This window comes from Myotis myotis, unplaced genomic scaffold (genome assembly GCF_014108235.1).
Source record: "Myotis myotis isolate mMyoMyo1 unplaced genomic scaffold, mMyoMyo1.p scaffold_m19_p_6, whole genome shotgun sequence".
Taxonomy (NCBI): Eukaryota; Metazoa; Chordata; class Mammalia; order Chiroptera; family Vespertilionidae; genus Myotis; species Myotis myotis.
Window position 1 is genome coordinate 93,734,787 of NW_023416368.1, and position 143,425 is coordinate 93,878,211.

General features: G+C 47.6%; 2 protein-coding genes across 7 annotated transcripts; one reads left to right on the plus strand and one right to left on the minus strand.

The window, feature by feature from the left end:
* Positions 1-4,542: 4,542 nt before the first annotated feature.
* On the minus strand, positions 4,543-10,491 carry PNMA2 (PNMA family member 2). Of its 4 annotated transcripts, none has more exons than XM_036315045.1 (4): positions 10,382-10,479; positions 8,492-8,719; positions 7,393-7,527; positions 4,543-7,101 (listed from the first exon to the last, which is right to left on the minus strand). In XM_036315045.1, exon 4 carries the CDS (start codon positions 6,604-6,606, stop codon positions 5,512-5,514), a length of 1,095 nt encoding a protein of 364 aa, XP_036170938.1. In that variant the 5' UTR covers positions 6,607-7,101; positions 7,393-7,527; positions 8,492-8,719; positions 10,382-10,479; the 3' UTR covers positions 4,543-5,511. The 4 variants fall into 4 exon arrangements, with proteins under 4 accessions (XP_036170938.1, XP_036170939.1, XP_036170937.1 ...); XM_036315046.1 differs by lacking the exon at positions 10,382-10,479 and adding an exon at positions 10,271-10,353; XM_036315044.1 differs by lacking the exon at positions 8,492-8,719 and having other exon boundaries at positions 10,382-10,491.
* Positions 10,492-10,671: 180 nt separating this feature from the next.
* On the plus strand, positions 10,672-114,584 carry DPYSL2 (dihydropyrimidinase like 2). 3 transcript variants are annotated; one of them, XM_036313825.1, is made up of 15 exons: positions 10,675-11,018; positions 11,106-11,204; positions 49,631-49,719; positions 51,377-51,561; positions 81,634-81,798; positions 84,912-84,973; positions 85,463-85,543; positions 86,106-86,174; positions 94,935-95,055; positions 103,113-103,269; positions 103,567-103,708; positions 106,416-106,586; positions 111,365-111,544; positions 112,365-112,530; positions 114,059-114,584. In XM_036313825.1, the coding sequence occupies exons 1-15, from the start codon at positions 10,851-10,853 to the stop codon at positions 114,148-114,150; spliced, it is 1,947 nt and encodes a 648-aa protein (XP_036169718.1). In that variant the 5' UTR covers positions 10,675-10,850; the 3' UTR covers positions 114,151-114,584. The 3 variants fall into 3 exon arrangements, with proteins under 3 accessions (XP_036169717.1, XP_036169718.1, XP_036169719.1); XM_036313824.1 differs by having other exon boundaries at positions 10,672-11,204; XM_036313826.1 differs by lacking the exons at positions 10,675-11,018; positions 11,106-11,204 and adding an exon at positions 45,475-46,214.
* The last annotated feature ends 28,841 nt before the right edge of the window (positions 114,585-143,425 follow it).

Here is a 143,425-nt window from a genome sequence, read left to right on the forward strand (position 1 = left end):
AAAAAACAAAAAGCCACTATTATATACAAGAAAACAAAAGTGAAATTTACTACAGAATTTTTTTCAGAAATAGTACAAGCCAGAAAATAAAAAATGACATGTAATATGCTGAAATAAAAAATTGCCAACCTAGAATTATAGAATGTAGTGAAACTATTCTTAAAAAGTGGCGAGAGCCCTAGCTTATCTGGCTCAGTGGATAGAACGTCAGCCTGCAGAATGAACGGTCCCAGGTTTGATTCCAGTCAAGGGCACATACCTTGGTTGGAGGCGTGGTCCCTGGCCTAGGTCAGGAATGGACATGTCTCTCTCACATCACTGTTTCTCTCTCCGTGTGTGTCCCTCCTTCCCTTACACTCTCTCTAAAAACTTATGGAAAAATATCCTCAGGTGAGGATTAACAAACAAACAAAAAAGAAGTGGAGCTAAAATAAAGACATTGTCCATACAAACAAGTTGAGGTAATTCATTGTCAATAAACTAGCACCACAAGAAATAGTTAAGGAAGATTCCTTAGGCTGAAGGAAAATAATATTAGATACAAACTCAAATGTACACAAAAAATGAAGAGTACTAGAAACATTAAATGGATGAGTAAATACAAAAGATATTTCTCCTAATTTTAAGTATCTTTATAAGAAAATTAAACACAAAAACACTTTCATTTTCAGCCAAGATGAAATAATAGGGATTAGATTTACACTTTTTTTTTTTTGGTCTGAAAGAACAAAAAAAATACATGAAATAAGAGCTCATAGGTATTGATGATCAGGAATCAAGGCCAGTGATCTCTGAGAATCAGGAAAAAATGAACTGACCCCCTATAATTGCTCCAGCTTACTGCCTGAAGAAAAACTTGACTGCACTGCAGGGAGAGAACCCAAGTAGAACATGGTGGTTTTCCAGAGTTACAGAGAAGGAGCTAGGTCCTAGCTGCTAGGAGCATAAGGAAGCCAAGGCAGCTAGAGTTCATAGGACAGAGTGCTAGAGATGAGAGAGAATTCTGGAGATCTGGCGAAGGTCCCCATTAAGTAATCACTTAAGTACTGATTAGCTCATGTGTGTAAAGAAACAAGCCAATGCTGGGAAAAGAATCACTTAAAATAATTGGAGGAAATAGTCATTGGTTCTCACACCAGGTTTAGGAATAGTGCCTCTTCCCACCAACTAAAGGAAAGCCTCATAACTTATGGAAAGCCATGGGTAGAGTACTCATAAAGATTTTGTCACAGTATTGGGGCAAAGTAAACCTAGATTAAATTATATGCTGGTGCTGCCTAACAATGCTTAACAGTAAGAATCAAAATGATAAAGTTGTTAGCAAGTAACTTATCCACATCCCAGAACAAATAAGCCTTATTTTAGTAATTGAGTTTGTTGGCCTAGCTGTTGTGCCAAGAAGCCAGGAAAGGCCTTTAGTGGGTCTGCCTTTACATGGTGCAGAGCAGGGCAGATCTGGGATAGGACTGGAAGGGAGTGGGCTTCCCCTGCCTTCCCTGGGGACTTCCTGCAGTGGCTCTCAGCCTCAGCACCACCACCCAGTGTAGGTAACTCCTCCCTTTCGTGACTTTTCCCTTCAAAGGTGGGAGGTGGGGCAGATTGGGAAAGTCTCAGCTGCTGCTTCAAACAGCCCAGAGGATGAGATGGGCAGCTCCAGCTGGTGTCCTGACAGACTGAAATGCGACACCTTTTTTCTTCTGATGAATTGATTTTTGACATACACTTCTGGAGTTACTCTAGTTTTTAAGAAAGTGTCCATTTGGGATGCCAAGAACCATTTGGGTACATCTGGGAGTTGTGTAATGCAGCTCCGGGCCAGGGACCACTCCAGGGCCCACTACAGTGGAAGGCTAGCTTCTGAGAAGCCCATCTACAGGCACTATCTTCTGCTTCTCAACCAGCTTCTCCCTGGGCAAACTCAAGGAGTTCCTGGCCCACCCAGACAAGAAGGGGAGGGAGACTACCCAAAGATTATGCTGGTGGTCAACAAAAACAAACCTTCAGTGCATCTGACAATTGTATCAGATCCTCTTACTTCACTTCTGTGCTTCATTTCAGGTTCCACCCCTTCAAAACTATGCTTTCCGAGTCTTGACTTGCAGAACTCTCTTGAACATGGTTTACCCTCATTATCTTTTTCTTCCTACTTTTTGTTGCTTTAGATGACCCCAGCCAGATTCAGTCCTAAGTGGGCCCCTCTTTGGCTTCTTTGGCCCCTCTTTACGGCTTGTCAGGACTGGTCTACAGTGGGTGGTGGGGCAGAGTTGGTGAGCATATGCCAGGAGGGAGCAAATGTGTTGCAAATGGGCAGGTGATGATGATGAGCTAAAAGAAATGCTACCATCACTCCCCATCTCTCCTGAGGTGGCGAGACTGGGCAGCTTCCATTCAAGGGACTTGAGGGCAACAGACTGCCACAAGGACCAGTGGTCAATTAAGGAATATGAGGACAGGGTATTCTGCAAGGACGCTGATAATATAGGCAAATTTGTTTAGGACTGAATATCTGGTAGGCGTGTTAGAGGATCTTAAAGGCCAGCACTGGGAAGCACAGGGTAGCACGGACATGACAGTAAAGACGAGAACTGATGATCAGAGAGTCTTGCCTTGAAGATGGACAGCAAAAGAAAACAGGATGAGAGGCTTGGCAGGACTGGCTGATACAGGCAGAGATGTCAGGTGACACCTGAGGCCTGAAGAGGCTGATGGCCCTGGTGAAAAGCTATCTCAGCAGTGGGCTATGTAATCTTGGAGGCCTCAGTCTCTGAGGGTCAGCACTGGAGATATTTAGTACAAGGTAAGACCAGTCTCCTAGGAGGTTTTTGCTGAAATCTTTGGGAGAGGGTGTTGGGTAAGCCTCAGGACACTCGCCTTGTAATGGGTCCATCTTTACCGTGTACAATCCAATGAGGAACGCTCCCCCATTGCACTGTAGAAAAAAAGGAAGAGAAACAATTCAAGAGGACCAAACCGAGAGAAAATTTTCACCCTGCACATACTAGTATATATAGTAGAAAATGACTTCATCCAAGAAATGCAATATTTCAGCGTTCGGTCATTTTACTGTTGGCAGAACAGAGGCTGGTGAATTGTCTGCAGTTACTTGTCTGAGCAAATGAGTCGAAGGTCTCTGAGGGACCTGGCCTCCATCTGTCACTTTTTGTATTTTAAAGAGAAATCAGTGATGGGTGGACTGAGCCCTCTCATCCCTGGAGACAAAGCCCAAGTATTCATGTTCCAGTGTTTTGTTCTCAGGATTGTATGTCTAGAAGAGTTCAAGACTATTTGGCTTTGGAGTGATTTTCTAATCTTACTTACCAAAATTTTTCTTTTACCAATACTAGTAAAACTCCTTCAAGTAATAGTTTATACAAAACCACGCTGCATGAAACAGAAAAAAACTTAGAGTTTTATTAGTATGTATTTATTTTATAACTTCACATTTATAATAGTTTACTTCACATATTGTCAATAAATAAAAACAGTGAGGGCATTTTCATGAGTACAAAACATGAAATCAGGATGCACTGGGTGATATCGTGCCACTGTGGTTGAACAGTATTGAAAAATGTAACTTAGGCAAATGATCACACATGATCCCCTTTTTAAAAAAAATTCTTTTCTTACAATCGCAAGATATTCTTCAGTTAAAATGATCCACAATCAGAAATTATAATGTTGTTTCAAAGTCAAATCACTAGGAATAGTCTAATTGGCTAGAATACTTTCCACAGAGTAACAGACACGAAACACTCACACTTACCATAAGAGCTAAAAGGGCTTCTAATGCAATGTCATCACAACTTGACTCACAGGTTACATATTTACTTGTTGTGGCACAACTGTTAGAACAATAAAGAGAGCATGCATTGAGCAGAAAAGCATCATGAAGATAATAATGTCTCCATATATTGAGGGCTTTCTATCCTCCAGACATCATGCTAAGTGCTTAAAAGGCATTATGTCATTTGATCTTAACATAACAGCCCTATTCCATTACCTTCTCATTTTTCTGATGAGGAAACTGATGTTCAGAGGATTTAAGCAAGTTTGTTGTACCCAGAGCTACCATGCTGTGCCACATCAACTAGCATTTCACGGAATGGTGGTCATCGCTCTACTAGCATACTCGACATCAAGGGCATGCATGGGCTTGATTTAAATACCCATGAGAAGCTACAGGTCCCTTAATCTATGAACATTAAGAAGAGTTGGGTGGTAGGGAGAGCTGTAGGAGGGTATAGGGAAGACAACTGTTGATGGGTGAAGACTTGGGGTGGTAAACACAATACAGTGCGCAGATGATGTGTTGTGGAATTGTGCGCCTGAAACCTGTATACTTTTGTTAAACAGTGTTACCCCAATAAATTCAATAAAAAGGAAAAAAAGAGAGCGAAGTTCAGCTACATGCTCAGATAGTGCAAGGGAACCTTTTTTCCAACGCCTGAAAACAAAAGTGAGCCTGTTGCTGAATGCCTAGGTGCTAAAATGTGGATATCAACACACTTGCATCTGCCCACTATTTATTAGAGATTTAAAGGGTTTGAAATCCATTGTAAATATGGAGCTTCAGAGAGTTCTCAATTCCTGCCTCGGCTCCACCACTTGTTAGCAATTTGATATGGAGGAGACGGCTTACCATCTCGGAGCACTGGGTTGCTGCACACATTAACTGCGACATGCACACAACACCTGGCACGCCCTCCTTTCCCCTCTTTGCCTTCTGTCGGCACTAAAAATCTTCTCTAGCCAGAGAGGCCTGCTCGCTACCCCAGCATGCTCTCCTGCAACATCGCCCTTTCCTGAGGGCGCTCTCACGCTGCGAACCTCTTGAAAGCAGGGATCAGGCAGAGTGTTGTGTCTTCGGGGCCCAACACAGTGTCTGGACACCTGGCAGAGAGGTAGGAGGAGTGCTTCCCAAGAAAGGAGAGAATCCTGAGGGTGGAGATGGTCGTGTTCATTTGGCAACTGCACTGCTACTGGCGTCATGAACTTATTTACACATGAGGTTGTTCAGCTTCCACATGGGAGGCCTGTCCTGATGAGCCTGTCGCTCTCTGAGAGCACGGCTGTGCCCTTAGGACTGTTACCTCCTTGAACAGAGCCTCTCACTGCTTCAGGGACACGGAATTTGCTGATTCGATAAAGAAAATCACCCGACAGGTAAAAAAAGCCTAGGTTTTCAGGTAGGTTACAAAGGATACTTTTTTCTCATGTCAATTCTGCTTTCTATGGTATGGGCAAACTTTGTCTCTTGGGGATATTTACAGGAAACGTGACATTTCCTTTAGGTTACTATATCACATTTGGAATTTAATATTTTGTTTATTGGTAATCTATGCTAAGGTCCAAGAAACTCTCAGATAATTTTTTTCTCAGAAAGAATCAAGACTTGGCTTGAATGCCTTGGTTTTAATCGCAGTCACTAAAGAAAAGACCATGGAAAAGGTCTTAGCCTGGTAAAGCGAAGTCCCCCGGCCCACGGGCTGCAGGCTCACTCTGACTTAGCTTTTAGTTATCAATCTCCTTATGCCAGTGGCCATAGCCATCACCTTCATCTGACTCGTCAGTATTCTCATTTTCAAAAGCGGCCTCTTCCTCCTCCTCTTCCCGGATCACCTTCATTAACTCAAGGAAGCCGGGGGCCGGCCCCTGGTCTTTCAGCTCCCTAAGCCTGCACCACAGGGTCTCACTGAGGCTCGCCCCGGCCAGCACCTGCTCCAGGCGGACCTGGTCTGCGATATTCCTGGGGATGGCGCGTTTCTCCACAGCCTTGCGGAGCAGCGTCTCCAGCCGCAGCACATAGGCGGAGATCTTCTCGCCTTCCTCCTGATAGGTCTTCAGGTATCTCACCTGGGAGGTCCGGCGGCTCTCCAGGCTCCCAAACACTTGCTTGAATGCCTCCAGACACTCGTCCACACTCACAGAAGGATTGTCTGCCTGCACTATGCGCAGGAGGTCCAGGGCGGGGCCGCGCAGGCTTTCCATCAGCCACCTTTTCTTTTCTGCCTCTGCTACCGGCCACTCTTTGACGATCTCAGTGGCCTGTTCTAACCAGATTTCAAAGGGCTCCTCCTCTGGGGCGGGCACAGTACTGCCCGAGAACACCCGCAGCTTCCGGTATCGCATGGGCAGCAGGGGCTGCGGGGCATGTGCTACTGCCTGCCCCACCACCTGGGCCAACAACTCTGGCGACACGCAGGGCACTGCGGCTGGAGACATGCCCTCATGCCCAAGGGCTCGGAACATACCCGAGACTGTCTGCCCCTCTTTTTCTAGAAAGAGGTGCAGCCTTTCAAGAAATTCAGAGTCCTGGTTAGGGGTCTTAAAGACCACTTTCCAGACGCCCCCCCTCCCCTGAACCTCACTGGGGATCTCCGAGACATCAGTGTCCCCCAGGAGCTCCAATAAGACGGCGCTGGCATTCTCTTGCTTCCTGAATATCTTGCCGAGCAGCCGGTACCTGCCCAGAGACTTTAACGTCTCCTGGAGAACCTCCTGGATCTCAGCCTCCTCACACTCCACTGGGATCCCCATCACCATCAGGGATTTCTGATCATCCACACTCATCAGCCGGCACCAGTCCTCCAACAGCGCCAGCGCCATCCTCACGAGTATCTATTGGCTCTAACTCTAGGGCACAATGAATTTGCAGTGCAGGTAGGCACTCCCTTAGGATTTCAAGTATCCTGGATCAAGTCCCGAACCCACAACCCACCAGGGAAGGGGTTTCCGGTCAGGTCCCTCCAACAGCAGCCCGAAGTCTTCTGGACCAGTAACCCTTCCTTGCCCAGTTCCTGCTGAGGTGGCAGGAACTCAGCACTTCCCCTTATAGCTCTAGACTTGACCCAAGATGGGTGGTTAGTGTCTCAGGACAGCGCCACTGTCAGTGGCTCTGTAGTTCCCCGGCTGCGGTGTCTCTCCAGATGCTAGCAGACTGTGGTGGTGTTGACCCTTCTCTGACCAACGGAGGCACGTGCAAGAGCTGCTTCACACTCTCCGGGTCTCTGAGGCCTCACCTCTCTCTAGTCAGTGTGGAAACGCCTCCACACGGCACCCAGGACTCCTGGAGGGACGTCGCACAGCAGAGGGCCTGGACTCCTGGTAAAACAATGGTCAGTTACCACACAGCCCTCTCCTTCCCAGGAAGCACCCACACTCATTAGGGACCGAAGTGAGGGCAGACGGGGCTCTACCCCACATTGCATTTGTGTCTACCCCACGGTCAGATCTCTGCTGATAGTGACTTTTTCTCCCTCTTGGGGACCCTTCTGCAATCTGGCTTCTCCGCCATTCACTCATCAGACATGTCAATTAATGTCTGAGCCCAGTTGTGGCCAGGACTCAAGATCCTTCCCCCGTGAAGAATGAAGTCAGGAGATGGCCAGATACCTGTTTTTACATTCCAGAATGTTCTGTGAGAGTCACGAAGCTTGTTTATTCAGCTTCTAGCACAGGTAGATGTCACCCAACTCTACACAATGTTCATGTCTGGGTCCTTCTTAGCTCCAGCCAAGCCAAGCGGTCCTGTTACACATAAATAGTAATGCTGTGTTTTCATTGCTCAATAATATCCAATAATCAAGACTTTTAATGCACTTACTGAAAATATAACAATCCTTCACAATGTAATTAAATCTACTAAACAATATAATTACTTCACTTCTTTGATTAAAAAATACAATTAGAAATCACTCTAACATTTAAAACCAATATCAGTATAACAATATAGCATATAATACACTTTAATATGATAATATAGACATAACAATTTAATATAGGCCTAATAATTTTTTAAAATCTCAGGGCCGAGCTTGGCCAGTGTGGCTCTGTGATTGAGTGTCGACCTATGAACCAGGAGGTCATGGTTCGATTCCCGGTCAGGACACATGCCTGGGCTGCAAGTTCGATCCCCAGCGGGGGCTGTGCAGGAGGCAGCCTATCAATGATTCTCACTCATCATTGATGCTTCTATCTCTCTCTCCCTCTCCCTTCCTTTCTCTGAAATCAATAAAAATATATTTCAAAAAAATCTCAGGGCTGAATAAGTTAAACCTGGAATTATGAATTCATTCTCTTTTGTTATGTCTGGGCAGGCTTTGCAAATGCAAAAGGAGGTGTTACTTTGCTGTGGATGTTAGGTTACTAACATGACACTTTCTTCATAGCATTTGAACTTGAATGGGAGTCATTTGAAGAAAAAGGGAAAGAGGAAGGATATGGAGAACCAGTGGAGAATGGGTAATGTGAAAGGGGAAGAGTGCCTACCACCTCCACTTACTGCTGTGGGGTGGGTGTTGGGGCCCTGGCCACGCCTCCCCAGGCCTGAAAACCTCCATCACGCCCCGTGGGCTTTATATGCCACAGATGCCAACTTGTCACCATCGAGGCAGCTGCTCCTGCTGCGGGCACCTTTCCCCAGTCCCGTCTGGGTGGCTCGGAAGGCATGGTGCGTGCCCCAGGGCAAGGAGGACAAAGAGAAGGATCACACCTGGCCCAGCAACCCCAGGGATCTGAGTCCAGTGACTTCTCGAGGCCCTGCTAATGTATGAGGGTGACTTCCTCTTCACTGTGGTACTTCAAGGACACATGAGATATAAAAAGGCATCCAGTGCCCAGGAAGAAATATCTTCACGGTGTACGTAGTAACTGCTTTCCTGAGGTTAGGATACTCTGGGTGGCTTCTTCCTCCAAAGGCAATCTCTCCCTGCAAGGCGACCTTCAAATACAAAGATGGCAACTGAACCATGGTCCTCGCTACACGGATTGAAATATTTGGTTATGAAGAAAAGGGGAAATCTTGTACATTCTAAAGTAAAGATAGAATTAGTTGGAAAAGGAACCAGACTTTCAGGTGGAAGATCCCCACTGGGCTTGTTGGATCATTGAATTAGATAGTGACCCTGGGCAAAGCGCCTCAATCTCTCTAAATCTCGGTCTCCTACCCTGGAAAACAGCAATGGTAACGCACTCAGCGCATTCATCACACTCATCTTCCGGGGCTGCGGTGAGTAGGAAATGATGCCATTCGTGTGGAAGCACTTTATTCAAATGGAAAGCACATCCGGCTTGAAGTCCGAATGCCGGCTTCTGCGTCTCTCGGCCCTCACAGTATTCCTCTTTCCTCTTCCTCCCCTTCTCAGCAGAAGACTCCTCTCCCTACCCCCATCATGATGGGCTCACCCTAAAACTGTAACTGGCAGTCCTCCAAATTTAACTCCTTTCCCAACGGGGGGGGTGGGGTGGGAGTATCCCCATTTAATCCTTCCAGGGGCAAGGGCTGAGATGGGACAGAATCCCTGGTCCCTCTGTCCAGCGTGATGACCCTGCAGCAAAGGGCCCCTTTTAGCCCAAACCCATCCTAATTACTGAGCATGCCCAGACCTCCCTCTTGAGGCGCCAAAGGATGGGCAACATCTCTGCACAATTTTGACAGCGGAGGGGGGGGGCGGGGCCGCAATCTACTAGATGGAGGAACTGGTACTGATGCAGGGAAAGGCATGGGGATGCCAGTGAGAATCCACCCGGGACGCGTTAGTGGCACAAATCCCCACACAGCGTTAGCCTGCTTCGCCACACACAATGCACTCATCACAGCCCCCATCTTCTACCCCACTCTGGGCACGCGCCCCGCACTTAGGTCTCCAGCACGCAGCTCTGGCGCAGTGCGCAACAGGGGTGGGTGGGGGTACCGGACCGGGAAGGCCTGGTGATTTAGGGACTGGGCTACAATTTGCGCCTTTTCATACCCTTTCAAAACACTCCTCTGCGCCCTTTTTTGTGGCGCAGTTAGCGGTACGTGGCCCCCCGCACTGCCTGCACCCTCGCTCACTATATATCAGTTGTTGTGCTGGGCTGGAATTTGCAGACTGCATTCTTGGTTACACTCCCAGGGGCCCGCAGATCTATGTCTCTTTGTACCACCCTCCCCTCCCCCCATCATTTGCTACGTCCCTCGGCATTTCTCTCGGCCACGCTGTGCGCCCCCCCGACCCCCCTCCCACACCTCAGTGGATGAACTAAGTGGGAACCCTCTCGTTTCCATCTCTGCTCCCAAAGCCTGTGGGTGGACTGAAGCTCTGGGGGCCCAGGCGTCGCACAGCCCCAACCTCTGCGGGGCCTGCGTCATCCCTTCTCCATCCTCAATGAGGCCCCTTCCTCTCTCCCCGGGCGTCCTGGCGCCAGCCAGTTCGCCACCCCTTTCGCACCATCCGCTCACCCCCGGGTAAGGGGGCAGGGGCCCTCCCCGCCGCCCTCGCCCCTGGCCCACCTCCGAAATGCGGTCGCGGGAGGCGCGGGGCCGGGCAGGTGGAGGCGGAGGGCGCGTTGGCCAGGGCCTGCGCCCTCTCATCTTCGTCCCCGCGCGCCTGCCCCTACTCACCCGGGAGCCGAGAGCGGTCAGCGGGCCCTCCGCTCCGCTTCCATTAGCCGGTGATCTGGCTGCTTCACTTCCGGAGCGCGGGGCTCCGGGCAGCGCGGCCCTCCCTCTCCCCCTCCCTCTGCAGCTCCCACCCCGGCGCCCCGCCCCGCCCCGCCCCGCCCCGCCTCCCTCCGTCCGCCGCTGCCGGGAACTGGCAGCCTCTCCTTCGCGCTGCCGCAGCGGCCGCCCAGCCAAACCCAACTTTGCAGCTCGCGGGCGGCGGCGGGGGCGTGGGCAGGGGGAGCTAGCGGGTCAGGAGGAGGGGCCGGAGGGAGGGTCGCCCGCTCGCCAGCCCTCCTTCCTTTCTGTGCACCTTGCGGTAGGCAGAGCGCGGCGGTGGCGGCGGCAGCCGGGGGCTGTGCTCAGGCAGGCGGACCTAGGGACCGCAGACGGGCGGACAGACGGAGGGACCCTCCCCGAGCCCCGCACCATGGCCGAGAGGAAGCAGTCCGGGAAGGCGGCAGAGGACGAAGAGGTCCCTGCCTTTTTTAAGAACCTGGGTTCAGGAAGCCCCAAGCCCCGGCAGAAATTCTGTGGCATGTTCTGCCCGGTGGAAGGGTCCTCGGAGAACAAGACCATCGACTTCGACTCGCTGTCGGTGGGCAGGGGCTCGGGGCAGGTGGTGGCTCAGCAGCGGGACGTCGCCCACTTGGGCCCGGACCCGCAGCCGCCGTACTCCCGGCAGGGCCGGCGTGCCGGCGGGGAGCCATCTGTTGAATCGGGCCGGAAGGTGGCGATCCGGCGGGCCTCGGGCAAGGAAGCCCTGCAGAACGTCTACGACCAGGTGGGTATGGGGGAGGGGAGGCCGGAGAAGGAGGACGGGGCTCGGGGATCGCCCCTCCCTCGCCTCCCAGAGTGCCCACCGTCCTGCCCCTCCCCAGATCTGTGCCAGCACCCCACCCTACTCTACCCTTCTCGAAGGGTGCGGAGAGGCTCCGGCTGGGCGGTGGGCGGTGGGCGATGCGCCCACAAAGGCTGCCGGTGCTTATCTGGGTCTGGGAGGTGGAGGGGGGAAGGATGGGCCGATCTCCGGCTGGGGGATCGCAGGGTGGGGTGCGGGGATGGGCGGCGGTTCCATTCTTCTTACACCCTCCCGGGCGGCTCCCTGCTGCAGCTGTGGCCTGGTGTCCCACCCTTTTCCGATGCAGCTCGGAGCGTGCGGTGGAGGCTTCGGGTAAAGGCCCGCGGGCTCCCCGGGGGTCGGGAGGGGCGGGCGGGGGCTCAGACCGCTGCTCCCGCCCGCGCCCAGCGCGCTCTCCACCGCACCTTCTCGCGCTCGCGTCCGGAGCTGGAGGCCAGGACCATGGTCAGCGGCTCCCGCACCGCCTCGGAGAATCTCGTCACCCTGATTCCTGTTCGCAAAGTGAGAAGAACCAGGGAGGCGATGGAGTCACCCGAGGAAACCCTGACGCTCCTAAATAGCCCATATGCAGAGCAAAGTTCCGCTAAGTCTCTCAGCAAGGGCGTCCCAGAGCCCCCCCTCCACCCCCCGCCCTATTTGGGAGGCGCTTTGGAGATGGGGACTAAGTGAATTATGTTCAAAGGGTGAAAAGAAAAGGGAAAAACACCTTCACAGTTTGAATAGGTTGTCAAAGATGGATTGGACCCCCTATACTGTGTTAATGGGGAAACAAAGAGAACCAATATAGTAAACCTTGATTTAGAAAATGTTTGTCACCTCTGGCAAAAATGAACAGTTTGTATTTTAAGTGAAGTCATCTTCTCACACCAGTTTTTTTTTATTATCAGTGTGACCCTCATACTTGTGCAGCCGCCCCCCCCCCCCCCCCAACACACATACACACAAACCGTAATTTCTCAACTGATGAATTACAGTGTGAAATGTTTTAACACTTGTTTGCTGTTTCTCTCCCAGGCCCATTGGTGAAGACGAGAAATGAGTCAATGATTGATTATTGAATATCTATTATGTACCTTGCCTTGTGGGGCTGGGGGAAGGTTAGCTATATAAAAAGTTCAAGGCAATTTTTTCCTAAGGGCTTCTAAGTAGTTGGGGGTGGTCTCTACATATTCACTGAATGATTCCACAGTCATTTCTTTGGCTCAACATTCAGGGTGTGTGCTGACAATGAACACATCAGAAAACAATTAACAGTTGGTGATAATGGCCCAAATATGTTACTGTTTCCTGATGTAGCATGGAGTGTGGCAGCCCTTCACTTTTATTATAGTCTGAGTGCATAATGTTGCATTTGAAATTCTACAACTATATTGAATTTTTTACAATTTAGTAAAACAACATGTACCCAACTTTAATGAGTACTTTCACATTTAAATACTGTCAAAGTTAGAGAATGTTATTTAAATTATTATCTGCTCCTTTAAGTTTTTTTTTTAGCTCTTCACTTTTATAGGGCCAATTCTAGAAAAGAGAAACCATTTGCTGTCATTTTAAAAAGATAGGGCAACTAATTACTTAATTGATTCCTCTTTCCACAGCCCTGTCCTCTGATCTATTCCTATAGGGGAGTGCTTGATATCCTTATTTCACTGTGAGTCAACCAGAAGAACTTAATCCAAAAAAACTCACTTTTTACCAAGTCATTACACAAACTTTGACAATTGAAGTAAAGTTTTTCTTTAAAAAAAGATATTGATTGATTGTGTGTGTGTGTGTGTGTGTGTGTGTGTGTGAGAGAGAGAGAGAGAGAGAGAGAGAGAGAGAGAGAGAAACATCAATAGGAGCAAAACATTGATTGCCTCCTGCACGCCCCCTACTGGAGATCAGCCCACAATCTGGGCATGTGCTCTGACTGGGAATCAACCTGAAACCTTTTGGTGAATGAGACACCACCCAACCAACTGACCACACCAGCCAGGGCTGAAGTAAAGTTTCTAATAGTGAAAGCTGAGTGAGTGTGAAATACTTCCCTATGTGAATACAATGGGTGGGGGCAAACCATGATCATATAGCATCATGGCTCTGTGAGTATTTTTGCCTTCAACACATTGTGCTTGCTGGTGATCCTAATGACCTAAAGAGAGGAGAAAAATGCCTTGAGATAAGGAAGAGATCTTTTTTTTAAAAAAAAAAATAGCAGTTCAGGGGATGGAGATTAAAAGTGGCCATCTTGATAATGATGTCAGTGAATTAAAATTAAATTTTGAAAGGCAAAGTTTCACTGAGTTGAATAACATCTCTTGTTCTGTTCATTTAGAATCTTAGATATTTGATCATCAGAGCTATGAGTCTGAACACGCTCCAAATTTAACTGAAGTTCTAAATTGTAAGCCTAGGTTATATGAAAGAGAGAGATTTGAAGAGGAAATACCCAGCCAAACTCCAGGCAGTTTTAGCCTCTGCAAACCCACTTTTGTACCAGAGGGTGATTCTGGCTTGGTCTTCTGCAGCCTTTTCTGAATTTTATTTTATTTTTTTAATTTTCATTTTCAATCTTGCCTTATCACATAAGGGTTGTTCCTATGGGATTTGTTTCATTCATGACTGGGAGTATTTACCAGGATCAGTACTTACAGTGTTTGAATATATATTTCACGTTTATACAAGAGAACAAAGGTGTGTGTGTGTGTGTGTGTGTGTGTGTGTGTGTGGTGATTTCCAAAAGCGTAGTTGGACCCGCCATTTTGACTGAACAAGTGGCCATTACTTAGTTTTCAGCTAATGAGCAGGGTGATGACCAGCACCTCAGTGCATGCCTATCTGGAGCCCTAGCACAGAGAGGTGGGGAACTGAGCAAGCGGATTGAGGCCCCGATTCACCCCCCTCCTCCTCCCTGAATCTTTGTTTGTGGGTGTTCTTAATGCCTGGTCACAGAAATGGCTTTGTTCACCTTTGCACTAGGGGTTCTCCTATTCCTTTAGCAAGGCTTCGGGAAGGGAGGGAACAGGCTTCCTTAGCCCAGATGCAGCATGGCTTGTGGGAGACCAGGAAAAGCGTCTGAGCAGGTCAGCACTAGGAAGCACTGGGCGTGGCTAGGGCTGGGCTGCTAGGTTTTGGTGAAGGGCAAGAGCCAGTGTTGTGAATGCAAATAAGAAAAGCTTCTATCTCATTACTGTCTTTTTTCTTTTTGTCCTTGGGGAAGTCCACCTTGGGCTACAGTGAGGTTAGGTTGATGACCACCTGTGAAGGACTCGAGCCCCTTGGGACAGAGAGCAGAAGGTCAGCACTGCTGGCCAAATCTCCCTTGCCAGTGCCCTGGGGTTCCTCAGCCTCCTCCTTCCTCTTAGGAATTCCTCCATTGCATCATTCAGCTTAGCCAGGACCAGCTATTCCACCAAGGAAATTAGATTATGAGCATCCCGTCCAAAGGAGCTCCCAGGCCCTTCTCCCAGCAGCAAACAACCTGCGTAGGCTAGAGTAGCAGGGGAGTGATTCTCCACTTTCCAGGGCAGGTGCCAGTCTGTGAACTACCCAAGAGTACTGCTGAACTTGACAAAATCACCAGCTCTGTAAAATGCTTTCTTATATTCCTTTCCATTCTGTGTCCCCATCCCCTCTCCCCATATTATCTCCCAACACTGGCTGCCCCGTGACTCTGCTGCCCTCGTACTGTTCAATGCTACCCCTACCCCACCCTGATCATGATGCTTTTTCTAGATCTTTCTTCCTCCCAAAGGAACAAATTCTGAAATCACTCCCTTCCCCTTTGCCTTCCTCTGTCTCATTCAAAATTCCTGCCTTGTGTTAATCTTAGCTAGGGAGAAATCCCAGTGATTGAAGGCATCCATACCTTCTGTGAATGACTGCTTCACAAGCTGTCCCTAGAGATGCTTGTTTGATAGTAGGCTAGCACTAGCCTGTCCAACAAAAAGAACGTCTAGTTAGCACAATGTGTGGTAGAGACTTGGCTGGGAGCCTAGAACAAGAGTATTGATTTGATACTTTAGAGGGCACATTGTTTCAAAAGAGGAGGTGCAAATGTGAACAAATGTGCTCAGGATCCCCCCCAAAACTATGACCCATCTGGGTTCAAAGGGAGAGGGATGCTTGGGAGGAGAAGGAAATGGTGATAATCGATAATTATTGGTTGCTCTTGATTTCCCAAATGACTATTGAAGTAATCAGATAATTAGTTAAAAAACTCTATATGTGGTGACATACACATAACATGAAATTTAGCATCTTAATCATTTTTAAGTGTACAGTTGAGTGGTGAGAAATATATTCATATTGACGTGCAACTCATCTCCAGAGCTTTTTCATCCTGCAAAAACGGAAACTCTTTGCCCATTAAACAACATGTTAGTATACGCCTCTCCCAGCCATCATTCTACTTTCTGTCTCTGTGAATTTGACTAAGTACTGCATATAATTGCAATCACAGTGTTTATCTTTTTGTGACTCGCTTAGTTCACTAGCATAATGTCCTCAATGTTCATCCGTGTAGCATGTGACAGGATTTCATTTTTAAGGCTGAATAATATTCCTATAATTAGTTAAATTTTAATGAGTCATTGATATTGGAAAGTTGTCGCTCAATTAATAGGCCCTCGATGAATTATGGGAGGAAGAAAGAAGGGTTACGTTTGGGATGCAATAGACCCCACCACCTCCACCTGGGGACTAAGGCTTGAGTAGAAGAAAATCCCACCAGCTGATCATCATTTCCCTTGTAGCTCAGAGGTGGAGAGGATAATTGCTGTCAATGAATTTTGAGTGACAACATCTGGCCATGACCTCTTGAATGTTGCATAGTTCATGAGCTCCTGGCCCATGGAAATCTGGACAGGGCTAGGCGTTTTTCTACTTTGGAAAAGACAGCCGGTATTCCTGTGGACCCTTTGGTGTCAGTGGCACTTTTTACTTCCTTGAGAGTGAAGGGAGAGTCAGAACTGGCCATGGAGTCCAATGTATACTGCCACCAAATGTGAGAGCTTGAAGGAGGCCTTCTGGTTAATCACCCCATTTCTAGAGGTGGAGAAAGTGTCCCGAAAGATAGCACTTCATCCCATGGAACTCAGGTGACAGTCCCAGGACTGGAATGGAGGCCCCTCACTGCCTAGTCCCACTGCAGTCCTATACCAGTAAAACCTTGTTATTTATGTAGCATTACATCTCATCTAGATCCTGTATTTTAGAATGTATGGAACATATCACTTTAAAACTGGCCCCAGCACCATCTGATATAGGCATTATTCCCTTTGTAGATAAGGACACAGAGTCTTAGTGATATTTACTGAGGATCCCGAGGCCTTGCTATTTAGTAAGTACATAAACTAGGATTTGAACCAAGGTTTCCTGACTCAGTCTCATATTTCTTGCAACACATCATTCTTTAGTTCAGTTCCAAGGTCACATATAGTGAATTTAAAGATACAGTTTAGTTTTGTGGGCAAAATATTTCATATTCTATTAAACTTCATATGTTCTAAGGGGTAGCCCTGTGATAAATACTTTATATGTGCTATGTTGCTAATGCTAAGACAACTATACTGAGTAGGTACTATTGCTATTCTTATTTTGCAAAAATATCTGAAGGTAAAAGACAAACAAACTCATAAAGCAACTTGCTAGTTAAAAGCCAGAGGCAGGATTTGAACCCAGGTCTATGTGACTAAGGAGCCTCTTAATCACTGTGAGGTACTGAATTGCTCTCTATATCAACTATTCTTTTCTCATTTTATCTCCAAAAATTCACTGTTGCAAAAAAAAAAAAAAATTCTGTGCCTACCTTTTTTGTTTTCTTTTTTGCAATGTACTTTTATATATATATTTTATTGATTTTTTACAGAGAGGAAGGGAGAGAGATAGAGAGTTAGAAACATCGATGAGAGAGAAACATCGATCAGCTGCCTCCTGCACATCTCCTACTGGGGATGTGCCCGCAACCCAGGTACATGCCCTTGACCGGAATCAAACCCGGGACCTTTCAGTCCGCAGGCCGACGCTCTATCCACTGAGCCAAACCGGTTCCGGCTGCAATGTACTTTTTGAAGCCATTTATAAAAGGGACTGTTGATCTGTCTTTATGAATGTGCCCTAAACTTCGATATTCTGTCCATCATTTTTTTTTTTTAAATTCAAGAGATGTCTTCAGATGTCACTGGACAGAGGCCAACTCTGAGAGTATGAATGACATGCTTTTCTAAGATTAGAGCAATGTGATGACAGTGTGATTTTTCTACTTGATGTAAACCAAGAACAACAAGCAAATAATTAAGAGGCCATCAATAACAGCATTGATTGGCAGGTGGGCTGATGGACACTTGGATTTGGTTGGTTGGTGGGGTAGGCTGAGAGCTGCACACCAAGAATGCCTTGAAGGGGAAACACCTGGTCGTAAGGTGGCTTGGTTTGCTTTCAGGACCTTACAGACAGTTTGCCTGGAGTCTGATTCCAAGGCCGCTCTCTGGCAAAAAACACTCTGGGCAAGGAGTCAGGAAGCCCAGCTTGTCTTCCTGGCTCTACAATCACTCGCTATGCTAACTGCTCAGTCACCTAATCTAGGCTGGGCCTTAATGTTTAAGATTCCTTCCCCCATTTCCTCTAAAGTCCCTGAAAGAAAGCTATGCTGTCCCTGGCTTTTCTTTCTTTCTTTCTCTCTCTCTTTCTTTCTTTCTTTCTTTCTTTCTTTCTTTCTTTCTTTCTTTCTTTCTCTTTCTTTCTTCTTTCTTCTCTCTCTCTCTCTCTCTCTCTCTCTCTCTCTCTCCTCTCTCTCTCTCTCTCCTCTCTCTCTCTCTCTCTCTCTCTCTCTCTCCCCCCTTCCTTCCTTCCTTCCTTCCTTCCTTCCTTCCTTCCTTCCTTCCTTCCTTCCTTCCTTCCTTCCTCTCTCTCTTTCTCTCTTTCTTTCTCTCTCTCTCTCTCTCTCTCTCTCTCTCTCTCTCTCGTTCTTTCTTTTAATTGAGGTAAAATTTACATAACATAAAATTCTTATTTTAACCATTTTAGTCTACAATTCAGTGACTAGTATATTCACAATGTTGTGCAACCATCACTACTGACTAATTCCAGAATATTTTTATTACTCCAAAGCGAAACTCCATATCCAGTAAGCAATCATTTCCCATTATCCTCTCACCCCCTACCCCCTACCCCATCCTCCTTTGGCAACCACCAATCTCCTTTCTGTCTCCATGGACTTGCCTGTTCTGGACATTTTGCATAAATGGAATCATACAATGCATGGCCTTTATGTCTGGCTTCTTTCATTTAGGGTAATGTTTTCAGGCTCATTCACATTGTAGCGATCAGTCCTTCTTTATTTTTTAATCACTGAACAATGTGCCATTGTTTGTATGTAGCCGTTTCTTTACCATTCACTAGTTTGTTTCACTCTTTAGCTAATATGAATAATATTTAGCTATTAACATTCTTTTTAAAGTTTTGTTTAAACATATGTTTTCAGTTCACTTAGCTATATAGGAAGGGAATTGCTAGATCATATGGCAATTCTAAATTTAGCTTTTTGAGGACCTGCCAAACTGTTTTCCACAATTTTACATATACCCCCAACATTGTAAGGGTTCCAGTTTCTGCACATCCTCCACAACACTGGCTACTCTCCCTTTTTAAAAATTATAACCATCCTAGTGAGTGTGAAGTGGAATCTCATTGTGGTGATGTTGAGCATCTTTTTATGTGCTTGTTGGCAATTGTATGTCTTATTTGGAAAAAAAAATCTATTCAAGTCCCTTGTGAATTTTGAAAATTCAGTTGTTTGTTTCTTGTTGAGTTGTAGGAGTTCTTGATGTGCTGTGGATACTAGCCCCTTCTCAGATACACGATCTGCAAATGCCTTCTCCTATTCTGTGGGTTCTCTTTTCACTTTCCTGAGAGTGTCCTTTGATACACGAAAGTTTTTAATGTCGACGAAGGCTGATTTATCTGTATTTCCTTTTGTTACTTATGCTTTTTTTTTTTTTTTTTTAATATATTTTATTGATCCTTTACAGAGAGGAAGGGAGAGAGATAGAGAGTTAGAAACATCGATGAGAGAGAAACATCGATCAGCTGCCTCCTGCACATCTCCTACTGGGGATGTGCCGGCAACCCAGGTACATGCCCTTGACCGGAATCGAACCTGGGACCTCTCAGTCCGCAGGCCGACGCTCTATCCACTGAGCCAAACCGGTTCCGGCGTGTTACTTATGCTTTTGATGTTATATTATCCCCGGCTGTTCCAGGGCTATTCGACCAAAAGAAATCTAGCGAAGAGGTCCCAGGGCTTCATCTTCCAGCGTGATATTCATGTAACTAAATCTACTGTTTTATGGGAGCTTTGAAATTCATTAAGAATAGCATTTGCAAAGAACTGCATAGAAGATGGTGGCATAGGTAAATGCAGTACTCACCTCCTCCCACAACCACATCACAATTACAACTAAATAACCATCATTCAGAACTGCCTGAAATCTGGCTGGACGGAAGTTCTATAACTAGAGAATTAAAGAAGAAGCCACATTAAGACTGGCAGGAACCGGTAGGAGGGGTGGAGGTGGGGAACGAGCTGGTCCGACCACAACATGTGGCTTCTGTTTTAATTGGAAGGGATATCTTGGCTGTGGGGGTTCCCCATAAGAATAAAGGGATCCCAGCCTCACACCAGACCCCTCAGCTCAGGGTTCCAGTGCCGGGGAAAAGGAGTCTTAGTAACTTAGGGCTGTAAAAACCAGCAGGGATTGTGGCTGAGTGACAAGAGAGTTGCTGGAGTCCCAAGCATTTCCTCTTAAAGGGCTGGCACACGGATTTACGCAGACTCACTCCCTCAGAACTCCAGCTCTGGGGCAGCAGCTTGAAAGGATCCAGGGACATATGGGGAGGAACTAAATTGTCTGGCATCATGGCAAGAACTTGTGTGTGTGTGTGTGTGTGTAGGGGGGGAGGGCAGCTTTCTCCCAGACAAAAATGCTGGCAGAGGTCATTGTTCCTTTGCTGAGACCTCTCCGTCACAGTGCCAACAGGCAGTGGCCATATCTGAGTCTCCATCAGCCTGGCACACACTGTTCGCCCCACCCTGGAGATTCCCTGCCCCATCCAATTTGCAGCCTCACCCAGCAGTGGCTGTTCCATATGAATGGCCTGTTGGGGCTCAGACTTCAGACTTTCCTAAAATCTCTCAAAACAAGCACCAGCTGGCCTCAGCATGCCCATCCTCTTGATATGTGGCCCCAGGCCTGGGACTAGCAGCAGCCTGCCTTTGTTCACAACTTGGCTTCACCTGGTCACCTCCAAGCCCAACACAAGTAGCAGCCATCGGCAGATCACTCTGCAGTTCCTGTCGGGTGGTCCCAGGCAGGGCACAGGCAGTAGCTGACTTTGCACCTCTCAGGATGCCCCAGAGCCAGTGCACCGGTGATCAGCTTCAGACCACACCAGATTACAACCCTACCACATCCACAAGTGACACAGTCAAGGGGCAGACTCAGTGAGCACCAAAGTCCCACTGAAGCAAGTCCTGCACCATAGGGGACTCTCCTGTAGTCACAGCTGGTCTGCATAGCCAGTTGGCCTGGTAATTAATCCCTCTCAGTGACACCAACAACACTCAAGGCTCAACTACAACAGGACAGTGCACACAGGATTCATCTAGAGTGCCCAGCTCAGGTGACTAGGGAGGCTGAGCCACTGGGCCCTACAGGACACCTATTACACAAGCCCATGCTACCAATTCCAGGAGACATAGCAGCCCTGCCTAATACATAGAAACAAACACAAGGAAGCAGCCAAATTGTGGAGACAAAGAAATGTCACAAATGAAAGAATAGAAGAAATATCCAGAAAAATAAACTTAAATGAAATGGAAGCAAGCAAACTACCATATGCAGAGTTCAAAACATTGGTTGTAAGGATGCTCAAGGCACTTAATGAGAACTTCAGGGAACTTAGTGAGAACTTCAACTACTCTACCCAGCAAAGCTCTCATTTAGAACTGAAGGACAGATAAAGAGCTTCTCAGACAAGAAAAAGCTAAAGAAGTCTATCACCACCAAACCAGTATTACATGAACATTAAAGGTCTTCTTTGAGAAGAAGAAGAAGAAAAGACTAAAAAAAAAGTGGACAATAAAATGGCAATAAATACATATCTATAAATAATTAAATCTAAAAATCAAAATAAAAATAAGGAATCTAATGAACAAAATAAACTGATTAATAAAATAAAACCAGAGGCATGGACATATGGAACAGATTAACAAATCTCAGAGGCAAGGGGGGCAGGGGGATTGGAAGTGACTACCCGAAGAACTTGTATGCATACATGCATTACCCATAGGCACAGACAACAGGGTGGTAAAGACCTGGGGTAGAGTGGGATTTGGGTGGAGAAGGGAAGTGGGGGGAAAAAACGGGGGAGCAACTGTAATACTTTCAATAATAAAGATTTTTTTTTAAAAAAAATAGCATTTGCAATAACTTAGTATTCTTGAGTATTTTGTATACTGTGTAGGTCTGATCTTTTTATCTCAGGATCCTATTCATACAAAGAAAATTCCTGTGTGTGTGTGTGTGTGTGTGTGTGTGTGTGTATTCACACATATATGTGGTATTATATATATAATATTTATAAGGCAGTGATTAAGCTGAATTTAGGGAAAATAAATATAAGAAACTAATTTAATCCAATTAGTTTAGTTTTACTTTTTTAGAGGTAACACAACAAAGTATCATGTTGACTATAGATTACACTAATAAGCAATTTAAAAAAAAATCCTTATTGTCAAGAGTATTACAGATGTCCCCCTCCCCCCCACTGTCCCCCTCAACCTGGTTCCTGCCCCACCCCAAACCTTACCACCCTATTGTCTGTGTCCATAGGTAATGCATATATGCACGTAAGTTCTTTGGGTAATCACTTCCAATCCCCCTGACCCCCTCCCCTCTGAGATTTGTTAGTCTGCTCCATGTTTCCATGCCTCTGGTTCTATTTTATTCATCAGTTTATTTTGTTTATTAGCATCCTTGTTAGTTTATTTTGATTTTTAGATTCAATTGTTGATAGATGTATTTATTGCCATATTATTGTTCATGTTTCTTCTCTTCCTTCTTCTTCTTCTTCTTCTCTTCCTCCTCCTCCTCCTCCTCCTCCTCCTCCTCCTCCTCCTCCTCCTCCTCCTCCTCCTCCTCCTCCTCCTCTACTTTTCCCTTGCTGCATTTAAGATTCTCTCTTTGTCTTTAACCTTTGGCATTTTAATTATGGTGTGTCTTGGTATGGGCCTCTTTAGGTTCCTCTTGTTTGGGACTTTCTGTGCTTCCTGGACTTGTAAGTCTTTTATTTTTTTCCCACCAGGTAGGGTGCCGGGAGCCGGTCCATGCTTGCTGTTTCAAGGGACCTGGCATATATGGCATACTGTTCTTAATATGTTTGCTCACCTTCTTGGCACTATGTGTTTTAACCAAGGTCTCCTCTCTGAGAAAGGTTGTTTCCCCAGGTAGGGATTTTCCCCTGAAGTTAGGGAGGGAATAAAACCTCTTAACTAAGTGTCAGGCGGGGTAATTAATAACATGGCAAAAGATCCTGGACTGAACCTGACTACAGAAATGGGCAAGAGAACCTGACTAGAACCTGGTGACTGAACCTGGCTGGAGAACCTGGACAGAACCTGGCTGGAGAACCTAGCGAGGGAACATGGCTACTGAACCTGCCTGGAGAACATAGCAAGAGAACATGGACACAGAACTTGGCTGGAGCTCCTAACCAGAACTTCACTGGAGAACCTGGAGAACCTTGCAAGAGAACATGGACTCAGAACCTGGCTGGAGATCCTAAGCAGAACTTCCGCTGGAGATCCAGACCAGAACTTGGCTGGAGATCCTGGCTGGAGATCCTGGCTAGGCTGCTGATCAACTGAACTCCGTCTCCGTGTCATTCCTTCTTCGCCGACTCCATCCACACCTTTGGAGACCCCTGGACCTGCTGGGGTTGGACCCCGGCAGTAGGGGACGTTTTCTGTCATTTCTTCAAATTGGTTTTAAATATCTTGCTCTTTCTCTTCTCCTTCTGCCACCCCATAATGCAAGTGTTGGTATGCTTGAAGTTGTCCCAGAGATACCTTACACTCTCTTCATATTTTTGGATTATTTTTTCTTTTTGCTCTTCTGATTGGGTGTGTTTTGCTTCCTCATATTCCAAATCATTTATTTGATTCTCAGAATCCTCTACTCTACTGTTGAACCCCTATAAATTATTCTTTATTTCAGGTAGTGTATGCTTAATTTCTGACCGGTCCTTTTTCATGTCTTTGACATTCTCACTAAGATCCTTGGAAGTTTCACTAAGTCCTTTGAAGTTCTCATTAAGATCCTTGAGCAACATTATAACCATTTTTTTGAAGTCTGTCTCAGTAATTTGCTTGCTTCCATTTCATGTAATTCCCCCCCGCTCCGGATATTTCTTCTGTTCTTTCATTTACGACATGTTTCTTTGTCTCCACATTTTGACTGCTTACCTGTATTTGTTTTATGTATTAGGCTGAGCTGCTATGTCTCCCAGAATTGGTAGAGTGGCCTTGTGTAGTAGGTGTGCTGTAGGGCCCAGTGGCTCAGCCTCCCCAGTCACCTGAGCTGGGCACTCTAGGTGTATCCCTCTGTGCACTGTCCTGTTGTAGTTGAGCCTTGAGTGTTGTTGGTGTCACTGGGAGGGATTTACCTTCAGGCCAATTGGATGTGAAGCCCGACTGCAACTACAGGGGGAGAGCTAAGATGCCTCTATGGAGTAGGACTTGCTTCAGTGGGGCTTTGGTGCTCACTGAGTCTGCCCCTCGAGTGTGTCACTTATGGATGTGTAGAGTTGTAATCTGGTATGGTCTGAAGCTGTTCACCAGGTGCCCTAGCTCTGGGGCCTCTGGGAGGTGCAAAGTCAGTCACTGCCTGGGACCACCTGGCAGTAACTACAGAGCGATCTGCAGATGGTTCCTACTTGTATTGGGCTTGGAGGTGACCAGATGAGGCCAAGCTGTCTTGGGCCTCTTATTGATAGGCATGGGGCATGCTGAGAACAGCTGCTGCTTGTTTGAGAGATTTTAGAAAAGTCTGAAGCCTGAGCTCGGATAGGCCATTCATATGGAAAAGCAGCTACAAACAGCTTGGGAGAAGTCACAAATTGGATGGGGTGAAGTCTCAGGGAATCACCGGGGTGGAATGAACAGTGTGAATCAGGCTGATGGACTCAGGTATGGCTTTCAGTCAGCTCTGCGACAGAGATCTCAACAGAGGAACAGTGACCCCTGTGAGCACCCCTATCTGGTAGAAAACCACCCCCAAGTTCTTGCTCTGATGCCAGACAATCCAGTTCCTCCCTGTATGTCCCTAGATCTGCCCAAGCCATTTCCCCAGTTCTGGAGCTTAGAGGGAGTGAGTCTGTGTAAATTTGTGTACCTACCCTTTAAGAGGAACTGCCTGGGTCTCCAGCAGCCTCCGTGTCACTCAGCCACAATCCTTGCTGGTTTTTACCACCTGAAGTTATGGGAACTTCTCTTTCCAGTTCTGGAACCCTGGGCTGGAGATCTAGTGTGGGGTTGGGGCCCCTTACTCCTCATGGGAGGCCTCTGCAGCAAAGATATCCCTCCCAATTGAAGAAAATACCACACATGGGTGTTGGAACAGCCTATCATGCCCCACCCCCCACCCCCACCCCCGGCCCTTTACTAGTCATCATGTGCTTTCTTCTTTACTTCTCTAGTTGTAGGACGTCATTCAGCCAGCTTTCAGGTGGTACTGAATGATTGTTGTTCTGTATTTTAGTTATAATTTTGTTGTGATTGTGGGAGGTGGTGAGTACCAGCATTTACCTATGCTGCCATATTGGTTCCTCCATTCCTGATATATGATCAAACATTTTTTTTAAGAAAGAAAGAATGTATAATTTTAATATCTAGAAATAACCACTGATAGCATTTGGTCATGTTGTTTCTTTCATTCTTTATACTTCCACCAAAAATGAATGAGAAATACTGCTTTTTAACATCCCTGACTTCACTGGGTATTATAGTTCTTATAGATATTTCCCAAATTTATAGGTGACAAGTGGCATCCTCCTTTTTTGCCCACTTCCTATTAATGTATTCATATTTTAAACATTGATTCATAAAAATTATGTATCAAAATGTATCCACTTTAAAGACACTTGTTACACATTTTTTTCCTAGTTTGTCTCTAATTTTTGTATGGCTTTTATTTTTTGACATCCAAATTTAAATTTCACACAAATCAATTCATGTTTTCTGACTTGTTTTTTGCCTTTCAAGTTATCATTTACTTACATTTTCTTCTACACTTTTTTGGGTTTATATTTAAATCTGGCAATTAATTTTTATTTATAACTTGAAGTAAGGTATAACAATTTTTCAGATAGTTAGCTAGTTGTCCTAATGGCAATTACTAAATAATTGATGTTTCTTCACTTACCAGTAGTTCTTATATACTCAGCTTTGTATATATGTCTGGATGTGTTTGGGCTTCCTGCTTTGTTCTATTGATCTGCCTTACTAATGTCACAATATTTCAATGCCACTTTAGTTACTGTAAGTTTTTTAAATATACATATACTTGTATTGATTTCAGAGAGGGGGAGAGAGATAGAAACATCAATGATGAGAGAGAATCATTGATTGGCTGCCTCTTGCACACCCACACTGGGGATTGAGCTTGCAACCCAGGCATGTACCCTGACCAGGAGTTGAACCCTGACCTCCTAGTTCATAGGTCAATGCTCAACCAGTGAGCTGTAATTTTTTAATATCTTCACTTTTCTTCATTTTGCCATTACTCACTTGCAATTTCCATGAAAGTTATTTTCAACTACAGAAACCTGTGATTTTTACCACATTATATTAAATTTATATACTGAATTAAAAAACATATTTTTAAAGATAATCAGGCTTTCTTCCTAACTTTATATTATATCCCCTCTTTTCAGGCCCTTTGTTCTATTTTTCTGAATTTTTTTTGTTACATTTATTCCCAGATGTTTTGTTGCTATTTTGAATGGGAAATTTCCCCATTATATTTTGAAGTTTACATTCTGTCTGACTCTTGAGTTTTATATTAATTAACTAGTGGCCCGGTGCACAAAATTCATGCACAGGGGTGAGTGTCCCTCAGCCTGGCCTGCACCCTCTCCAAACTGTGACCCCTCGGGGGAACCGCTTACCTGCCTGCCTGCCTGATCGCCCCTAACCACTCTGTCTGCCAGCCTTCTCAGCCCCAACTGCCCCCTCTGCCAGCCAGCTTGCCCCCTAACTGCCCCCCCCCCCGCCCCGCTGGCCTGCTCGCCCCCAACTGCCCTCCCCTCCTGGCCTTATCATCCCTAACCACCTCTGCCTTGACCCTGCCACCATGGCTTTGTCCAGAAGGTCTCCTGGTCTAATTAGCATATTACCCTTTTATTAGTATAGATAATAGATTGCCTACTGAACTCACTCTTGGTTCTCACAGTTTTCAATTTATTACCTAATGTTACTTTAAAAAAATATATATATATGTATTTTTAGAGAGAGGATGGGAGAGGGAGAAAGAGAAACAAGGATCAGCTGCCTTTTGCAATCCCCACCCCCCCTTTACTGGGGATTGAGCTTGCAACTTGAGCATGTGCCCTCACCTGGAATCCAAACTGTGACCTTTGGATGCATGGGACAAAGCTCAGCCAACTGAGGCACACCGGCCAGGGCCCTAATGTTACTTTTATGTCTTTTCTCCAATGCCTTTATTTATTATTTCTCTTCTTTGTCTGATTACATTGGCTAGACCTTCTAGAAACATGTTAGAAGATGGTGGTAGTATGAGGGTTCCCTGTTTGATTTCTGACTTTAATGAGGTCTCTACGTTTTCATTATTGTTTGAGAAAGATACTCTTGATCCTGTCAAATAATCATTCAATTCTTACTTGTGCAGACTGTCAATGCCTTTCATCTAGTCCCCACTAGGACCACACCTGTAGTTTAGTGAGTTGGGTTTATAACTTGTTGCATTGAGAGAGAACACATACTTGTGGAACCGTGGCCATTGCTGAAGGAGAGTATGACACAGGGATCTGAGCTTTGGTGTGGTGATTTGGGGCAGGGTCCAAGGAAGTAAGGATTCCCTCTGGACTGGTGCTGCCATAGAGTGGGGAAAATTCTATGACCGAGTATCTCAAGAAACCTTATCTATGGAAGGGCAGATTAGACTGAGGGGCCGAAGCTGTGACTGGTAAAGAAGTAGAGGCACTCACACTATTTGGGAGAGGGAGACGTTTGGTATTTTGTGACTTGGACAGTGTTTATATTTTATTAGATGTGATTATGAAGGGGTCTCATTTATCTTCTCACCACCAAATTTGTCATCTTCCCTCACTGGTATTGTCTTCCCCTCCCTACCCCTCACAGCAGAAGGAAGGTCCCTACTCTGCCTATGGCCATCTACTAACTATACCTTGAATACCATCACTTTTTGCATCCTACAAGTTCCGCACCCACTCCTGCCACTACTAGACCATTTCTATCAACATACGAAGGTCCTTTAGCATCTCCATAATAAAACATTATAAAATAACAGCAACTATAAAACTCACAAAATCCTCTTTTGACCCCACAATCCTCTCCAGATTGTAATATTTTCTACTCCTTTTCTTAGCAAACTTTTCTAAAGACTTATCCACATATCTATGTTTCTTCATCTGCCACTCACTGTTTTAAAAAATGAACTTTAGGAGAAACCAAGATGGTGGCATAGGTAAACACCTGAAATTGCTGCCTCGAACAACCACTTCAAAACTACAACTAAAAGACAAAACGGACATCACCCAGTACCACAGGAAGGCTGGCTGAGTGGAAATTCTACAACTAGAAGGAAAGAGAAAAGCACACTGAGACTCAGAGGAGGTGCAGAAGTAAAGTGCAGAGGTACGGAGGGCTGCGCGGAAAGGGCTGGCATCTGAGGATGTGGTTGTCTTTTTCAATTGTGAGGGAGACACAAGCTCCTGACTGCTTTGAACTCCAGTTCAGGGCGAGTCTCTGGGGACCCAGACTCATATGGAGAGAAACTGGACTGTCTGGCATCGGACGGAACTCAAGGGTGGTTTTCTCTCAGAGGTGCTTGCAGCAATTACCACGGGACACTGAGACCTTTAGGACAGGGCTGAGGATGAGCCATAGCTGTTTGCTTCTCCCTGTTGATTCCCTGAGACCCCACCTCACCCCACCTAAGCTGTGCGCAGGGGCTTTTGCATATGAATGGCCTGGCCCTTGGCAATCTGAAATTACCTAACAAACTGCAGCTGGGTCAGAGAGACCCCCAACATCCAAAAGAAGGCCCAAGGCCCCACAGCACCTTGCACTGCTTCACAGCTGGGCCTCATCTCGACACCTCCAAACCCCAAACAAAGAAGAGGAATCTGCAGATCTCTCCATAGCTCCTGCTGGGTAGCCTCAGGCAGAGGCTCAATTAGCACCTCCTTAGAGATCCAAGAGCCAGAGTACCCAGTGGGACCATCCAGATTACAACTCCTCAGATCCATAAGGGACACACTCAGGGGGCAGACTCAGTGAGCACTAAAGCCCCACTGAAGCAAGTCTTGCCCCAGAAGGGTGTCTTCAGCATAGAAGTTCTCCCACTGTAGACACAGCTGATTCTCACAGCCAATTGGCCTGGAGGTCAATTCCTCCCAGTGACACCACAGTAATCAAGGCTTAACTACAAGACTGTGCACACAGCCTATAAAGGGGTGCACCAAGAGTGTCCACCTCAGGTAATTGGGGAGGCTGAGCTACTGGGCCCTATAGGACTCCTAGCACAAAAAGTCACTCTATCAACACAGGGAAGCAGCCAAAATATGGAGACAAAGCAACAGGTCACAAATGACAGAAATGGAGGAAAGCAAACTCCTGGATATAGAGTTCAAAACCACGGTTATAAGGTTTTTCAAGAATTTTCTAGAAACCGCCAATAAATGTAGTGAGACCCTCAATAAATCTAGTGAGACCCTCGAGGATATGAAAAAGGACCAACTAGAAATTAAGTATACACTGACTGAAATAAAGAATAATATACAGAGATCTAACAGCAGACTAGAGGATCACAAGAATCAAGTCAAAGATTTGAAGTATGAAGAAGCAAAAAACACCTAATCGGAAAAACAAAAAGAAAAAAAGATCCAAAAATATGAAGATAGTGTAAGGAGCCTCTGGGACAACTTCAAGCGTACCAACATCCGAATTATGGGGGTGCCAGAAGAAGAGAAAGAGCAAGATATTGAAACCTATTTGAAGAAATAATGACAGAAAACTTCCCCCACCTGGTGAAAGAAATAGACTTACAAGTCCAGGAAGTGCAGAGAACCCCAAACAAAAGGAATCCAAAGAGGACCACACCAAGACACATCATAATTAAAATGCCAAGAGCAAAAGACAAGGCGAGAATCTTAAAAGCAGCAAGAGAAAGAAAGTCAGTTACCTATAAGGGAATACCCATACGACTGTCAGCTGATTTCTGAACAGAAACTTTGCAGGCCAGAAGGGAGTGGCAAGAAATATTCAAAGTGATGAATGCCAAGAACCTACAACCAAGATTATTTTATCCAGCAAAGCTATCATTCAGAACTGAAGGTCAGATAAAGAGCTTCACAGATAAGAAAAAGCTAAAGGAGTTCATCACCACCAAACCAGTATAATATGAAATGCTGAAAAGTATCCTTTAAGAAGAGGAGGAAGAAGAAAAAGGTAAAGATAAAAATTATGAACAACAAATACATAACAAGTGAATCTAAAAATCAAGTGAATAAATAATCTGATGAACAGAATAAACTGGTGGTTATAATAGAATCAGGGGCATAGAAAGGGAGTGGACTGACAATTCTCGGTGGGGGAAGGGCTGTGGGGGGTGCGGGAAGAGACTGGACAAAAATCGTACACCTATCGACAAGGACAGTGGGGGGTGGGGGGCGGTAAGGGCAGATGGTGGGTTGGGAACCAGGTGGAGGGAAGCTATGGGGGAAAAAGAGGAACAACTGTAATAATCTGAACAATAAAGATTTAATAAAAAATGAACTTTATATACATCACAGAGGAATATATTATTAAATAGAGATATGGCTAAAGCCCATTTGACAATTCTCCCCATCTTTGTCCTCTCCCTTGACCAGAGGGAACCAAGGTTTATCTGTTCTTTGGTTTCCGTCCAGCCCCTTTTCCACATATTTACACATGTGCACGTCCTGGAGAGAATGTCTGTTATTTGTGTGCAGGCATGTGTGCCTTGTGTGCTTTAACTATATGAAATCTCTATCAGCAACTCTTCCTTTTTCCCCTGTGTTCCAAAGGTCTATGTTAGTATATATAAATTATACTAGTTCCTATAAACTTACATTATTTAACTGCTGATACAAATAATAATTGCTAATATTTATTGTGTGCTAAATATTTCTCAAGCACGATTCTAATTGTTTTACATGTAGTTACTTGTTTAGGCCTTTCAATGACCCTGGGAATTAGGTATTATCTCCATTTTAATGAGGAAACTGAGGCAGAAAGAGAATAAGTGACTTGCCTAAGGTTATGTGCTCAGTAAGTGATGAAGTCAGGATATAAAATCAGGCATTTGGCTCCCCAGTATGGCTTTCTAATTACTACACTGTTCTATATTTCATGGCATATTTACCCATTTGTCTGTTATTTCCAATTTTTATGGACAATAAACAAAGCTTCAGGGAGCATCTTGTACGTGTCTGCTTGCAGGAGTGTTAATGTTTTTCTGTGGTAGACGCTGGATGGTGAAACATTTAACATATTTAATATTATTATAGGCCGAAACCGGTTTGGCTCAGTGGATAGAGCGTCGGCCTGTGGACTGAAAGGTCCCAGGTTTGATTCTGGTCAAGGGCATGTACCTGGGTTTCGGGCATATCCCCAGTGGGAGATGTGCAGGAGGCAGCTGATCGATGTTTCTCTCTCATCGATGTTTCTAACTCTCTATCTCTCTCCCTTCCTCTCTGTAAAAAATCAATAAAATATATTTTAAAAAAATATTATTATAGATATTGTCAAATCATCCTCAAAAAAGACTGTCCATTTTACACTCCCATTAGCCAAATAGATGCATACTGGTTTCCCCATGACTTCACCAACATTGATATCAAATATTAGAAGTTTGCCAATCACAGAGGTTAAAATGGGATCTCATAATTTTCACTTGCCTTTGTCTGAGTGTTAGTGGGTAGAGCTTCATTTCAGATGGCGACTGGTCTTTTATAGTGTTTCTTTTGTGAACTTTTTATCAATAATCTTTACCCATTTTTCTGTGAGAATATTTGTCTTTTCTTTGATTTGGAAGAGTTGTTTATACATTTTGAATACTGCAACTTACACTTCAATCCACTCCAATATGGTTTCTATCCCTACTAAAATTTTTCTATGTCATGTAGTGGATTCAATAGATCCTTCCCTCTTATAACCCATATGACCATGTCCATAAAGATATCAAGGCTCATAAAGGAAAATGGCCACTAGATGGCAGTAGCACACAATCAACTTTATTTGGGTAGCATTTTGACAGTTGCTGGAGGAGAAAGTCCCTCACAGCAGGAGATTTTCCAGGGGACTGAGGTGTGGATCACCACCCAGAGGGGAAAGTGGGCAAGGGAACTCTGGGAGAGGGGGACATAATACAGGGTGGGTTTCGGGTCAGGTTGCTCAGCAGCACAGTGGGTGGTCAAAGGCAGGCACGGGGGAGGCCCTTGTGAGTTTGTAAGTCCATTTGCTTTTGACAAGATCATGTGTGTAGTGAGAGGAAGGCCTGTGGGAGGGCAGGACCAGGAGGGAGTGGGGCTGTGGTTCCCTGACCAGGAAGGGGTGACTGGCTTCAAGTGCAGAGGTGCACGTGGCTGCGTGGGGATGGCCTGGACGTTCTTTTGCAGCCAGGAAGAGACTGAGCGACCCCGGGGATGGGTTGGAGGTGAAGGGAGGACATTTGAGGGAGTTGATGCGAGATAAGCTTTATTTTTAGGTAAAAGAGAAGGGGAGGGTATCTGGGCCCAGGATAGGCCTCAGAAGATTGAGTTTCGGTAAATCATTTTTTATGGAGGTGTAATTCACATACCATAAATTTTATCCTTTAAAGTGTGCAGTTCAGTGGCTTTAGTTGCACAATTCACCAGTTGTGCAAAGATCACATATCTACTTTCAAAATATTTTCATCAAACAAACTCATTAGGCGGTAATTCTCTATTCCCTCTACTTTCAGTCCATGGAAACTACTAATTTGTTTTCTTTCTCTATGGATTTGCCTATTCAGGACATTTCATATAAATAGAATTACACAATATGAAGCCTTTTGTGACTGGCTTCTTTCCATTAATTTTATGGACTGCATGTTTGTGTCCCCCCCAGATTCATACGTTGAAACCCTAACCCCCAAGAAGATAGTAGTAGGAGGTGGTGTCTTTGGGAGGTGATTAAGTCAAGAGGGTGGAGCCCCCATGATGCTCTTAGTGTCCTTAGAAAGAGGAAGAGAGGAAGAGAGCGAGTCCTCTCTGTCTCTCCACCATGTGAGGAGACCTGAGTAAATGGCCACCTGCGAGCCAGGAAGAGGACTCTTGCCAGAGCCCGGCATGCTCTGTTTACCCATTTGAATTCTTATTAGGTGGTAGGCCCCAGCTGTGCCATTTATTGGACTATCTCAGTAGCCCTTACAGAGACCCATGAGGTGCAAGTGTGAGCGCGAGTCAGCTGCCTGGCTTTATATCAGCAGCTGCTACTACTTACCAGCTGTTTGACTTTGGCCAACGTACCCACCCTTTCTGTGTACAGTTTCCAAGTTTAGCAAATAAAAATATAGGACACCCAGTTAACTTTAAATTTGAGATAAACATCTAATAATTTTTTTTACTTTGTTTAGAAAAGTATGTCCTATGCAATATTTGGGACATTTTATATTAAAATAATTATTTAATTGCTTGTCTCAAATCAAAATTTAACTGGGCATTCACTATTTTATCTGGTAATAATGTTTCTGTGACTTTTCCTTTATTGATTAGATTAGAATAAGAATGGTGCCTAAATTGTTAGGGATCTTAGTGCAGGTTGCTATAACACAGCGGTTCTCAACCTGTGGGTTGCGACCCCTTTGGGGGTTGAATGACCCTTTCACAGGGGTTGCCTAAGACCATCGGAAAACACATATATAATTACATATTGTTTTTGTGATTAATCACTATGCTTTAATTATGTTCAATTTGTAACAATGAAATTGGGGGTCACACAACATGAGGAACTGTATTAAAGGGTTGCGGCATTAGGAAGGTTGAGAACCACTGCTATGACACATTTCCATAGACTGGGTATCTTAAACAACAAATACTAATTTCTCACAGTTCTGGAGGCTGGAAGTCTGAGATCGGGGTGTCAGCTGGGTCAGGTTTTGGCGAGAGCTCTCCTCCCAGGTGCAGCCAGCCGACTCCTCTGTGTATGCTCACATGGCAGCTGGGACAAGAGAGCTCTCTGGCCTCTTCTCCTAAGGACATTGGTCGCATTTATGAGAGCTCCACCCTCGTGACTTAATCGCCTCCCAGAGGCTCACCGCATCATGCCATTGTGCCAATGGAAGAAACTCCAGGCACAGCTTGGCTGAGTTTCTACTTCAGGTTCTCTCCCAAGCTCTGCGGTCAAGGTGCCAGCTAGGGCTGTGGTCACCTCTCAGTTTTGACTGGGGAAGGATGTGCTCCCAAGCTCCCCCTCATGGTTGTCAGAGGATTCATTGCCTCCTGGGTCATTGGACGGATGGTCTCACTTCTGCACCGGCTGTTGGAAGCCCTCAGTTACAGGCCGACAGGTCTTCCCAGCTTGGCAGCTCTCTTTGCCAAAGCATGCAAGCAGAGAAGGCAGCTGCAAGAGGAAGCTAGTAAGACAGAAGTCATCATCTTTTGTAACTTAATCACTTTATTAGTCAGGTTCTCCAGCGAAACACAACCAATGTGATGTGCATATGTAGAGAGAAAGATTTATTTTACGGAATTAGCTCACATTATTATGGAGGCCGGCAAGTCCAGCCACTGTCTGCAGGGGGGCTGGGCCACTAGAGACCTAGGGAAGAGCTGATGTGCAGTCCAAGTCTGAAGGTGGTCTGCCGGCAGGATTTCCTCCTCTTCCTCAGTGGGGACGTCAGCTCTTTACTGTTTTTTTAAAAAATTTTCATCCAAGGAGATGCTCATTGATTTTAGAGAGAAGGGAAGGGAGATGGAGGGAGGGAGAGGAGAGAACAGGAGAGGAGAGGAGAGGAGAGGAGAGGAGAGGAGAGGAGAGGAGAGACATAAATGTAAGAGAGAACATTGATTGGTTGCCTTCTGCATGCACCCAAACTGGGGATCAAACCTGCAACCTAGGTATGTGCTCTGACCAAGAATTGAACCTGAAACCTTTCAGTATATGGGATGATGCTCCAACCAACTGAACCACACCAGCCAGGCCAGTTCTTTACTCTTAAAGTCTTCAACTGATTGGATGAGGCCCACTTTAATTATGGAGGTTAATTGCTTTAGTCAAAATGTACTGACTTGCCTTAACTGGTTTGGCTCAGTGGATAGAGCGTTGGCCTCTTGACGGAAGGGTCCCAGGTTCGATTCCGGTCAAGTGCATGTATCTTGGTTGTGGGCACATCCCCAGTAGGAGGTGTGCAGGAGGCAGCTGATCGATGTTTCTCTCTCATTGATGTTTCTAACTCTCCATCCCTCTCCCGTCCTAATAAAAATATTATATTTTTATAATAAAAAATCAATAAAAATATTTTTTAAAAAAATGTGCTGAATTACCTGTTACTCTCATCTAAAAAAGACCTTCACAGAAACATCTAGAATAATCTTTGATTAAATATCTGGGTGCTGGGACCCAGCCACGTTGACACATAAAACTGACCAGTTCCAGGAGCTGGTGGGCTTCGCTCCCAGCAGTTGCCTGATGCCTGGTAGACCAGGACCTTCAAAGGCCATGAGCTTTCTCCAGTTTTGAACATTGGCCCCCTGAGAATTGGGTGGAAAGGTCTATGGCAGATATGTGGTGGAGGCAGGGAGAGGGACCTGCAGTCATACTGTCAATCAGTCACACCAGCTATTGCTCTGTTATAGCTGTCTAAGAGCCTTTCAGCTGGGGCTAGTGGGTGGTGAGCATGCTGTAGCAGGTTGTCACCACTTCTTTAAAAAGTTTTATTCCGGTTGCATGGACACATATGTATGCTAGGTCCTGATGTATAACATATATTTTTTTACTAAGGACTTTAGTCAAAATGTTTGCAAAACACTGGTCTGAAGTCTTTGCTAGATATAGTATATGAACCACAGCCCTTTATGGAGGCAAGCAGAGATGTGACAACGTAAGAGCAGTTTCAATTTGACTTTGAAATGTTTTCTGTGATTTCCTCCCCTGGCCGCTTTACCTACTGGTTTTTCTTAAAGGCAATATCTTTATCTATTTATTTTATTTCAGAAGTAATATATGCTGATTGTCTCTTCTAATCCCACCCCTAAAATAACACTGTTATTATTCTTCAGTTAAGTGTGCTGATAGATACTGCAAACACATTGCCTAAGTTCAAACACTCACTGAGGTGAGTGACTTGACTCTCTGCCTCAGTTTCTTTATCTATAAAATTTAAAAGATGATAAAAACAAATTATCTCTAGGATTGTTGTGAGGAATAAATGAACTGTTATTTAAATAATTATTTACTTAAACAGTTACTTAAATTATTTAAGCAAATTACATAAAACAGTTATCAGTAGTAATTATGTAATACTATATTATAACAATTATGCAATAATAATAATGAATTACTATAAAAATCTTGAAACAGTATCTGACACACAGTAACTGCTCATAAATATTAATACTGTTACTATTTTAGTGTATATATCCTTCTAGAGTCTTTTAGAAAATTATACAGATGCATTTATTTACATTTATTGTGTACAAGCCCTGTGTGTGTTACATTTTAATAAATGGGGTAAGATGAGAGGACTTCCTGCTTCTGATCTGACATGCCAGGAGCTTGGAGAAAAACAACAACTCTCCTTAGATCCATTAGATAAGTGAGGTCTCAGGGCAACTGCCGCACCTACATCGGAGAGACCGACCGATAGAGAATCGGAGCTTATTGCAGCAGAAGCCTCCCACAGAAGCGACCACTTTACACCCAGTCACTCACGGCCAGCTTTCAGCAGCCCTGCAAAGCACACTAACAGACAAAGCACAGCTCAGAGACGCAGAGCAGAACCAGGGCCACTGCCAGGCTCAGATATGACAGTGATTCTGAAATTATCAAAGGAGAAATTTAAAATACCTATGATTAATATGCTAATGGCTGTAATGGAAAAACTGGAAAACATGCAAGAACAGATGGATAATGTTACCAGAGAGATGGAAATTGTAAGAAAAAAACAAAAGGAAATTAAAACAAAAACACAGTAACAGAAATAAGGAATGTCTTTGATGGACTTACAAATAGACTAGATACAGCCAAAGAAAGAATGAGTGAGCTTGAAGAAATGTCAACAGACACTTTCAGTGCTGAAATGCAGAGATAAAAACCAAATGAAAACGCAAAGAGAATGAAATGTAGTTCCTTACTGCTCTTCATTCTGATTGGGAAGTGGTCACAGGAATGCGCAGACAGGCCTGGCTTCCCCAGCAAATGGGGACTCGGGAAAGCGTCTGAGGGAGACTCCCACTGCGCCTCTCAGCTTTGGCCTGGAGCCCACGGGGACAGAGAGGAAAGGGCTCACACTGCTGGCTCCCCAGGGATCCCCTGCAATTCTGGTGACAACCCTGGTCACCCACTGCACCATGACTACTTCAGGCACTCTGCATGCTAAATGGCCAAATGACTTGAAATGGCCAAAGAAAGGAAAAATAGTGGGATGGGTGTCAGCGGGAGCATTTGTCTCAGTACTGGATTGAAAGAACGTTGCACGAGGTGAACTTGATCGTCCTGCTTCTGCCTGTCCGAACTTCCCCCTTAGCAACCAAGAGGGATACTCATCACACAGGGAATGCTATGCTGTAAAGATGTCCTTTGTTCCAGCTCTCCTATCCCATTAAGGAGAACTGACTGGAGACATGTCTGCAGATTTTAACCGTTTCTGCAGCCCTGGCTGGTGTGGCTCAGTTGGTTGGGGCATCAGCCTGTACACCAGAAAGTGGCAGGTTCGATTTCCGGTCAGGGCACATGCCCAGGATGCAGGTTCGAGCCCCGGTTGGGGCACATGAGGGAGGCTACAAATAGATGTTTCTCACATTGATGTTTCCCCCTCTCTCTCCCTTTCCTCTAAAAAAAAAAAAAATAAGTTTCTGCAACACTTTTGCAACATGGAAAGTGGGGGCCTAATCCATCTATGACTATAAGGTGGAAGTGGTAGCAAGTTAGAGGTGCCCAGACCTTAGTGACATTTCCACATCCTCCTCTGGTAGGAGAGGACGAATGGTTGTCATGATTGCCACTGATCCTCCTGGGAACTTTAACTAAGAGGGTGGATCCTAAGACAGCCTGGTTGTGAATTTTATGCCCTGAAAGATCATTTCAGACTCAAGCCTTAGAGTAAATGTATTTTATAACTAAAGCTTTTGCTCAAGGATCTTATTTATTCACCTACCTATCCACCCACCCACCCACTCACTCATCCACTCATCCATCCATCCATTCATCCATCATCCATCCAGCCAGCCTTTTAGAATTTGTCCTATGTCTATTGTATGTAAGGCCCTATGAAGGGTGCTGAAACAAGTGAAGCCTCTGACCTCAGGAAGCTTGTTGTCTAGGAGAAGGAGACAATATATAAAGAAAGTGCAGGAAATTGTTTTAGGTACTTTACTAGGTGTCTGTGCAGGGCCCCATGGTACATAGCAGGAGGGGTGGTCACCTCTGCCTGCAGGCTTGGGAATGGCTGCACAGAGGAGGTGACCTGTGAGGGCTCAGTGAGGGGAGGGTGTGCTGGGGAAGGTGGAGATGTGATTATAGACACAGTTTACAAACAACTCGACACATTCAGGGAATGCAGAGAGCTTGATATGGCTGGAGCACAGGGTGTGAAACAGGGATGCAGAGAGCACTAAAGAAGGCAAGAGAGAGAGGCAGAGGCGGGCTGTTCAAAAAGCCTTGACACCATGCTGAGGGCTTGGGACTTTAGGACGCAGGGATTGAGTGAAATGGTCAGATTTGCACTCTTTCAAAAGTGCCCTGACTTCAGGACAGAACTGGTCCCAGAAGCAGGGTCCCCGTAATTAACTGGGAAAGATGGTGACACCTCAGATGAAGGCAGTGGCCTTGCAGGGAGAGGAAGAGGAGGGAGGGAGGGAGGACACTACCTCCCCCTTAGTGTCTCAGGCCCCTGGGATTGCTTTCTTCCTCTCTCAGCCCAATCACCTTAAAGTGGCCTTTTCACTCATTTAACTTTACTCCTTAATCCCTGAGAGGCAGAGGGAACTCCTGAGCCGTGTGGACAAGTGCAGGCTCTGGACCCTGCCTGCCCTGGCCTCACTGCACGCGCAGGAAGTCAGTGCTGCCCATGGAGCTGGAATCCAGGAAAAGGCCCACGGGTGCGTGGCCAGGCTGCCCCAGCACAGCTCCAGTGGCTGCTCTCCTGCCAGTGACTTCCTCCTCCGGGGTCCTCCTGAGGGCCCACTTTCTTTGGATGGTGACGGTCTGGGCACAGAGCCGCCAGCGCGGGCCCAGGGCGGAGGAGCACAGCTTTGTGGATCCGGTGAAGCACCTGGCGTACACCTGTCACAGCATGGAGGGCTGGTGAGCAGCTTGCAGGCTCACCTACAGGTTGCCCTTCGGTCTCTGCCCTTGCGTGCTGTGCGGGCCTTGCCAGCTGGGGTGGAGAACAGGGTCAATTAGGGAGTTTGCAGTTGAGAGGCAGAGACAAAAATAACCAAGTAAACAAATACACAAGAATACTTCCAGCTGGTGACAGTGCTGAGCTAGGGAAGACTGGCGAGTCCGTGGGCGGCCTTCTGACAGGGGGTCAGGGAGGCTCTCCCTGAAGAGGGCCTTGAAGGGTGAGAAGGAGCCGGCCCTGCAGTGAATGGGAGGAGAGGGGCCAGCAGCAGGGGCTGCTGCGAGAAAACGGAAGGAAGCCAGGGTGCCGTGAGTGGAGGAAAGCCCAGGGCGAGGCTGGGAAAGGAGCCATTGTGATAAACAGTTTGCATTTGGTTTCTGCAAGCAGCCTGCTTTGTAGTCTGAAATTCTGCGAATCAAGGTCTTCCCCTTTTGCACATTCATTGCTTATTTAAACTTTGGTGTTAATCTATCATGTTTCCAATGAGAAGAGCACTGGGCCACTGAGAGAAACTGAGTCATGTTGGGTGATAAGAAAAGACAGACATGGAGATTAACTTGGGGACAGGGGAAGTGTTTAAGGAACTCGTGCAGGCCCCGGGGGACTGATGGAAGCTCAGGCCGGGATTGTGAGAGGGGGAAGAAAGAGACAGCAGCCCACCTAGTTTACAAGGTAGGTCCTGGTTTTGGCTAAGCAAGTACTTTATTCTTTAAAGAGCTAGCTCCTTGGGCTTGAGGCCATCACTCAGGCCTGAATTAGAACCCAGCTCTTGCTCTTGCATGAACTTGAGCCTGGAACAAGAGCTTGCTTTGAGTTCGACTCTCCTGTCTATAAAATGAAGATTTACCTAGTAAGATTCTTGGGAGGATTAAATAATATGTATTTAAAGTACCCAGTGCTATACCTAGACTATGGTAGATGCCCAGTAAATGTTAATTCCCTCCTTACTGACTATATAACAGTGTTCCACTAAAAGGCAGACAAGTAGAGGGTCATGATGATAATATTTGCCACTCTTTCATAAGTCCGTCCCACTGGGTAAAGAGCAGAGCACCGATGTATTCTGGGGAGTTGGAAAAATCCTAGGTAGGGAGTGAGAGTGTTCTCGCTTCTTCTATAAAAGGAGGCTGGGGTGGTTTAGTGGCCAGAGGTAGACTAGATAACATTCCGGGGCTTTATCTCTGGAGATGCTAATCAGGATGTCTGAGCAGGGCCCCAAAGGATCCCAGCGCAGAGGCAAAGTCACTCCAGGAGACTCAGGAACACTGGAACACGGCCCTTCCCTAGTTCTGAGTCACCAACCAGCCAGACCAAGACAGAGGGGATCTCAGTGCACTTTCCTCATTCACCGCCAGAGGGCAGGCCTGAGGCATGTGCAAGGTAGGGAATGCAAGCATCACCTGGGAGGATGTCTGCTGGCTGGAGGTAAGAGGAGAATGCCAAGCTTACTAGATGCTGTGAAGTGCACACTTTCCTCTGGGGCCCATGGGCTTGGACAGCTGAGCCTCCTCCCACATGCGTTCACAGCTTCCACTAGGTTGACCGCTAGTCGTACAATTCTAGCAAAACCTGCATCTAGCTCAGAGGGCCAGTCACCCCTGACCATTATGGGTCACCACTCTGTCCCTGCCCCCCTCTCCCCCCCAGTAAAGAATGCACCACGGGGGGAATGTCTTGGGCAGGCTTGCTCCGGCAGGCTTGGACCCGTCAGCCCGCCCCTGCCTGCCCCTCTGCAGACTCTGCCCCTTCAGGGTTACATGCACAAAGAAAGCACCAGATGGCCGGTTCCATCAGCAGAGAAGAAGGCGTCTCTTCCAGCGTAAGGGTCCTACTCGATGCCTTCAGTTTCTGGCAAAGCATTCCAGTACCTTCTCTTTGCCACCGCGTGAATGTTAACTTCTCTGCAGGCTGCATGTGAGGCCACAGCCCTTGGCGTCAGTGCTGAGCAATGCGGGGGCTCAGGGCTTCTCTTGGCCACTCTAGGCTCCATTCTTTGTCAGCAATGTCTGTTTTGGAGTTTCTCTGCTCTATGACATCCTGAACGTTACACTTCTGCAGAGGCCCAGGTGGGGCCACAGAAGCAGAAATGGTTACTCCTGCTTCCCAAAGGGGGAAGATGAAACCAAGGACAGTGGGGGCCTGGTCCCAGACGGACACGTACTGCGCAGGGTGCTGAGGAACTGAAAGCAGCCAGTCACCCAGTGGCGCCTGAGTGACAGCACTCCATCTCCCACCCCAGCTCCCCCAGGATGGATGACGCGAACATCTTAATACCTTCTGGAGGTCACCCCTTGGACACCCATCCATGCATCCCATCCTTCCTGAACGCTCACCCCCTTTGGCCCTACATGAGGGTAAGACACGAGTAAGGCTTTTCAAAGAGTGCCCAGTCTCTGTGAGCTCCAACTTTAAATGGAAGGCAAGTTATGCTCACTTAGTGATGATATAGGACTGGGATTTTTTTTTTTAGGCTAAATATCTTTTTATTTTTTAAGTTACTTCACATTTATTATTTTAGAAATACAACACATTGAGCTTCATCGAAAATACCACATCAATAGCAGGGCACACAGTTCCATGCCCTGCACAAAGCAACCACTTGGCAATTTCTGCTAACTTACAAGCCAGTGGTCGGCAAACTCATTAGTCAACAGAGCCAAATATCAACAGTACTTCTTCAAAATAGACTCGTCCAGGCCAAAAACCGACTTCTGTGCATGGGCCACGAAGTTTCAATCGCACTGTATGAGCGCCCGCACGTGGTATTTTGTGGAAGAGCCACACTCAAGGGGCCAAAGAGCTGCATGTGGCTCGCGAGCTGCAGTTTGCCAACCACCTATACCAGTGATGGCGAATCTATGACACGCATGTCAAAGGTGACACGTGAACTCATTTTTTTGGTTGATTTTTCTTTGTTAAATGGCATTTAAATATATAAAATAAATATCAAAAATATAAGTCTTTTTTTTTTACTATGGTTGCAAATATCAAAAAATTTCTATATGTGACATGGCACCAGAGTTAAGTTAGGGTTTTTCAAAATGCTGACACGCCGAGCTCAAAAGGTTCGCCATCACTGACCTATACTATAGGTGAAGAATACCATCATATTATAGGGTAGGTGGTATAATACGATAAATGGCATAATATAGGTATGCACAAAGAATATTGGGAGGGTGGAGAGGGAAGGCTTTAAGAAGTTGGTGCTGAGAAGAAGTGACTGGAGATGCCTTGTACGGTTCTGGAGTTCATTTTAGGACTGGATGCTCTCTCCCTAGGTTTGATGGTGCGTGGCAGTTTGTTTAGGGAAGGTGTAGTTTAAAATCCAGGCAGCTACACCCATGAAAAGAATAATAAGCTGCATGATAACAAGGTTCTCTTGCACTTTTAGGGACTTGCAGGAGAGGAGCTGGGCTGCCAAGAAGGAAGACCCAGCAAGGCCACAGTGCTCAGAGCAATGCCTGAGTTGGAGATATTGTTGATGTCACAGCTCCCTGTGATGGTGACATGGAAGAATCTTCTTTTCTTGTCATAGCAATGGCAGCATTTATTTATGTACCCAATGTTGAGGGCCCCACCATGGACCAGGTTCCTGGGAAAAGAGGAATGCAAAGCTTTTAGCTCCTAGGAGTCATGCTCTAATAGAAGAAATGGACAGATAATTACAATATAGCAGGATGTATGTTACAGTTGAGGTGAATATAAGAGGTTGTACTTAAGACTTTAGGAGACAGGATGAGGGCAGACTTTATTGAGGAGATGATATTTAAGCTCATTTTTAGCGGAAGTGTTGAGGGCAAGGGAGGGAGGTGAAGGGAACAGTACAGAACATGGCACAGATTTGGGAAAGGGCAGTGTGTGTGTGTTGGTGCACCTCTGCATGCACCCTGAGCATAGGATGAGGGCATGGGTGTCAGGGATGGGAGATGCAGCTGCAGAGGTCAGAGTCTGATACAGCACCTGGGTAGACCTCACTCCTGCTCATCGATCTGTTTAGGCAGGTTCTCCTTCCCCCAGAGTCTGGGGCCCAGACCACCAAAATGCCAGGAGAAGAACCATTCCATTAAATGGCTCTGTCATTTCGTCATCACATCTTGCTCGTTGTAGGTGCTGGGGGAGGAGTATGGGAAGGCAGGGGCTTTGGGAAGGGGTCATAATGTGGAATAGGCCATCTTACAACGCCTTTTCAGGTTTGACATGCATTTAATTTTTTAAAAATGTGGAAAAATCATACCCAAGAACAGGCTCAAATATTTGGTAGAGGGACAATGATCTGAAACTTTACAGAAACTTTTCATGGAATGCTTGTTTAAAGACAGTATAAAAAGTGTATAGGAACAAGTTTTCAGTGTAGAGTAGGTGGAAAATTCTTCCCCCGCCTCTACTTTTCTGCGTTGCATGGAGCGGTAAGTATGGTAAGAAATGCAGGTTGCTGGCAGTTCTTTTCCTTGGTCAATTAAAATTATTTGCTGTCTCCTATGTGCCAAATACTCTTAGGCTCTATCTTAGAACAGACCAATCAGTTTAAACCTTACATCTTTGGATATTTATGAGTGGAAATGTCAATTATGGACTAAGAACTTCATGCCAATGGCTATAAAAATAAGTGACACAAAAGCTCTTAGGAGCTTTTATTGCAAAGCAAAATATTCAATGGAAAATTGGCAATCAACTAGATATAGTTAAATCTGTTAAGATCAAACAATTCAGGAGCAGGAAAACATAAAAGAATATAAACAAACAATATAATTAGAGATTATTTGGTTTTAAATTAATTTGAATCTCATTATTTACTTGCTTGCCAAGTGGCATTTTCTTGTGATTTAATGACACCTGGCGCCCTGCCACTCTACACCCCCAGCTGAACCCGCTTCATGCATTCTCAGACTGTGGTTTGAACCCCTGCAGGCTGACATCCATACTTGCTGATATCAGCTCACTTTTCTCTTAGCACAGCGCATGGTTGGAGAAGGAAGTGCTTCTATTTTATTTTCAAGATGCACAGCTAATTGGAACCTGAATGAATTAACCAGTTGGGGAGCTTCCTGCATGCCTCACCCCCCTTTTCTGGGACTTTAGAATTTACAGGAATGAGTGAGTGGGTGCCTTTCACACTTTGTGAACAGATAACAATCCAAAGTGGCCAGATGCAGAAAGACATCAGAACAGGGGCCCACAGTAGCCCCAGGATTATTCTGTATTTATCTGGCTAATCTTTGCTGAGCAGGTGTGAGCCAGTTAAATAGATGCCTTTTTCTAATGGCTGCTGGACGGCCTAGAAATTGCAGGCCCAGCTATTGTTTGATCTCAAGCAGAGAAATCCAAAGCCATGGCCGCCTCTGGTATGAGCCCTTGCACCTGCCCGGGCAACCTTCCAAAGAGGCGCCCAGGTATGTTGCCCGGGATCCACGGGACCAGCGTTTTCTTCCGCAGCGACTCAGGCCGCACCTGTCCAGGTGCCTCCGGCGCCTTGTGAGTGGCTAGCATCTCTGGCTGGGGAGTGTTTTTAACTCGGATTTCTGGAGGCTTTCTCCATGACTCAGTTTCCCCTTCTTTTGGGACATAAGCTTTCATTTCTCTCATTCCTTCTGCTGCTTCTCCCTCCACCTCGCTTTCTGCCTCATTAGGTCGTGTGGAGGCCTGTCTATAGCACTGAAAATTCTGGGGGCTCCTTGGGCGCTGTAATTCCGATAGCTTTTTCTCAACAGATTTGCAGGCACCAGAGAAATGAGACCAACAGATGGGCCTCGGTGGGCGTGGCTGTTAGAGAACAGGGCCCCGGACTGAGCCAATTTTGCCTAAACAGGCAGCTGCTGAGCCTCCTGCCCCCAAGTTCCTCGCGGGCCGAAGGCACAAGGGCCATCAGGGCGGGGTTTGCATCCCCGGCGGCGGACTGCGGCCTCTCCAGCCGCCCCTTCCCTACTCCGACTTCCCAGCTGCCAGGCCACGGGGGCCGCAGCCCGGCGCTCGCCCTCGGCTAGGTTTCCAGCCTCGCCTCCGGCCCGCACCCCTCCTCGCCCCGGGGAGCCCTGCGGACGCCGCGCCGCCCCGCCCCGCCCGCAGGCCCCGGTCCAGCCGCCCCTCTGCGGGGCCGGGCGGCGCCGCGGCGAGCCCTCTCCCTTCCCTCCGCTCGCTGCCATGTCAATTCCCCCGTCGACTCCTGGGCGGAGGCAGGACGAGCCTTCGCGAAAGGCAAGGGCGGCGGGAGGAGAGCTCGGGCGCCCCTCCCGGGCGGCGCGGCGCCGGCCGGTGGTGCAGTCGCGCGCTCGCCGCCAGCGAAGCCATTGGCTCGGCGCAGTCACCCCACGCGGGGCCGCAGCGGCGGCCTCCGCGGATTGGCGCGCGGGCGGGCATCCACCGGGGCGCGCGCGGACGGGTGCGTGCCGCTCGGGCTCCAAGGCAGCCCACCGACTCCGGGCTGGGCTCCCCCTGTTCCTAAGGAGCACCCGCCATTTCCCCTGCGTTGCTGCTGCTGCTGCTGCATTTGGGGCTCCCGCAGCCACTATCCCCGAGGCGCTGGCCCGAAGAAAGGGCGCGAAAGGCGCGCCCCCCGGCCGGCCGCCCGCCCCGGCCGCCGCCCTCCGCCGCTCTCCGCAGCATTTCGCGCTCTCGCGCCGCTCCCCTCCCGCCCGGGCATTTGCATGTCCCACGATTGTGGCCAATCAGGGCTCGTCTCTCCCGAAGCGGATGGCTTTTGCCTGAGAGGAAAGGGAGTGGCTGGCGGCGCATGCGCCGGGTGGCCGACTCGAACCGAGGCTTTTATTGCCATAGTTTATTTCCACCCCCTTCCCTCCTGTTCTCTCCCTCTCTTTCTTTTTTTTTTCCGCCCTGGCTGGGCTGTGTTGGAGGAGAGGAAGAAAGAGAGACAGAGGATTGCGTTGATCTCTTACGTTCCTGGAATTTGTTATCAGCAAGACCAACTAAGCTGTTGCACCTTTTTCAATTCTGAAACAAAATAAAATACCAACTCTCTTTTTTGGCATTTTTTTTTTTTTGCTTTAAAGCTGCCCTCTTGAAATTATTTTTTTTTCCCGGGAGAGAGATGTCTTATCAGGGGAAGAAAAATATTCCACGCATCACGGTGAGTTTGGCACTTGGGAAATTGTGGTCGGCCAGTAACCTTTGTGGCACAGAACATCTAAGGAATTTTTTTTAAGGAGGGGGAGGAAGAGGGACCTAACTGCCCCCCCCCCCCCCCGTCCCCGTTACTAAAGAAGGCGATCGTGGTGGCAGGAGACGCAATCATAGAATTATGAGCCACATGATTTGTAAGACATTAAAATAGCGTGAGTGCATTGAGGTCGTCCTGGGTAGCGCGCCAGAGCCGCTGTATCCTTTTATTGTCAGAGCGAGATGCTGCAGTGCCGGCCCGGGGTGTAAGCAAATGGATGCCAGATTGAATATGCGTGGTTGGAGCGCGGATATTGTTCTCCGGCTGCGTGCTGCGAGCTGGGCTCCAGGAGCTGGACAGGGGAATGGGAAGTGGATGGAGCTCCCTGTGCCTCCCGCCCCCGCCATAAAGGGCTTTCTGGAGCCTTCCTCCGGCTCCCGAGAAAAAGGGGCAGGTTTCAGCCCGGCGGCGGACTGACAGCAGAGGGATGCTGCAAGGGCAGGGTGCACCAGGCTGATGTGGAAACGGGAAGGAAAAAAGGGACGCGGTGATGAGCAGAGAAGGGTGGGGGCCAGGCGTGGGCTTTTTGTTGACCAGGGGCCGGTGCTGGTGGCCCTCTTGGCTTTCTCGCCCTCTGGTTCGGGGCTGGCTTTCTTCTGCCTCTGTCCCTTCTGCGGCCAGGAGGCGTCCGTGCTGGCGCATACAAAGCGGGCTGGGAGGGTGGGCGCCGGGGACAGCGCCGAGCCCGGCTCGCGAGGTAATGGCGCTGCGCGACGCGCGGAGCAGATGGCCCGGCCGGGCCTCGGCAGACAATGGTCCCGTTGGCCGGAGGTGTTGGCGCACTTGTGGGGCTTGGGATGCTTAGTTCGTAAATCACGAGAAAAACATCTACGCGATGAACTGGCGACGCTTCAGCGATGAACACAGGTTCTTACCCCCACCGCGCCCATCCTCTCCCCAGCTTTTCCTGGAAAAAATTTCGCTAGTCTTAGTTCTCTATCTACCTCCCCAATGAAACGCTGGGGAGGGCGGGCGGAACGCGAGGGGTATTCATTGTTATATAATGATGTGCAATTGCAATTGGCCAACCGATTGCTGGGTAGAACCCAGGGCCGAGGCCGAGACCGAGAGAATCCTTGAAAAGTGTAGATGTGTTCAGGGCCGGATCGGAGGGCGCGCTTGCCTCTGGCCTCCTCCTTAGCCGCGGGCACCCCGGCCTCCGTGGATGCACAAGGACACACCCATCCGCAGGAGAGAGATGTGGAGACCGAAGCCCGGGGGCGGGGTGTGTGCTGGAGAGGGTTTTATGGGCTGAGCAAGGCTGCTCAAGGGCGAGGGTGGGTAGTAGCTTGTTCTAAAAGGCCAGAGACCCAGGATCCCAAAGGGCCGGGCGAGGGGGACCCGATGTTCGATATTCTCCGTTAGGAGGAAGAAGTCTGGAGAGTGGGGGTGCAGAGCACATTGGCTGCAAGTCTCAAATAAATCGCTGTCTTCCTGAATGAAAAAGGCAGTTTCGTTTTGACAGTGTGGGGAGGAAAAAAATTAAAAAGCAAACAAGACTGACTTTTCAAAGAGCGCCCCCTCTACCCTTAAAATCTGGGTGCACTATGGAGGACCTACATAGCATGGTCTCCCTCCCTCCATCATCACAGCCGCCTCTTATGTAAGAAGCCTTCTGGAAGGCACAGAGTGAACAGGGCTGCTCTCTCTCTCTCTCTCTCTCTCTCTCTCTCTCTCTCTCTCTCTCTCTCTCTCCCTTCCCTCTGTTGGCTCCGGGATTCACAGTGATGGCTGGGACAGGTACCACAGCGAATGAGGGAGCAGGTGGTAAAGGGCAGGGCTTCTCTTTGCTCCCAGGCAATATTTATCCTGTCAAAGTCGGATCCTGCCGGGGAGTTCTGTGTAGCCAGAGGGAAGTGTACTGGATCAGGTGACCTTGGGCAAGTGACTTAACCTCCCCGTGCCTCAGTTTCTCTATGTGTCATGGGTTAAGAATCTCACTCCATCCACCTCACTGGATTTTGTGAAGGTTCTTACATTTAACTTATACCAGTGTAGGAATTGTTGTTGATTATTTAGTCCCATATGACTTTCCAAAGTCTACAGCAGACTGAAGTGTACAGAATTTAATGGTCTGTTTTTCAGTATGTTAGAGAAACAATAAATACTTTGTAAACCCATGTGTACATTTTTGTGTAAAAGGATCTTTCTGGGTCTCATAGTTTATGTGTTCTTCACTACACATTTGCTGTAATATTTTCTTTGGCAGGTGCTAAACATAAATAGCACTTGCCGAGAATGTTGTTTTGTAACAACTTAGAGTTAACGATTGTCAAGATGAGTGCCATTCCTTTGAAATATTTTGCATGTTAAGAGGGCAATCGGTGGTTTAGCTTGTAACATTTCAACCCAGTGTGGAATAGCACAGGTGTATACCCACTGATTTTAACGTTCCATTCCATCAAAGCCTTTGGAATAGAGATGAGTCATAATGTAACATTTTCATTATATTCTTGGCCCTCATGTGCTGCTTGTCATATGTATTTTTCACACTAATTATATTATAAGTGAATTGACAGTTTATAGTGGTGTTAGATTTAGAACTTGCCCTCTTATCTACTTTATCATAAAACTTTACCTTTTCCTTAGCAGTTTAATAGTTAAAATAGTGTGTAAGTGAAGAGGTGTTTTTCTCTCTTTGCTACAGTTGCCGTGATTTACCTCAAAATGAAATACAAATATAATGAGCAGGCTGAATTGAAACCTTGTTATGGTGGAACCTAGTGTGTTTGTGTCGAGTTCGCCATGACAACAGACTTTTGGTTAATTTTTCCACACACAAAGCTTGCCAAGAATTACTTCCCTACATGTGGGTGTTTTTTTTTTTTTTTTTTTAATGAAGTTTAGCTTAAAGCCATTAAAAAGTATTGTCTTCTGGAAAGAAGGTTTTTTGTTTGTTTTTAAATCTATGATAAGCTTTGAGCTTTACTAGCATATTTCTACTTATCATGTGTCAAATAGGTTCCTACATACAGGTTCACCATTGTCACTGAACCTTTCCAAAACTGGCTCATTTTGAGCATTAAATATACTTTGATTGATTTCAGAGCGGGAGAGAGATATTGAAACATCAATGATGAGAAAATCATTTGATCGGTTGCCTCCTGCATGCCCCCACTGGAAACCCAGCCCATAACCCGGGCATGTGCCCTGACTGGGAATCACACTGTGACCTCCTAATTCACAGGCTGATGCTCCACATGAGCCGTGCCGGCTGGTCTGAGCATCACTTTGAACAATGAAATGTGTCCTTAGCTCACTTATTTCAGAACCAACGTTCCTCCTGGTCAGGTACACATGGTGACCTTAATATGTCTTTGTTTCAGAGTGATCGTCTTCTGATCAAAGGAGGTAAAATCGTTAATGATGACCAGTCATTCTATGCAGACATATACATGGAAGATGGGTTGATCAAGTAAGTGTAACTCATATAGAAGAATCGTGTACCTTCCAGTATTCCCAAGCGTTACCTACAATTCACACACATAATATCAAGCTTTAGTGACTTCAAAGAGTGACTTAGTATCCATTTAAGCCCATTTTGATTGGTAGTAATTAGTGAATTTGAAAACTCAGATTTAGGGAATTCAAAGCCACAATTAAATGCATACCCATTTCCTAACGCATTATGTAACTTGCTATTTTTAACCCAGGTGACACAATTTCTTCTTGTTGCCAGCTCAAATACTTGGTTTAGGATCTATTGCATATATTAAAGTTTTTCCTAGAATGTAGTTGTGTGCATGTCTTGCCCAATGGAAGGACACAAATGTGAGTATACCCTTTTCTATCAAGATAGCACATCTGCTTTCTGAATCAAGAATCCAGTGGTTGGGCCAAAGGAAAACAAATTAAGTAACATAGACAAATTACTGCCTCATCCCAAGGGAATTTTAGGTTTCATTCTTTAAGTGCCAACAAACACCAGTAAGACTGCCCTTGTGTTGCTTGTGTATTGTGTTTCTAACAACAGAGCAGTTATTGCATTAGGGTATTTTTGGATTCTAGAGGGTTAAGTGAGCTGAGTACATACCAGTATCCTTGTGCCCTTCCGACTGGGACAGCTCATAAGGCTCCAGAGAAATAGCACATCTGTTTAAAGACAAACATTGCTGCAAATGACATCTTTTGAATAAGCAGCATTCATCAAGTGCTACGGCAAACCATTCCTGAGGAGTGGAAAACTGGAGTGGATGTATCTGTTGCCTAGAAACTCAAACCCTGATTTATGACCTAAAATAGGTCCTACCATTTCCACATGTAATGTTTTCTCCATGTGTGTTTGCTTATGACAGTCTCTGCTCCAGGCTCTCACATACCATGACTTGCCTGTCCCATTCCCCCAGTTAGAATCTAGCAGAAAGACACTGGCCCAGAAGTGAGCAAGCCTGGGGGCTATTTTTAGTCATCACTAATTTGATTTTGAACTTTATCAACTTCTCCTTGATTACTTTTTTCCTTAAAAAAAAAAAAAACTGTTAGAAAGATGAAGCAGAGATATTTTTTTAAACATTGGAAATGAATTCATATCCTTCAACATAATGAATATTAATTTTTCTGCCTTATCTGAGTTGCTAATGAATGCTTCCACATTTTCAAATTGTTTTAATCATAGTGTTCACTTATTTATTTATTTTTTGCTTCTCCCCTATTTTCTCTATATTGCAAAGGATTTGGCGAAAATACATGTTTGTAAAGTGCCAACAGATCTGGAGGAAATTGCTATAAGATAATTAGCTCAACTGTGTGTTCATTGAGAAAGTGCAGTGTCATTTTATGTAAATTCCTTGGGGACTTGTTATCATTTGATTTTAGGGGTTTTCTGGTAACTAAGACTCTTTGATTAGGCCTCTGGTGCCTTATTTAACTTTTGTTTTCTAGTAAGCGCTGCATTGCTTCTTAGTTGGTGGTAGGGAGTGGGGAGTGCACATATATTATGAATAATTACAGTAACTGGAAAAGTCTAGTGAACACGGGAAGGATAGGGTAGGGCTTGGTGAAAATATCTGTCAGATTTCATTTGATTCAAGGACATTTCATTTACCACCATTATCACCACCCTATTAATGTAGGCAAATAGGAGAAAACCTGATTGTGCCAGGAGGGGTCAAGACCATCGAGGCCCATTCCAGGATGGTGATTCCCGGAGGGATCGACGTCCATACCCGCTTCCAGATGCCTGACCAGGGAATGACTTCTGCTGATGACTTCTTTCAAGGCACCAAGGCAGCTCTGGCTGGTGGGACCACCATGATCAGTAAGACAGCTTACAATAATAATCTTCGCACCCGGGAACCTTTACCATGGGAAAATGAGTCTGTGTTGTTTGCCTTTTTTCTTTTAGAAGTTGCTGAACTGAGCAGTGGCTTGATCTGCCACAGAAGGGAGTGGGGGTGCGGGTGGCCAGGCAGTTGTTTTCTTACTCGCGTTTTCTCTCTAACGCTAACTTCTCCAATGGAACTTGAGAATGCGGATCTAGAGAATTGTGGTAGGATAAAGGAGTGGCTTCTTGCTTTCTCTGCCTGAGAACTTTCAGACAAAAGTTAAATTGCAAATGTGATTTGATTGTGGTTACTGTGAAAACACAGCATTCAGAGTAATCCTCAAAGCTACCAATTTTGAGCTTTTGCTCATAAGTATTTGATTCTGATTTTTAAAGAATTCTTGAGGGTGCATCTTCTCGAAATGCGGAGGGGTGCAGCACATGTTGAACCAGGAATCTCTTGTCCACTGATGAGAAAATCAGACGGGGGCAGTTCTTCCGGCCCGGATTTGACATGAATGGAATTGAGCAGTCCTTCTTGGAGAAGGACCCACAGATAATATATTTTAAAAAATTCTTTATTGTTGAGACCCACACATAATATTACTTGTCATTTAGATAAGAAAGTTGTAGTCTACAGCCATACCACCCTGAACACACCCAATCTCGTCTGATCTGGGAAGAAAACTGTGCCCATCAGTAGCCGGGTACCCTTCATGTTTTGCTCTGAAGGTTTTATGCTTTTCATTCGCCAAATCTAAAGTCTGTTTCTGGGGTCACAGCACACACGTGATGAGTTTACTTACGAATGGTCAGTTTTCAGCATGCCTACCGACTGCCCCTTTGACAGATATTTTGTTTTTGAGGAGAGAGGCAAACTGCACAGTGGCCAGCAGACACATATGAAAAAGAAAAGAAAAGATTTTATCCAAGAGTGAAAGTCAACATACAATCTGTCCGAAAAGCTAACAGAAGACTTAGCTATGTATACTTTAGGAAAACCTGTCTTAACTGGTTATTTTTCAGAATGATAGTCTCTTTACCTGTGGCTTCAGGGTCTGTCTTGAAGCTTCCTCTTTTCTATCCTACCACCTAGAAGAACCTTGCCCTCCTAGTCTGAGCTCCCCTACATTTTAAATCACATACTCACCTTCTCGCTCGCATTCTCTCTGTCCTCGTCTTCCGTGTGTCTGAAGGGTCAGAGACCACTCTCCTGTTTCAGGTTTCTCATCAGTGCCCAGAAAGAGCCTCCAAGCTTAGGCCTTCGTCTTTCTTTCTTTTAAAATATTTTTTATTTCAGAGAGGAAGGGAGAGGGAGAGAGAGATAGAAACATCAGTGATGAGAGAGAATCACTGATGGGCTGCCTCCTGCACGCCCCCTAATGGGGATCGAGCCCACAACCCGGGCATATGCCCTTGACCGGAATCGAACCCAGGCCCTTCAATCCACAGGCTGACGCTCTATCCACTGAGCCAAACCAGCTGGGGCTCATATTTCTTTCTTGCTGCACACATCACCTAACCTAGCGGGTGCATTCGCAAGGGGGCCCTCCCCCCACGCCTTGGGACTCTGGCCTCATGGGAAAGCCTGCTGTTTTGTCAGCCGTGTCTGTCAGGATGCACTTGGCCCTACTGGGCATTTCTGTCCCTCCTCCAAGGCCTGCTGGGGAGCCACACTTGGAGCTTGGAAAAGCTTGCTGTCAGCCTGCAAGGTCAGGTCAAGGTTATAGTCTGCCTCTGGTGTGGATTCATATGGGGTCCCTGTAGGTCCCAGCATTGGTCACCAATTGTTAATAAGCCACAACTAGTCCTTCCTGAGGGAGTGGCCAGTGGCGCCGGCCCCTGGAGGAATTGCTGGGCCGGAACCCTCTGTGGTGGAAGTGTCCCCAGTTCTGGTCTCTCTAACACTAACTTGCTGTGTGACCTTGGCATGTCTTCTCAGTTCTCTGGGCTTTAGCTGCTCATCGGCACAGTGAAGGGTGTGCACTAGATGGCCCTGGGGTTCTTTCTGGCTCCTGCCTTGGAGCTCAGAGACAGTTTTCCTCTAATAACATGCCTTTTGTTCAATAGATACAGAAAATTCTGTTTTTTTTCTCAGACATCCTTGAAAGACCCCATCAGTCATTCCTGAATGTGCTTCTGCACTCCTCACTCTGGGCCCATTCTTGGCCCCTCTCCTGCTTCTTGTCCCTTTTGTGCCTTCCCTTTCCCGCCACCTTCACCAGGTAGGCATATCCCTTCTTGCCAACGCCCTGCCTTCTCTCTTGGGCCTTCCTTCTCAGTGGCTGTGAGCTTCTCTTCCTTCACTTCAGGTGGTTGCTTCTGTGCAGGGACAAGGGACATCCTCATGAGCCTAGCACCTGGCCCAGGGGCCCGGAATAGTCAGTAGATGGTCTAATGGCAGATTGGAATGAAGGAGCAATGAGCAGTCAGACTGCCTGCCCTGCTCAGCTGGGCAGAATGTGATCAGATTTTAATGCAGGTGTGGGAGGCATTAAAGAGCAGGGGGATTTAGTGAGCAAACGCCAAAGAATAAAAGTTATCAGAAGTGGCAAGGATGTGGTCAGTTGTCCCACCCCAAACTCCACTGCTTTTACATCCAGAGAAAAATGTTAGCTACACTTACAGGTAACCACCGTGGTTACTGACCTCCATAGAATTTCCACTGGCCTGCCCGTCCTCCCCTCAGGAGATAAGCGGTAATCATGCCGATGAGGAAACCGGGATTTTTTCCTGCTGGCTGGTCATACTTTCTGCATTGCTTCAAGTGACTGGGTGGCCTGGGCATGCTTTTCAGAGAAGGAGCCTTGCACAGAACCAGCTTAAGGAGGTAACTTCATCGGTATCCACGATCTGCTCCTTTGGTGAGCTCGGAGCTTCTTTAATCACTACCGAGGCCAGAAAGAAATGCTTAGAGATTCAAGTGCAAACTTGCAGAAACAAGCCGTTGAAGTAAGCAGTTTGGCACAACGAAGCCTGCACCTCTTCCTCCCATCTTTCTGGCTTTCTCCAAGCCATGTCACCTGCCCCTTTCCATGTGTTTCCCAGGTCAAGGGTCTGGGGGTGTCATTTCTCTCTGACATGGCACGGCCCGCAGAGGAGAAGGCAGCCGAATAGTCCCAGTTTAAAAATGGAGGTGACGCGTCAGCAGCAGAAAATAATATTATTGCCGCCAAACAGAGCCGTCTATTGAGACTTGCATAGTGAGACCTTTGTCTGTGGCACTCAGCACAGGGCAGAAGGAATGCCCTTTGCCCTTTCCATCCAGTGATGGCAGAGGTCCAGACATGCCCTGCAGGCAGCAACCAGACTGGCTGAAGGGTCCCGGAGGTGGCACGGGTGCTGCTTTCCAGCGGTGTTACGATCATCATCATTAAGACCCCAGAGTCTCCTGGAAAGCAGGTGGGGAAAGTTCTCTGCATTTTAAAGAGGGGGAGACTGAGGCCAGAGGGAAGGGCGTAGCTTGCCAACACACCCTGTGCTTTAGGTGACAGGTATGGAGTACACACCACCACCTGCTGGATGACTTGACTTTAAGCTTCAATCGCCTCAACTGCAAAACGGGGAAAGTTGTTTCAAATACTGACTTGGAGGCCTCACAGCAGCACCCGGCCGTAGTAGTGAGCACTCGGAAGTGATGTTGGTATTACCCACCTCACTTAAGGTGCCAGCAACCTCCCCTCCCTGTCGACACCCCCACTCGCCCTCTACTTTCTCAGCAGAGCCAGGGGCTGCAGCTGCAGAGGGTCTGACCGAGCATCTGCTGGGAGCAGGGCTTCTCCGAGCAGGTCAGCAGACTGTTCCCGGTGTCACAGTCTGGGTTGCATCTTAAAACATTCATTTCCTGAGCCCCACCCGACCTATTGAAGCAGAGAGAGCCTGCGGGTGGAACCTGTGAACCTGCATTGGGGTCGGTGATTGCTGTTTGAAAGTGTGGATCTCGGGAGGTGGGGGTCCATGCCGACTCTGTGGATTCTAGATCTCCAAGGAGCGGGAGCCACAGCCCAGAGGAGAGCCTGGCTATCATTTCTGCTAACCTGGGCACAGCATGCCCAAGGGACTTCCTCCCCTCCGCCCGGGTGCCACCCAGCAGAGATGAGGACGGGACTGGAGCACAGAGAAGGCGAGGACAGAGAAGGCTGCCAGCTGGGAAGCCCTCTTCCTGAACTCCGGACTGTCATTTACCTACGGGGTGTGGCTCCTGGGTGTGCCTCAGGCACCTCCATGCAGCCATCCCCAAGCAGACGCACCATTTCTCCCATACTCCTGCCGCCCAGCCTCAGAGAGGGCTGTCCCCGCTGTCATGCTGGTTTAGGCCCACAGTCACCCTGTGCTGAATCGAGTCAGTTTTTTCCGTTCTCTCTGGCACCCATTGCTTCACTGCCCCTGACTCAGACCTCTGTCACCTCCTCACCTTCTGAGGCGTCTCCCTGCCCGCCCCGGCTCTGCAGCTTGGGCTCGTCCGGCACATGCTGAACCTGACTCCCTCCTCCGGGACCCTCCGTGGCTCCTGCACCCAGAACGCAGCCCAAGCGCAGGGCCCTCCGTGACGTGGCCCCGTCCTGCTGCTCAGCCTGGCTCACTTTGCCACCTCAGTCAGAATGCCCTTCCCCCTTCCCTCTGCCCGCGGGAATCTTTGTTACCCTTCTAGGCCCAGCCCAGGTGCCACTCCATCCCAAAGCCTCTGCTCAGCCCCCTTCCTGGAAATCTGCTGCTGCTTCTTGGCAGCTAGGCAATCATTGGGTTTTTATCCACGGCCCCTAAGTCATCATCCTGTGTTACAGTTTGATCAAGGCTCTTCTGTCTCTTTCATTTGAATATTCCCCACCCACCCAGCCCTGCTACTCCTGAGGCACTCTGTTACTGCCTGCTGCTGGATGGATGGGTGGATGGACACACTAACAGGACTTGGTTTTCTGCTTCATCTGAATGATGCCAGAAGCCTGCGAATCCTGGGATGGGAGGAGGGTTTATAGTCTGATGTTTGCAGCCTCTTCACCAGTATCCTAGTTTCTGGACCTTCTGTGAAGGCAGTGGGATAGCAGCTCTCATGCTGGTTGTTTGTGGGCGAGCTTGCATCTGAGGGCACAGGGTCCCATCTATTTGAGGAGTGGCCCTGAGCATCATGGCAGACTCCATGGTCATTCCCCAAACCCCTTGGGCTTGCCCCAGCTCCTGGAGAGCCTTGCCCAGAGGCAGGCAGCCAGAGCGGGCGAGGTGGCTTCCCAGGCCCCGCTGGCTGGCTCTCCTGGGGAGACGTGGCTCAGTGTCACTGTGGCACATCCACTGCTTGTCATTTTTGCATCCATGTGGCATTTGGGTTTGCTCCCTACTTCTGACTAGTACACGTGTGTGAACACACACACACACACACACACACACACTATAATATGAATGTATCTGTAATTGATACTTTGATTATTCCCTTTGCATCATTCATTTGACTTGGGTTAGAAAATGTTTACAAAATAGCCCGACCACATCAGACTAAAGTTTCCAAGTCTAGGACCAGAGTTGTCACCACAAAATGTGCCCGTGGCCTGGCGATTAGAAGGCCACGTTATCCGGTGGCTGTTGGAGCAGGCTGTCTGCCTGCCCCTCCCGAGTCCTCCCCAGGCCCCACGTGGGCGAGGTCACACATTTCGCCCGAGGACACCAGTGCCTTCTGCAAGCAGACGCCATGGGGCGGCCTCGCAGGTGTTTCGGTGCGAATCTCACCCACCAGTGGCTGGACTGGAAGAGGCCGTCCACTCCTGGGATATGGGCTGACCACCTAGCGCCGGTGGAGGAGCGTGGAACAGACGTGCGTCCTGGGAGGCAGCACGGCGTTCCTGGAGGCCCAGCGCACACACTTTCCCAAACGCTTTCCTCATGATGGAGGCCGCTGGGGCTCCACCGCCAGCCTCCAAGCTGGTCCTCCCAGGGCAGGGACATTCCTGCTTGCGTCCCTGGGCCCTATGTCCTGGACATCGTGGCAGTTATCCTGGTGTCCCCTGGATTCCTTGCCTGGCTCCAGGCCTGAGAGCTGGGAGCTTTGGAAATCATCCCACTCCATGAGGGAGCGGGTCTTCCCCTCTCAGGACGGCGTCTGCATCCTCCCCTCCAGTCTGAGTGCTGCACCCAGGGCTCGGGAAGTCTCAGTACTTGGACGCTCCCAGAGACTCTGCCCCGACTCCATCTGCGGCATGTGCAGACGGCAGGGGCTTCCTCTCAGCCCTGGTGCCCGGAATGACAGCGAGAGCCAGGAGAGGTTGTGGGGAAGTGGAACGGTAGGGCTCCACGAAGCCTTTGGGTGTGAGGGACAGGCTTTCTGTGGTCAGCACCCCATGGGCTCAGGGTGCTGTGTGCTAGATAAGAACCTGCCTGGCACACACATGTCCGAGGATGCCCTGGATCTGTGCCCGGCTGAATGACCTGGGCAGAGACTTCTGGACTACCATTGTTAGAGGCCCCCGGCATATGTGGAAACTATCCCTGCTGGCAGCTGAATGAGTGCTCGTTGCTCCTTCTGTTCTTGATAGCTTTTACACTGCTTTCTGGGGCACCTTTTTTTTTTCATATGAAAACTTGCACTGGACCCCTCTAGAGGCAGATAAGACTGAGTAAAGCAGAGCTGCTCTGGCTGACATGTTGGGCTGTGGGGGAGTCCTGATCCTTGCTCCCTTTCTCCCTGTCCTCCCCCTTGACAGCCCCTCTGGGGAATCCTAGGGCTGGGGAAGGATTCTCTCACTGCCTGCCCCGCTGCCTACCTCCCCCAGAGCCGGGGCCCTGCACAACTCCCACGCAACGTGGTGGGGAAAAGGGGTTTAGTAAGAAGGAACATGGCCACAGTCACTTAAGAGAGCTCCTAGCAGCCACACTAACTTTTCCATGGTTTTATTTAATGAACTTCCTTCCATTCAAGATAGGAACCAGGACAGAGCACTCATTGCAGTTCCCCTGCCTAGGTTTGCATTGGTTTGCTTTGCTTTTCACGAGAGCCCATAATAGGTGAATACTCTTCCTTTAAAAAAGTTAATGGTGCACAGTGTTTTAAAGGAAAAATGACTGTCTGGGGAGGGGTGGCCAAGTCACTGGAGTTTTCCTACCTACTGTGTGTAGCTCCGGCCCCAAGTCACCCCACTCCATTGGAGGCCCTCTCCCCTTCGTTCCCGTTTCCCTCCCTATTTCTTCTCTGGAAAATGATCATTTATTTCTTTGGGTTTTGAGGGCTCTGCTTCTGACTTGCTGCTGTTGTTGGGTGAAGCCATTTACCCAAATTCCTTGCTTTTAGTCCGTCTTAACTGCCATGGTAATGACATAGGGGCATCACAGTGAGTAGAAATTAGAGTTCTTTCTGGTTAACCCATTTGGGAGGCAGCTTTCTTTGAATGTGACTAAATGTTCCCCTAATGATAGAGAGGGTGCGGCGGGGGTGGGTCTCTGTGGCCGCGGCTGACTATCTGGTAGAAGGGATTTTGCAATGAGCCAGGGCAGTAGTTACCAATGTCGAGTGCACACTGGAACCCCCTGGGGAATTTTCATAAAATAACAGAGACCAGAATTTGTGACTTCATTGTTCTGGGGGTGGGCCTGGGCGTCAGAGATTCAAGCTTCTAGGGGACAGCCAGGATTTAGGGCCAGGGGTCTAGGTGCTTCTAGCAGTGGAATTTCTGCTGAAATTGAGTGGACGTCTGCCAAGCTTTTCTATAAGCTAGCGGTGGCACACCTCTGCCCTCGGTCCCTTGCCGTGTCCTGTCCTCTTTGAAGGGTAGGGGATTACACTGTCTTCATGTGGGGGGTGGTCTCTGTAGCCAGGTGCCCCCCCAGAAGCTTATGAAGCAGGGTGGGTAGAGCTAATGTCACTGAAAGGGCCTCCTCCCTCAGCTGCTGTTTTTGGTGTCCTGAGGTTTTCCTTGGCTAATTAGGACACTGGTTAGACTTGGCGTTAGTGGGCTGAGAGGTGGTGAGCAGGAACAGGGCAGGTGGTGGGATGAGAGAGAGGGGAGGCGAAGGCAGAGTGCAGCTGGAGTGGGACTGCTGTCCCCAGCCCCGAGGGCCACCTGCTGAGCGGGTTTCCCTGAGAACACCCTGCTCCCTTTAGGTTGCATCAATAGTGTTTATGACCTAATCTCCCTCTAATGATGGGTCAGAGCTGGAATCCTTCCTTGTGGGGAGCCTGTGAGGGAAAAATCAAAAGAGCTGGTAATAACATAGAATCCTGGGCTCTGAAGGCAGCCACAGAGACCTCCTGTCCCAGCGTCTCTCCCAGCTGGTGAAAGCGGCTGGACATGCTTCAGAGGTGCCATGGCAAGGAACACCACCCGCCCGGGTGGGAGCACGCCAAGAATCAGGTCTACGTTTAATTTCTCTTTCTAGTACTTTTTGTTTGAGTGTGACCATCTGATATGTTTCTAGATGGCTAGTTCCACGTTATAAAATGGAGACAATGAATTACAATTTCTTAGGATTTTGTTGAGTGAGGTTGTTTGTACCAAACTATTTATTTTGTTAATCCTCACCCTTTTCCATTGATTTTTAGAGAGAGTGGAAGGAAAGGGGGAAGAGAGAGAGAGAAATATCGATGTGAGAGAGATATATTGATTAGTTGCCTCCCGCATGTTCCCTCACCGGGGCTGGGGATGGAACCTGCAACCCAGGTACGTGCCCTTGACTGGGAATTGAACCCTCAACCCTTTTGTCCGAGGGCTGATGCTCTAACCACTGAGCAAACAGGCCAGGGCTATACCAAACTATTTAAAAATGATTATTGTGATACTTTTGGTACTTGTGTGAATCTATCTGTCTGTCTGTCTGTCTATCTATCTACCTATCTATCTAAATATCTATTAACATCTATCTCTCAATTATCATCTAATCTATCATGTTACTAATTTATCATGTACCTTATTTATCTAACTATCTAATCTACTGCTATATGTCCAAACTTGTATCATCTATCTAATATCTATCACCTAATCTGTCTACCTAATATCTATCTGTCTATCTATCACCCATTCATTTGTTTCTCCTGATCCAAGGATACAGTCACATGCCAGATTCCAGATAGCTTTTTCCCTTTACTGTGAGATTAGGAAGGGAGGTCAAGGCTTGCTTCATCTCCAGCCCATGCCATGGAGTCTGTGTTTTGAACACAGCGGGAAAAGCAGCTCCGAATAAGAAGCTTCATGTATATGAATTACCTTTAACTTATTTTCCCCTCCAAATAATTGCTGGAGAATTTGGGGCCTACATTTCTTGACAACACACCCGGTCCCACAGATGCAAAGAAGTGTCACCAGGAAACAGCTCATCAAGTTAATAACTCGTTCTAGCTTTGAATTTTCAGCCAAAAAAAGGAATTCAAATGAGACCAACGTTATAGTTGGTTGTTACTGTGCTGTTGAAGGCCTGGTCCCCTCTGTTACTCCTAGTGGATTCATTGTGGTCTCATCAAAGAGGCCTGCATTCCTGGCTGAGCCTGCACTGACATTTCCCTGTGCACAGCCTGGAGCTCGCGAGCTTCCTGTGCGCGGCTGGGGGTCGGTCCTCTGGCAGCACTGGTGACAGATTCTTCCCCAGAGGCTATTTCAGCGAAGGAAGCATTTAGTCGTGCAGGGCCCAACGCTCAGGAGCACGGCGGCAGCCCTGGCAGGATGCAGGCTGTCTCTGCTCAGGCGTGGGGTGACTCACTCCTCTTGCGTGGCATGGCATCCGATGGCGCGGCTGTGTGGGGCCCTCGGAGATGAAAGTCCTGGTCCTGGCCCGCACTGCCCATCTGGCAGAGACAGACAGCTGCCTTTTCTTTGCCGTTCACATCTCCTGCTTCTTTCCTTCAGCGAGCAGGCCTTATTATTGTTATTTATCTAGTCCAGGGGTGGGCAAACTTTTTGACTCAAGGGCCACAATGGGTTCTTAAACTGGACCGGTGGGCCGGAACAAAAGCATGGATGGAGTGTTTGTGTGAACTAATATAAATTCAAAGTAAACATCATTACATAAAAGGGTACGGTCTTTTTTTTAAATTTTTCAAATGGGCCGGATCCGGCCCGCGGGCTATAGTTTGCCCACGGCTGATCTAGTCTGTGCCTTGATTCATTAGCTACACAAATCATGGGGGATAAAAGGCAGGCAGAGCGCATCCATAGGTAAGATAAGAAGGTAGTTGAGTAGAAAACTATGCCCTATGGGTTGATTCGGGGCCACTCTGAGCCTGGGGGAGGGGCTGGACTTGGTCGTTTGGAGGAAATGCAATTTTTGTTTCAGAGCTGTAAATGAAACCTGAGTGCCAGTATTGGTGGTATGTTTTCAAAGTGTCATTTTACACCACTGTAAGCAGGGCGGGCATTTAAGGGACTGTCCAAATGGATGCGCGTTTGAGAGTGAAAATGGGTACTACTAATTTTTACCTCAGGACAATGACGCAAGCCAGCACAGTCCCAGGTAAACCCAGTTATACATCATTCTTCGTCTCAAGGGCTTGTGTTGAATTCTCTGGTCCTCTGATGAGCTCAGAAAGGGACCGACCAGTGGCTGCTCTTTCCCTCCACTGACCTGCAAGGAATCATAGCCAGGAGCTGCCTGGCTCCATCCTCTGCACAGGAGATTGTTAGAAGAAGGGTCATTTGGAGGGAGCAGGTGGTTGATACCGTTTACTGGGGATTTGGGAGTCACACAAGCCCCCTCTTCACACTGTGTCTAATTCTCATGCCAACCCTGAAGATAGATGGGCTTCTCCTCATGCCATATACACGAGGAAATGGGAAGCCCAGAGGAGCCAGGTGACTTGTCTAAAGCCACGAAGCTTGCAAGAGGTAGGCCTGAAATTCTGACCCAACCTCTGGGCCAGTGGCACCCACAGAACAGGATAAAGGAGCCCCCCCCCCCTTTTAAATTGATTTTAAAGAGAAGAAGGGAGAGGGAGAGATAGAAACATCAGTGATGGTAGAGAATCATCGATCAGCTGCCTCCTGCACACCAGAAGATTGAGTCCACAACTTGGGCACGTGCCCTGACCGGGAATCAAACTGTGACCTCCAGGTTCATGGATCGACGCTCAACCACTGAGCCACCCCAGCCAGGCCCTGTTTGCTTTCTAACAATTAAGAAGTGTGCTCCTGAGTACTGCTGTGGGCCCTGCATCCTGCCAGGTGCTTCACAGACATCCCGATGCAGCCGTACCTGGAGTTGGCCAGCAGGTGGTGGGCTTGGATCCACCCCTCAGAAACGGAAAGCTTTGGTGTTCAAGCTTTATCCTGCCCTTAGGTTCAACTTTTATTTAAAAGTATTTTTTTCTGGAATATCGAGTGAGAAAGTGATCAGAGAGTGACCCTCTTCCCGAATCGGGGGGCTGTGCCTCGGGGGGAAGATGCTCACCAAGATGGTGCTGTGTTGGGTCTCTCTGTTCTCCCAGGGAAGCACTGCATTACTGACCTAATTTCCCCTGCCCCCGGGGCATTTGGAGGGCAATCAAGGGGAGTAACTGATGTCCGGCATTCATCAGCCGGACTTAATCTCTCTTCCGGGAGCCGGCCCTTCCACGCAGGGCCAGACCGTGCCGCGCGCCGTCACGCAGGCAGCCTCGGAGGCCCTGCCTGGGCCTCGTCCTTCATCGAGCCCCCCCCCGGCTCTGCTCCCCATAGGAAACACCTCAGGCAGATGGCATTTTTTTGAGGAGGCACAGGGACAGGGAGCAACATCAAACGGTTTCTCAAAGTTGGGTTTGCTATTCTGTACATTGTTTTTTCCTTTATGGAGATAATCCAAGGGGAAGTATGAGGTATAACGGAAAGAATTTGAGGCCTGAACTTCTTGACGACACATCTTCTTCATGGAGCTGGGAGTCGGGACCTTAATTCTGGTCTGGATTCTGCTGCTCATTCCCTCGGGCACGTTGCCCCAGTCTCTGTCTTGCTTTTGTCAATTGTCGAAAGGGTTTGGATCAGCCTTTCTTGCCCAAAAAGGTTGCTGTAAGGAACCAGGGAGATGGTGGGTAGGACAGGCTACCTACATGGTGGTGAGGGGTTGGGCCCTTCAGCCCAGTTTTGCTCCTGACCATCAAAACTTAAAAAAAAATTTAAGAGAGGAAGGGAGAGGAGGAGAGAGATAGAAACATCAATGATGAGAGAGAATCACCAACCGGCCACCTCCTCACCTCCTGCAAGCCCCCTCTGGGGATCAAGCCCCATGTGTCCCAGCCAGGATCAAACCGAGACCTCCTGGTTCATAGGTCTACACTCAACCACTGAGCCACACTGGCTGGCCTGTCAAAACCTTTTATCATGATACCCGGATACTGGAAATTTGAAGGGCTAAATGTGTTTTGTGTTATTGAGCTCACCAATCCTCTCATTTCGTCACACACCCACTTTTTTTTTTTTAACCCTTCTTTCATCAGGAAACAATTAAAATGGTCAACGTAGCTCTGAAATGGTAATGTTTTTGACTTTATGGTTAGAGGTGGCCTCATAGTGATCGATAGGTCTTCCATCCAGGATTATACCAGAAAATGTGTTTCCCTCTTCATGTATGGGCTTGGCCCTTTCTTGTCCTCCTTCTCTTTGTTCTTACAGCCCATTCTTGTGGCTTGTTTAAGGGATTTCATCAAACAAAGATGCTGAGTAACAGAGCCTTATTATTTTAGGCTTGCTTCATTCATTCATTTGTTTTGTGTTAGCTTACACAAACTAGATTAACTAAAATTTATTTTAAAATTTATATATAATTTATATAGCATAACATTCACCCTTTTAAATTCAGTGGTTTTTAGTATTGTCATAGAATTGTGCAACCAACCATTACTTTTATTTAATTTCAGAACATTTTTACTGCCCCCAAAAGAAACTCCATACCAATTCACAACTTCCCATTCCCAGTCACTGCCAAACACCAGTCTACTCTCAGCCTCCATGGATTTGCCTGTTCTGGACATTTCATATAAATGGAATCATATGGCATGTGCCTTTCGTGTCTGCTTTCTTTTGTCCACCATGTTTTCAAGGCTCATGCCCATTGTAGCCTGTATCAGCTCTTCATTTTTGTTTTTTTTTGCTATATTTTTTATTGATTTCAGAGAGAAAGGGAGAGGGAAAGAGAGATAGAAACATCAGTGATGAGAGAGAATCATTGATTGGTTGCCTCCTGCACGTCCCACTTTGGGGATTGAGCCCACAACCCAGACATGTGCCCTGACTGGGAATCAAACCATAACCTCCTGGTTCATAGGTCAGTGCTCAACTGCTGAGCCATGCCGGCTGGGCAGCACTTCGTTATTATGGCTGAATAATGTACTAATGTTCATTTGGCCCTGGCTGGTGTGGCTCAGTTAGATGGAGCATCATCCCATACACCAAAAGGTTGCGGGTTCGATTCCCAGTCAGGGCACATAGCGGGTTGTTGGTTCAATCCCCAATTGGGGTGTACAGGAGGCAACTGATCGATGTTTCTCTCTCCCTCTTCCTCTCTCTAAAATAAATAAAAACATGTCCTTGGGTGAAGATTAAAAAAAGAATTAAATTACTAAAAAAATAACAATAATGTTTATTTATGGACAAATGTTTACATGCGCCTATGCTTCATTTCTCTTGGAGTGAATTTCTGGGTTACAGGGTAATACTTCTTTACTTCTTGAGGAACTGCCAGGCTGTTTCCACAGTGGCTGCACCGTTTTACGTTCCCACAAGCAGAGTTTGAAGGCTCCGATCTCTCCACGTCCTCGCCAGCACTTGTTATCATCTGTCGTTTGATCACAGCCATCCTGGGGGAGTCAGGATATCATTATGGTTTTGGTTTTAGGCTCTACTTTAAGGCCATTTCAGCTTTACACTCACTCTTAGCCACACTTATCTTGATCTATGATGTGAGAGTTTGGTGTTGAGTATGTTTTCCTAATTCTGCATGGAGACATCTGATGTGAAAAGTAGAAGGACGTTCCTGGTGGAGAGAGAAGAATTGAAATCAGGGACATCCCAGAGGAGGGGACTCAGCCCTCCCTCACTGCCACCCCCTGGAGCCCTCTCCCTGGCTAGCTGGCACGCTGACTCCGTCCTCCCAGACTGGCTGCTCCCTCTCACCATGTAGCCCTGTTTTGCCATCTTTTATGACCACCCTTTGCTCTGCTTTCTCGCAGGGAGCACAGGTAGATGGCCTGGGTCAGGGAGGGAAGTTGGCAGAGGCCTGCAGCCTCTTTGCTCCGTGCCCCTCTTCTGCCCCAGCCCACTGCCTGCAGCCTGCCAGGCGCGGCGCAGCTCGGCCAGTGCGGGGATCTCCCAGGCCAGTCTTCCTGCTTCCGGTGGCCTTGCCCCACTTCATGGCCCAGAGTAAGAAGACTGCATTTATAGCTCTCTCCTGGGGCCTCCCTATAAAATAGATAGGGCCGGAAACATCCCCCACTTCCCATGAGGAAACTGCAGGATGGAAAGGCTAAGTGACTTGCCCAAGGCCACCCAACTAATAATGAGGCCAAATGAGGCAGGAAACCCTGGTCATCTGGCCCCCTGGCTGGTGCTTGTCCTGCTGGGCACGTTGCTGGGCCTCTGTCACCGGGGCACCAGGTGGGAGCGTGGTTTCGGTCCATGCGCTTGGAGGTGACTCCATCCTGCTTTCTGGATGTTCCTGATGTAACAAATTCAGTGGTGGCACCTGCTAGGCCTGAGAGCTGAGGGCGCTGACGGCTGAGCGCGTTGCTGCGGCTGATGGAGGTGACGGCGAGGAGAAAGGATGTGGGCACTCCTGCGGCCATCACACCTATTGCTGTTTAAACCCAGCTCGTCAGCACTGTGGTTTCCCCTGCTAAGAAAAGCCTGTTCATTCATCCCTTCATTTGTCCACTCAGCTGACGTTTGCTAGGCCACGTGTGAGGTACTGGTCTAGCGTTAGAACTGCCGACATGGCCCCAGTCCTCAGGGGACTTACAGGCTACTGGAAGTAGAACTGATGCACGGAAAATATGAAATCAGCCCAGCTGGTGTGGCTCAGTGGTTGAGTATCAGCCTATGAACCAGGAGGTCAGGGTTTAATTCCCAATCAGGGCACATGCCCTGGTTGCTGGCTTGATCCACAGTGTGGGACGTGCAGGAGGCAGCTGATCAACGATTTTCTCATCATTCATGTTTCTCTCTCCCTCTTTCTTCCTCTCTGAAATAAAAATATATTAAAAAAAATAAAATATGAAATCATAACATTTTGATAAAAGTATGAACGCTTAATCAAAAGTAAAGGGTATGAAGAAATAATTCTATTAAACTTATGAAAAAAATATTTAATGTGTAGTAAAAGAAATACAAATTAAAATAACAGTGATCTAAGTTTTTGTCTACTAAATTTTTAAATATTAAAAGGAATGATACTACAGGTGTTGGCTAGGTTGTAGTGAAATGGACGTGCATAAACTGCTGGTAGCTATTTACACTGGTGTGGCCTTTCAGGAGGGTAGTAAAATAATGTCTAAAAGAGCTTTAAAAGTTTCTAAGCAAAAAATTTTCATACCCCTTGATGCAGAATAATCAATGTGCAAACATTTAGTTCTAAGGATGTTCATCATGGTATTATTTATGATGAGAAAAAAATTAGGAACAACTTAGATGACCAAAATAGGTGATTGGTTAAGTAAATTTTGGCCATCTCTAGGACAAATTAGTGTATAGTCATTTAAAACCACAGTGGAAAATATTAATATGAACATATTTCCAATATATGATGGAAGAAAGCAGGCCAGGATCACTATGTCCAGTTTGATAATATACTTTTTAAAAGCGTTAGTGATGTATAATTTACACACTATAAAATTATGTTACTACTTTTGTAAAGAATATATATGTGTATGAGTAAGTGGGTAGGAAAAAGATTGGTTAGACACACATCAATATATTAAAAGTACTTTTCTTTGGGTGATGGAATAATGAAAAATTGAATTCTTTCTGGGTTTCCAAGGTTTTTTGTTGGCATTTAAGTATTTTTGCACTAAAAGGAATTTTATAAAAAGTCCCTGTAGAGCACTCCTTTGCATCTGGGTTACTATTTCTTACCCCTGTCATTCCAGGGAAGGAAGAGAACATAATGTGAGGAAGCCCTTGAATTTATGTCCAGTGGTGCGGCTGGTGCTTGCAGGGACCTGAACTCTTCAACTGTCCACACAGTCGGAGAGTAAACCAAGGCTCCCTGAGCAGCTGGTCCCTGGTCGGGCTTCATCCTCTTGTCCAGACGCGTTGGCTCTGGCTCTTTAATCCTCTGGGGTGAAGAGTGCCCCAGCGAGCAGTTAGGCCTCAGCTGAGGTGGGGGCGCGTGCGGTGCCCGGGCCGTGGTTCAGGCTCCGGCGATGCTGTGCTGTGGTTTTGAATTCGGTCCAGGCTCCAGTTATGTTGGCTCTAGATGGATTCCCGTCAACAATGACTTCACCAGCTCTTCCTTTCCTGCGCAGCTTTACTTGGAGGCTATGCAAGGAGAATTGTTAACGTGGGAATAAACAGAACAGGGACCAGGCTCCTCATGCTTCTGCTTCTGGGTGGAGCTCCAATCCGGTAGCCGCTGTCTTCCGTACGTCCATGCAAATCCTGAGCAGGGCATTTAAGAGCCAGAGCCATTCCCGTACAAGGGTGGCTGGCGAGTCCTGTGTACATGTTAGTTCTCTCCCCCCCCCCCCCAAAAAAAAACCCCCACAAAACTCAAAAGGCTTTTTTATTATTCACCTACTAATTCTATTACATTTATTTATTCAATTTTATTAAGATTTAAGCTATATCAGAATAGAAAAATTTATATCTGTCTATGGGAAAACAGTAGGTATCCAGAGTGGCACCAACACTCCTAGCATCTCTTATTGTGCGTAGCCATAGTATCGAGAAATTTCCATTTCTTTTTCCCCCTCAATGAGGTATTGCACTTTTCCCAAAGAGCTGTATTTGGCAGCATTCTCCCACTCTAGTTGAGCCTTCCTCTTCTAGGCCTCCTCCTCTGGCCTCTGCTCGTTTGTGATGGCGCTGAAATTACTGGCCCAGAAACACTGGGTTTCCTCCATGGAATTTGTTGACAGGCAAAATCTTTGAGTAGATAGATACTGGTTTTGAGGCTTGGGCGGGGTCTGGGGCTCGTCCACAGCAGTGCATACCGGCTCCTTCTGGAAAGAAGTGCAAGTTGACGTTTTGTAGGGCACAGGCCTAGAAGCATCAGGCGGAGGGACACTGTGGGCCGGGCAGGGTTGGTCCAAGCTGGTTGGGCTGGGCTGGTCGAAATAGGCTGAGGTGGTCTGGCAGGACCTGTCTACGATGCGGGAGTTGGCGGATGAATTGGCTGCAGTAGGTGGAGCTGACAGAACCAGGCTGGGCAGCGTTAGCCCCAGCAGGCCACCTGAACTAGGCGCTCTTTGTTATAGGATTGGTGTGTGTCCATAGACGATGTCCTGAAATATAGTAGGTAAACATCATCCCTTCTATTTCAGTCCGTGTTTCCACAGAAGGGTTATTGTCATCGGGTCATAGGGTTTGTTTATCTACTTCAGTAGGAATGGAAACACGACCCTGTTTCATTTATTTGTTCCTTGTTCTTCCTGTTGTTGATAATGACCTTGGGGCTTTGGCTGGAACAGTTTTGACATAGTTCTACACGTTATGGATGTAAGTACATATGTTTCTGTCAGTCTCTAATGAGGAAGCTGCAAGCCCTTGAGTTTATCACCGGATTCCCTTCCCAACAAGGAACCGTCAGGAAGGAAAACGAGCGAGACAGTCTTTGCACGGGAAAGCCTGTGGGGTGACTTATGTTTGTGTGATATTCCACACAGCCCTGTAACCTCTTGCTTTTGGCAGGCCTGCACCGAATCTGTGGGCTCGTAGTCCCGGGCAACCAAAAGCCGAGACAAACAGAGGAAGTGTCATTGCTCACATGTTTCCCAGCTGCCTTGTGTTGGTCCTGCACAGCCAGCTGCTGCCCCCTTTCCAGGCGGAGCTCGCAGAGCTGAGTCTGACCTGGCCCCATGTGGAGTCCCGATTGGTTGTTCCCTGTTGCTCCTTATTTCCCTGTGGTCCTTCTGTACTTGGTTCAATCTGAACTTGATTATATGGCAGACTCCATTTCCTTAAAGCAGCTTGCAGCCACAGGAGGTAGAGCATGAGCTCACCTTCACTCCTATTGCACTCACAGGCACACACACGTGCACACATGCATATACACATGTGCACAGGCACACACATGTGCCTGCATATACATGTACACACATACATGCACACACACACACTCTCCAGTCAGCCTCCTACCCACTGAGGCACACTGGCCGGTGGGCACTTCCTCTTAAGTGAATATACATAGAACTGAGACACAGTGCAGAGTCTCTCTCTACGCCTGGGGCCCGGGGGCCTGGGCTCTACACGTCGGTCCTACCTTGCCTACATCTTGTCCACCTAACAAGGTGGCCTCGGTAGGAGTCATCTTAAGGCTCCAGTGGACAAAGCCGGGAGAAAGCTGATGAGCAGGGTTAGAACTGAAATGTTGGATGCAGCCATTTAATCATGTTTCTGCTTAATCGTCAGTAGCTTCTTTGTATAGCTATGGATCTGATGTCTCGAGGCTTACTCAGTCCCCTATTTGGTCTTGGAAGGTGGCCATTTATCTGAAACAGAGATAGCCTAGTCCAGTGAAAGGGCTTTGTTTTTTTGTGTGTGTTTTAAAATACATTTTTATTGATTTCAGAGAGGAAGGGAGAGGGAGAGAGAGAGAGAGAGATGGAAACATCAATGATGAGAGAGAATCATTGATCGGCTGGCTGCCTCATGCACCACGCTGGGAATCGAGCCCACAGCCCTGTTACGTGCCCATACCTGGAATTGAACCGTGACCTCCTAGTTTATAGGTTGACGCTCAACCACTGAGCTATGCTGGCCGGGCAGGGCTTTGTTTTCTAACCCCTTAAATAGTAAGCAAATAAAATAAAAATAGCAGCAGTGGCCGGGGTGACATCCCAGTGCGTTGCTGGGAGCAGCATGAAGTGGTGACACTTGGATACAACGTGATCATCTGTATTAAGAGCCATAGCTCATCCTGGAATCCCATTCTAGGATCTGCTCCAAAGAAATCCAGTTAAAACGGGGGAAGTTATTTGTGTGATGATGTTCATAAGAACATTTTGTATAACAGAGTAAAATAGGAAGTAGCCTATAGGTTCAACGTCGGGTAATGGTTAAGAAAGTTATAATAGATTTCCCTAAGAATATCTTATATAAAAATTGAATTATGAAGACTCTAAGACAACGTGGTCTTAACAAAAAAGCCACAATTAAAAGTGAGTATGCCCTGTGATTACATCCACATAAAAATATGCACATGATAAATATGGAAGATTAATAGTTATTGGTAGGATGACAGGATTATAGGTAATATTAGCTAAGATTTGGAAACAGCCCAAGTGCCCATCAGCAGAAGAGTGGATGACAATGCTGTGGTACATCTACACAATGGAATACTATGCAGCTGTAAAACAGAAAGAACTCTTGTCATTTGCAATAGCATGGATGGGCCTGGAGAGCATTATGCTAAACAAAATAAGCCAGTCAGAGAAAGATAGGTATCACATGATCTCACTCATATGTGGAATCTAATGAAAAAAATAAACTGAAGAACAAAATAGAGACAGAGAATCATGGAACAGACTGTCGAACCTCAGAGGGAAGGCAGGATAGGGTGGGCAGAGGGAGGGGATCAACCAAAGAACTTGTAGGCATATATGCACAAGCCATGGACACAGACAATAGAGTGGTGAGGGCCTGGGCGGGGGTCTGGGGTGGGCTAGAGGAGGTCAATGGGGGGAAAAAGGGGACATATGTAATACCTTTACCAATAAAGATTTAAAAAATAATAAAATTAAAGGAAATAGTACAGATTTGGGATTCAGACCTTGGATTAATTCTGATAATGCCACATCTCATTCTGTGTCTTTTTGCAACTCTTGAAACTTACTTGGGAATCAGATTCCTCATCAGCAAAAAGACAGAGCAGTTTTTAGGGTCCCTGGGTGTGAACCTGACTCTAGCCACTAAACCACCTCTTCAAGTAGAGTCTGCCAGGCTTGCTTCTAAAGGGTGTCCCAAAATTCACGCAAGAAGTAATTTTGATAGAAAACACAGGTTTATAATTAAAAATTGTAAATTTTTTATTGATTCATAAAGTATTCAGTATAGGGTTATGTATGGAATAGCATATCAGGTAAATGACCTCCACGGCTTTTCTGGCACATACGCACTCTTTTGTTGAAATGTTCCATGACTGTTTTGCATAAATGTGGCTGAATTTTGATGAGGCTCATTTTCATCTTGATGGCTTGGTTAATTGACAAAATTGTCACATTTTGGGTTCAGAAAATCCACGAGTGATTGTTGAGAAACAAATGCATCCACAACGTGTCATTGTTTGGTGCGGATTTTGGGCTGGAGGCATCATCGGACCATTCTTCTTCGAAAATGCAGCTGCTCAGGCAATAACAAAAGAGTGCGTAAGTGCCAGCAAAGCTGTGGAGGCCATTTACCCAATATGCTATTCCTTACATAACCCTATACTGTATACTTTATGAATCAATAAAAAATTTATAATTTTTAATTATAAACCTGTGTTTTCTATCAAAATTACTTCTTGCGTGAATTTTGGGACACCGTTTATCAGTAAGTACGACTCATGCGCAGTTAGCACATCATTGTGCACAGACAATTGAAGTCCTCTAAGCACTCCCGGCGGTTTAACAGTGCTCTTGCCACTGGAGGTGTGATGGAACCTCTCCTGAGGATGTCCATGCCCATCCATCCTCAGCAGAGCGGAGAGCCAATAAATACCAGGTCCTGCCTGGGAGGCTGGTTTTCATGTAAAGCTGGTTCTGGCGAAGTGGGTCAATTTGGGCCCTCCCTCCCCATGCCCACCCTCCCATGCCCTCCCTCCCCAGGCCTAACCTCCCCATGCCCACCCTCCCATGCCCTCCTTCCCCAGGCCCACCCTCCCCAGGCCCACCCTCCCCAGGCCTAACCTCCCCATGCCCTCCCTCCCCATGCCCTCCCTCTCCAGATCCACCCTCTCCATGCCCTCCCTCCCTATGCCCACCCTTGACTGGTGGGCCCCTCCCTGGGAAGGTCGACCCCACGCTGCTTACAGATGGGCTCTGCTCTTCCTGTCTCTCCACGGCTGTTTTTGATGAGTCAAGGGGAGGATTTCTTTCTGCTCGGTGTTTGGTTTGTCACTCTTAGGATTTACACATTATAAACGACCCTTCATCACCACACACAGATTTCATTAGCCTGGCCTTTGATCTTGCATGCAAGCCGGCCATGTGCAAGCTTCCCCAAGCCTCAAAGAAAAGGGTTTTATGAGCTGCTGACATTTTGACAAGCTCTGTATCTGGTGTCCCAAATTAACTTTCATTGACTCTCATTGGCTGTTCCCCTTCTGTCCACTGGGTAAAGTTCATTAGCTGTTCACTTAAGTGATCCTGCATGTTTTTGAGGATAGGAAAAGGCTTAGGTGTGGAAGGTGGAGGTGAGTCAAGAAGATGGTGGCTAGGAAAGGCTTAAACAAGGCAGGTTTGGTTCAGCTGTTGGTGAGTGCGTGCATGATTTCAGGCGAGTCTCGAGGCCCCGGTTTCCTCATCTGTGACAGGAGCATTGCTGGCTACCTAGTTTAAGCAGCAAATGAGGTAAGTTAAGGCACGTGATAGCCCTTTATGGCCCCCCTAAAAAGCTATACCGATGTGAGGTTGATATTGTTGCTGTCTCTTGCTCTCAAATAAATGCAAACAGTGATGTGAAATTACAACAAGGTTCAATCAATCATTCCATTCTGACTGAAAAATACTTCCGGGTGGGTGGATATATTTTCCTAAAGGGGGAGCTCTGGTTATGCCTGTACTAAATTGTGAAAATGGAATGAAGAGCTGAAGATGGCTTTCCAAGGTCACCTTCAGATCAGAAATAGCACTGGGTTCGAAGTCTTCTCTCTGCTTGTCCCCACCTGTCCTTTCCCATCCTCAGTCTCTGGCCCTGGCTTCCGGAGCCCCAGAGTCTTCTGCCAGCAGCAAATGGGGAACCTTGTTCCAGCAGGCCCAGGGAGTCAGGTGGGCAGGGGGCATGGGCTGCAGGTGTGGGCAGCCCCAGGTGTCCGGGCCCAGCTTCTGGATGGGCAGCTTCCTTCATGCGGCAGGAACCAACCCTGACAGGTGCTGCAGCCAGTGGGACCCACCTGCTTCCAGCTGCTTATCACAGAGATTTGCCTGAGATTGAAGAGGGCTCCAGTCCCCAAACCCAGCAGCTGATGAGTGTTGAGCCCAAGACGCATTGAGGAAGAGTGCGGGAAGCAGAGAGGAATGGGGAAGAGATTAGGAGGGAAGAGAGAGGATATGGCTGGAGCAGGGGTGGGCAAACTTTTTGACTCGAGGGCCACAATGGGTTCTTAAACTGGACCGGAGGGCCGGAACAAAAGCATGGATGGAGTGTTTGTGTGAACTAATATAAATTCAAAGTAAACATCATTACATAAAAGGGTACGGTCTTTTTTATTTTTAGTTTTACTCATTTCAAACAGGCTGGATCCGGCCCGCAGGCCGTAGTTTGCCCACGGCTGGGCTGGAGGAATGAGAGAAGGTGAGGCAAGAGTAGGCAGAAAGGAGCCCCAGCTGGGCCAGCCATACGAGGACCTACTGTTCCACGGTTCAGATCCCCAGCTCAGCACCTTTTGCGTAAATGTTAGAACTGTGAGTGGAAGCTAAGGAGGTTGGACAGAGCTCCAGGGGACACCGGCATTGAAAATGGGGGGGAGGTGTTGTCGAGGGGAGAGAAGCCAGGGAGCACTCAGCGAGGTGGAGCAGATTTCAGAGGCTGTGTGGGCGGGAGAGGCCGTGATGCGGCGGGGTCACCCCCTGGCTGTGGAAGGTGGTCGGGGGTGCGGGACAAGGATGGGATGAACCAGGAGCACATTGTGGGGCAAGGCTGTAGTGGGCCAAGAGGCAATGGGAGCCCTAGCTGGTTTGGCTCAGTGGATAGAGCCTCGGCCTGCAGACTGAAGGGTCCCTGGTTCGATTCCAGTCAAGGGCACGTGCTTGGGTTGCGGGCTCGATCCCCAATAGGGGGTGTGCAGGAGGCAGCCGATCAATGATTCTCTCTCATCATTGATGTTTCTATCGCTCTCTCCTTCTCCCCTCCTCTCTGAAATCAATAAAAGAAAAAAAAATTAAAGAGGCAAATGGGAGGCAAGAACTTGGGGCATTGACAGCATTCAGCTCCTCCTAGGCCTTGGGAGGAAGGATCGGCTGGGAAGAGGGCAGAGTCCAAGGATCAAGCAGAATCACTTCCTATGTTACCTTTTAATGTATTTTCCCCAACTAGATTTTAAATATTTTAAGGGCATGGCTTATATCTTTTACCGCTTTTTTTCCTCCAAAGCTGGCTGGCTGCTCATCAGACCACCTAAGCGTTTGTTTGTTTGTTTGGTTTATACACATTTTACTGGGCCTTGCCTCAGCCCTGTTCCTGCCAGATTCTGGCTTAATGATTCCAGCAGCGATTGCTGGAGGCGGAACAGTTGCTTTCGGCTCTACTTGGTTTACATGAATATATCGTTTGTCTTAAAAGCAAGATTACATTAGAGAACGTTTGGGAAGGAGAAATAAGCGATTACTCAAGTGCCTCCAGGTTTGAGCAGTTAGAAGCACGTGTTGCTATGCCTGGACAATTAGGCTAATTGCACGGTTTTCCTCTCTGTTTATTGAATTGTTGAACCACTTGCTGTAATTATAAACAGTAAAGGGATGAGGCTGCATTTCGCTACTCAGCGCCCCTCCCTGCTCTCTAGAGCAGGTGGTAAGAGAAGGGGCTCTGCAGCCACAGCCCACCTCTGCCCCAGCGGCGGCACCGGCTAAGGACACATTAGGGACCACCTTCCCCAGTTCCCGCAGGGCCTGCCTTGGCCGGGGCACGGGTGGTGGGAATGTTGCACAGCTTCTGTCTGTCAGGCTCTCTGCCGGGTGTGCTTTAAGTAACGTGAGCAGGTTACTTCATCTCACATCCCCCAGCTGCTTCAACTGAAAACTGGGGCCAACCCTGGCTCTGACATCAGGAGACGGGTCTAAAGAGGAAAGGAGATAAACCATGGGAGATGCACGGGAAAGCACCAGACACATAGGAAGTGTTCGATACACGTTAATTATTTTGAGCATCATTCCCATCTTGGAAAGTATACGAATTACCTTTAGGTTAAAGTTGGCCACTCTTTCTTCGGCTAGTGTTACCCTAAGGCAGACAGGCCCCTCGCCAGCCTTCAGGAGGACTGGCTTCCCTCTTCCATTCCCCCCATTGATTTCTAGAGAGAACGGAAGGGAGGGATGAGGAGAAAGAGAGAGACAGAGACAGACATCTATTGGTTGAGCAGGGCTGGGGTTTTAAAGCGGCCACAGTGCGTCTGGATGGGATGGCTGTGCTCCCAGGGCTTCGCCGGCACCATGAACATTCAGTCATGCTGTAGATGAGAAAATCGGGCACAAACGTTCTGGATAGTCCAGCTCTTTGGGAAGCGCTCCTCTGTGCTGTGGGAGAAGCAATATACAGTCGACTCTGAACAACGCAGAGGTTAGGGGTGCTGACCCCCCTTGTAGTAAAAAAATCCAAGGATAACTTTGGACTCCCCCAGAACTTAACTACTAATAACCTCATGTTGATTGGAAGTAACTTAAACAGTTGATTAACACACATTTTGCATATTATATGTCTTATATAATGTAATTCTTACAATGAAGCTAAAGAAAAGAAAATGTTAAGATGATCATAAGGAAGAGAAAATACTTTGTGTTCGATGAAAAAATCCATGTATAAGTGGACGTGCGCAGTTCAAACCCGTGTTGCTCAAGGGTCAGCTGTGTTTGCGCCAGGCAGGAGCGATCCCCGCCAGCCTGTGCTGTAGTGGCACCTGGATGCTTCCTTCATGCAGGTGCATGCATGGCGGCTCCCGCATAAAGGGTGTGACTGTGCCTTCGGGCTGGTGTGTGTTGAACACTCTCCTAAGTAGCTCCCTTACTAACTCATTTCACCTCGCTGGAATCCTGTGGGCGAGGTACTAGTATTAGCCCCCTTTTACAGATGAGGAGTCTGAAAGCCACTGAGGTTGAACATCTTGTCCAAAGCCACACAATGAGTAAGTGGCAGAACTGGCCAGACACTCGCACATCTGAACTCACCTGCAGGTTCTCTGCATATTCCCAGGGACAGGTGCTTTCTCTTCCTTTCCTGCCTTTTTCCAGAACAAAACCATGTTATCCCAACTGGCAGGCCAGGCTCCCCAGGGCTCTTATCTCACACCAACAAAGCCCTTCCCTGTTGAATGGGTCACTGGCATTTTGCTGAATAGATGCCAGGGCGGGAGGGCCACAGATAAGCCATCGGTGGTGTGTGTTGCCATCTCCTTGATGGTTTGCTCTGAATTCAGATCTGTTCATTTATCTAAGATGAAAGGGGAGAGGCTGCTGGTAAGTGGGGGACTACAGAATGAGGCAGTGATGATTCTGGAAAGGGAGACAGGACGTGGGCGCTTCTGACGAAGTGAATGCCCAGGGAGCGAGGGAGGTGTGTGTGCTGACTTACAGGAGTTCCTAGAACAGCCCTGTGTGTGACTGTGTGAGGCTTCAGAGCCGTGGGGGTGGGGGCCTAGTGGGAGGGAGTCCCCCCCCTCTTTCTGCCCCACATACTTAACCCCATAGTAGACGTTCCCACTCAGCCGCTGCTATCCCACAACAGGGACAGTGGTGATGACTTTTTAGCATCTATGTTTTAAATAAAAAGGGCCCCTTGAGAGCTGACCAGATATACCAACTGCTTTGCTGGCCTTTTAAAAACGTAGGGTCTTGTCGATCTCCTTGTTGTGATATTGTTCTAAAGTCGGGCAGGATGTTACCCCTGGGGGACCCTGGGTGCAGGGTCTGAGGATCTCACAGTATCATTTCCTACAACTGCATGTGTGTCTACAATTACCTCAAAACAAAAGTTGTAAGAAGCCAGGGTCCTTTAAATGCCACAAATTCCAGGGGAGCAGCCTGTTTGCTCCGTGTCTAACACCTTGCAATATCCAGTAAACAGAAAATAGGATTCCAGGACCACTCAAGGCAATAGAAAGGAATGAAATGCTGACACACGCTACAACATGGATAGATCTTGAAAACTTGATGCTAAGTGTGGGGAGCCAGACACAAAAGACCACATCTTGTGTGATTCCATTTGTATGAAATTTCCTGAACAGGCAAATCTATAGTCAGAAAGCAAATCAGTGGTTGCCTGCAGCCGGGACTGGCAGTGCCAGGAGGGCCCAGAGAGGACTGCTCATGGGTCGGAGCTTCCTCTTTGGGTAATTCCCCTTTTGTGGGTGATGCTCTACAAATAGATGGTGGTGATGGTTGCACAATTCTGTGACTAGACTGAACACCATCGAATGGTTCCGTGTAAATGGGTGAATTGTTTAGTGTGGGAGTTATATCTCAATAAAGCTGTTAGAAATTTAGGGTCTTTTGACAGTTTTAAGAGAAGTAATCACAGTCCTTTGGAAATAGCTGGTGTCTTCTAGATAAAAGTACTTCTGCACACTGGTTGTCACGCCTGAATTCAGGCCATGGTCCTGGGGCAGGTTGATGGCTCCCTCATAAACCCGATTCACGGGCTCGCTGCCGACACCTCTGTGGTGTTTCCCATTGCTCACCCGGGGCATGAAAATGGTGGCAGCTCTTTGCCAGGTGCTTTTACTTCTTGCCGCCCTGCACACCAGGTGGCTGCATGCCCTTGCTTTATATACGGAGAAATAGAGTTCCCAGAGACGACGTGTGCAGCAGGAGAGTGCTGCAGCAAGAACCCGAATTGAACTCGGGCCCATTGAACCCAGGTCCGTGTTCTGTTCACTGCTGGGGGCTGGGTGGGCGATGGGGGGCAGGAGGCTGGGCGGGCGAGCTTTCCCTCGCGTCTTACAGGAGTGGGAGGAGTCAGCTGCAAGGCAGAAGCCGCGCTCATGGGGACAGATAGCCTAGAAGTCACCAGAGGGAAGGCAATGGGAATCTGCTCCCTCCGGAAGTGAGCATGACCTTCTGCCCGTTCCTGGGCCAGCTCTTCCCGGGAGAGCTTCTACGGAAGGAGAACTGTGGGAAAACATGTGGGAGCTTTTTGTGGACACGTTTCTTGAGTGTCATGAGCTCCGGAGGAAATGTGTTTATTCCTCTGAGGCCCTCAGCTTTATCTGTCCTGAGTTTTCAGGGGTTCACAACTACAGGAGTGTTTGTGGACACGGAGGGAAGCCACAGTATGACAGCCAGGGAACCGCGCTGTGTTTGTAAGGGATAATGCTGCTGTGTGCAGTAAAACGGGCACAGTGGATAGAGGTGCAGAAGTAAATGGGAAACCACCTCCCCTTAGTGATGTTCAGGTGGGAGGAGGCAGACTCGTTAGCTCCCAGGGAGCTTATTAAAGATGCACATTCTCAGGTCCCAGCCCAGACCCACAGAACCTGGAACCCTGGGGTGATGGCCAGGGACCTGTGCTTTAATAAGCTCTCAATAAGCTTTCATATACCCTGGAATTTGAGGATGTTCGTACACACTCTTGAGGTTGCACAGGAAAATCTGGATGTGTTCCCAGGAGAACACTTCCTTCTGTGTTTGACCTGGTCTTGCAGGGTCGGGGGGAACAGTCCTTCATTTGCTGAAAACATTTGTTGAGCACTTACTGTATCCAAGCACGTATTCCCTGCTGTGATGCGTGTAGAACCTCGTGCGGGCAGTGAGATAGTAAATTATGGAAACTGCAAATGGGATGCAGTCCTGGGATGGTGACATTTAGTCCCATGAGGAGGAGGAGATGCCTGACTAAAGAGCAAGGGAATGGATTTCCGGAGAGAGTACTGCTTGCGCAAAGGCCTGGAGCTTGGGAGGGGTTGGACTGGTCAGGGGCTAAAAAACAGCTGGGGTGGCCTGATGGTGGAGAGCGGGGGCAGGTGGCAGACAGAATGGAGGGGTGGGGGTGGAGGGATGAGCCGGGACTGGATGCACAGGGCCCAGGGAAGAGCTTGAATATTTACTCTGAAGATGGTGGCCAGTTTCTGAAGGATTTAATCAGGGAGTGATAGGACCTGATGAAAGGTTTAGGAGCCTTCTGGCTGCTTAGGAAGAGTGATTTGGAGGAGGGATAGAGATCAAGCCAGGGGTGTGGGGCGTGACTAGGGAGATTCTGTCCAAACTGCTTACCGCCCTCCTTACCAAGCAGGGAAACACAAGAACAGATACTGGAATTGTTTTGTCAGGGTTTCTGTTAGCATTTTACAGATGGAACGATTGTATTAGAAGTACACACATCCTCATTGCTTTCATTAGATATCATTGTATTATAGTACCAGCTATGTATGTACCCATTTAATTGCATATACTACTACTTATAGAAAGTAAATATTGTCAAAAGAAAATTCAGCTTAGATGCCCACATTATTTTTCTAGTTCTTTATGGTTGAAAGTATTACCTTTGTCCCCCTTTTCCCACCATTGACCCCCTCCAGCCCGCCCCCGCCTGCCCACATTTTGAGACGTACAGAGCCAAGCTCAGTTGATTCCAATTTAGCAGCATCTGCAAGATTTGATCCATTTCAGAAATCTGAGCTCACTAGCATTGCTTGGGCTGGCATTTTCTTAGCTGAGAACTGCTTACCTGGGTGTAGAAAATCTGATATTTTATTTAGAAGAATGATTCATTGCTTCAGGGTGTCAAGAGTCCTGGGCTTTATCTTCTTTGCTGCACAAGTTTGATTTGACCTTGGACAAGTCATTTCATTTTGAAATTTAGTGTGTCTGTGTGGAAGATGAGGAATAATAGATCTGGTAAACTTCCCGTTGCCGTGTTAACTGGGTGAAAGCTCTCCAGCACCTAGGAAACAACATATGCAAGGGCCCCATGGCAGAAGGGAGCAGCTGATATTTTAGGAAGTGAGAACAGTGTGGGAAGGGGCGATGCTCCAAGACGATGTGGGGGAGGCAGTCATGGGCCGAGCTGGGCAGGAGCATGCAGACCGCATTGGGGATTTTAGTCTTTATCTGAAGAGCAAGAGCAGTAGTTCTCAATCTTCCTAATGCCACGACCCTTTAATACAGTTCCTCATGTTGTGGTGACCCCCAATTTCATTGTTACAAATTGAACATAATTAAAGCATAGTGATCAATCACAAAAACAATATGTAATTATGTATGTGATTTCTGATGGTCTTAGGCGACCCCTGTGAAAGGGTCGTTCGACCCCCAAAGGGGTAGCGACCCACAGATTGAGAACCGCTGAGCAAGAGGGAAGCCATTGGCAGATTTAAATAGGGGAGTGACTTAAGGTTGATGCGCTGTCTCAATTAATCTTCACGGCAAATGTGTATGGTACGCAATACCCCTATTTTAAACCCGCACAGAAACCTGGGGTAGTGGAGGTTAAGTAGCTTACCCAAAACCTCAGGTCAGCTTGACTCCAGAGTCCTCTGTCTCCATATCAGCCGAGCTCAATAATAATATAACAATGACCACAGTTTTAAAACACTTTGAACTCTTATGATGAAAGCTCTCCCTTAATTTGCAGAGTGGTATTATGCTGCAGAAATACGAGTGGTGATGAGAGAGTGGATATGCTGGGGATCTTTTAAAAGGCTCTGTCTGTGTGGCTGGGGTCCAGCAACTTCAAGTTCCTTGCTGTCTGGTGGGGGCGTCTCACAAGCAGCTATTAACACAAGGAAGGGTTTGGCAGCTCGGGCTGGCCATTTGACACTGCCATTGTCCATAATGACTCATTGTCCAAGAAATGTGCCCAAGGTGTGTCCTTTCAGGGGCTTTGAGCTGGGAAATCAGATCTGGGCAGTTCATGCGTGGTTTCACTGGACTGACCATGCCATGCCAAGTTTCTGCTTTCTCCCTCTTGGGTAGTCAGCTGGTTTAAGTGGATTCTTAGAAGCTGATTGTAGAGATCACCATCTCGACTTTGAAACCAAGAAGGCTTGTTCAGGGTTGAAATGGGAAAACAGCTGTTGGCCTGTGGCCCTGGAGGCTTTTGTTGATGATGACAAATATCTGTTCTTTTCTAGTTGACCATGTCGTGCCAGAGCCTGGGACAAGCCTGCTGGCTGCCTTCGACCAGTGGAGGGAATGGGCCGATAGCAAGTCCTGCTGTGACTACTCTCTGCACGTGGACATCACCGAGTGGCACAAGGGCATCCAAGAGGAGATGGAGGCCCTGGTGAAGGATCATGGTAGGTTGTGTTGACCCGGCACCCTCAGGTCATGAACTGGCACAGCCCTGTGGAGACAAGCTCTGTGAATGGTACTTAATAGATCCCTTTTGGGCCTCACCCGTGCCTCTGAGAAGACAGGGCTTTGGCTGCAGCTCATGCTGATTGGAGGTAGCCAAACCCAGGGCAGCCAAAGAAGCTTTCATTGATATGAGAACCTGAGCCTTATTCCAGGGACCTGCTCTTATGTAACAACTGCTTGCATCTTATTGGTTTGAGGGAACCATGTGCCCAAGCCAGGTTGGGGAGTTGAGGCTACGAGAGTGATGAGCCAGTGAGGATTCTGGGCAGTCGCAGGAGAGTGCCTGGGACCTGGGGTAGAGGACTTGAACAGCTTCTTCCTGCAAATCCGGAAGAACCAGGACAGACTGGAGGGTGAGGAGGCCGTGGGACAACCCGAGGGGTCTGTTGATCCCTAAGACTATTTTGGGGAGCAGGATTCCAAGGATTGGGTTCTGAAAGCTGTCCAGGGCGGCTGGAGGGATCTTGACTACCTCAAAATGCCCCTGGGACCCTGTTACCAGAGGAAGCTTGGGGTTTTGGGTGGTGTTGCCAAATTATATAGTCCTACAGGGACCCCTTAAACTTGGCTGTAGACTAGATTCGACTCCTGGGTCACATGCAGGCCTCATTGGATCTTAACTGTTGGGGAAGAACCTATTGCTTTCGGGTTAGGAGATTTCTAAGCCCAGAAGTTCCATGAGCTGTGAAGAAAATGGCAGGAGGGAAACTGCTAGACATAGATATGGTAGATATCCAGAGATATGGTAGAAGAAGCTCGAAATGGAAATCTAGAATCTTGGGTTTATTGCTTTGCTCTTCCACAAATTAGCTGTGTGACCTTGGGCAAATCACTTAAATTTTCTGAATTTCAATAAAAAAAAAAAAAAAAAAAAGACTCTCACAGGAGGGTTTTGTACTAGATATCCTAAGATTCTTTCTACCATGAAGGCCCAGCATAAAAGGAAGTAGCTAACCCTTGATCTTTCTCACTTTTGAAAATGCCAAGATTTAACTTTTGATACTTAGAAATGAATCCAGTCTAACTCAACCAAGAGAGTTACCATAACAACTGTTTCCTGGCAACAGAGGAGGGCTGAGATGTCCTGAGCCTTGAATTTAGGCAGCTCACAGCACTGTCGCCAGCACCCCTGGGTTAAGCTCCAAGGCTATGAGGTTGTCAATACAGTTGTTTACCATCTGGGCAGGGATATTTGTTCTTGCACTAGGGAGGCAAGAACTCTAAAATACCAGGATGAGAACTGCAACATATGCTTGTCACACTCAAGGACCTTTTCTTAAAGTCAGCATGGAGGGCAGTCTGTTTACCACAGAAAAGACTTCTATTATAGATCTTCATCAATAAGGTCTTCTATTTCATTGCCTTGTTAAAGTCACAAAAGTTGGGAAAACTTATTAACTTTTAATTGCGGTAAAACACAGCATAACATAAAATTTACCACCTTAACCATGGTAAATGTACTGTTTGTGGCATTAAGTACATTTACATTGTTGAGCAGCCATCCCCACTACCCTCCCCTGGAACTTTTCACCTTTCCAAATGGAAATTCTGTCCTCATTAAACAATAATTCCCCATTCTCCCTCCCGCCAGCCCTTGGCAACCCCCATTTTCTGCCATTCTACTTCCTGTCTCTGTGAATTTGACATGTAAGTGGAATCCTGCAGTATTTGTCCTTTTGTGACTGGCTTATTTCATTGAGTATAATACCCTCAGGGCTGACCCATGTTTGTGGCATATGTCAGAATGGTACCGGAAAAGGGACCGGCTCAGACTGGGTCTGCCCCAGGCGCTGGTAGTGTGTGGGTTCTTGACTTGGTGCAAAAAAGATTTCACAACAGGACTCCAGGTGATTGTGAGAGTATGTTTGTTATCTCTGGGGACAGTGGAACAAGGAAAGGTTTAGAACAGAAGAAGCAACAGGAGGGAGCCTATGCGGGGCTGCTTCGATTCTCTAAAAATGTTACAGGAAGAAATGAGCTGAGGTGGGGTTGCAATCAGCTCACTGCAGTCACAGGAAAGGGGGCCTTGGGGACAGGTTCAGGGGGTTACCCTGGGATGAGCTGCCACTGCCCATTGCTCCCCTGGTCGAAAATCTCTTGGGGACTCTTAGAGTTTAGGAGATGCACGCCTGTGGGAGAGGTGGAGGAGGAAGATACTCCCAGAGGGCGGGCTGGCTCCTTTGTTTTGAGGGTTTAGGGCAGATCTTAGGGGAAGATCTCAATAAAATATTCATCAGCTTTTCCAGGTGTGCTCTGTCCTGGCCTCCACTGGTTGGCCAGTGCCAGGACAGGGGTCAATAGTCATTGCAGCTGGTCCTGGTGTCACCCACCTGGTTTTGCTGCTTTTCTGGGCCTGGAGCTGACATACAACTAAGACCTAGGTGTTGTCTTTAGAAAGTGACCTTCTGTACCTGCTCGGAATTGCTCGGCCAGTTTGTTCAGCTGTGTGTCGTGTCCCCACTTTACTCGCCAAGGAGTTGTCCTAGCTTCTTACGATCCCGCTTGAGCCTGAGTAATAGTCCATTAGATGGCCGTGCCACGTTGTGTTTATCCATTCACCTGTCAGGGGACACTTGGGTTGCTTCACTCGTTGGTATTGGAATACTGCTGCTGTGTGTGTATGGGTGTACAAATAACAGCAACTGTTAATTTTGGTAGAGTTTTAAACTTAGAGGAAAATTGTAAGAATACTAAAAAGAACTTTCCCACCTTATTCCCAGATTTACCAGTTGTTTATATTTTGCCTCATTTGCATTATCATTCTCTCTGTGTCTCCATCTGTCTCTCTTTCTCTCTGCATGATGTGGGGGTGGGGGGCAAAAGTAGGTTTCCAGTTGTGAGTACAGCATACACACAGCTAACAAGCTATTGTGATAATGTAATAATCATATCCTGTATGTCTTTTTCCATACCCACCACTGTGAACCTACTTTTGCCTACACTGCATATATACACATACACATAATATCGTAACTTTTTTGTTCCCTTCCGGATTATTTGGGTGGCCTGTTACAGTTATGCATTTTGTCTGTCTCTTTTGTCTGTCCTCCAGGGGTAAATTCCTTCCTCGTGTACATGGCTTTCAAAGATCGCTTCCAGCTGACGGATTCCCAGGTAAGAAACGTGGGCTTTCCTGAGCAGATCACTGGCATTCGGTACATTTGGCCACGGCTGTGGTCTTGAAAGCTGCCTCGAGTGTATGCACATCCCTTAGCTTCAGGGGAAATGGCTGGTGGATCAAGTCCTGGCTCTCACTTCACCTTTAGGGAGGCTGTGAACCAGGACTGGTGTTCTACCCGGCTCTGCAGTCAGCATGCCGAGGGGCCGCGTGGCTGAGGGTGTGCGCAGAGCCTGGCGTCTCCTCTGAGCTTCTTACTCCCAGTTCACATCCTGTTCGGTTACTCTGCCTCTGCTAATTACTGGAGGTTCTGCTCTGTCCCACGCGGGCCAGAAGCATGGCCCTCTGGGTCTGTAAAAACACCAGCTTGTAGAAGCCCCAAGGAAATGGGTGCCATTTCTGGCCCCTGTGGCCGTCGGGGACAGGGTTGTGCTGGTGAACAGGAAGCTGGAGGTCCCTGTCTCTGACCCCAACTCCCTCCTCAGATCTATGAAGTCCTGAGCGTGATCCGGGACATTGGTGCCATCGCCCAAGTCCACGCAGAGAACGGCGACATCATTGCAGAGGTACTGTGCCTTCCTCCCCATCATTTCTTTCTGCATGAGCCGCAGGGCGAGAGGCGGGCTTGAGAAGCGATGATATCTGTAGCTCAGCCCCAGGAGGAGAAGCAGGGGACCTGATGGAGCCATCCTGGGTGCTGTGCTCGCCTCACGCAGCGCGTGCCACGGGCGCCTCGTGGTGTGTTCCGTAGGACACACAGCCTGCTCCCTTTCCACAGACACGGGATTCTCTCGGTGCTGGGATGCAGCTGTCTGTGTGGGGTGGCCCTGGACCCCCACGTGCAGACATTTTACCCTTACCATCCCAGGGAGCAGCTGTGTGCATTCGGGAGGCTGCGATTGGCCTGTCATAGCTCAGGCAGGACTGGGAATCGGGTAGTGAGCCTTTCTCTTCATGGGGTCTTGGCATGAGGGCCAGGTGGTCAGCAGCGCCATTTTTACATCTTGCCTGGGTAACTGCCCAGGCCCCTAGCAGTCAGAGCCACCTGCAGTCCCACACAGAGACACACACGTGCACGTGGACACACACAGCAATCCCTGATGGCCTGGCTTTCTTTAAACATTGCAGGAGCAGCAGCGGATCCTGGACCTGGGCATCACGGGCCCCGAGGGACACGTGCTGAGCCGGCCTGAGGAGGTGAGCACCTGCTGAATGCAGTGGAGGTCCTGCGTGTCCCTGGGCTGCCAGAGCCGGCACACCTCCTGCCTGCACAGCTGGGGCTTCTGCGAGGCTGTTTTGGCCGTGGACGTCTCAGGTTACCCGCGTGTCCACTCAGGCAAAGTGCAGGGGAGACTGAGCCGAGGCGTAGAGCAGTGTGGCTTGTTTAGCCTGAAGACGCCTTTCTCCGCTCGGATTCTCCAGCCCTTTCTGGGGGGACACAAAGCTTTTAATCAGCGTCCTGCAATCTGGGTTTCGTGGTTCAGATCTTGGGGCCTCTGGAATCTCACCAGTCACCAAGCATTAGTCACGGGGATCTAAAGCTCCTCTAAGTATCCAAAGCATAAGAGAGCTGTGTGTTTCCCATGGCAAGTCTGCCCAGGGTGACCAGCAGGGTGGGTAGGCCGAATTTTTCAAAGTAGGGGAGGGAAATGAAGAGCAGGGGCCCCGCTGGCACCAAGGCTGAGAGCTGCTGACTTGGATGGTGAGGCTGGTAAGTTACCGGGGGTGGGGTGCCCACATCGTCCCGTATGTGATGGAGAATCGGTTTCTCTAAAGTAGAATGTGTGGCCTTTCAGTCCTTCTCAGGAGTTGGCTCCTTAATGAAAGCTTCAAGGTCAGGTGTTTGAGGACCTGGCTCTGAGCAAAGGGAGTTCTGGGGAGTCTCCTGGAAATGAACAGACTTCCTCTTTACTGGAAATTAGATGGAAAAGGAATGGGTGCAGATAAAGGCAGATAAAATCATCAGGAAAATGGATCTTGGCATAAATTTGGTTTTTACCTCCAGAAACAGCTGGAGAGAAGCTTGACAAGAGGAGTATGAATGGGAGCAGGGCCCCCAAATCTCAGAACTTTAGAACTGGGGTGTTCCCGCTGAGTATGGGGGGTGTGCACGTGAGGGCCCCTGGGTGCCCCTCCAGAATGAAAAGGGATTCTCAAGGGCTGAATCAAAGGTGCTGGTGTGTGTGGGGGGGAGGCGGCACGGCATCCACAGCCTTTTTCTCTCAGGCGTGGGGAAGGAGTGAGGCTGGAAAGGCAGAAAGGATGTAAGGCAGAAAAGGTGAAGGTGGAAGCCACTTAGAATGTGAGTGCTTCTACTTCCTTATTTTGCCCTTCCTACTGCAAACTCACAGTCACACACAAAGGCACACACATAGATACAGACACACACACAGATACACACACAGACACAGAATCACACACAGACAGGTAGAGACGGACATAGTCACAGACACACCAGGACACCTTCAGCACTGAGGACATTTTCCTCCCCACATGAAGGCGGAAGCTGTGGAATTTTCAGTATTGTATGCTCCTCTCCAGGCCGTGGGACAGAGGGCCTTTCCTAACCATCCAACCTGCCCAGGTGTGCTGAAAGCTGAAGGCGTGAGTCGGAGCCGTCACGAGGGTGAGAGAGGCTGCAGGTGACCTCTTTAGGCCCCTATATTAGCTGCGGGAACCCCGTGCCGTGACTGGCTGGTGGACAGGATTCGGGAGGAGAGAGGGAGACAGTAGCTGAGACCATCTCAGTAGCTGATGCTAAGAGCACCTGAGGCTAGGCTGGTTTTATGCACAAGCATGCACACATACACATGTTCAGATACAAGTGCACACATGTACACATGCACACTCTTGTACACATGTACATACACATTGACACGTTACAAAATACATAGGCACATTTACACACATATACACACATGCGTAGAGAAGATCTCACTTGCATAGATACCCTGAAGATTCCTGTCCATGGCTTTGTTTTCTTTTCACAGCTGGCCTCGGTGACCATTGTAATCAAATTTCCTGGGATAAACCTGTTGGGGAGGGAAGGCTGGCATAGGCCACGGTGGCCCTCAGCTCCATCCTCCTTAGATTGGTTGGGCCTGCATTCGGTCCTACACAGTTTGGGGCGAGGTCTCTGAGCTGCAAGGCCCAGGAGAGGCATGGGAGGGCATGGCTCTCGTAGTGCTTTCTTTCCCTCAGAAGCCCCATCAGAGACAGCATTTACTGGGTCCCCAGAGGCACCAGACCCCGTTGTAACAGTTCACGTTTGGTGGTGGTTCTGTGAGAGACACAAAGACCCTCCTTCACACAACTGCAGGGGCGCCATTCATGCAGACTGCACAGCGCTATCCAGGGAACCCATTCGTATTCCACTGCTTATGTGCGGCAGAGCCTTTGTGAGCTACGTGTCTCTCATATAAAGACACCACGGTGGTGGGATGTTGTGGCTGCCCCGCGTCAGAGAGCGGAAGACGCAGTGTCTGTCTGCTCCCCAGCAACACCCTCCTGCTCTGCACCAACCCCCAGCCGTGCCTGCGGAGCCCCAGCTCAGCCTCGAGCCAATGGCCCTTGTCACCAGGTGGTGACTCCTGGGCTGGGCTTAGTTACACAGTTTCCTCTCACCCCCATCCCACTGGCTGGCTGCAGAGCTGCTCTCACCCCGTCCCAACTACCTGTGCAGGTGGCAGGAAGGTGCTGGCCCTGAGAGAGCACGCTGCTCTCCCTGTTCCAGGAGGCTGTTCTGGGAGCCCTGTGCTTGTTTAAATTGAGAGTCTTGGTGGGGCTTGCTTCCCCTTCTCCCTGCTGTCTTCTCTGCGTCCCCAGATCCCTGCAAACCCCAATCAGAACGCAAAGCCCGCCCTAGGTTCCCTGGACAGGCCGGAGCTACGGGAGGAGCGCTGTTCCGGTTGCCATTTTGACCACAAAATCAAGGCCATTGTCCTGGTTGGCACGGAGACATCTCTTGTAGCAGCTGCTGCTTTGAGTGTTTCAGAGTCCACAGCAGTGGGGCGCGAAGGCTTTTTTGGGGGCTGGCAGAACGCTCCGACATGGGGAGCTCTTGGTTCCTTGGGGTGACCTCTCATCTCCCGAGGGGCTGCTGTTGGGGGCTTTCTTCTGCCTGCTCTTCTCAGCGGGTTCAGAGGCCCTGCCCTCTGCCAGGCCCAGGACTCGTGCTCCCTAAGGACAGCTGCCAGCACATCCCACGCCTTCTCCCTCCGCTACTGGTGGCAATTTTCAGTTTGTCGCCAGGGGTCTGTTGTGCATTAAGCCCTACACGAGCGGTAAAATGTGGAGCCATTCTGAGGGGACTGAGCTTCATGCACAGTTCAGCTGGGGCGATGCTGCCCATCCATCGGACATAGCGGTTCAGAGCCTACGAGAATGTCGCTCCACAAGTCCGTGACCCGCGCTGGACGCCCAGAGCGGTCCCTGCCTCTGCTGCTCTCCCTGCCACCCAGGGAGGCTGCCAGCACGGCTGGCCATTTGCAGCGGAGAAGATCGGAAGGGAGACGCAGAGAATGCAGAAATCTAGTATCCATCAAAGATGTCCCAGCACGGAGTAGGACTGCAGCCCGTGGGGGCAGCGAGATGAAGGAGAACGTGACCCCTGTGAGAGGGAGGAAGAGGGAAAGACTGGCTCTGGGAAGAGAGTGGGGCTCGGAGGTGAGGGTGATGAAGAATTGCTTACTGAAAGGAACTTTCTAACGGCCTTGTGGGCTACGCAGATGGCTGGGGACTGAGCCATGAAGGGCATGCTGGCACTGACCTGTGTGTCCTGGGGCTGGTGTGTGTATGAACCCTGTTGTGTGTACTGACCTGTGACCTGTGTGCCCTGGGGCTGGTGTGTGTATGAACCCTGTTGTGTGTACTGACCTGTGACCTGTGTGTCCTGTGGATGGTGTGTGTATTAACACTGTTGTGTGTGCTGACACTGTGTCCTGGGGCTGGTGTGTGTATTAACACTGCTGTGTGTACTGACACTGTGTCCTGGGGCTGGTGTGTGTATTAACACTGCTGTGTGTACTGACACTGTGTCCTGGGGATGGTGTGTGTATTAACACTGCTGTGTGTACTGACACTGTGTCCTGGGGCTGGTGTGTGTATTAACACTGATGTGTGTACTGACACTGTGTCCTGGGGATGGTGTGTGTATTAACACTGCTGTGTGTACTGACACTGTGTCCTGGGGCTGGTGTGTGTATTAACACTGCTGTGTGTACTGACACTGTGTCCTGTGGATGGTGTGTGTATGAACACTGTTGTGTGTACTGACACTGTGTCCTGGGGCTGGTGTGTGTATTAACACTGTTGTGTGTGCTGACACTGTGTCCTGGGGCTGGTGTGTGTATTAACACTGCTGTGTGTACTGACACTGTGTCCTGGGGCTGGTGTGTGTATGAACACTGCTCTGTGTGCTGACACTGTGTCCTGGGGCTGGTGTGTGTATTAACACTGCTGTGTGTGCTGACACTGTGTCCTGGGGATGGTGTGGGTATGAACACTGCTGTGTGTACTGACACTGTGTCCTGGGCTGGTGTGTGTATTAACACTGCTGTGTGTGCTGACACTGTGTCCTGGGGATGGTGTGGGTATGAACACTGCTGTGTGTACTGACACTGTGTCCTGTGGATGGTGTGTGTATTAACACTGCTGTGTGTACTGACACTGTGTCCTGGGGCTGGTGTGTGTATTAACACTGCTGTGTGTGCTGACACTGTGTCCTGGGGCTGGTGTGGGTATGAACACTGCTGTGTGTGCTGACACTGTGTCCTGGGGCTGGTGTGTGTATTAACACTGCTGTGTGTGCTGACACTGTGTCCTGGGGCTGGTGTGGGTATGAACACTGTCGTGTGTACTGACACTGTGTCCTGGGGCTGGTGTGTGTATTAACACTGTGTCCTGTGGATGGTGTGTGTATTAACACTGCTGTGTGTGCTGACACTGTGTCCTGGGGCTGGTGTACGTATTAACACTGTTGTGTGTACTGACACTGTGTCCTGGGGCTGGTGTGGGTATGAACACTGTTGTGTGTACTGACACTGTGTCCTGGGGCTGGTGTGTGTATGAACACTGCTGTGTGTACTGACACTGTGTCCTGGGGCTGGTGTGTGTATGAACACTGCTGTGTGTGCTGACACTGTGTCCTGTGGATGGTGTGTGTATTAACACTGCTGTGTGCACTGACACTGTGTCCTGGGGCTGGTGTGTGTATGAACACTGCTGTGTGTACTGACACTGTGTCCTGGGGCTGGTGTGTGTATTAACACTGTTGTGTGTGCTGACACTGTGTCCTGGGGCTGGTGTGGGTATGAACACTGCTGTGTGTACTGACACTGTGTCCTGGGGCTGGTGTGTGTATGAACACTGCTGTGTGTACTGACACTGTGTCCTGGGGCTGGTGTGTGTATGAACACTGCTGTGTGTGCTGACACTGTGTCCTGGGCTGGTGTGTGTATTAACACTGCTGTGTGTGCTGACACTGTGTCCTGGGGATGGTGTGGGTATGAACACTGCTGTGTGTACTGACACTGTGTCCTGGGGCTGGTGTGTGTATTAACACTGCTGTGTGTGCTGACACTGTGTCCTGGGGATGGTGTGGGTATGAACACTGCTGTGTGTGCTGACACTGTGTCCTGGGGATGGTGTGGGTATGAACACTGCTGTGTGTACTGACATTGTGTCCTGTGGATGGTGTGTGTATTAACACTGCTGTGTGTACTGACACTGTGTCCTGGGGCTGGTGTGTGTATTAACACTGCTGTGTGTGCTGACACTGTGTCCTGGGGATGGTGTGGGTATGAACACTGCTGTGTGTACTGACACTGTGTCCTGGGGCTGGTGTGTGTATGAACACTGCTGTGTGTGCTGACACTGTGTCCTGGGGCTGGTGTGTGTATGAACACTGCTGTGTGTACTGACACTGTGTCCTGGGGCTGGTGTGTGTATGAACACTGCTGTGTGTACTGACACTGTGTCCTGGGGCTGGTGTGTGTATGAACACTGCTGTGTGTACTGACACTGTGTCCTGGGGATGGTGTGGGTATGAACACTGCTCTGTGTGCTGACACTGTGTCCTGGGGCTGGTGTGGATATGAACACTGCTGTGTGTGCTGACACTGTGTTCCTATATAATTTGCATTTCTCTCTGGACCTAGGGATGTTGCATTTTTAAATTTTATTTTATTAATCCTCACCAGAGGATATCTTCTCCATTATTTATTTATTTTTTTTAAGAGCGAGCAGATGGAAGGGAGGAGGAGGAGAGAGAGAAACAGCAATTGGTTGCCTCTCCCATGTGGCCTGACCAGGGCAGGGGATCGAACCTGCAACCCAGGTACATGTCCTTGACCAAGAATCAAACCTGAGACCCTCTGGTATGCAGTCGATGCTCTAACCACTGAGCATGCTGGCCAAGGAGGCATGCTCATTTTTAAAATCAGAAAACAAGGCTAGTGACCCCCCAATTTCTGAGAGCTCTATAATGAGACAATAGTTTTTATTTCTAATTTAAATACTATTTTCGTAATGTTTTAAAGCAATAGTATTTAAAGCAGAGCTCGGTGTGTGTGAGACAGTTTATGCTGCATGTCAGGCACACAGCTATACACATAGAAGGGTGAAATGTGGATTCTCTCATGGTTCTGGGTGCAGCCTGGGGACTTGTTTAAATGACCTTCTCTCTCCACGAGGTAATCTTGTAGTTTGGCCTCTGCCCTCATTCCAGGCCTGTGCGAGGGAGGGGGAGGTGGGGTCAGAACCTCACAGCGGATGAGCAAATCCCCACGGGACCCTGGGACCCGGATTCTCCAAACCAAAGCCAGGCTTCCTGGAAGCCAGTCCTCTTGGGCAGGGCCCTGGTAGAACTGGCACTTTTGCTCCATTTACTCATTAGGATGATTACTAATTAGGATGATTACTCATTCCAGTGCACTCGGGACAGCCCAGTCCCCACCCATTGCTCCCTGCAGTTATGAATAGTGCCTCTGTTCACTTTCGAGTATCTGAGTTGGGACAGTGAATTGGGAAGTCACTGGCACCCCCAGGAAGCGATGAGGATTCTAGGGGAGTCCTTTTTACTCTGCAGACATTTTTTTAAAAATACGCATTTTTAATGATTTCAGAGAGGAAGGGAGAGGGAGATAGAAACATCAATGATGAAAGAGAATCATTGATCAGCTACTTCCTGCACACCCCCCTTACCCCCTTCCCACTAGGGATGGAACCCGCGGGGACCTGGGCATGTGACCAGGAATCGAACCATGACCTCCTGGTTCATAGGTCGATGTTCAACCAATGAGCCACACCATCTGGGCTACTCTGCAGACTTGTGAGGTGACCACAGAGATGGAGGACGTCTGTCCCGTGTGCTGCCTGAGCCAGAGGCACTTTGGTTGTAACTGGAGCCAAGGAGAAAGAGAGCGCTGATCGGTTAGCTATTCCAGGAATTAAAAACATTTGGATGTTTAATGAGCTTTTTCAAGAGCCATTTGGTTTGCCTTTAGATTTCTAGACATCTCTCTTCACATATCTGATGCCTGAAAGGCCAAATGTGAGTGTTGTCTTAGGTTATTAAATTAGATTACCAGTTAATGCAATTATAGTGCCTCAGCTCTTGGCCAAGCTCCTGTGGGGCTTGGTTAGCTCAGATGGTTCAGTTAGGAGTTCAGTCATTTCTTGTGAAGAAAATCACAGCTCTTTATGGAACAGCCTCGCTTTAACCATGAACATAGAAGGAAGCCAGTTATTTGTTCAGTAAACATTTTCTTTTTTTTTTTAAATATATTTTATTGATTTTTTACAGAGAGGAAGGGAGAGGGATAGAGAGTTAGAAACATCGATGAGAGAGAAACATCGATCAGCCGCCTTCCTGCACATCTCCTACTGGGGATGTGCCCGCAACCCAGGTACATGCCCTTGACCGGAATCGAACCTGGGACCTTTCAGTCCGCAGGCTGACGCTCCATCCACTGAGCCAAACCGGTTTCGGCGAGTAAACATTTTCAAGCACTTGTTGTGCACTGGGCATTACATTGGGAACGGCTGAGGATGGGCAATGGAGGCTTCAGAGAGCCGAGTAACGCCCAGCCCCTTGCCTCAAAGAGATCAAGCCACAGCCTTTGGCCCAGAGTTGGGAGGGAGTAAAAGCCTTTCTGACACCGTTGTTTCACAGCTTCACTTGCTTTTTCAGTTGCCCTTTCTAAACGCATGGCTGATTCCTCTGTAAGATATAATTTGTTCTAAGTAGTCTTATCTGATCAGGTTTAGCAGTCATCGCATGGGGTCTTTGAATTTTCATCCATGGAAGCATCAGGTTTAAAGCATCATGTTATTAATTAGAGCAGCTCTTTCCCTGCTTGTGCTGAAGGTCGTACCAGCCTGTGGCTGGCCACGGCAGTGGTCCACACACAGAGGGACTTTGGTTTGCACAGATGCTGCCTGCTCCATCCCCAGGACCCTGTGAGGCCGCATTGTCCCTTCGTCAGTGCTGGCTTCCTCTGTGAGCATCGTACAGGCGCCCAGCCCAAATGATCACATCAATGAGGGTCTTGACTCAAGACCACGCAGCTGGAATGAAGTACTAACATTGGGAGCAGTGTTTCTGTGCGTGGTGGTCCTCAAATGTTAGCAAGCATTAAAACCACCTCGAGTCTCACTGCCAAGAGGTGCTGGCCCTGTGGGTGTGGGTGAGGCCCGAGAGCTGCACATCTCCCAGGCTGCTGCTGGCTTTGCAGGCCTGCCCACCACACTCAGAACCCCTCAGAAGGGCCAGGAAGGGATGCTGCCCACTCCAGTCAACATGGAGTGACACTGGGCAGGTCACATCTGGCGTGCCACTCAGGGGAGAGTCTTGAGGACACAGTGGTCTCTTAGGAACTTAGCCTTTTTTGCAGGGTGGAGGGTGACGGTGGGCTTGTGGAGTGGGGACGGCTCTCACATTCAGATGCTTTTCTGTAGGTCGAGGCTGAAGCCGTGAATCGTTCGATTACCATCGCCAACCAGACCAACTGCCCCCTGTACATCACCAAAGTGATGAGCAAGAGCGCGGCTGAAGTCATCGCCCAGGCCCGGAAAAAGGGTAGGTGCTGCTGGCTGCCTGACTGCCGGCCGGTTTGGAAGCGAGCAGGGCTCCTTTTCCAGACCCTCATGCCAAGTGGTCCGCTTTCACCACGTGGCAGCATTAACCTAATTACAGTGGAGCAAGGCAGGAGCTCCAGTTTCTCCCCTGCTCCACCGCGCGGCCTTCAGCACCTGTTTAAAGCTGAGCACTGCACCAGCGGCAGGCACACTCCCCCCTGCCACCCCCTCCTCTGGGAAGGTTGGATTAATTCGATGCAGTCTAGATAAACGAGGCACGCACACGGATGGCATCACTTTCCATCTGCAGCAGCACCCTTCTGGGCAACTTTCTGTTGCAAATGCATTTCCCCTTGTGGCCGGTAGTGCTGCCCACTGGGTGAGAGAGCCTGGGGGGTGTGGGGCAGGGGCGTTGCCCTGGGCATGTCATGTCCAGGCCTTCTGGTGCCCAAGTCACTCCCTGTACATTATGTTGATATAGTCTGGGCTGAAGCTGGGAGGCCATCGAGAGTTATTGGAAACTAATTTACTAAGTGCAGCTTCCAGAGCTGTTCCGTGGGCACCTTATCCATTATGGATGCCGCCGAGCCCGGCTGTAACCTGCCCTTGGCAGCGAGTTTGGATGCTCGCACCACGTGTTCCTGGCTTGGGAGGGTAGCTGCCCACACAGAGCCTGATCGCACGCGGTGGACACAGGTGGCTCTTGGCCTGACGTGAACATGGCTATCATAAGAGGGTCCTTCCTCTTTCCCTGCTTCCTTCCTTCCTTCCTCCCATTATGTTCCCACCCTTTGCCTCTCTGGATCTCTCCAGCCCCGTATTTCTCCATTTCTTTCATTTCTTGTTCTGTTACTCTCTCCATCTTTGTGTCTCCATTTCTCTCTTGATTTCTGCCCTGCTTTCTCCTGGTCTCGCATCTCTTCTTGGCCTCTCTTTCTCATTCTCCTTTCGCTTTACCGTTCTCTCTGCATTCCTCTTTCTCTGTTAATAAGGGGCAGTCCGACCTTGAGGCTTGGTTTCTAGTTCTCTGTGGGATGGGATCTGCATGGATAAGGAGGACTAGGATTTCTTCACTGATGGGTGACTTGGGGCAAGATTTAGATCAAACTGCTGAGTGGCCACGGAGTCAGCTGGTCCCAAGAGAGGGCGGCTTGCAGAAGGCCCTCCTTGGGGCGCTCCTGGGCCTCTGTCCTCAGGCTCCAGATCAGGTGGAATGGCACTTTGTCCTCTTGCTGCAGCTCGTCCTCTCATGGCAGCTGGAAGGAATTGCCTTTTTGAAATAAAAGATTCACCTAAAATAACTTCGTCTGCTCAGAATGGGCTGTAAATTGTTTCTAGGAAACGTGGTAGATGGTGACTGTGAGCGACCCTCCCTCATGAGGGCCCTGTGTCACCCAGGCACCCGCTTCTAACATGCCGGCGCGTGTGGGAGTCAGCCTCAGCGCCCAGCGCGTCACAGCCGCTGCTCCCCAGCGGGCACAGTGGGCACCGTGTCTGAAAGGAGGAATTGGTCGGCAGCCTATTTCATTTGTTTTAATAACCACACTGTACTCAGATGACAATAAGAAACAAAAAGTTAAACATTTAATGTAATTTTAATATAATTAAACATTCAATTTAATATAATTTAACTACTGAGGCCTTGTTTTTGAACTCAGCCTGTGACTTGCACAGGAGGAGGGAGGAGGAGGGCCTCTCACCAGACCGGGTCTGGGCCAGCCCTGGCAGGTACGCTGGAGACCCTTCTCCTTTCTGTGCCTTAGTTTCCCCACTTGAAGATGTGGAGCTAGAGAATGTTGTTATACAAACAGTCCTGTTCTGATGCGCTGAGACTCGGTGCCCGAGCTGTCTCTCTGTTGTCTTTGTGACTTTGATCCTGTGTGAGTATTAGGGTGTGAGGGTGAAGAAGGGACTACGTAAGTCTGTTTGTTTTAGAACCTTCCAGGTGTGGGTCCCAGGTGTGGGTCCCAGCTGTGCCCGCGTTGCGGTTCCCAGGGCGGCTCTTGCATTCAGACTCTCGCTCACTGTACAGTCCGGAAAGCCTTTGCTTCAGAAGGACCGGCCGCCAGGACCCTCCAGTGCATCCCGTGTTTATGAGGAAGAATGGAAATCCTAGCTGGCTTTGCCGGCTCTTAAGACTCTTTCTGTCTTGTTGGGACTTTGTAACAACTTTGGGAGGTGGCCGGGCAGGGGTCATTGTACTTTGCTTTACTTGGCAGCTGAGTAAACTGACCCCCGGGGCTGGCGAGTGGTGGGATATCTGGCCTCAGGCCATGCCTATCCATGTTAATATGGGACTCGATGCTTTGAGATTATTTTAGTATGGGAAATGTGGTGACCATCTTCTTGTCGGTATCTGTTGGGGTTCAGTTCCTCAACAAGCCTGGTAAAACTAAAGCCTGACGCCCAGCACAGTCTGGGACAATATGGGCCGAGAAGAACAACAACATAAGGCTGTATAAGCGTTCACACGCTGGGATCAACCTCCTGTGCTGACAGATGCCAGGCCCCTGTGCACTTGCACGAGATGCTGGGCAGGGGAGGGGTCATCTCTAGGCCCCGTTTTCCCTCTGCAAGGGAGGGCAGGGAGAGTGACTTACCGCACAGCACGACAGTGATGCTCGAGTGAGACGCTGTTCATAAAGGTGCGTATAACACGCATACCTGCTACTCATATGGTTGCTGAATGAAGGGCTGGTCAGAGAAGCAAAGAAAGACTCCTGCTGACCTGGGCGAGGGTTTTCTACGAAGGATTCTTTTCTTTAGGTGGGTTCTTCTGGCCCTGGAGGTAAGTGTGAGGCCAACTTTCTGCTGCTCCATTTCTTCATCTATAAATTGGAGAGATTTATCATTCATTCAAGAGCTTTTACTATGTACTTTCGTTGTTGTTGTTGTTAATCTTCACCTGAGGCTATTTTCTCCCCATTGCTTTTTAGAGAGAGTGGAAGGGAGGGGAAGAGACAGAGAGAGAGAAATATCGATGTGAGAGAGACACATTGATTGGTTGCCTCCTGCACATGTCCTGACCTGGGTAGGGGATCGAGCCTGCTACTGAGGTACATGCCCTTGACCGTAATCAAACCCAAGACCCTTCAGTCCAAGGGCTGATGCTCTAACCACCGAGCAAAGCTGGCTGGGGCTACTATTTCCTTTTACTGTGTGATACTTCAGGCCTTTGTGCAGTGGTCGAAATGGTCCTAGCCGTCAGCTCCTTCACCAGCAGGGTGGGGACACAGGCAGAAAGTCACAATGGCAGATGGTCAGTGCTGCCAAAGAGGTGCAGCCATGTGTGGTCAGAGCGTGGAGGAAGGTGCCACTGTTGACAGACACGCACTGCCTATCTCAGGCCACAGGGGAGGACTCTCCATGTCTCTGCAGATGGGCACTACTGGAAAATCCTAACCCTACACCTGCTTCTCTGATTGGTTCCCATGTGCTGGTCCTACATCTAAAACGGGGAGTTTGGGGAAGCAAAGATATGAGGAAAAACATAAATGAACACTATTTTCACATGCCTGCCTGACCCACCACGACCACACTGTTCCCCAGAGGCGGCCTTGCACCTGCTCCTCCCTCCTCTGTGCCGTCCACTGGGACAGCCAGGACCAGGCTGCCCTGAGCAATTTTTACTCTTCAAAAGCACTTGGGCATTGGTCTATTTAATAGGCTCCTAGCATGAAGAGAAACTGAAATGTGGAAGTGAGTATCGTGCTCCCCAGCTCATTCATCCTATGAGAAGCCGAACCCGGGATCGGGACTCCGGGCCAGCCCCCTCTGCACTGAGGGCCCCTCTGGGGCTGCTCTGCAGCGGCTCCCTCAGGCTGCATTTTGTCCACGTGTGACCCAGTGTGGCCGCGATGCCTCCCGCGTGGGGATGACAGTGAGTGGGCAGTGAGTGCCCGACCTTAGCCAGCAGACACTCTTCTCCAGCCTCCTCCTTATCCAGCCCCACCACCAGATGCAGAAATGCTCACAACATCTGGTGGTTGCTGAGGGACGTTAAACCCTGGGAACCCAAACCGAGACAAGACTTCCTTTGCCCTGCGGGTCAATAGGAATGACGCAGGCACAATGAGAAGCATGTGGTCATGGATGAGCCGGGAGGACCACCCCAACTTGGGGATGGATCCTTAGTGTCATGCTAATCACAGCCTAGCAGTCTTGGACCCAAAGAGTGGCACATGACTTGGCTTGTGCATGACATAAAAATCTGTTAGCCAGGGCTCTTCAGAGAAACAGGAGGGAGGGAGAGGGAGAGAGAGAGAGAGAGATACCTTAAGGAATCTCCTGCAGTTGTAGGCACTGGCAAGTCTGAAATTTGCAGGCTGGCCTGGGGGCTTGGAGACTCAGGGAAGACTTGATGGTGCAGCTGGAGCCCCAAGGCTGTCTGGAGGCAAAAATTCCTTCCCAGACAAAGCCCTCACTTTGGCAGCAGACACAGAGCTTGGGAATGCTGTTTGCACTGTAATGCAGCCACTGCAGGATGGGAGTCTGTGCAGGTTCCGGTGTCTGAGGCCCGAGGCTGCTGCAGATAAGCATCTCCCTCAGGGCAGGCAGGAACCCCGGTCACAGATGCTGCACTTGGGCGGTGAGCTTGCATCCCCGAGCCCCTCCTTTCTTTACCACGTGGTCTAGCACGATTACTCCATTTGACAAAAATGTTCTAAGGTATCGAACACACAGTCAACCCAAACGTTACTTCTTAGAGTAAATAGTAAGCGTGTCTGTGGTGGGGATATTTTGCGCATCCCTGTTGCCCTCTTTCCTAGTGGAAATGAGTCATTAGTGCCCTTAAAACAAATCAGATTAGTGGGGCGATTCCAAAACCCCAGACTCATTCAGGGAACGTTGGTTCTCTTCCTCTGGAACCCTCTGGGTACCAGAATCTGACGGGATTACTCATGGGTAGGCCCGGCTGTTGGCTCCTGGCTCGGATGAGAGAGAGAGAGAGAGAGAGAGAGAGAGAGAGAGAGAGAGAGAGAGAGAGAGACCCAGCCAGTGTTTCACTCTGCTTTTGTGGTTGTGTGTTGAAAGACATGTACTCAGTCTTCCATTGTTTCTGCTCTGGGTTTGCCCTGCTTCTTGTCCATGGGGCGCTGTCACAGCCCAGCCTCCCGTTTACTCTGCATGAATGCTCTCAGGCCCCAGCCCCTTGTGATTCCGCACCAGCCGCGGGCCCTGCAGTCTGTTCCGGGCTGGCCTGGGCCTGGGGAGCCTGCCAGCTGCTAGCTCAGGGTCCCATCCTTCAGTTTAGACGCCCCTGGAGAAGGACATCGGAAGGTCTGGCCTCTGCCAAGAAGGCCTCAGCAGTGTGTGTGGAGGAGTGCGGATCGGCCAATCGAGCCCATCGTGGTTTATTCTGATTAGTGGTGACTGTTTCTGGAAGGCAGCTCAGTGTGTCTGTGGCCTGAGGGTCAGAAGCTCCCGCAGGGCTTGCTCAGGCACATCAAACAGGAGCTCGCCCTGGTGCGGGGAGCAGCTCCCAGCTCCCAGCATGGCTCCTAACTCCTGCCCTGCACTTAGGGTGAAGAAAAGGAATAAACCGAAAGACCGCAGCATCTTAGGATCCCTTGGAATCTGAACAGGAAGGACAAAGCAGAAATGAACCTCAAGCTGCCTTTCTCCTTCTCTAAGTGCCCCCGCCTCAGCTTGGCCCCGGCCCAGGAGCCCTGGCTCAGCCTGGGCCTCAGGCAGGGCTGCTCAGCAGTGGCCTTGGAGCTCTGACCCACTTCTGGGTTTTCCAGAGGTTGAAGGCCGAGTTCATTCTTTCGCGGCGAGTGCATGTTCTGTGCACCAGCCCCGCGCCTCCAGCAGTTGTATGTCACAGACTGAGATGAGGGCCACAGTCAAGGGCACGCACGTGAGGGGGATTCAGGATGCGTTCAGGAGCCAACCCCTCCTTGCTCTCAGGTTTCCAAAGCAGAACTGCAGGGCTGATTCAGGCCGAGGATGAGCAGGAGCAATTTACGGGAAAATCAGGGAACGTTATGGTGGTCCAGGATTTTTTTCTCCAGGTGGTTCTGCTCTCTTGAACTTTTTCATGTCAACAAAACCTGGACACGTTAGGGATATGAGTCCTTTGTTTTCCTGATGCCTGTGCCAGCCTCTGCCTTGTGCTATGGCAATAGCCAGCAGGGCTCCAGGCCCGGCTGCGCGGAGCCGGGAGGGGAAGAGCCCGAGAGGAGGTCCCGAGAACCGCACGGCTGGGTCCTGCTCAGCTGTTTGCATCTCATAAATGGACTTGGTGGCAGCCAGGGCCTTCGGGTGTGCGGAGTTTTTCTACTTTGGAATGAGCTGGAGCTGTTTACATCCAGCTGGCTCCTCAGACCAAATTCTGCCTGAGAGGCTTTGAGAAGGTCTGGCACACAGGAGACCTGCCAGGGGGTTCTGAGCGTTGGCTCCGGGGACTTCCTTCTGGGTGAGGCTTCCCGGGTGTGGAGCCCTCCCTCCTGCTTCAGGACTGTTACCGATTTCCCCTAGAGAGCTGCCCGCTGTGGCCTCCGACGCCGCCGGCTGAACAGGGTTCTTTATGAAATTCCTGAGGCTGGAGGGCACAGCTGGGAGGAGCCAGCTCAGAGTGGCCGCTGCGGCGTAGAGGGCCTGTGGTTTAGTTATCTGGAGGTAAGGCCTCGGGAAGGCTGTGAGAGGAAGGAGACACATTCCTGACTGAGAAGTGTTTGGCCCTGAGGACCCTGTGTTTGGAGAATGCGGACGGGCTGGAAGGACCGCTGTGGGGGTGGGTAGCCCTGTGGCAGGAGGTGGTGAGGAGAGGGGATTCCTGGCGGTGGGAAGGCTGGCCTGGCATCAGTTTTCAGCTCCGATGCCTTTCCTTAGTAAAAGATCACCCTAACGCACACTTACTGAGTTCAGCCTCCTATGTGCAGGCAGAGTCGTGTTCGTTAGGGTATCTCCGTCTAGGGAGAATCCAAAAATTCAAAATGGGTGGTTATTGGAGTACTGGAGTGGCGACTGGATTGAGTTTTGGATGACGTGAATGGGGAGATAAGCTTTGTTAGGCCGCCGGACAATGGCTTGCATCAGATGTGGCAGCCAGGAGTTCGTTTTTTGTGCTTGAAGGCAAATGCTCCTTGAAGGACTTCTTGAAGGGAGTGGCCTGGGAAGACGGTCTTAGGGAGATCACTCCGGGAATGTCATGGAGAAGGGATGGAGAGCTGGGGAAGAAGATTAGGAAAGCAAAAGTAAACCTAAACTCTGATCGGGAGGCTCTGCTGGAATGAGCTGGGGGAGAATGAGCTAGGGGATGGGACACGCAGTGGAGGAAAGGATGGGTTTCAGCCAGTGAAGCATTGGCTTTCTATGATGTAAATGATTCCCACCTGTCTGGCTTGCACATGAATGGCCAGAGAAGGACATGATTTGGGCATGGGGGAACTGACAGTCTTTCTTTACAGTGTATTTTGCAGTATGTACTGCAAAGTCCTTTGTTTCTCTTACAAAGCCAGCTGTGACTCGGGGTGCTAATGGCAGTTCCCTTCAGGCGGTGCTCAGGGAGCTACACTGTCTCTTGGGCAGATCTGTGTTTGCTCTCAATGCTTCAGCTCCTTGGTATAACATCTAATCCCCTCTCTCAGCTCATTAGCTAGAACTAGACACTGTGAGGGGGTCTGGGAAGTGTTGGGAGAGTAGGGGGAGTATTTGGTGAGCAGTAAGTTTAAGTTTGAGTTGCTATGGATCACCCAAAAATAGTAGTCTAGACAGCACTTGAGCCTGGATGCTTGAATGCAGTCTGAGAGTGTTAATGATTTGGGAATGAGCAGTGTAGGAGGTGGAACGTTTGGGATCACCTACGGAGTGTGTTGAGTTAGAAGAGCAAGGTCCCAAGGTGAACTCTGAGGGAACACACATTGAGGTGGTGCCTTTGGTGGGTGAGGTATTTGGCCTCAGGTATCTGTGTCCTCACCTGTGAGATGCAGCTGGCACCTTCTCTGAAGGGATGGTGAGAGTCCTTGACATGCTGCTGGGCCGGTGGCTACTCCCAACAAGGCTGGTTGCCTTTCTCCCTCATTGCATGGTATTCAGCTTTGTTCTCTTTGTCAGGAACCGTGGTGTACGGCGAGCCCGTCACCGCCAGCCTGGGAACTGATGGCTCCCACTACTGGAGCAAGAACTGGGCCAAGGCCGCTGCTTTTGTCACCTCTCCACCCCTGAGCCCTGACCCGACCACTCCGGACTTTCTGAACTCCTTGCTGTCCTGGTGAGTCTTGGCGACTTGTTCACACTTTCCATTCTCAGTCTTCGCTCAGACCAACCTGACCTGGTGGGTTACAGCATGGTGGGCAAAAGAAGGCTTGCAGACAGACCTGTGTTCTCCAGACTCAGTTGGCTAAACGGGAACAGGGGATTGTCACTTTGGCACCATTCTGGGGAGGGGGATTTAGAATAAAAATGTGGGCCAGCCGACAGGGATGAATGCGATATCCAAAGGATTCCACTGTGGTGCGGTGACACCCTAAGATGCCTTACAAATAGGTGTCATCTGTTTCCCTTCCAGTGGAGATCTCCAGGTCACTGGCAGTGCCCATTGTACTTTCAACACTGCCCAGAAGGCGGTCGGAAAGGACAACTTCACCCTGATCCCCGAAGGCACCAATGGCACTGAGGAGCGGATGTCCGTCGTCTGGGATAAGGCTGTGGTAAGGAGCAGTGTTCTCCCTCCTGGGCTGGCCCCAGCTTTCCCCGGCCTCCTCATCTGAGGGCCATCAGTCTCATGTCAGCCTTGCAATGGCAGTTGAGAAAATTCTAGAAGCTGGTATTTGTATGACAATATTTCTTAGGTTTGGGAATCCAAGATCTCGCCTTATATAGTTCATTTCCTTCTAAACATTTTATATACATTTTTTATCATTATCATTTGTGATCAGTGGAGACTAAAAAAAACAATACCCCACAGTCTTTAAAATGTGACTCTTTTGTGATTAGTCAGGAAAAAGCTTCCTTAGAGACCTGGTGACTTTCTCAGTTAACCTTCTATTCTTGGAAATGGACTCCATGTCCTTAAAAGTGTTTTTAGGGCTCTTTGGGCTCAGCATTTCTACCCACAACAACTACAGGCTGGTGGCGGGCCTGCTTTGAGCATACTCTGACCTTCAAGGGTCTTGGGACTTTTGCATTTTCAGTGCTTTAAAACATAACAACAGCACAGGTTTTGTTTCCTAATGAATTTTTTAAATTATGCAAACAATATATCCTTGTTCCAGAAAGAATGGAAGTGAATAAAAACTACTCATGACACCATCTTTCAGATTTAATGACAATTAATATGTTGGCCAAATGTCTTTCCATTTTTTGTCAGTGCAAGAGTGCACATGTGTGTATATGATATGTGTGTGTGTGAGTGTGTAAACACCACGGCCTGTTTTATTAAGACAATACATCATGAAAAGGTCTCCACATTCTGAAATATACCTGAAAAACTTGTTTTTATTCTTTATGTTCTTTGAACATTTATGTTGTTTCTGATTTTTTTTTTAATGCAGGAAAAGTTTATTTCTGTTTTGACAGTAGTTTGGTGGTAACTGCATAAGTGGTCTTGAAAGTGATTTTTAATTGCATGTTTATAAGTTGAGAAATTGGATATACACTTTAAGTGGAAATAGTTTGCTGCTGTGACTGAGAAGTTACACCTGCAGTGAAAATTTATTTTTCTCGTACAGAATCCAAAGAATTGAATTAGGAAAGCCTCAGAGCACTTTTTTAAAAAAATATATGTTTTTATTGAATTTTTTAGAGAGAGAGGAGGGGAGAGGGATAAGAGAGATAGAAGCATCCATGAGAGAGAAACATCGATCGGCTGCCTCCTGCATGCCCCCTACTGGGGATCAAGCCTGCAACCTGGGCATGTACCTTGACTGGGGATTGAACTAGCGACCTCTTGGTTCGTGGGTCAATGCTCAACTGCTGAGCCACATTGGCAGGGCTGTCATGTACTTTTATGTCTTACCATCACCAAGCAATATTTTCCTTATTGGTGATACAAATGAACAGTGAAATCGAGTTGTACAATTGCATCTGGGTATGTCATTGAATTGTACATTAACAAAACAACCACCTCCCACCCCACTGAAGAAATGGGTAGCCTCTTGGTCCTGTCAGGCTGTCCACTGGACTGATCCAGTGCTCAGCTTCCCATAGGGAACCTGGTTTTGTTACTAGGATGACTATCCTTGGACATATCTTTTATTATGCTTCTAGGAGAAATTTCTAGAAGTGGTATTGCTGAGTCAAAGGATATGTATATTTTTTGGGCTTTTGCTATATATATTGCCAAAGTTACTTCCAGGAAGACTGCATCCATTTGTGTGCCACCAGCATTGTGTGACATCCCTCAGTCTCTTCCACCTGGTCCTCATTGGTGTGATAATCAAAACCCCCAAAATGTGGCTAATTTGATGGGTGAATTTGTCTTTCATTCAATCCCTTCAGTTACTAATTGGAGTGAGTATGTTTTCATATGCTTATGGACCATTGATATTTTTCTCTTCCTCTTAATACCAGCTCATTTCCTTTGCCCAGTTTTCTACTACTTTAGGGTAGTTTTCTATGCAGGCACGTCCTCAAATTCTGCTTTTGAAAGGACATAGAGCACACATGGTAGTGATGAGAAAGGGCAGGAAGGACATGAGGAAATGTCATTGGCTGCAGAAACCCAGACATGGGGCTGAGACCTCTAGATTGGCTAGACTAGAAGCCTAGGTCTGCGCCGTATCTTTGAAAAGGACAGCCACTCAAGTCTAATGATGTTTCCTCAAGAGGAGTTTGTATCCCCGTCACCTTTTTTTTTAACTTTTCATTTTGAAATAATTATATTCAGAGGAAGGTGCAAAGAGAAGACAGAGAGGGCCTGTGTACCCTCCTCCCGTTTCCCCCAATAGCTGCATCTCACATAATTATAGTAAGATATCAAAGCCCAGCAATCAACGATGGTGCCGTGTGTGTGTGTGTGTGTGTGTGTGTGTGTGTGTGTCCTTTTGTCCTATGGAGATTCATGTGACCATCACTGCAAACAAGGTACAGATGTCCGCTGTCACCACAAGGAGCCCCTCACTCTGCCCATGTATAGTCACACCCATCCCTACCCTCATCACTCCTATTCTGTTCTCCTTCTCTGTAGCTTAGTTATTTTAAGAATGTGTATATAAATGAAATCATACTGTATGTGACCTTTTGAGATTGGTTGTTTCACTCAGCATAATGCCCTTACATCCAAGTTGTCGTATGTATCAAAAGTGTGTTCACTTTTATTGCTGAGTCGCAGTCCACCCTTCAACCTCTTGACCTGTTTCTGGTGTGTGTGTGTGTGTGTGTGTGTGTGTGTGTGTGTGTGTGTGTTCTACTCTGCAGGTCACTGGGAAGATGGATGAGAACCAGTTTGTGGCCGTGACCAGCACCAACGCAGCCAAAGTCTTCAACCTTTACCCCCGGAAAGGCCGCATTGCCGTGGGATCTGATGCGGACCTGGTCATCTGGGACCCCGACAGCGTTAAAACCATCTCTGCCAAGACCCACAACAGTGTAAGGCCTGTTCACTGTGCGCAACCAATCCAAACAGATCACAGTCACAGAAAGAGACAGAGGCATGGAGAGTCCCAGGATTGAGGGAGAGAACGCACTGTGATAGGAATGAACGTTCCCTGGGATATATTATAATTTCCTTTTTGTTGATAAAAAATTTTTTTTTTCTTTAGTGAGGTCAAAAAGACTGACGGTAAGTTATGCTTATCATTTTGGAGTACCACAGCCTCTCTTACAGACAGAGTCTCTACTTACAGACCTTCAGAGCCTCCAGTCATGCAGGACATTGGGAGCTGCTAGGAGTCAGACACCATTCCATTTTTCTAGTTTGGTGCAGCATCTCCCATGGCGGCAATTGGTGTAGGGGACCTAAATAAACACTCCTGAGGTGCCCACTGGGCATGTCTATTCTTTTAAGCCATTGTTTTCTCATGTCAGTGTTGCCCTATAGAAACATAAATGACAGAGGCTCTTATTGTCCTCAAAGAACTAATTGACTTTGACTTCTTTCCAAATAGAAGAAATACTCCCTGCAGCCATTCTGATACGATTTTAGAATCTGGAGTTTGGGGTGTCACTTTTTTAATTTTTAAAATCCATTTATTGATGAGAGAGAGAGAGAGAGAGAGAGAGAGAGAGAGAGAGAGAGAGAGAGAGAGAGAGAAAGATTTGTTATTCCACTTATCTGTGCATTCCTTTGTTGATTCTTGTATGTGCCCTGACCGGGGATTGAATCTACAACCTTGGCATATTGGGACAACGCTCTAACCAACTCAGCTACCCGGCCAAGGCCCTGGAGTGTCTCTTGTCTCTTAGTCCAGACTGCAGAGTTTGGCGGTGCCCTGACTTGTTAATGGGACCTTGGGCAAGTAACTCATGTCACGTCTCAAGCTCCTCAGTTGCGAGTGTGGGATTTAGTTGAGGTCTCTGGATGTCCTGTGAGTCAGGTCAGGGGCCTTAGGCAGAGGTTTTTTACAGAAAAAGTTTCATGTGTATGTGTCTGTACAGATATATTGATGTATCTGTATAGATATACCATTGAAAGAATATGGGCAAAGGGAGCTTTGGAAAAGAAATGGACACAGGACAGAAGTGTTTTGTTAGAAACTCATGAATCTGGAAGTGAATTAAAGTTCTGAATTGAAAGCTGGCTCAGTAGGGAATCTGATTCTAGACTGCCCACCCCAGCTAGCCTGACTCCTTTCCCAGGTACCACCACAGCTCAGGGGTGGGCGTCTGGCATTTCTCCAGGACAGCCCTGGACCCTTTGCTGCACCCCAGTCCTCTCCCATTTGAGCAGAGGGGTTTGAGGTGTGGTGCTCACTAGCCTCTACTGGCACCTGTGGGTGCTGAGTTGGTAGGTGCCTTCCGGGAAGGCTGCTCCGCCCTTGCTATTTACTTGTAGTTGACTTTCATCCTCCTTTCTCACTGGCTGGCTTAGCTTTGCAGCATAGCTTCATGGCCACACCGACTTGTAACCTAATCACAACCTCTTGGGGTCCAGGGTGGCTTCTTTCCAGGTAGCGGATCCTGCCCAGTGAACCCCCATATTCCTATGCAGTTAACATCATATTCCTTCCCATTTACTCTTTCATTTGGCCTTTTCAGTAAAGGGATGGTATTATTATCCCGATTGGGAAGATAAATAAACCGAGGCTCAGAGAGCTAATGTTACATAGCTATTTTGCGGTAGAGCCAGAATTAGAACCCAGAATTGTCCAGCGCGCTTCCCTGCCAGACTGCGTATGCCGCCTCCGGGTCGGGGTTCAGTGCAGATGCAGCTTCCCCTCCCTGCAGTCCTTCCCAGAGGTGCTTCCTGTGAAGGCAGAGCTGGACTCATTATTTAAACTGCAGACGACCTCACTAGGGAGCTTGCATTTGGCGCCCTTAACCTGGGTGAAGGAGCGATGATTCGAGAAGACAGGTTCTCCCTCCAGGCATTCCACCTGAACCTTTGGACGAGATAGCACTGCCCTGGCTTTACCTCCAGGCAACCTCACCTAAGACATGCTGACTTCCAGAAGTGCCTCTTTTTCATCCTCACTTGTTTTAAAGAGCCCACACTAAGCACGCCTGTGCAGCATTCGTCATTTGGGAGAATACCGACAGGAGGCTGTCCCATGTGACAGTGTTTCCTACCACAGCGCTGATTAGTGTTAATTTGGAGCATTTAGATAACTATTATTGACAGCCTGCTTGGATCTTCCAGGCATCCAGCCAGATGAGTAATTTAGGGGCCCCTGTGGATGTAGGTTAAACACATCTACACTGGGGAGAGATCAAGCCAGACTGCCTCATGGTTTGACAGAGGGTGGGCTCTGAACACCCAGAGGACTGTGATCTGACCACTGACTTGTTGATTTTTTAGTCACTTAGGGTCGTGGGGCTGGCTCCTCCATCTTCTCAGAATGGGAGGTGGCCCAAAGTTCTTGCAGCGGGTTATGCTCAGGCTTCACATGCAGTTAAACTCAATTCACGTGTCTTACAATGTTGTTGGCACTAAAGGGCCTGCGATCTTGTTGGGACAGAGCAATGAAAAACCAGACAGTGGATGAGGGAATGTTCTCTACATGCCGGCTTTGTGTCAGGTAGTATGCTAGCTGCTCTGGTTTTTCTATTTCTTGTGATCCTAGCACCATTCCTGCAAAGTGGGCCTTTTGTAGACGAGGAAGCTGTGGATCAGAGGAGTGTAAGGGACTTGTCCTAAGTCACACAAGTGGCAAATAGCGGCCCAGGATGTGAACCCAAGGCAGATGGCACCGAGTCCAAGGTTGTCTCCATTGCTCCAGTAGGGCGCAGGGGAGTCTGTGAGAATATAGACAGTTAGCTGTGGAGTAACAAGACAGAGAGGGAGCTTGATCCAGCCCTTAAAGGATGTCACCCTCTCCAAGTCATTTCAGAGCTGACAGGATCCTCTCAGGGGTCTGCGCATGTGGGATGCTTTTGGTGTTGCATTCGTTGCCAAGCCTTTGAGAGCGGCAGGGCTGGGTGAGCTGCCCATGGTCACACAGCTTCTGCATCTCACCACATCTGAATGCCATCGGTGCTCAGATGTTCCATTAGTTTATGTGCCACCATCGGGCCACATCACAGTCAAGGTGAGGGAGAACCTATAAAAATACGCTGTGCCACCAAGGACCAGCTTGTGCTCAGTGTAGGGTAAGTGAGAGGGGAATCTGCCTCGCAGGATATGATGGCAAATGCCTGCGAGCCTTGACTTTGGCTTTGGGTACTGAGAGGGCAAAATGCCTCCTCGGAGAGTATGACCCGAATGCCAGTACTGATGCAAGTTGGAGGTCTGAGTTCCTGCTGCCTGTAGGGTCCAGAAGAACCTGAAGCTGGGAATTTAATATCCAGTGGATTCCATGTGGTCGTCCTCTAGGCCAGAGGGAAAAGCAAACCCAGGTCCCCCTGGAAGCACTCGGTTCAGTCTCCACTGATAGCAACTGATTGTGCAGGTCCACCTGCTGTAAGACACATTCTGACTTCAGGGAAGAGTCTTAGAATAAACGAAAGGCTTGGGGACACACTTGGGTCCCTCCTCCGAGATGCTCTCTGCCTCGTTCCTTCGGTTGCTTCCATACTGCTCGGAGCCTCAGAGCAGTACTGACTCTCCATCGTTGCTGTTCTCAGTCAGCACTGCTGCATTTAAAAAAAAATGTTTTTATTGATTTCAGAGAGGAAGGGGAGGGGGAGAGAGAGAGTGCGCGCGCACGAGAGAGCGAAACATCACTGATGAGAGACTCATTGATTAGCTGCCTCCCACGGATTGAGCCAGCAACCTGGGCATGTGCCCTGATTGGGAATTGAACAGTAACATCCTGGCTAATGAGTCAATGCTCAACCACTGAGCCACACTGGCCGGGCCAGCGCCACTGCATTTTGACACCGGATGTGAGCTAAGGAGCCAGCCGGGGCTTCTCCATGCTTATCAGCAGAGGTGCTGACCTGCAGCAGGACAGCTCATTCCCAGGCTAACTCCTTTAGTGCTGATAACCTGGTCTGAATTCTCCCAGAAGCCCAAGCAGCTTTGTATGGTTGGAGCTGCCTATTTATGCTCCATTCCTGGGCTCAGCGCAGGCATTGGTGCCTGTGACAGGGCAGGCAGGAAGGAGCAGGAGGCATCCGGGAGTCGGGGTGGGCCTGGGTGAGCTGAAGCTGCGGGAGGAGACTGACAGTGGGTTTTTGTGGGGAGCACAGTGCCCCCGATTTCTGTTGCCTTGCTTCCAGCCCGTTTTCCAAGAGAGCGCACAGATACGCCAGTCTTTCACCCTGAAAAGCTTGGATTGCTGCATGTTTGGGAAATGAACTAAACCTCAAACATCTCATGAAGGCAAGCCCCTTAAATTACCCCGGTCCTTTCATTTAGGGACTGCAGCTTCACCACATCGCTGACAGCATGGAGAGCCAGGCTCACCAGCGGGAAACCCTAGCCCAGGATGGCCACTCAAGGTTAACTTTAGAACTCAGTCACGGAAGGCCTCTGCTTCCAACCTGATTGGAGCTTCAGTTAGTGAGAACAAGGGCGCTGCTAATGCGTGGAATCCTTCTCTTATGTTTTGTAGCATTTATAAGTCCTCATGCTTTTCTGGTGGGAAGAGATGATTCCATGTTCTAGACTTGGAGATTAATGCCTGCTGGTGTGGTCCGTGGGGCAGGGACTCCAGCTCTGGGTCTTTCTTTTGTCCATGTGATACAGGGCAGTGGGTGCTGCCCGCCTGGCGAAATCTAGCCAGGGTGGCAGGCGTATCTAAGTGTCCTGTGCCCTCTTCCTGCAGGCTCTCGAGTACAACATCTTTGAAGGCATGGAGTGCCGTGGCTCTCCGCTGGTGGTCATCAGCCAGGGGAAGATTGTCCTGGAAGACGGCACCCTTCATGTCACCGAAGGCTCTGGGCGCTACATCCCCCGGAAGCCCTTCCCTGATTTTGTTTACAAGCGTATCAAGGCAAGGAGCAGGGTGAGTAGCTTGGAGCATATGATTGTTTTGTCATTGATTACATTCAGTTTCATAAACCCTTCTAAGCACTTTGAGTCGGAATATCAAGATGAGTACGAAGGATTCAGAGAAAAAGGAAACTTTTTTTAATTCCTGGACTTGAGAATACCAGCGGAGGACTCAGCCGTGTCCACAGCCAGCCAGAATGAAGTGAGACTGACATGTACTGTGATAGGGTTCCAGGGCAGGAGCCACTGCTGTGGAGTCAGGGGGGAAAGTGTCATGGCGAGAGGGCATTCTGAGTTGGGTCTTGGAGGTTAAGTGGGAGATTGGCAAGTCAAAGAAGGGAGACACAGGAATATGTAGAGAGAATGTTATGAGTACGGAAAATATATGGTGTCTTCAGGGCATGGAGAGTAGTCTACAGCACTGGGCAGGGAGGTGTCAGGCTGGGGTCAATGGAGTTGGAAGGGTATTAAAGGGAGAGTGAGATTGGAAAGAAAGTTTGGGCCAGATCTTGACCATCAAAACAGATCCTTTCACAATATATTTGGAAATTCTGTAGGTTTAAGTGGAAGTGCCTTGGGGAAAATGGTAAGAAATGTTAATTTTTATACAGTAGCCAGTTACCCATGACCCACCTAGGAGGATCACTAGCCTGGAGTCCTGGAGCGGGCCCCATGCTGACATCTGTCCCTGCCCTGCCCTCCATAAGGAGCGCCCCCATCTCTAAATCTCACCGGCCTCTGTTCTAGCCTCTCCTCTTCCACATCGGGAGGGTGGCCAGGGAGGCATCCTCCGAATGCCGCCTGAATCGGGGGGCGGGGCCTGTGTTTTGCAGCTGGCGGAGCTGAGAGGGGTTCCCCGTGGCCTGTACGATGGGCCTGTGTGCGAGGTGTCTGTGACACCCAAGACAGTCACTCCAGCCTCGTCGGCTAAGACGTCTCCGGCCAAGCAGCAGGCCCCACCCGTCCGGAACCTGCACCAGTCTGGATTCAGCTTGTCTGGTATGGTTATGGTTTGGGGAGGGCCCAGTTTTGCAGCGGGCTGGTGAGTCTGGAATCACTTTTGTAGAAGGAGAAGAAGCAGAAATGAATGGTATTCCCATTTTCCCCAAAAGGGAAATACTGATATCACCAGAGATGTCATTCACAGCCAGTGGCCAGTGGGTTTCAGAGCCCTGACATCAGTTTGTGTCACATATAATGGCATGATGTGTACACTGTGTGCAATACCCAGTATATTAATAGGACATTTTTTTCTCTGTATTATGGCCATCCTAGAAAAAGATGTGGTGGTATTTCAGGATTTCTCTTCTCCCCTAGTCTGCAGTACAATTGACTCTTGAACAATGGGTTTGAACTGTGCAGGTCCACTTATATGTGGATTTTTTCCAATAAATACAGTTCAACCAGATGTGGATCAAAAACAATATTTTTGCATTCCCAGATTCCCAGATACAAATCTAAAATAGTGTTTTTGGTCCATATTTGGTTGAATCTACAGATGCGAAGAGCCCATTGTAATTAAGTTTTGAGGGAGTCAGAATTATACATAGAGTTTTGACTGCACAGGTGGTTGGCACTCCTGCCCCCTGCGTTGTTCAAGGGTCAACTGTATATTGTATAGTTCAGCTTATGGGGTTTCAGCAGCTTAACTTTGTAGTCCAGATGCTTTCTAGCTGCGCCTCAGTCTCCTCATCTATACAGTGGGTATAATAGTAGTAGCTACCGTATGGAGTTGTTGTGAGGATTAAATGAATTAATGTGCATGCAAAGAGCTCAGAATAGAGCCATCTGAGAATTGTTAGCTATTTGCTTGAATAAAATATGTGATATTAGGGATGATGAGAGTAAGGGGTCAAGATTTTAGAGCTTCCACACTTGAAATTTCCTTCCACTCCTTCATTTGGCCCATAACTAGAACCCTTCCACTTTTCTAGCCTTCTGAACCACAAATATGTATCCAGATTTCTATGGTGTGTTAAACAGTTAATTAGATCCTTTTTTTGGGGGGGGGGGGGGTCAGATATATTCGTTTTTAGAACATTGCCATATATGCCATATACAGATTACCCATTTTCGAAAGATTTAATAATAATGAACCTTAGTTTTGTCGTAAATTAAAATGAGCTAATGGTGTTGTGCTGTCTTATGTCACCAGGCCATTAATATAAGGAACCATCATATTAGACAGTGAGGTGAGTAGTGTTAGGGGAACGTAACGCCAGGGGGCTGTGCCTTCGGAAAAGCTGCACTCAACTGACTACCAGAATAGGGGCAGGATGTACCGAGGCAGGAGACAGCCTTGAATGGAGTGTCCCTTTATATGTAGCTTTACTTTTTCAAGTGATGGATCCAACTGGCTTCTGCAGGTACTGCTTTATACCATCAGAGTCTTTGGCCACCTTAAGCCCATCACTTTTTTGTAGTTTAAACTTCCAGGGAGTGTTGAGAGGACAAAGAATGGGTCCGGCCCTTTGAGCAGGAACTCCTGTAACTCTGCTTTTGACCCTCACCCCTCTTTCCTCTCCAGGTGCTCAGATTGACGACAACATCCCCCGTCGCACCACCCAGCGCATCGTGGCGCCCCCTGGTGGCCGTGCCAACATCACCAGCCTGGGCTAGATCCAGGGCCCATTCCACTGGGGGATAGGGGTTGGGGGATGGGACACCTGAGGACATTCTGAGACTTCCTTCCTTCCTTTTTTTTTTTTTTTTTTTTTTTAAAGAGCCTGTGATAGTTACTGTGGGGCAGCCAGTTCACGGGGCTCCCTCTTGGGCCTCACACTCCGTCCCTCACCCGGAGTCACTGACTTTGCTCACCCACTTCTCTACACATTTACAAACATCACACCACGTCTACCCACCAACCCCGTACAGGGGACTGCATCCAACACTCAGACATGCGAAACAGAGCAAATCACCATGAGGGTGTTTCTCATCTCCAACCTCTGTTGTATTTATCATCTTCCTTTTCATTAGGAGGGAAGATAAAGTGAATTGCCCAGAGCTGCCTTTTTCTTTTTAAATTAAAAAAAAAAAAATGTTTTCGTTATGGGGCTGGGAAGGGATGGGTGGGGGAGGGGGGAGGTTTTTTTTTAATACTAAATTAGAAAGCCTAATTCAATACTAATACAAGGGGTTTGAACTGGACATCCTAATGATGCAATTATGTAACCATCACGCTGATTCAGGGTGGTCGGCAAACTCGTCGTGTCCCTCCTGAGGTTCCAGAATGTCCACATCACCATTCCGTAGTCTTCTGGGCTGACTGCTTTTAGGGCAGTTTTTTTTTTTTTTTTTTTGGATTAGATTTTGCTGCAGATTAAATCTTTTCCTCGGTTCACCTCTTCTCTCTCTCTCTCTCTCTCTCTCTCTCTCTCTCTCTCATTCTCTCTCTCTCTCTCTCTCTCTCTCTCTCTCTCTCTCTCTCTCTCTCTCTCTCTCTTTTTAATTCGTTTCATGCCTCTCTCTTTCTTTGTGTTTCTTCCAGCCCTTGTCTCTGAGACACTGGTTTCTCGCCTTCCTCACTGCCTCTTCAATGACCAGGTCTACCATTCTACTGTGGTCATAAGAACCTGCCTGGGAGGGTGTGAGCTTTGTCATCACAACCGTAGTAATCTGCTGTCCTGTCCCTGTAAGACTGGTGCTACCCACCCATCACCATGAGGACATGCATGTGGGTCTGAGACCCTCCCAGGTGCAGGGAAGGGCCGAGGTGCCCACCCTCACGGGCACACCTGGGCCCAGAATAGACCCTGAAGCAGTGCCGAGATGTGGCAGAAGTTGAGGCTACAGACGTGCGAGTTTTTCCTCCAGGCAGTGCTACCTGGTTAGACATAATCAAATCTGTAAAGTGAACCCCAGACCCGAGTGAGCCAACCAGTCCCTCAGGCCAACCACCAGCTCAGCATTGTTGAGCTAGTGGGAGTGGCCCCAAGAGCCTGCTGTTTCCTGGCTAAGTGTCTTGGGGTTCCTGAACACAATGGGGCTTCTCACTTTGGGGGAAAATCTTTTTTTCTTGTCCCATTATTTTAAAAGACATCATGCAATACAGGGAGGCCTTTTAAGCTCTGAAAATTCTTGGGAAATTGGCCTTAAAGCCCCTTTGACTTTGCAAAAGGAAACATCTGTTTAATGAGTGTGATGTCACATCAGAGCTGCTTGTGGAGAAACTTACACATCGAACATGAGGCCCGTAGAGACTGAAGGTGACCTGGGTCAGCATCTTCCCTCTGTCTCAGTGACCCTCTCACTCGCTGCCTTTGTGCCCATCCCTGTCTTTGCTGATTTGTGTTGCATGTCCTTCCAAGCGTGTGTACAGGTTCTCCCAAGTGCTGTCTGTCTGCAGGCTTCCATAAAACCCAGCTGCTTTCACACACAAAATAGGTCATCCCGTCATTCCACTTGTCTCTCCACACATTTTGCCTTTGGGGTTATGGTTGGGGTGTATTTTTTATTACTGTTGTTGTTTATTTGTTATTTGAAAAGGAAATTGCACTTTTAAAGAATAATTGGTTAACTTAATATATTTGCTTTTTTTTCTCACCTTCACTTAGAAGAAATTTGAACCAGTTGGAAAAAGTATTTTTTGTTTCAATTCTAAGAAACACTCGCAGCTCTTCAGTGTTCACTTGAGTCTTCCTGTCTTTCCTGTACCAGGTCCTGGTCATTTTGGTTCTTTGGATTGTTTCCTTAAAACCGCTTGAAACCTGGAGATTCCCGCAGGCTGTGTAAGCATGTGTACCTGTTGGCTTGCTTTGTGTGTCTGTTAGATGAATGTCATGTGTAAATGCTAACATAAATTGACAGTGTCTCAGATCTAAATAACTGCAGTGACTTGATGCTCTGAAACAGTGTAGGATTTCATAATAGATGGTTCTTAATCCTTGGAATTGTGATTGTGACCCATGAGGAGGAACTTTCAGTGCTAAAGCTCATCATTGTGTGTAGCCAGAAGAGTACCTTTTTTTTTTTTTGTAACCACTGTCTTAATGACAAAATAATTATGGTTAAAAAACAAACAAATAAGTCTCGTGTTTATTATTCCTTAAGAACTCTGTGTTATATTACTATGGAACGCCTAATAAAGCAAAATGTGGTTGTTTCACAGCTGTGTCTGTGTTGAGATGTTTAAGAGGCAGCTGCTTGGCCTGGCCTTCCCACACCACCTCCCTTCCTGGGCCCTTTGACCTTGTTTTGGTGACTGTCCCAGTTCAGAGTTGTCACTGCATGTCCAGGCCACAGAGGTCTGATTCCCAGCAGAGCTCTGCATGGCGGAGCTGAGGGTCAAATTCATAGACTGTATTGGGGAGGCCACCAGGGCCCCGGAATCCAGCTACAGACCTACCATGGGACGTGGGCGTGGCTGGGGCCATGTCGGTTAGTGTGGGTGACCTCTGGGCTCCCTGGGACACCCTTGAGCTACATGGGGACGTGGAAGATGAGAGATTAATGTGTGCTGATTTGCAACAGTCCAGGAGCTTGCAGGAAACCCAGACATAAAGCATTTGTTTTTCTGTCCCCAAGCCAGTGCCGAGCATGCTCGCCCCCACAGCCCCGCTAACTGGTATTTTTGATTCTGAAAACACTGAGTGAAGAGAGTGAAGAGGGTGTATGCTGGGGGCTCCCAGGCCATCGCAGGGCTGATGACATCTTTTTCTCTTCCTTTCTCTTCTTGTTTTCTATCCCCCCTGTCCAAACAGGATATCAGGTGGTTTACAAAAATATATATACGCTCCACCACGCTTTTGTAAGCAGTACTTGAGCAAAGGGAAAATGAGAGCAGGAAAAACAAGATAAGGCCTGGGGTTAGCATAGCACGCCTGCCATGAGGTTGGGAAATTGTGAGGGAGCTCGGAACGTCCTAGCAACAAACCAGAACGGAGACATGGCCAGAGGCGATACAACATTTACAGTGATCAGAAGAGAAATGCATCCTTCAGAAGAAATAGAGACCCTGGTCCTCGCCCTGAGGACAAGTGTGGGGACCCCAGGAGCCAATGTGGCGTGTCTAGGGCTGGCTCTGACACTGCCTCCATGGTGTGCCCACGACTCAGCATTGGGATCCAGGAAATTCAAGTCTGTCCAAGAGCTGAGGTGGTGGTGGGGAGGGCCCATAAAGGCCGGCCCTAACACTGTTGGGACTTGGGCCAAGTGTTAAACATCCCAGGCACGCAGCCCATACTCCTGGTCCCACTCTGGCTTCCTCCCACACTCAGGGCGCATGCTTATGCCTGTGGACACCCCAGTTCACATCCCAAGTTTTTCCCCACCCCTAGCAGACACCCCGAGGCTACCTGCAGCAGTGGTGAGCTCCCCTCTGAAGGACAACCCAGCAGAGGCCAGAGTAGGCATGGGCCACAGGCTTGGGTCCATTTGAGCAGGGAATTGTGGGAGGATGGCCAAGAGGCAGGTACTCTAAAGAGGGAACCCCATGGGTGCCATGTGGCTAAACAGTGGGCCAGGTATGTAACTATGATTTAATCCAAGGAAACTGAAGAACATCTAGAAAAGGTAAGTGGAATGCATATCCTCCAGCAAGTGTTTCGCCTTGCATTGCCTGGTGTTGGAAGTTACAGCCTCTGGCAATTTCTGTAGCACACATTCTGTAAGAGAAGGCAGAGCTATTCCTTTTCCATCAACTGAGATGGGGATAAGTTTTGTGCTACTGATTAGGTTTGTGTCGTATTTACTCTGCAAGGTAGAGATGGTGTTATCTTCTCAGCCTAACTCCCTGCTTAAGTCCAAATTGGAAAGGGCAAGCCAAAAATCAGACATGGGGCCGAGCAGAGGAATGATAGGAAGCTGTTGGGAACAGTGTCTTACGTGTCTCTTTCTAAAATAGAAATAGATAGTTAACTGCAGAGATCACAGAACTATGAGAAATCAGAGATGATGTCGGCTGTTAATTAAAACAATCGGTTAAAGGCACATTGCTAATAGCTAACATTTATTATTACATGGCAGGTACCACTTTAAGGGCATTCACATGTTAACTCAGTGAGTCTTTTTTTTTTTTTTTTTTTTTTTATAAGTATTGATCTTTTATTTTATTTTTTTTATATATTTTATTGATTTTCCACAGAGAGGAAGGGAGAGAGATAGAGAGCTAGAAACATCGACGAGAGAGAAACACCGACCAGCTGCCTCCTGCACATCCCCCACTGGGGACGCGCCCGCAACCCAGGCACATGCCCCTGACCGGAATCGAACCCGGGACCCTTCAGTCCGCAGGCCGACGCTCCATCCACTGAGCCAAACCGGTTTCGGCAACTCAGTGAGTCTTTGCAACAACCCAGAATAATTGTTGCCACTGTACAGAGGCACAGAGTTAACGACTGGATCAGAACAGGCTTTGAAACCGATCCGTTGGGATCCGGCGGCTGTGTTTTTGATCACTGTTATTCTACCATCTGTGGGCAAGCTCCCCTTAGAAGGGTGTGGGGAAAAGAGAGGTGGCAAGGGCCAGAGGATAAGGCTGTGCAGGTAGTTAGGCTCAGGAGCAAAAGTGTGGACAGACGAGCTTTGCAGGAAAGAATACATGATCTCATGAAGCCGACTCGAATCAGGAGCTAGGTAAAAAGAAATGAGAGGGCTATAAGACAGCCATGAGAAAAATGGTTCAGAGAAGGGCAAAAGCTTCAAAGGAAAACAATAATAGTTTGGGTACATTAAATTTTACATACAAGATTTGGGGAAATGGTGCTGATTTGGTGAAAAATTGCAAGTGTCTATATGCACATAAATACTTTTCTAAGGATATTGCAAACATGAACAAAATAATGCCTATTGAAAATATTTTGAAAGGAGCAAAGGGACCTAGACATGTAAGTGCCTTGCCATTTCAAGAAGATTTGATGTCAGGAGAGGGCGGTGCTGTTAGGAAGGGGACATGTGACTCCTTGCAAAGCTGGACATGCTGTGAGGGGTGTAGAGAGATTTATGGTTCGGATAATTAATTGCATTGAGATTATTTATGTGACTAGTAGTTTTGACAGCTAAGCTGTGCTGTAGTTACACAAACAGTCCTCATTCCACTAAAGTGCATCCCACAGCACAGAACCACCTGGCACCCTGGGGTGTGTGATGGGAACGGGCAGAGCGCAGAGGCCGGTGGGCCAGACTCCCGCCTCGATGACCTTGCCCAGGGCCAGCTGTTTTCAGCTTCATCTTGTGACTTGGGAGGCATCAGGAAACCATGATAGTCCCAAATGTGGACCCCCCAGCGAAGAAGGGGCAGCAGGGAACTTACCGATTTGCCGTGACAGCTCCTCAGGGTCAGTCCTTCCTCGGAAAAGACTAGATGTGCACCGGGCTTTCCATTTCCGGTGGCTCTTTACCTTGCTTTTCCTCTCCCTCCAAAGGCTCGCCATTTTCACCCGCCAGCAATTCAAGAGCCTCTGGTTCCCAGTAGCTTCTTTCAGGAGGTCGTCGTATTCACGGTGTTGCACTCCCTCTGCTGGACACACCTCTTTTCTTTCCTACATATTGAAGCTGTGAGAAAGCAGAGATTGTCGTCAGGACTGCCTTTTCTCTCAGGAGAGCAAGGAGAGGGTCTAGCTGTCTGCTGGGTGTCCTGCCCAGATGGGCCCCTCTCTGACCAGCTTTCCTATGCACCCTTCCCGCCACACTCAGGTTTTAACGTCCTGCACCTTCAACCATGTGACTTGGTTGTCCTCCGACTATTAGCTTTCCTAGCATCTCACCAGAAACCCTTGGCAATCATTTGAACTCTCTTCCTAGTTCTCACAATTTCCTTGAATCCATGTCCCCCAGTTGTAACTGTTGAACACACCCCAGCTTGGAGCCCCCACCACAGACCCAGCCCTGCCAGCCCGCAGCCCCTGCGCCGCTCTGTCCTCAGAGCAACCACTCCTGGTGAAGGACCTCCTGACCAATAGCAGCCCACGCTGTATTCCCCATCCCAGCAGCCTATACTGAGGTTGGCTGGTACATGAGTAGACTTTATCAGGCATGGCTTTGGTTGTAAAAATGATTTCTCCTCCCTGGGCCTCATATGCTAATTTGAACTTTGTATTTCTTAGGTTTTCTTTCACTAAATTCTTTATATCTAAATGAAATCTGCACCAGCCAGACTAGTTTCCTTATGGTTTTCCAAATATACCGTCCTCTTCACTTCCTTTGCCCCATCCCATTCTTATGCTTGGTGCGAAGGGGACCTTTTGGCAAAATGATGCTTTGGAATTATGCCTTTAGAGGTGATCTATGTCAGCAAGAGAGGATGAGGTTTTTGGTTTTACTTTAACCATCCCCTCCCCCCCCCCATTATATAGGTGCTCCTCTCTGACAAAGATAAAGATTCACAGCAAATGATATAAAAACTGTTCAGATAAATGGTAGGGGAGGGCGTTAGAGGGCAACCAAAGGACTTGTATGCATGCATATTAGCCTAACCAATGGACACAGACACGGGCGGTGGGGGCTTGCCCAGGGTGGGAATGGCTGGGGCAGGGGGAGCCAATTGGGGAAAAAGGAGACATATGTAAAACTTTAGATAATGAAATAAAAAATAAAAATAAAATCTATATATATAAAGAGCCAGGGGCCATCACGACCGAACAGACGACCGAATGGATGACTGAACAGGCTGAGTGGGGTGCCAAGGCTGCCAGAGGGGGGCAGTGAGGGGCGACCAGGCCGGCAAGGGGGGTAGTAAAGGGTTACCAGGCTGGGGGGGGGGCAGTTAGGGGCAAATTTGAATGGGGGCTTAGTGAGGGACAACCAAATGACTGAGCAGCAGGCTGCATGGTGCGACCAGGTTGGCAACGGGGTTAGTGAGGGATGACCAAATGACTGAGCAGTAGGCTATGTGGTATGACCAGGTCAGCAGGGGGGGCAGTGAGGGGTGACCAGGCTGACAGGGGGGCAGTTGGGAGTGACCAGGCCTGCAGGGGGGGGGGCAGTAAGGGGTGATCAGGCTGGCGGGGGGGCAGTAAGGGGTGACCAGGCTGGCGGGGGGGGGGGGCAGTTAGGGGCAACCAGGCTGGCAGAGGAGGGCTGTTGGGGGTGACCAGGCTGACAGAGGGGTCAGTAAGGGGTGACCATGCTGGCGGGGGGAGGGAGTTAGGGGTGACCAGGCTGGCAGGGGTGGGGCAGTTGGGGGTGACCAGGCCAGCAGGCAGAGGCGGTTAGGGATGATCAAGCTGGCAGGGCGGCCAGTAGGGGCGATCAGGCAGGCAGGTGAGCAGTTAGGAGCCAGCAGTCCCGGATTGGAGAGGGTGCAGGCTGGGCTGAGGGGACCCCCTACCCCTGTGTATGAATTTCATGCACCGGGCCTCTAGTAAATAAATAAAAACAACAGCAGCAGCAACAACAACAAAACACTGTTGTTCATGGGACTGCTAGCTCAAGTACAGGAAACAGAATAGGACGAAGCTGATGACCTGAAGCTAAGTGGTAGAAAAGGAAGCTAGAGGAAGCCCAGAGAATCTTCATTCATGGAAAGTTTCCTGACAAAATAGTAAAGAAGCATCTTCACCAGGTATATCTGCAACTAACTGACTCAGTAAGACTGAGTTATTTTTCATACTTGGCAGGCCCTCCAAAACCTTTTGCAGCAGGGTCACACATCTTTGTGTGTTTCCACCTCAGTATGCTTGGTTGGAACACATTCTTCTTCATTCTTTTGTTAGTCTCCATATCTAATGATAACACTGGTAATAATAATATCAATAATATTAGTAAGTATAATTTAGTGAGCAAAGGAAAACTGTTAGCTCCATTTTATGAGGAAACTGAAGCTAAGAGAAGTTAAGTAATGAGCTCAGTCTCATAGTCTTGGAAATGGCAAAATTTGAAATCCATGAGTCATCCTGGATGACTCTTTTGCTGAGTCATGAGAGGTGATAGCAGGTAAGAGTGTGGATTCTGCAGTCGGCTGTGTGGATTGAATCATCTCCTAGCTGAGTGTGCGGTCAAGTCATTGAACCTCTGAGCCTATTTCCTCCTTTGTAGGATGGGATAATAACAGTACGTCCTTTTTGTGGCTGTTGCGAGGCTTAAATGGGTTAGTGTGTGACCGTGCACTTGGATCACTGCCTGGTCCACTCAGTGCTCAGTAGGTGTTGGTTATTGTTACACTCACTGCATTGCTAGCTTTTCCTTCTTTCACCTCTATTGTGTCAATAATCAGTACTCAATACAGTCAGTACTTAATACTCAGTACTCAGTAGATGCTTCTCAATTTTGCCTTAGGAGATCATCAGTTCTTTAAAAATAGAGACATGCTTTATTTATTCCCCCAAAGCATTTAGGACAGTTTCTTGCACAAATAGGTGCTGAATAAATGTCAACTGAGCTGTGTTATCAGCAGACAGTATAGTGTTTAAGAACATAGACTGTGGAGCCTCACTGATCTGGGTTCAGATCCCAGACCTGTCACTAGCTGTGTGCTCTTGAGCAAGTGACTTAAGTATTCTATGCCCCAGCTTCCTCATCCACACATTGGAGATAATGTTTTATACCTTGTAAGTCTGCAGCGAGCATTAAGTAAGTTACTTTATGTGAAGTGCTTGCAACAATGCCTGGCTCATCATAAGCACTATAGCAGTGCTTGCTTTTATTTTTATTTTCTTTTTAAGGTTCACGTTTCATCTCCCAAAGTAGACTGTAAGCTTTTGGAACACAGGACATTTAAATAAAGTGACTAACTCAATGACAGTTTATTCCAGCAAATTCCAGCATGGCCATACGAGGCCTAGAGACTCTCTGTGCGTCTCTCCTCTAAGTGGTAACACAGTGATCCTGGGTCCTTCCGTTCTCCGAAACCACCATCCTCAACACCTGCCTTCCAGTGTTGGCAGAAGAGGGTGAGAGAGAGAAGAGTAGGTCAGGCCTAGAAATAGGCACATCATTTTTACTTGCACCCCAGTGGCCAGAACTCATTTCATAGCCCACCTACATGCAAGTGGCTTGGGAAATACAGGTTTTCTGTGTTCCCAGGATGACAAGGAAACAGTTTAGTTAACATAGAGCATTGTCTCTGCCACACTAGGGAAGGGGGAGTTCCCCAAAGGAACATGCGGGTGATAGAAGTAGAAGAGGGATGGAAAACACCATTAATTTTACTACACTCAGGTTGATTACAGAATTAGTCTCCACTAGATGGTAACCTTATCATTTTTATCTTAAGAAAAATGGGAAATTGATTTTCAAAGTGTTGCAGTGATTTATGCCAGACTCCATGGGCTCTAACTGCATCTGAGAGATCTCCTGGTGATGACCTCAGCACTTGACCCAATTGTCCTTTGTTCATGTATAAATCCCCTCCATGCGGGGCTTACTTGGCAGAGAGAAAGGCAGAGTGGCATGGATTGTGCTCACCCACCTCCGCGAATCTCCCTCTACCTGACAGTTTGTGGAGAGGTGGATCCCGCACCAAACCCAGACACAATAGAAAATGATCACATGAAGTCTCAGTCTGGAGTGGCAGGCAGACTTATAAACAAATACTTGTGATTAGAATTGTGCCAGAACTATAAACTACAAGGTACACAAGCAAGAACTAATTGAGGGGATGGGAAAGATTCCACAACGAATTCATGAGTCTTAAAAAATGAAAATAGAACAAAGAACAAAAATGGAGAAGTCTGCTACTGCAGAACCCAGAGGCACATTGTCTGTGTATCTCAGGCCCAGTTCTAATGGCACTAATCTGATCATTAACTTGAGCATTTTATGTAACTTTTATAGGACCAAGTTGGAGCTTTTTATGTAAACTTTTATAGGACCAGGTTGACCAGATGTCCTATTTTTCTGGTCCTGCTGTTCATTGCCCAATAAGTTTTCTATCAGTTCTTAGTGACTCATTTGCAGATCTAATATGAGGCTACTTGTTGAAATGTTATAATGTTCACAAAGGATTACTCCATTGGAATTATAACTCCCTCCCTCTGTCCCAGTTCTCCCTCTTCTCCACTCCCACAGGCCCCACTGCATCCCTGCCACTCAGTATCCACCCATCCCAAGTTCTTACTCAGATGAATGGTCCTTTGCCTGATTGTCGTTAAACACTTAATTCCAGTTTAATATGGGGTCCTGTGTGCCCATCACCATGCCCTTTTCCTCCTGGATGGTAGGCCTAAGACAGCCGTGGGCAAACTACGGCCCGCAGGCCGGATGCGGCCCGTTTGAAATGAATAAAACTATTGAAAAAAAAGACCATACCCTTTTATGTAATGATGTTTACTTTGAATTTATATTAGTTCACACAAACACTCCATCCATGGTTTTGTTCCGGCCCTCCGGTCCAGTTTAAGAACCCATTGTGGCCCTTGAGTCAAAAAGTTTGCCCACCCCTGGAAGACCTAAGAGCCTCAGTTGACAAAATATTTGTTGAGGAATTTGGAAGAAGCGGTAACAACTTAGCTTTGGTGGGTTGCACAGATTTGCCACTAGATGGCAGCAGTGTACGAGCTGTGCAAAAGAACCTTGACAGAGCAGAACAGAATGCACCACTTCAGTGAACAACCCATTGCTAGACAAGCACCCAGCCAGCTACACAGGGATATGGGCTATCTTCTGTGTATGAGACCAATGGATGACTCTGAGTTTGGAGTGTCAGTACAAAGTGGACATTTAGATTTAACAAGAGTCACCAAAAAAGTTGATTACTAGGGGCCAAAGTCTCAGATCGCCCCCACCAGCCTTCTCAAGTAAGGCGGTTTTCCTGTTACAGGCGGCCTGTTTTCTAATAGTTTACCAGCAGTTTCAACAGTTAGCCAACCAGGCACAGTAGGATTTGGGCTCGTCACTTCCCCTGGTAGCCTGTTCTGGTTTTCATGTTGATGTCCTGTGAAGATAGTACAGAGATTTCCCTTACACTCCATACCCAGGGTCCCTTATCATTAAAGTCTTATATGAGTATGGTGCATTTGTCACATTTGGTGAACAAATATTGATGCATTATTAATAACTAAAGCTCATACTTTACTCATTTTTCCTTAGTTTTTAACCTATTGTCTGGGATCACATGTCTCCTTAGGTTCCTCTTGGATAGACAGCTTCTCAGACATTTCTTGTATGTGATGATCTTGGCAGTTTTGAGGAGTACTGGTCAGGTATTTTTAATATATATATATTTATTGTTTGATTTCAGAGAGGAAGAGAAAGGGAGAGAAACAGAAACATCAATGATGAGACAGAATCATTGGTCAGCTGCCTCCTGCAAGCCCCCTACTAGAGATAGAGCCCACAACCCAGGCATGTGGCCTGACTGGGAATTGAACTGTGACATCTTGGTTTATAGGTAAAGGCTCAAACACTGAGCTATGCTGGCCAGGCTGGTCAGGCATTTTGAAGGATGTGTATCAGTAGGAAATTTATACAGTGCTTTTCTCATGATTAGCCGAGATTGTTGGTTTGGGAGGATGATCAGAGAGGTAAAGTGCTATTCTCATCACATCGCATCTCATCCCATTGACTTATTACTGTTGATACAAATTCTGATCGCCTGACATAGATGTCACCCTCTGATTTCTGATATTGATATTTGTGTCTTCTCTCTTTTTTCCTTATTACATTAGTTAGAAACATAGCAATATCTATTTTTTAAAATTGAATTTATTGAGGTGACATTTATTAATACAACTAGAGGCCCGGTGCATGAAAATTCGTGCACTGGAGGGAGGGGTCCCTCAGGCTAGCCCGCACTCTCTTGAAGTCTGGGACCCCTCTGGGGATGTCCATCTGCCGGCTTAGGCCCGCTCCCCGGGGGATCAGGCCTGAGCTGGCAATCAGACATCCCTCTGGCACTCTGGGAGACCTTGGGGGATGTCTGACTGCAGCTTAGGGAGCGGGCCTAAGCTGCAGTCAGACATCCTTAGTGCTGCCGTGGAGGCGGGAGAGGCTCCCGCCACCTCGGCGATGCTCACAGCCATCAGCTGGGCTTGTGGCTAAGCAGAACTCCCCCTGTGGGAGCACACTGACCACCAGGGGGCAGCTCCTGCATTGAGTGTCTGCCCCCTGGTGGTCAGTGTGCATCATAGTGACTGGTCGTCTGGTTGTTCCACTGTTAGGGTCAATTTGCATATTACCTTTTTATTATATAAGATTAAATAGGTTTTAGAAGTACAATTCTGTAATACATCATCTGCATATTGTACTGTGTGTTCACCACCCCAAGTCAAGTTTCCTTCCATCACTATTCTTCCCCCCTTTACCCTCTCCTACCTCCCTCAACCTTCCTTTCCCTCTGGCAATCACCATATTGTCTGTCTATGAAGCTTTTTTCTTAATCCCTTCACTTTTTTCACCCATCCACCACCAACACCTCCCCTCTGACAGCTTGCAGACTGTTCTCTGTATCTATGGGTTCATTTCTGTTTTGTTTGTTAGTTTATATTGTTCATTAGATTCAACATATAAGAGAAATCATATTGTATTTGTCTTTCTCTGACTGGATTATTTCATTTAGCATAATCTTCAGGTCTATCCATGCTGTCCCAAAAGGTAAGATTTCCTTCTTTTTATGGCCAAGTAGTATTCCATTCAGTAAATGTATCACAGATTTTTTTTTTCTTGTTACTGTTTTTCCTTTTTTTTTTTTTTTTAAGTTTTATTGCTTAAAGTATTACAAAGGGTATTACATATGTGTCCTTTTTTTCCCCCTGCCCTTGACAATCCCCCATCCTCCCTTACCCCCCAGGGTCTTATGTCCATTGGTTATGCTTATATGCATGCATACAAGTCCTTCGGTTGATCTCTTACCCCACTCCCTCCTGCCCCCCAACCCTTTCCGGCCTTCCCGCTGCAGTTTGACAATCTGTTTGAGGCAGCTCTGCCTCTGTATCCATTATTGTTCAAAAGTTTATAATGGTCTTTATTATCCATGAATGAGTGAGGTCATGTGGTATTTTTCCTTCATTGACTGGCTTATTTCACTTAGCATAATGCTCTCCAGTTCCATCCATGCCGTTGCAAATGGTAAGAGTTCCTTCTTTTTTACAGCAGCATAGTATTCCATCGTGTAGATGTACCACAGTTTTCTAATCCATTCATCTACTGATGGGCACTTAGGCTGTTTCCAGATCTTAGCTATGGTGAATTGTGCTGCTATGAACATAGGGGTGCATATATCCTTTCTGATTGGTGTTTCTGGTTTCTTGGGATATATTCCTAGAAGAGGGATCACAGGGTCAAATGGGAGTTCCATTTGTAGTTTTTTGAGGAAACTCCATACTGTCTTCCATAGTGGCTGCACCAGTCTGCATTCCCACCAGCAGTGCACAAGTGTTCCTTTTTCTCCACGACAGATTTTTATTCACTCATCTACTCATGGACACTTGGGCTGCTTCCAAATCTTGGCTATTGTAAATAACACCGCAGTGAACACAAAGGTGCATCTATTCTTTCTGATTGGTGTTTTAGGATCCTTAGGATATATTCCCAGAAGTGGGATCACTGGGTCAAACAGCAGTTCCATTTTTAAGTTTTTGAGGAAACTCCACACTGCTTTTCACAGTGGCTGCACCAATCTATTCCCACCAACAGTGCACAAGGGTTCCCTCTTCTCCACATCCTTGCCAACACTTGTTTATTGATTTATTGATGATAGCTATTCTGACAGGTGTGAGGTGATATCTCATTGCAGTTTTAATTGGCATTTCTCTGATGATTAGTGACATTGAGCTTCTTTTCATATGTGTATTGGCCATCTGTATGTCCTCTTTGGAGAAGTGTCTATTCAGGTCCTTTACCCATTTTAAAATTGGATTGTTTGTTTTTTGGTGTTGAGTTTTATAAGTTCTTTATATATTTTGGATATTAACTGCTTATCAGATGTATCATTGGCAAATATATTCTTTCATACTGTATGAGTTCCCTTTTCATTTTGTTGATTATTTCTTTTGCTGTGCAGAAGTTTTTTAGTTTGGTGTAGTCCCATTTATTTATTTTTTCCTTATTTCCCTCGCCCTAAGGAGACATGTCAGTGAAAATACTGCTCTGGGAAATATCGGAGATTTTATTGCCCATGTTTTCTTCTAGGATATTTTATGGTTTTGTGTCTAACATTTAAGTCTTTTATTCATTCGAGTTTATTCTTGTGTATGGTTTAAGTTGGTGGTCTAATTTCATTTTTTTTGCATGTACCTGTCCAATTTTCCAAACACCATTTGTTGAGTAGACTTTCTTTACCCCATAGTATGTTTATCAAATATTAATTGACTATAATGATGTGGGCTTATTTCTGGGCTCTCTATTCTGTTACATTGATCTATATGTTTGTTTTTATGCCAGTACTAAGATATTTTGGTTACTATAGGCTTGTACTACAATTTGATATTGGGTAGTATGATTCCTCCAACTTTGTTCTTTCTCAAGATTGCTGTAGCTATTTGGGGTCTTTTTGGTTCCATAAAAATTTTTGGAATATTTTTTCCAGTTCTGTGAAATACACCATTGGTATCTTGACAGAAATTGTGTTGAATTTATAGATCTCCTGTGAGGGGGAGGGTCCCAGGTTCATGGGAAAGTAGGGGGAATGGCCCTCACCCGCTGCTTTTCTCTTTCCTTGTAGTTGTAGAATTTCCACTCAGCCAGCCTTCCTGTGGTTCTGGATGATGTCCGTTTTGTCTTTTAGTTGTATTTTTGAAGTGCTTGTGCAAGGCAGCAATTTCAGGTGTTTACTTATGCCGCCATTTTGGTTTCTCCTTTCATGCCATTTTTAAAAAAATATATTTTATTGACTTTCTACAGAGAGGAAAGAAGAGGGATAGAGAGTCAGAAACATCGATGAGAGAGTAACATCGATCAGTTGCCTCCTGCACACCCCCCTCCGGGGACGTGCCCGCAACCAAAGAACATGACCCAACCGGAATCGAACGCTGGACCCCTGAGTCCGCAGGCCGACGCTCCATCCACTGAGCCAAACCGGCTATGGCCTTTTATGCCATTTTTATGTTGTTGTAGTTCTCACTAAGTTCCTTGAGCATCCTATAACCATTATTTTGAACTCTATATCTGGTAAATTGCTTGCCTCCATTTCATTTAGCTCCTTTTCTGGAGATTTCTCCTGTTCTTTTATTTGGGGTATGTTTCTTTGTCTCCCCATTTTGGCTTTCTTTTTGTGTTTGTTTCTATGTATTAGGTAGATCTACTATGACTCCCAGTTTTGGTAGGGTGGCCTATGTAGTAAATCTTCTATGGAAAACCCTGGGTCAGTCTCCTTGATCACCTGTTTTGGGTGCTCCAGGAATGACCCTTATGTGGGTGGTATGGGCCCTCCTGTTGTAAATGAATCTTGATTTGTATTGGGCCATTTATGTGTGGGGTCACCCTCAGGCTGGATGGCTATGAGAATCAACCCTGAACATAGGGTATGAGCTGCTATACAGGTGCTGACCACACAGAGCAGAATTTGCTTAATCAGGGTCTTGTGCCTGCCAAGGTCCTCCTTTGGATATTCTACTTGTGAAGCTAATTGGATCTTGCTCTGATTTTGCCTGAAGCTTGCCACAGGGTTTATTGGTTCTGGGGCCTTTTGGGGGCATCTCTGGGGCATGCCAATATCAGAGGCTGCCTTTGACCGACCCTGGGCAACCTGTTTGGAACTATAAAGAAACCCACAGTTTGTGGTTGCCTCTGCTGGGTTTGGATGTGTGCAGGAAATTTCAAGCTGTGCAGCAAGGTTGGCTTTTACCAGCACCAGCCAGGAGCAGGCCAGCAAAAGTCGCAAGGAAACCTGAGATCCACCTTTGCCTGCCTCTGTCTTCCACCTGCCTGTTAGGATCAGTCACTGAAAGAGTTCCTGGCAGTACAAGTTGCACGAGATAGGTTCCCAGGGAGTCACCAATTATGGACAAGTAGTGTTCACCAGATTGATACAGGTTCAAATTTGGTGCCAGTGCTGGGTCTGAGGCCACTCAGCAAATGTCCTAGGGTATACCAAGCCTAGTTGTGACACACTTGGTTCACTAATCAACGCAAGCCTTGGCCTGCTCCTCTCTACACTGGAAACCATGACCACTAGCGCTTGGTTTGTTAATATGCCTACGAAGTCCTCAGCACTGGCTTGAAAAACATTAGAAGCCAATGTTACTTTTATTTGTATTCTTACTTTCTTAATAATGTCTATCCAGTTGCATAACAGTTGTTGAAAGAGCGGAGATTTTTGTAAACTTGATTGAACAAAACACTGAGACTTGTGCGCATCCCCACACTGTGTCTGGGAGAAGCAGCTCCATGCTGATGGGAAGCAGACAGTGGACTGGTGGGAGGGAACCACACCAATCGGTTTCCAAGAGTCACTGATAAATGGCCCCATGCCCCACCTCATGGTCAAGGTGGTCGAGGCAGAGCTCTAGGAGCCATCCTTAATTTCACCTCTTTCCTCTCACCCCTTTGCTCACCCATTACTCTGTACCAGGAATTCTACCTTTAACGTACCCCACATTCCCCACTCTGCTGCATCGCACTGCCCTACGCTACCCGGGATGCCATCCACCCTCTCACCTGCGGTCTGGCAGCTCCCCTTGCAGCTAGTCTCCTCACTTCCTATCCTGTGTCGCTCTCCAGCCCCACCAAATCCAGCTTCTGCCAGACAGCCAGACATGTCTGCTTAAAACCTTTGGTGGGTCCCATTGCCTTTGGAGTAAAGTCCAAACCCCAAACAGGCCAATGCCAGCCTCCGTGGGAGGGAAATCCCGCCACTGACCCTGCACTCAGCACATCCAGGAGCGCCACCTCTGTTCCTCAAACATGCTCCACTGTTCCACTCCCGGGCCATGCGCAGGCTGTTTCTCTGCATGACAGGCCACTCCCTCACCCTGTACTTGGCCGGCTCCCTCCTTGTCATCAGGATGTGGCTGAAACATTTCCTCCTAAGAGGTGAGAATCCCAACAACTCCAAAAAGATGATGTACGCCCAGTCATAAACTGATGTTTCTCTACAACAGTTTTCTCCATTTTAATGCTGCCTTGGCTGCTTTACCTGAGTCTCTCCACCTGACTGTAGGCTTCTTGAGAGCATGGGGGCAATCCCTCTTTCATTCACTGTCTGCACAGAGCCCAGTATCCTGCACATAGTAGTAACTTGGGAAAGAATGAATTATTCGAGTGTTGTCATGGGGCAGAGAGATTTGGACTTTATTCTGCATGGCTCAGGGTCAAGAGAAGAACCCTATGATTGGGATTATGAGGCAGTCGATACCTGTCAGTGAAAGGAAGGCATCCTGGCCTCCAAAGAGCTGCTGCCCTGTGAGTAGTGAGGCTCCGGTCCCTGAGAGCGCTCACAGGAGACAAGGCACCGGACTGCACCACCTGCCAGGTGGCTCTCACCTCTGTGATCAGGGATGCAGGGCTGTCCCTGGGCTGTGACTGCAGGTGTCCCACTGTCCCCAGAGCCCAGCACCTGGCTTCCTGGCCTCAGTTTTAGAGGAGATGCATGATCAAGCCACAGCCACTGCTGAGACCTGCTCCCTTGCGACGCTTCTCCCTTGTTCAGCAAACACAGACTAAGCCATGTCTGTGCCCGGCTGGCTTCGGCTATAGGCTAGCCTCTGGGAAGAGAAACAGTTAAGTAACAGAAAAAATGAACAACTAACTCAGCCTCACAGCTCGCTGGCTATTGCCTGGCACGGTTCTAAGCACTCCGCATGCGTTAACGCATTCAGCCCTCACCAGAGCCCTATGAGGAAGGTATGATCGCTGCCACCCATGAGCAGACAAGAATGCTACGATGCCATGGGAGTCAGTGCACAATGCCCAAGGTCAAACATTGTACAAATGGCAAAACTCTGCTGAGGACCCAGGAAGTCAGACTTGAAAGCACACAGAACCCCACCATTATCTGGCGGCACAGGAGCTGGAAAAGCAAGATCCGGCAGGCATCACCCTTTCCGTTCCTCAGGACCACTAGTGGTGTTCACTCCCCCTGAACATCCTGGCAAGGCCGCCAGACCGGGCTGGATTCCGAGAAGCCGAGAAGCCCGAGTCGGAGCACACTGAGTTAGGTGATTGGAAGGCGCCCCGAGAGCCAAGCAGAGGCGGGCAGCGGCCTGAGAACTCGTGCCCAAGGCTGCACTGGCCTCGCTGTGCTCACCTGCCTGATCCCAAAGGCTCCCCAACGCAGGAGCTTGCGGGGCACCCCAAGAGCAGGTGAGAGCCCTGCAATGTGGAAAAGCCAAGCGAGGGAGAGCTAGAGAGGCAGAAAGAGTGGGAGGAGCGGCGGCCACCGGTGAATTTCCTGGCCCTGCCCTTTGGGTCTCCGCTGCTTCTCAGGGCTGTTATGAGATACAGGTTAGCACATGCATATAGAAAATGCTAATAGCATCCTACAAATTCATATTGCTATGAATATGTTACAGCCAGCAAAATTAATACCAGTAGGAGAAACGTCACATAAATACCATCCTAGCTGACATGTATTAGCATTAACTCCGTGCCAGACAACATCTTACAGAATGTACTTGGACTGTTCTCGTTACTCCTCAAATGCCCCACGATGATAGGACAATTGACCCATTTTACAGGTAGGGAGACTGAGAGCCAGAGTCCAGAGCCTGCCAAAGGGCCACAATGACTGATTAGGGCAGAGCCGGACATGAACCAGCGAAGTGACCTGAGGCAGGTGCTGACCCACATCCTCACCAGCCTCCGAGGGACACGGGAGCATGGGTGCTGTGCTGGACAGACGTCTGCTGAAGTACTGGCCTTTGTCCTCAGTGACACAGACTTCCGCAGAGCCAGCCCTGGGGCTCAGAGTCTTCTCTCGTCTAGGTTCTCGGTGTTCAGCTTGGGGACTCTGAGTGGCCTGTCGATGAGTCCCTTCCATGCCTATCACAGGCCAGCACAGGCTGTCATTCCGTGCGGGTCACTGACACCCCACACTCCCCATGAAGGGTACCCGCGGGCCTGGAGCAGTCCCACTGTGTGATGGGCTGGAGCAGTCCCACTGTGTGAGGGCCTTTCCAAAGGGGCTATTCTACGTTGGGACCAAAACAGCAGCACCAACCTTCTCTTGGTTTACTGCTACGTGTACGGGATGTGCTACACGATTTACAGAGGCACATACTCCCCCCATGACCTCTTCAATCAAACTCTTTTAACCGTCAGGGAAGAGGTGCAGGCTTCCGCCACACTGACGCCCGGGATCGCCGCAGGTCGCCTGGGCTCCTCCGCGCCCTGTGTGGGTGGTACCTGGGGCACCTCGGGGGGGCTGGGTTAAGGGCAGCCTGCAGCGGGAGCGGGGACAGGGGAGGGTGGCTGCCTGCCTTGTGACTTAGGGCCCGAGGGAAGGCGGCAGGGGTGAACGTCACTGAGCAGGAGTGTGCGGGGCCCTGCTAGTGCTTCCTGGGCTGAGGATTCGCGGGACCACGCAGGAGGAGGCCTCACCAACACTGAGTGTAGGTTCTGGGCTCTACGACTGTGATTATTATCTGTGACTATTATCACACCCTATGAATCCCAGTCAGAGCACAGCTTATTCATTTAACGTAAAAAAAGGAATTGCATCCTGTGTCTCAGAAAGGTATTTTATAAAGATTGGGATATCCAGCCCCAGCAACAGTGATTAAAACCCCTTGCTTTCCCACGCATTCCCCTCACACCGCCCCCCCCCCAGAGGAGCGGCCTTGCTACCGGCACCCCCAAACCCCTCATCCCCTCCTAATCTAAATGCCTTATTTCCTTTGACCCTAATTATTTTGACTGAGCTAGTCTCTTTCTTAACCAGAAAAAGACCCCCCCCCCCCCCCCACTTTAAGGCAAAAGGGAGAAAAAATGGGGTCAGCAATTACAAGACGCTCCTTGGTGGCTGGCAGAACAGGCTGCTCTATGGACACGCCCCTGTAAATCACTTTGTCCTAGCCTAGGACCACTAATACCGAGGACAAAGTGAATTGGAGATACTGTCCCCATTTTCCCAGATGCAGAGATGAAGCCCCATATAGGGAGAGACTCAGCTTTTTTCACAATTCCATTCTGCTTCCCTAAAAGAGGAGGTAAAACTACACATAACAAAAAATTAAAAATGGAACTGCCTTATGACTCAGCAATTTTACTTCTGGAGATATATAAGAAAAAAAACCCAAATATTAATTTGAAAGAATATATGCACCCCTATGTTCATTGCAGTGTTATTTATAATAGCCAAGCTATGGAAGCAACCCAAGTGCCCATCAGAGATGAGTGGATGAGAAAAGCTGTGTATATTTATACAATGGAATATACTTGGCCATAAAAAGAATGAAATCTTACCATTTGCAACAGCATGGGTGGACCTAGAGGGTACTATGCTGGGAAATAAGTTAGTCAGAAAAAGACAAATACCATATGATTTCACTTATATGTGGAATCTAAAGAACAAAATAAACAAAATTGAAACAGACATAGACACAGAGAACCGACTGGTGGTAGCCAGAGGGGAGGGTGGTTGAGTGACTGGGTAAGAAAGGTGAAGGGATGAAGAAGTACAAATTGGTAGTTACAGGATAGTCACAGAGATGTAAAGTGTAGCTTTATGATAATGGCTCATTCATTCAACGGTATTAAAGAGACTTTAGAGAACCGAGCACCGTTTAAAGCGCAGGGAATACAGCCAACTTTATGGGATCCTGCCCTTCATGGAGACTACAGTTTTTTACATTGTCGGTATTCAGGTTGAGTGGCGCTGACGGGACTAGGCAGGAGTTTGTTTCAAGATCATGACTTATTTATCTCCTTAGCTTCATTATGTTTCCTGACAAAATGCCCTAATAACATCATATAATCCCAACCTCTCTCCCTTTGTAACATCAAAATTAAGTGATGGTGTAGTCATTCTCCTGAAAATGACTACACCATCTCCTGAAAATTCTCTAGAGAAATCCTTAGGTGGGATCGGTGGAGTGGGTTCCTGTCTTGGTGTGGAGTGGTTTGCTGTTGCTGTTGCTGTTTTCTAACCATCTTGCCTGCTTGTGTTTAAAGTGATAGTTATACCATGCTGACATTCTGCTTCGGAAAAAAATGTAAATATTTTCAACACCTGTACTACTTTTATAAGTAGATAATTATCTCTCTACACCTGTTAACTTTGTAGGGCAATACAGCCAAAGCTGTTTCCTTTTATTGAAAATTAGTACACAGCCCAATCTGCTGCTTTTATTCTTCCATAGCAGAAGGGTAATTGTGCAAAGAGCTGGAAAGTGTGTGTCTCTGGCAAGTAAGACAAGCAGGGGCTTAGTACACAAAGTCCAAAAGAAAGCCTCACTCATCTGATTATAACTGATTGAAATTGTATGACACTTTAGTAAAAAAGTGTCTTAAATGATTGAAACAGTATGGGCACTAAATATTACATGTATAAAATTTTAAGTAAATTCAACTTTTAATTATACAAGGGAAGGTTTGATATAGTTCCTCTCTATATAATAGAGGAATATGCAAATTAACCAGGATGCGGTAACATCACAGCGGAACAGCAGGGACAAGAGGCTGCATGGTGCCTGGCCAGGGAGAGGGACCTCAGGCTGCACCCCCCACCCCATGGGGCTTGACAGGGGACCTTAGGCCAAGACCCCACCCCGTGGGGCTCGATCGGGGACCTCAGGCTGCACCCCTCACCCACAGGGCTTGACGGGGGTCCTCATGCCATGTCCCCCCACTTCAATGCTGGGCTGGGGGACCTCAGGCTGTGCCCCTTGCCCTGGTGCTGGGCTGGGGGACCTGAGGCTGCGCCTCCCACTGGAGGGGCTTGACGGCGATGGGGCCAGCTGGGTCTGGGTCTCCTGCATTTTTGAAGCACATGCGGGTGGTGGGTGAGGACTTGACTCTAGGTCCCACGGTGTGCCCCAGACTCTGACAGGAGAGAGATTTTCATATACATTTTACTAATTTCCTTTCATCTCTGACACTTCTATTATAGAGAAAGGGCAAATAGCAATATTAAAATATTTTCTCTAATTAATGCCCTTTTAACGTGCATGAATTTTATGCACTGGGCCACTAGTATAATAATAAAAAACAACTCACATATTAAATGTATTTCTCTCTAAATGGTGTTACTCTGTGGTTTTTAGTTTTTAAATATCTTTATGCCTTTATGTATTTTTTAGGGTCACATTTCAACAACAATAAAGCATGCATAATCTTTATAATGAGAAAAAGTTTGTAAAAATAAACAAAAGTGATATATACATGACATCTTTATTTTTATACATTACGTTAAATTAATTTAAATGAGTATTTTAAAAAAATGTGGACTCATAAGGTAGGCTCAGAAACAGGCTGGGAATCAATCATCTGATCTAGTTTCCCAAACTGCCTTCATTTGAACATCAACGTCATGCTTTTTTGCCAAAATCTGTGTATAACCTTTACCATATATTTTAAATCTTATCTTTTTTACTTTAAAAGGTTAATTGAAAATGAAATTTTATATTCTAGTCCTGTCTGGAAAATGATCATAATTTGCCAGGAAAAAAGGAAAGCATAAAATAATTAACATAATATTAAATTCCAGCCAAATATCATTTCTCATTCAAAAGTTCTAATTCTAAGGTTTGTTTACTTTTTGTTTAAAAAGAAAGATTACCAGAAGAACCAAGATGGGGGCATAGGTAAACACCTGTACTTGTTGCCTCCCACAACCATATCAAAATTACAACTAAAATACATAACAACTATTATCTAGAACTGCAGGAAAGCTGGCTGAGTGGAAGAACTACAACTAGAAAAATAAAGAAGAGCATTGAGACTGGTAGGAGGTGTGGAAGGGGCTGGCACCCGGGTGTGCTGCTTTTTAATTGGGAGGAAGACACAAGCTCCCAAGTGCTCTAAGATCCAGTGCGAGACTTTGGGGGAACCAGACACATATGGGGAGAAACTGGACTGTCTGGCATCAGGGCAGGAACGCAGGGGCAGTTTCTTCCAGACGGAGGTGCACGCAGCAGCAGTCAGACCTCTCCAGTGCAGGACTGACTGGCAGCCATTGCTGTTTGCTCTGCCCTGAGACTCCCTGAGACCCCACCCCACCCAGTTTACAACCCTACCAAAGCTGTGCACAGTGGCTTTTGCATATGAATGGTCTGTCCTTTCTCAACCTAAAACCTGTCAAACTGCAGCTGGGTCAGGGAGCCCCAAAGCTATCTAAAGAAGGCAAAGGCTGCCGGGGTCCAACCCCAGCAGGTCCAGGGGTCCCCAAAGGTGTGGATGGAGTCAGTGAAGAAGGAATGACACGGAGACAGCGTTCAGTTGATCAGCAGCCTAGCCAGGATCTCTAGCCAGGATCTCCAGCCAAGTTCTGGTCTGGATCTCCAGAGAGGTTCTGCTGTTTATTGTCTTGTTACATCCGTATTTATCCCAGTTGATTTTAATCCTGTCAATTTCTATTACAAAGGTTAGGGCGTTTCTTATCTCCATTCCAGGGAGTAAAGATTATGTAGCTTAAGCATGATTGTTTATAGTGATTAACTACCCGCCTGGCACTTAGTTAAGGAGTTTCATCCCCTCCCTGACTATAGGGAAAAATTCCTACCTGGGGAAACAACCTTTCTCGGAGAGGTGACCTTGGTTAAAACACACAGCGCTAAGGGGAGCAAACATATTAAGAACAGTATGCTATATATGCCAGGTCCCTTGAAACATATGCTGCGCAGATGTTTCTTTCCTGCAGCGACTGTGTCAAGCAGCAAGGATGGACCGGCTTCCGGCAAAAGGCCAGCACTGTAGCAGCCTGCCTTGCTTCACAGCTGGGCCTCATCTGGGCACTTCCAAACCTCATACAAACAGGAAGAATCTACAGATCTCTCTGGAGCTCCTGATGGGTGGCCCCAGGCAGTGGCTGACTTTGCACCTCCTTCGAGATCCAAGAGCTAGTGTACCCAAAGTCAGCCACCCATACCAGATTACAACTCTTCACATCCATAGCAACACACTCAGGGGGCAGACTCAGTGAGCACCAAAGCCCTACTGAAGCAAGTCTTGCCCCATAAGGGTGTCTCCAGCACAGCAGTTCTTCCACTGTAGACACAGCTGGCCTGGAGGTAAACAAACACAGGGAAGCAGCCAAAATACGGAGACAAAGAAACATGTCACAAATGAAAGAAATGGAAGAAAGCAAACTACTGGATATAGAGTTCAAAACCACAATTATAAAGTTACTCAAGAATCTTCTAGAAACCTCCAAGAAACTTAGTGAGACCTTTGAGGAACTTAGGGTCTTAGTGAGAATGCCAAAAAAATGGAAAGGGACCAGTCAGAAATTAAGCATACCTGACTGAAATAAAGAATAATATACAAAGATTCAACAATAGAGTAGAGTATCCCAAGAATCAAGTCAAAGATTTGAAATACAAGCAAGCAGAAAACACCCAACCGGAAAAGATAAAAGAATCCGAAAATTTGAAGATAGTGTAAGAAGCCTCTGGGACAACTTCAAGTATACCAACATCTGAATTATAGGGGTGCCAGAAGAGAGAGAGAAAGATATTGAAAACCTATTTGAAGAAATAATGACAGAAAACTTCCCCTACCTGGTGAAAGAAATAGACTTACAAGTCCAGGAAGTGCAGAGAACCCCAAACAAGAGGAATCCAAAGAGGACCACACCAAGACACATCATAATTAAAATGCCAAGGGCAAAAGACAAAGAGAGAATCTTAAAAGCAGCAAGAGAAAAACAGTTACCTACAAGGGTGTATCCATACGACTGTCAGCTGATTTCTCAACAGAAACTATGCAGGCCAGAAGGGAGTGACAAGAAATATTCAAAGTGATGAAAGCAAGAACCTTCAACCAAGATTACTCTACCCAGCAAAGCTATCATTTAGAATTGAAGGTCAGATAAAGAGCTTCACAGACAAGAAAAAGCTAAAGGAGTTCATCACCGCCAAACTAGTATTATATGAAATGCTGAAGGGTATTCTTTAAGAAGAGAAAGAAGAAGAAAAAGGTAAAGATAAATTATGAACATCAAAGTGACAACAAATACATATCTATCAACAAGTGATTTTAAAAATCAAATGAATGAAAAATCTGATGAACAGAATAAACTGGTGACTGTAATAGAATCAGGGGCATGGAAATGGAGCGGACCAACAATTCTCGGGGGGTAGGGGGTGTGGGGGATGAGGGAAGAGATGGGACAAAGATCTTATATGCATGTATGCAGTACCTATGGACGTGGACAGTGGGGTGGCGAGGGCCTGGGGTGGGGTGGGAACCAGGTGGAGGGGAGTTATGGGGGGAAAAAAGAGGGACATCTGTAATAATCTGAACAATAAAGATTTTTTTTTTTAAAAAAATGATTACCAAGACTTTGAGGCAGTTAAAGATAACCTAGCACCAAACTGAGAATTCCTTCTCGTAATAACTAGAAATGCTAATGTAGAATTGGAAAATGTGAATCTACATTAATCTCGATGCCCATGCTACCTATGAACATTCCTGTGCTATTTCGTCTCCTATGTTCTGGGAACTATTGGTCTAACCCAGCTCGGGCAAACGGAGTGAGTGCTAGTGCCTTTTACAGGATCTCCAGAATCGGAGACGTCACAATTTGTTCATAATTCTTCCCAGTGATGCCCAGGTGCCCATACTTCCCAGGACAGTCCCAGTCCAGCTTTACACTGTTGTCCCAGCACAATCATTAATCACACTCAGTGTGTCTTGATTGGGGACAATCACTCTATAGTCACCAGGTTGATCATTCACCTGTCCATTATTTTCTGAGCATTGACTTTGGACCTGGCTCTGTGGTAATGGCTGGAAATACAAAGGTGAGTAAGGTAGTTTCCAATCCTCAAGAACTGAGGAATGGAAGACCAGGGGGAGAAGGGAACCACCTAATGACAATACAAAGTGATGAGAGTCACACAGGGGTCTACACCATATGCTGTTGGGGCCACAGGGCAGGAGGGCAGAGGAGTCAAAGGAACACCAGGCTCCTCAGGAAAAGGGCAAGCAGATCAGCTAATAGTGATGTCAGACCACGGATCAGCTCCACAGAGGCAGGGCTTCTCTTTTAAAATAATGCATTAATTTGCATTTCCACTTGTTCAGGGAACTGGTGTATCTTGTAATATGTAGACATAAAACTGTTTGCAGAGGAGAAGGAGGAGGAGAAAAAAACAACAAGAAAACAAACCAACTAGTCCTCATCCAACAGGTCACTGTCAATCAGCTTCCTGGGCTCCAGTGGACTAAAACCGAGGCCTAGCCAGGACCTTATACGGGAGTGGTTTGCAGTTCCCCCACAGTGGCGCCTTATGAGGTCAGAGCAAGAAATGGACCAATCATGGCTGGGGATGAACCGCAGTGGTTTTCTCACTTTTTGGACTCGTGACCCTTTTACTCTGGAAAAAAATAAAAGGACCCCCAAAGAGCTTTTTGTTTATGTGGGATATTACAGATAAATATTTACTTTATTAGAAAAAAATCTGTAAGATGCAAAGAAGAGAGAAAAGTCTGACTTATTCTCATGCTCCAGGTTGCAGTTCAAACATCACCTGCTTAGAGGACTTCCCTGATCCATCCATTCCTCCCAACCTCACCCAGGCGTCAAGTTTCTTATTTTCATAGCTCTGACCACATTGTAGCTGATTCTTTTTAAAAAATCCTCACCCAAAGATACGTTTTTATTGATTTTTGTTTTTTAGAGAGGAGGAAGGGAGAGGGAGAAAGAGATAGAGAAACGTCGATGTGAGAGAGAAACACTGATTGGTTAGCTTCTGAACGCATCCCAACCTGGGACCAAACTCACAACCTGTGCAGGTGCCTTGACCTGTGACCTTTCAGTGCGTGGGGTGATGCTACAACCAACTGAGCCATACCCACCAGGACAGTGTAGCTCATTCTTGTTTACTGTCTGTCCTTCCCATGAAGGGAGGAGCATGACAGTGAGTGGCAACAAAATGTGTTTAATAAATATTTGTTCACTGGATTAATGTAAGAGTTTGGGGGAACAAAAGGAAATATGGCCAACTACTATCTAATCAAAGTGATTCATAAAAAGTCTTTAAGCAATTCATGTTCTGTCCTCTCAGCTTTTGGGGCAGATAAAATAGGAAAGAGGAGGGCTGAAGTCTGGGTTCCAGGTCTGAGGGCACTTGGTGAGGCTGAGAAAAGGCCAACAGGTCGGAGCCTTGCTGCGAAGATGAAAAAAGACGATTGGTTCTTCCAGTGGGACTTGCCAAAGGATTCAATGAATTTGGATCTGCAAGGAAGCTGCAAGGCATTTTCATACTTTGAATATCCATTTCCAGGCGGCACAAAGGACTTCTCAGGGCCCGTGAGCAGGCTATTTAGGTAAATTTCTGTGTTACTTAAATGAACCATCTCTGTGGACAGAAGTGATGACGAGGCTTGCTAATTTACATTTGTAAACGCACTTTGAAACTCAGATGGAAGACATTCTGCAGAGATACGAAGGGTGAGGTAATATGCTGGGCAAATTCCACCCTTTATGGAGGCAGCAGCCAGGGAGCAGGCAGGCTTGAGGACACGTAAGGGAGCCTCTGGCACATTATATTTCGAAGTAATCTTTGAAGAAAACGCCCTACTTTCAGTACATGGAGTGTTTTAACCTGATGTGTAAGTTATTATTCTAGGAATTGCTTTCCTTTAACATTTCTCTCCTACAGTCTCAGCTCGGTGTAAAGGGAATCTTTAGAGGAATTAGCCTGTGCATTTTCTCTCCTTCCCTTTCCCCATTCTATTTTCTGTCTCTATTAATCTCACTATCACTGTTTCACTATTTTATTTTAAAAATGCAATAAGTCCTTTGTTTTGATTTTAAAGTAATCACTTGCGGACAACTTTGGAAGTGGTAAGAAATGACTTACAGATATACTTAAAAATACTGAGTTGATGCCAGGCCAGTGTTGCTCAGTGGTTGAGCGTCGACCTATGAACCAGAAGGTCATGATTCATTTCCCTGGCAGGGCACATGCCTAGGTTGTGGCTCTATCTCCAGGAGGGGGCGTGCAGGAGGCAGCTGATCAATGATTCTCTCTCATCATTGATTTTCTATCTCTCTCCCTCTCTGAAATTAATAAAAAAAATATATTTTTTAAAAGTTTTAAAAATACTCAGTTGACAGCTAAATTGAATGGTATGTTTCTTAGGGCAGTTCTTGTTTTGCCATTCACTCCATTTAAATTCAAGGTCTTTATATCTCATCTCTTTCCTGAGCTGTGGGCTGAATAACAATTAATCTCCATTTCCACTTCCCTGCGAGCATGGGTTTGGAGAAATGAGCCCAGAAAATAGAAAGTAAGATGCCAAACAGAATTGGATCAATATAAAGTGATCCCAAAATAGAAGGATGGAATGGACTTTTAGGTTAGAAAATACTCTCAAGGACCCGTCTAATCAGAATTGGCATCCGATTAGGTAGGTAGCAGTTATGCAAACAAAACACTGAACTGCGGTGCGGCCTGGGTTCTGGGCCTAGCTTCCCAAATAGCCTAAACGATAACTCAAAGCGTTCAATAAATGCTAATGTGCAGGGAAACAGACGTGGCAGGTGACAAATTAACTATGGATATTACATATATGTATGTATATATTTATGTGTTTAAATGGTAGAAATAAAATAAAAACATTTTAGAAAGAAGAAATCACAGAGATCTAATTAGTCTAATTGCTCCAGAGCATAAATAAGAAAATTTGTGACTAAGCATTGCCATTGTGCGTTAGGATGAAAGGAATAATTTTAACTCTGAAGTAAAACAATCATGAACATTTTAACTTTATGTCAAATTGGATAATTACTTACAGATTATGACATTAATGAATGAAGCATATTTTTCTGCACAATTCATGTCAGATTTAATAGTCTCTTCACTGCTTCTTTGTGCCGAGAAAGGGCATTTTCATTGTCCCCCTCACTGTTAAGACTAACAACAGACTTTTTGTGACCTTCAACTTCTTCAGTAGCAAGAAGCGCTTCTTGATTTACTTC

Coding starts and splice junctions, on each gene's coding strand:
- PNMA2 (XM_036315044.1), bottom strand. CDS start 6,606: ATGGCGCTGGCGCTGTTGGAGGACTGGTGCCGGCTGATGAGTGTGGAT.
- DPYSL2 (XM_036313824.1), top strand. CDS start 10,851: ATGGCCGAGAGGAAGCAGTCCGGGAAGGCGGCAGAGGACGAAGAGGTC. Junction 85,544..86,105: donor ACGGCGACATCATTGCAGAG/GTACTGTGCCTT, acceptor TAAACATTGCAG/GAGCAGCAGCGGATCCTGGA. Junction 95,056..103,112: donor CGCCCAGGCCCGGAAAAAGG/GTAGGTGCTGCT, acceptor TCTCTTTGTCAG/GAACCGTGGTGTACGGCGAG.